Source organism: Triturus cristatus, chromosome 6 (assembly GCF_964204655.1).
Source record: "Triturus cristatus chromosome 6, aTriCri1.1, whole genome shotgun sequence".
Taxonomy (NCBI): domain Eukaryota; kingdom Metazoa; phylum Chordata; class Amphibia; order Caudata; family Salamandridae; genus Triturus; species Triturus cristatus.
In genome coordinates this window covers 145,418,767-145,562,945 of record NC_140589.1, presented here as the reverse complement: position 1 = coordinate 145,562,945, position 144,179 = coordinate 145,418,767, and the positions used below count along the sequence as shown (strand labels likewise).

The 144,179-nt window shown below is 47.7% G+C and overlaps 1 long non-coding RNA gene across 1 annotated transcript; it reads right to left on the bottom strand.

Moving 5' to 3' along the window:
- Nucleotides 1–61,222: 61,222 nt before the first annotated feature.
- Nucleotides 61,223–118,282, bottom strand: LOC146816523 (uncharacterized). Its single transcript, XR_014962459.1, has 4 exons — nucleotides 117,873–118,282; nucleotides 117,740–117,783; nucleotides 106,002–106,149; nucleotides 61,223–62,877 (listed from the first exon to the last, which is right to left on the bottom strand). It is a non-coding gene; the product is annotated as an uncharacterized LOC146816523 (long non-coding RNA).
- Nucleotides 118,283–144,179: the final 25,897 nt, after the last annotated feature.

Sequence of the window (144,179 nt, the reverse complement as noted above, 5' to 3'; positions counted from 1 at the left end):
TGTGCCCTTTACGGTGTTTGCCCAAAACTCTGTAACCCATGAGATTACTCAGTTTCTGTGACTAGTGTAACTTGAAGGATTGCTCTGCTCTCCGAGACATTAGTGACAGATATGAAGTCTGATTTTGTTGTTATAATCCATGCGTAATGCCGAAAGTAAATCCGGGGGTGTAGTGTGCAACATACTGTTAACTATGAGCATGACTGGCAAACACCCCAATGCCTTACTGACATTTATCTCCTACAAGAGAGAATTTTACTGTCTAAGCCTAACAAAAAGCTGTGCAACCCAAGAGATAGCTCTGCGTTGTACTGTACTGAGAGCTGTGCAACCCAAGAGATAGCTCTGCGTTGTACTGAACTGAGAGCTGTGAAACCGAAGAGATAGCTCTGCGTTGTACTGTACTGAGAGCTGTACAACCCAAGAGATAGCTCTGCGCTGTACTGTACTGAGAGCTGTGTAACTCAAGAAATAGCTCTGTGTTGAACTGTACTGAGAGCTGTGTAACCCAAGAGATGGCTCTACATTGTACTGGACTGAGAGTTGTGCAACCCAAGAGATAGCTCTGTGTTGTACTGTACTGAGAGCTGTGCAACCCAAGAGATAGCTCTGTGTTGTACTGTACTGAGAGCTGTGCAACCCAAGAGATAGCTCTGTGTTGTACTGTGCTGAGAGCTGTGTAACCCAAGATATAACTCTGCGCTGTACTGTACTGAGAGCTGTGAAACCGAACAGATAGCTCTGCGTTGTACTGTACTGAGAGCTGTACAACCCAAGAGATAGCTCTGTGTTGTACTGTACTGAGAGCTGTGCAACTCAAGAGATAGCTCTGTGTTGTACTGTACTGAGAGCTATACAACCCAAGAGATAGCTCTGTGTTGTACTGTACTGAGAGCTGTGCAACTCAAGAGATAGCTCTGTGTTGTACTGTACTGAGAGCTATACAACCCAAGAGATAGCTCTGCGCTGTACTGTACTGAGAGCTGTGTAACCCAAGAGATAGCTCTACATTGTACTGTACTGAGAGCTGTGCAACCCAAGAGATAGCTCTGCGTTGTACTTTACTGAGAGCTGTGTAACCCAAGATATAACTGCGCTGTACTGTACTGAGAGCTGTGCAACCCAAGAGGTAGCTCTGTGTTGTACTGTACTGAGAGCTGTGTAACCCAAGATATAACTCTGCACTGTACTGTACTGAGAGCTGTGTAACCCAAGGAAGGAATAACTATTTTGTTTCTGGCCTTACTGAAAGCTGCGTAATTTGAGAGATAACTACCTCTCAGGCATTTCTGAATGCAGTGTAGTCTTAGCAAGAGCTGTGTAACTCTGCGTTCTATTACTTTGCTTAGAGCTGTGTAACCTGAGGAAGGAACAGCACTGTGCTTTCAGGCTTTACTGAGAGCTGTGCAATTTGAGAGAAAACTACATCAACTCCTTATGTCCTTACTGAGAGCTGTGTAACTGGAGCGATAGCTATGCCTTCTCAGGTGTTAGTATATGCAGTGCAGTCTTATCAAGAGCTGTGTAACCCAAGCGAAATATGTGTTTCCTAATTGATTAGAGCTGTATACCCTAAGGGTAAGTTCTGCTGCCTCAGGTGTTACTGATGGATGCACTGTGGCCTCTTGCATGCACTTCATCTAGAGATGCTGCTCAATGCCAAGGTGCTGGGAGTCTATATGAGGAGCTTTATAGTTTTGTCTCTTTTTTACTGTTTTGTGGTTTTATTCAAATTAGTTTGTGTTTCTTTTTCTACAAGGGAGGTGTGAGGCGTGTTGTGTCCTTCTTGTGTCCCCCATCACACCGAGGCTGCGTGGCTCATAGGCGCTGGGAGTAAAGGGGCGCACGTGCTCCAGCATCCCCAGAAATAACCACGTTGGTCTTCAGAAGGTGATTGGTCAATACAGATACCTTTACATTATGTCTTTATCTTCTCACATTTCTGTTCTTTCAAAGACAGGGGCCAAATGTCAAGCGATATCTCATGACAAATTGCAGCTTATTTGTTTAACATGGAGATTGGTGTTTACTTTTCATGCTCTGACTACAGAGTGAGAGGATTTTGTGAAGTGAAATATGTGACAACTTTGCTGCAGGACAGGGGGTGCGAAAGAGAAGGCTGGCACGTGCAAATGATAATTATTCACTGAAACCAGATTTCCGCACATTGTTGTTTTATCAGTAAAACTGCATTTCAATGCGTATTTAGTGGCCATTTCAATGACAAATGTTCTGTGTGTGAACAGTGCACTATTACACCATCTTTTAGTCCTATACTTGTGACAGTGTGCTCCAACATGCACCACTGGTTACATACCGCCCCCTTACCGTGGAATGGGCGTGGCTTCTTTGCTACACTTGTTCTTTGCATGATGCTTGGATTTTTCACAATCCCTAGGACTTGGATGCAGTAACGCTGATGACAGCACCCCCACTCTGAAAATTGTTCCAGTGTCACTGGCGTGCCTGTGTTGTTCCTGTGTCATGCATGCATGGTACTGGCTGTGCAGGGTTTTCTTTTAACACCTAAGAACATCAGTTTCTGATCTTACGACTAGACACAGGCTACCTGTAGGCAGGAAATAAGACAGAGCTTGGGCATGTGGAATTGCAGTCACCATATAGGAAAGGCGTTTCTACCAATTTAATTAGACTGTGTTTTTTTAATACAATGGTGACATGAATATCCTGGAAGGTGTGTGAGTGGTGTGCATGCTTGTGCACTATTTACATGCGTGAGTTATGAAGGCAGATGTATTATATCTACATGTGATCATGAAGGGTGTCACACCCTCCCCCATGGATACCTCTCACTGATGCACATTTGTATTATTCAGTCAATCAACAGTGGGTGTCAATGTGCATCTCATGGTGTATTTCTTGTGGTCTGACTTGGTTCTGGTCTGGGCACTGTGGTTGGGGTGCCTTTTCAGGGCTCATCATCTCATTATAATGATGAATTTTTTTATTTATTTTTTACTGCTAGCTGCAGGTAACTTGGTGAGGATTTATTTAATATAGACATGCACAAACAACATAAAGCACCATTAAAAAAATTAAAAGGCATGAAAGTTGTACGTAAATATATTTCACAAGTTCATGTCTAAAATATGATTAAAGTGAACAGATGTCGTTTTGAAATTCATAGTTAACAGTAAGAGGAGGCTGTTACACTAACAACAGTTGTCTTTAGCAGCACTAACATTCTGGATGTCAGTAAGAAATTCAGCCGCCATGCACCAATTTCAAGGCACAATGACACATGAAAACAAGATATAATGGATGCCTTATACAGGTATATGTATGGTCAGTAACTAGTCTTACAATACAATATTTACTATGACAACTGACAGACCCTTCTTTTCTGTTTCTTTAACAGTTCCTCACTCCTAGGAAACTGTACTGTCTCCTTGCCTGTTTTTTTAATATATGTTTTTATTAGTTTTGATAGCAGTCAAGACAATATTCAAAAAGAAAAAACATTGAAATTGACAATGACTACAATAGGACAACAACATGTCTCAGCGGATCATTTAACTTTGTCATAACCAGAGGTACAAGAGTGGTAGTGTACTGGGTAAGTGGAGGTCCAGCGATCGCTCCAAGTATGCATTACTAGTGTGACAGTGGAATTAGTGGTGTCTCCCTGCCTGTTTAACATTTATGTTGGATCTCTGACCAGACTCATGCACTCCTTCATATTCTGTTCTGTTTCTGCATGTATGCCGGCGACAGTCATCCACCTTGACGATCATGGTCATCATGGTCAACGGCCATCTTGTTTACATTTTTATTTTCTTAGTTCAAGTTCAAACGCGGATGAGTGGCTATTAGCTCAAACTAAACACAAGCAAGACAGGGATACTCACTGTAGACAATTCAGTCAGCCTATCCTTGGGTCAGTTCTGGCCTTCTGAAATGGGCAGGGACTTTAACCCTGCCGTCTATCATGTGCAATCTTGGTACTGAATATTATGCAGGCATAAGTCTTTCTCCTCAAATTTAATCAGTGGTATCCAGTTGTGTTTACTATCTTGAATCCTGAAAAACTACAATTTCTTAATTTTGACAGGAAACAATTGGCTATTTTTTGCTTTATATGTTCCTGCATTAATTTTTCTAACTCCATTTTTTTTTAAATTCTTTTTATTGGCATTTGATCATTTAAGCTTACATACATCATGTTTCGCATAGATGACTGTGATTCATAAGAAGCAGAGTAGACCATCATCAATATAGAAAGTACATTTACATCTTATTCAGTGTGGATGCGATCTGTGTTGTAGCAGGTCTTTGCCAGTAAGAAAAACTGGGGGGAGAACTAAACTGGGATGTGCCATGGGGTTCTTAGTGTTTGGGCCAGGCATATACTGTGGGTCCGTTATTGCCTACTCGACAGTGCAGCTCGCCTAGGAGGGAGCGGGTGCGTGGGCTGATGTGGGGGGCCGTTGAGTGTGACAGACGGGCGAGGACGGACCCGGCGGGTCTAGGAGTGGCGCGGAAAGTCGTGGAGGGGGATCCCCTGCCCCGGGAGTCTGTACAGTGTGAGGCTGTACGGTGTCGGGGGTATGTATGGCGATGACCGGGACCTTCGGGGTCTGGGATTGTCTGAATTGGTGCAATAGAAGCGCCCATTCTAGGGAAATTGGGACTTTGCGGATAACTTTGGCTTCTTCCTCGTGGATTGCATCCTCCTCAGCTGCCGCCCATTTAAGAACCGCCCCCACCCATGCCGCAAGTGGGGGACCCGATGGGGCCTGCCAATGCATGGCTATACAGCGTTTGGCCAGCAGGTGGGCTAGGGAAACAAAGCGCATTGGTATTTTGTGTCGTTTCCTCCGTCCGAATATCCCCAGCGCGCAACCCTCCCAGGTAGTGAGGTGGGTCAGCCCGGTGAGATCTCTGAGCGTCGAGTGGATAGATGACCAATAGGTCTGAATGCCCGGGCAGGTCCAGAACATGTGGGAAAAGGCTGCGTCCCCCGCTTGACAGCGAGGGCAGAGGAAGGTCGTGTCGGGGTAGAAGCGTTGAAGGCGCGCTGGTGTTAGGTAGGCCCTATGCAGGATGTGAAACTGTATGTTCTTAAACCAGGCGTTCCTGGATACTTTTTTGGGGAATTCTATCGCTCTTTCCCATTCGCTATCATGAAATGGTCGTCCTGCTTCCTCCTCCCAGAGGGCCCGTAGGGATCCTAATAGTGGAAGTGTCAGTTCCCTAATCGATTTGTACAACCATGTGGTGAGATGGCGACCCGGTCCCATTCGTAATATTGTGTGGAGAACTGGGTGTGTGGGGGGGTTCCCCCGATGTGAGGTCGGAGTATGGTCGGTAGTGGCTGAGAAGTTGGCGGTGAAGCAAGAACTGGCCTGGGGGCAGGTCATAATCGTCCATAAGCTGCCGGTACGACCGGAGCTGTCCTTCAAACAATATTTCTGCCTCGGCAATGTCTCTAGACGTCCATTCCCGGAGCATGGCAGATGTGAAAAACCCCCGTGTCTGGGCCAGCCGACTAGCGGTAGTAATGGCAGTGGCAGTGATCCTCCTTGATCTCAGCGCGGCCTTTGACACGGTCAGCCGTGACACTCTGCTGTACCGCATGTCCCAGGCCGGGATTAAGGATAAAGCCTGGTCTTGGTTCCAGTCCTTCTTAGAGGACAGATCCTTCCGTGTGTTCGAAGGCGAGTCTGTGTCCATCAGCAGACCTTTGAATTGCGGAGTCCCCCAGGGCTCTTCTCTGAGCCCTGCACTTTTTAACCTGTACATGAGGCCACTGGCTGATGTCGTCTGCCCATTTGGGATTAAGGTCATCTCCTATGCGGACGACACGCAGCTGGTGGTCTCCCTGACGCAGGATGCCAATCCACCTGCTCGGGGCGGGCTTAGAGAGTGCCTGGAGGAAGTGAAGACCTGGATGTCCCTATCGTCCTTAAAATTGAATGGGGACAAAACTGAGCTTATGCTCCTAGGCCCCCCGGATCTCAGCCTCCCCGCTTCCCTGTGGCCGCCTAGTTTGGGTTCCCCCCCAACTCCCAAAAACAGTATCAAGAGTCTCGGAGTCTGGCTGGACAGATCTCTGTCCTTTAATGCACAAGCCACAAAACTCTCAGCCACATGCTATGGCATCATGAGGATGCTAAAGAAAATTCTCCCTCTCCTCCCCCCGGAAGCCAAACAAGCAGCCGTACAAGGTCTAATTCAGTCATGCCTTGATTTTAATAACGCACTCTAAAATTGGTGCTCCTGAATCCACTCTGAGAAGGCTTCAGACAGTCCAGAACTGCGCAGCACGCATTTTACTCGACCTCCCCCGCAGACAGTCAGTGAGGGCCGGACTGGTAACCCTCCACTGGCTACCGGTGCGCCAGAGAGTTATGTTTAAAGCTATGTGCATAGCACACCAGGCCTTCTGGAACACTGGCCCCAGGATTACGCGGGACCTAATTACCCACTACATGCCCAACAGAAGCCTACACTCTAGTTAGACTTTCCTTGCAATGGCTCCCAGAATTAAAAGATCCAGATCCGGAGGTAGGACATTTTCTTATAATGCTGCCAAGGCCTGGAACGCCCTCCTGTTGCATCTCAGAGCCAACCCCAATCTCACGGCCTTCCGCAAACAGCTGAAAACCTTTTTATTTCATCCAGTCTAATTAACCTCCATTCTCTCCCCTCCTGGGCCACTGTGCGGATCCATGGTATTCCCAGCGCTTGGACGCCTCCGGGCAGCAATTCGCGCTCTACAAATGCACATCCAATCCAATCCAATCCAATGGTGTGTATGGGGGGCATTCTGGTGCCATGCGATGTATACGCTGAACGTACTTCCGGGCAATGTCTACTTGTAGGGGGTAGGTTTGCGTGGGACGAGATCCCGGTATGAGTAGGCGGCGTAGCTCTGGTATGGGCGTACGACCCGTGGCAGTACATGTTTCGAGTGTATCTGTCTGCCGTCCAATATGAGAGCCACTGGAGCTGCGATGCCAGGAAGTAGGCTTCAAATGATGGCGCGCCGAGCCCCCCCTGTGTCGTGGGTAATTTCAGCTTTGCTAGCGCGATCCTGTGCCGCCCCTTACCCCATATTAGAGAACTGAGGAGTGTGTCTAAGTCCTTAAAAAAGGAGCGGGGTGGGATTACTGGGAGGTTGGTGAAGTAATATAAAAGCCGCTGGACCAGTATCATCTTTGCAAGGGCTACCCGGCCTATCGGGGCCAACGGGAGGCTCCGCCAGAACCCAATGGAGGATCGTATCCCTGTGAGTGCCCTACGGTGGTTACCCTCATAGATGTCGGCTAGGGAATGGTATAAACGAATCCCGAGGTATCGGGGGCCCTCTGCCGTCCAATGTATTTTTCGGTCACCGATCCAGACATCCTGGGAGGAGACGCCTGGATGGAGGGGGTACACCATCGACTTGTCCCAGTTCACTTTTAAGCCCGAGGCTTCCGTGAACTCCATCAGGGCGGTCTCGAGCATGGTGAGATCCGCTGTCACGTCTCGTATGTATATGAGGAGGTCGTCTGTGTACATGGACACGCAGTGCGTGACGTCCGCTAGTGGAATACCCCAGGCTTGCCCGTCCCGGCGGAGCCGGATAGCCAAGGGTTCCACCACGAGCGCGAATAATAAGGGCGAGAGGGGGCACCCTTGTCATGTGCCCCTGTGTATTGCAAATTCCGGGGAGATGAAGCGACCAAGGCGGACCCGAGATGTAAGGTTGGTATAAAGCAGGCAAGAGTAGGCTATAAGCGTGGGGACCCAGTCCCGCCTGTCCGAGGACGGCAAAGAGGAACTGCCATGTGAGGGTGTCAAACGCCTTCTCAAGGTCCAAAATTAGACACGCCGCCCGAGGGAATCGATCGCCAAGCTGATCCTGGATGTGAAAGAGGCGCCGGATATTGTGAGAAGTATTCCCCCCCGGGACAAAACCACATTGGTCAGGATGTACCAACGGGCGTATAATATGTGAGTATCTATCCGCTAAGATTTTCCCCAGGATTTTGCAGTCGGTTGTAAGTAGTGTGATGGGGCGATAAGAAGCTAGGAGTTGGGGGTCCCGGTCGGGTTTCGGGAATGTCACGATCACCGACGCTCTCATGGAGCTGGGTAGTTCACCGATTCTGAGTGCCGAGTCCAGCACTGCTAATAAACGGGGAGTCAGCAGAGGGGCGAAGGTGACGTAATATTCGAGTGGAAACCCGTCCAGGCCTGGGACCTTACCACGGGCCAGGGCTCGTATAGCGCTTGTAATCTCAGTGGCTTGTATCTTTGCATCCAACCCCTTCTTGTCCTCATCAGAGATCTGGGGGAGGGGTAGAGGGTCTAGGAAGTGGTCGACGGCCCCTGGATCGAGAGATGAGGGGACAGTGTAGACCGCTGAGTAATGTTGGTAGAATGCCTGGAGGATCTCATCCTGGGATTGCACCAGGGTGCCCTGGGGGTTTATAATTGCGGTGATGGGTCGGACTTCAGCATCTTGTTTGGCGAGCCATGCCAGGAGTGTGCCCATTTTATCACGGTCCTTGTGCATTCGGGTTGCATAAGTCCGGAAATTGTGACGCCGTAGGTCCATGCACGCCGCTTGATATGCTGATTTGGCTTGGGCGACTTGGGTCGCCGTCGCTACCGACAGGTCTGCGGCTTTAGTGGCCATGGCCAGTCGCTGTTCCGCCTTCTCTAGGGCTTGCTCTAAGGTATGTCTCACTCCGACCCTCTGCTGAATACATTCCCCGCGGGCTACCACCTTGAAGCCGTCCCACTCGACCAGGGTCGACGATGCAGTCCCCGTATTATGAGTAAAGTAATCTGAAATGCTGTGTTGGTGTTCGTGTGTGAAAACCTGGTCTGTGAGGCATTCCCGTGATTATCGCCATGTGGGGACAGGGGAGTGCGGGGGTCTCCACTGGAGGCTGAGAAGGTGTGCATCGTGATCTGAAACGACTCTGCCCAGATAATCCGAGTGGCATACTTGCGGGAGAAGCGTTGCGGTGCATAGGAATCGGTCAAGCCTGACTCGCAGGTTGTGTGGGATGGAGTAGAGTGGAAAGAATAAATGCGGGCCTGAGGGTGGTGCAGTCTCCATGTGTCTGTGAGCGACCAGTGTGCGACCCATGCTTTAAATCGTTCGATTTGTCTGTAGGTGGGGGAGTGCGGGAGTGGGGGATGCGATCGGTCCAGTCTCGGATCCAGGATACAGTTATAGTCCCCGTCTAGTATCCAGGGTACATGTGTGAATTGGGCTAGAGAGTTTGTGAGTCAGTCCCAGAATTTATCCTGATCGACATTCGGGGCGTATACACTTCCCAAGAGGATAGCCCTCCCGTCTAAAAGTCCCTCCAGTAGGGCGAATCTGCCTTCGTCGTCCACCACCCGTCTAAGTTCCCGGAATGGGGTTCCTGGGCGGATCCATATCAGTGCCCCCCGGGCAAACGAGGAGTAAGTCGTGGCGCAGATAAGTCCGCGCCATTTTACTCGCAGTTTGCCCAATTCAGTTGAATTGAGGTGGGTTTCCTGTAGGCAAAGGATGGACGCTTTCTGTCGCTTCGCGTAGGTGTATATCGCATAGCGCTTGCGTGGGGTGTGTAGACCACGTGTATTGAGCGTGAGTATGTTAATGTCTGCGTTGTTCGTCAGCTGCGCCATGAGTAGTTGGGTCTGTGTGTGGGTCAGGTGAGGTGCCCGCTAGGTAGATTATTTAGTGGTCTCCTAGAGATGCGCCGCGTCTGGGGGGAGTAGGTAGGTGGGGAGCCTGTCCAATCGGATATTCTGTGACATTAAGCCCCATGGCGGGGTGGGACATGTTTGAATCGGGGTATTAACAACGTGTGGGGGTGCGGGAAACTGTCCCAATATATAGGACTTATCGTTTAGGAAACGGTGTGTCCAAACTTCCTCCCGTAACACGAGGGGGGATAACTGCTCTATGTGATAGGGGGTGACGGCATGCATGTGCGAGGCCACCCGTTGAGTGGGCATGTAGAAGGAGCAATGCGCGTCATGTGCAGGGTGTCAGCCCCTGTGTTTGAGACAATGGGCATGAGGCGAACATTACATATAAGGATACAGTGTGGCAGTCTGTATGACTGAGTTGCCTCAGGGCAAGGTAGGAGAGGTCAGTCCGTCCAGCAGCCCATCTGCGGTTTGCGGGGTGGCGTGGGAGAGTGCCGCCAGGTCTGCTCCTGAGACGGTGCCATCGCTGTCATTTTCGCCTTCTGATGAGAACAGGTTCGGGGGTCGATCTATGGGTTCCGAGGGTTGCGTGGAGCGCAGATTGATTGCTGCTTGCAGAGCCTCGCGTCGCTCTCACATAATCTGTTCGAGGTCGGGCGAGTCATGAGAGCCACTCGTTGTTCTGGGCTCGATGTGGCGGAGCTTCTTGGGGCGTTTCCGAGTGCGGAAAGTTTTGAGAGGCGAGCCCCTTTGGGGATGAGGATTGGGTGCCCGCGAGCAGTGCTGATCTGCCCAGTCATGTGCGGCTTCCACTGATGTGAAGAAGAGGGAAGACCCGTTGTGGAGGATCTTTAGGCGGGTTGGGAAGAGCAGGGCGTATTGAATCTTATTGTCTCGTAGTCTCCGCTTTACGTCCAGGAAGGAGGATCTCTGCTGTTGTACTGCTCGGGCATAATCCGGGAAGATCATTATTTGGTTGTATTCCACCCGTAGTGGCGCCGCCAGTCGCGCTGCCCGGATTCCGCATCCCGATCCCGGAAGTGTAGGAACTTAGCTAGGAGTGGCCGGGGCGCCGCGCCAGGCGGGGGTCTCTGGGCCGGCACTCGGTGAGCTCGCTCTATGGAGAAAAAAGCTGTACGGTCTGAGGGCGGGGTAAAGGATTTCAGCCATGTGTCCATATAGTCTATGGGGTTTCCTCCCTCGATGCCCTCCGGTAGCCCCAGCACTCGGATGTTGCAGCGTCTCGAGCGACCTTCCAAGTCGTTAGCGCGCTCCTCCACCGCGGTTAGACGGGTGAGGACCCCCTGGAGCATCGTCTGGTGTTCTTTCAGCATTGGCTGTATTTCCTCTAGTGTCCATTCCTCTGTGCGCACCAAGTCAGCCAATTTACGGTGATCATCGCGGAGAAGGTTGACATCTGTCGCCAGGGTACCAAGTCGTTCCTCCATAGACAGACGCTCAATGGTGGCGAGGACCTTATCCAGTTTGTCTGAGATTGATAGGTCTGTGGAGGACGCTGTACTGGGGGACCAGGTCGAGGTTTTTGGCATGTTCTCCGGGGCTGTCTTCGGGACCGCTTGGTGTTGCGCAGGCCTTGATTTCCCCATCTTGACTCCACGTGGGGTGGAAGGGCCGGTGCCGTTGGTCAGATCTCGAGAGCCCGCAGTGGTGCCAGGTGCCCGCAAGGGGAGGAAGGCGCGATGGTGAAGGATGGCGTGAGAGCGGCGCCGGAGAACAGCAGCCCGGGCCGGTATTCTGGGTCTCCCTCCGCAGGCAGGGCACAGGAGTCACCAACGTCAGACCTCAGAAGCCACCCGCATGGCGCTTCCAGTTGCTGACCACCCACACAGAGATCACGTCTGCGTCCGATGCTATGGGTGGGAGATCACTTGCGGCACCCCCGTGAATTGGGGGTGCACTCCACAGTATTCGATGGCAATCCTCGCGGTGTCTGCGCAGACCAAGTCCCTTCCAGGAGCCCACAACAGAGGCGAGACCCCCGCAGCCCTTCAGGGTGTAGTCGGCGAGGCCTGGCCGTGAGTGGTGGGGGAGCTCGGACTCACGTCACACCTCCCCAGAATCTCCCAGTGTGACCACTGTGCCCGGTGTCCGGGGCGCCCCCTGCAGGGTGTAGGGCTTGTCGCCACCTCGCGCCGGTGCGTCCCGTCGCGCCGGTCCTCTCTGATCCCCGGGACCCCCGGGGCACCAGGGGGCTCTCAGGCGGTCCGCTGTGGGTAGACGGCGGGTGGGTCGACCGGGGGCGCACCAACCCCCCCGATGCTGCATAGGAGGCTGTCGCTGTGGCGGTCACGGAGGTAGAGGCCTCACTGGTGGTGTAGGAGAGAGTCCGTGTCCTCTTGGCAGCCATGTTAAGGTCAGGCAGGCATCGTGTGAGAGGGTCGAAAAACCCCCAGGTCGCGCCGCTCCCGCCGGATCCCAGCACTTCCCCTCAGTCTCCCCAGGAGTCGGTCATGAGAGGTACCTGGGGCTTTCGGTGGCAACGCCAGGATCCATTCCCGGCTCACGGCGGGCTCTCAGCGTCCAAGATGGCGGGTCTGCTAGGGGCGGCGATGCTCATCCGCCTCGCGGCGTCCCGCACCGATGTCCCCGGGTCTGCTCCCGGCTCATCTCGCTCAGGCAGCCGTGCAGGGAAAGCGCAATGCGCCGCTGCCCTCGGTGTCTCCCCCCGCTCCGTCTCCGTCTCATTCAAGGGAGCCCCGGCGCCATCTTAGGTCTCGGGCTGCGGTGCTAGCGGCTCCGTCCAGGTGAAGCCTCGTTCCTGAGGCTCAAGACGCGTTCAGGCGTCCACCGGGATCACACCGCCATGCAGGTACATTCCGGTGCTCCCTGGGCCGCCGAACACCCGCTACAACGCTCCGTAGCGATGCGGAGAGGCGACCAAGCGCGGAGCCTCAGCAATGCGTGACCGCCATCGTGGCTGGCTTAGCCACGCCCCAATCTCATTATAATGATGATGTAAGTTAAGTCAACCAGTCTTTCCAGAATCTCTTCATTAGTAGGGGTTGTCAACCTAAATGCACTTGAAGTGCCTTTGAAGGGCATTTTCAGCAAAACAAAAAAGTATCCTTTGCAAATACCTGATCTTTGTCCCTGAAGACATCTTCCACCAGGATGCTCACTTCCCGCTTTGTCCATCAAGGCTCCTACTTTCACTGAGTTGCAGCCTTTGTATGGATGTACTGGTTGCCGGTGCCGAAGGAATAGTGCTACAGGCTTCAGTTCCTCTATGCTGCATGTCTGCCAAAGGCGTCTCTCTGAAGGAAGGACATTGGACCACCTTCCATTATCTGAGCTGGCCAGTGATGCCACCATGAAACGTTTATGTTTATTTGTCCATCTGTGAGACTCGCTAACAGATGCCTCCCTTTTTGTGAAATATTTTTTACTTTTGTTTTTAAAGAATTATTTATTTTCTAGTCTTCTCTCGCTATCATTGTTGCATTGTTCTGTGCTATGTTCCTCATCCACCATCAACAAAAATTAAACACTGTGTACATATAAGCTCAGCTTTTACATTCATATCAATGGCACTGTGTGTGAACTGTACAAATGAAAAATAACATGTAACATAACATATATTTTATATGTATACAACGTTTTGGAAGTTCAGTAGGAGATAAAGGGACCTATTCATACCTTGGTGTACACCATTCTTCCAGGGCTTCAAAGGGCTGTACTTTACTACCCAGGTGAAATACAGTCCGCCATATTTAGAGGTCTCCGCCTGCCTGGGGACAATCGCTAGCCTTCAGAGGAGCCGCCACCATGGCAGATCATCTCAAGACACATAAGCCTTTCTGTGTGGACGCCATGTTCAATGTGCCCGCATACAGCACAGAAAGGTTTTTTATTTTTCAAAAACAAACTCCCAAAGATTTTTCTCCCAAGGTGTGGGGGTTAATGATTTGCTTTCTAGTTCAGGACTTGCAGGCTTTCCCTGGTGGCCCCAAATAGGAAACAAGAGGGCCCCAGTCCGCCCCACCGCTCTTAACTGCCCGGGCGGCAGCTGCAGCCACTGCCAATGAGGATGTTAGACTCGTGGATAGAAAGACCCAGCTAAGAGCCCAAAGCTTCATAATCATATAGAAGAACAAGGCTGAAAGGCTCAGTTCCTTTATAAAGTCCCAGAACACTATGTCATTTTTACCATTATTCCAGCATTCCATAGCTGCATTTGTGGTGAATAATTATTTGTTATACTTATGAGTATAAGATAATCTGTCATCTACGCCCTCGGGAGCAGGTTTTAATTACAAACTGTTTGTAACGCAAACAGATCAGAATGTACTAAACATGGTGCACCTTAGGGCCACAGGGTTCAGGATACTGTGCCGAGTGAACTGGCCATCTTAAAAGAGTTTAGCTGTAGGAAACCAATATCCCGCGATAACCTTGCCCCGGTGATGTTAATATCTCCTTCTTGCTGACAGGGAGATGGCTTTAGTTTGCAGCAGAAAACCCAAGATCTGCATCAATGTTTAATTTAGGATACCCCGGGGGAGACAAGGACGCGGTGTGATCTCAAGCAGCATGCTCTTCTGGAGACTGCCTTTACTTCGCTTTCACCTTCTAATTGTGAAAATGTTAAATGGATTTCCCCAGGTTTAAAATGTATTGATCAGGCCTAACAGTGTCAGCTAAAGACAGTATGCAAGCGTTCCTGGGTGATGTACCTTTTTCAATTTAAAGAAATTTAAAGATTCACAGGCGGTCCTCTGTAGAACTTTCTGCACATTTATAGCACTATGTCCAAGTAAACAACAAGCATTGGCATAGCCAATAGCTCTCGCCTTTGGGACCTTATAAGTGTTTAGCCATGCAACAGTTGCATAACTAAATACTTATAAGGTCCCAAAAGCGAGACCTATTTATTGGCTATGCAAAGCGGCCGTGGGGCCGTGAAAGTGAAAGTGATCGCAATCACGATCAAACATCAAAGCGGCAGTGCGGCCGCAAAAGTGAAAGTAATCGCGGCGCGCGCGCCCGCGCACATGCACTGTAGCTCCAGGCTGGCCTGGTAGCACTTTTTAAAGCCCTGTCAATAAGTCTCGCCAGACCAGTGCATGCGCTGGGTCAGGCGAGACTTAAACAACTGAATAGAACAACTAAGTCTAACCCCTCCATATGCACCGACAGGAAAAAGGAAATACTCGCCCCCATGATTCAAGCAGTCACCTACATGTAAGGACTACAGAGGCCAAAAGAGCAAGAACCGTGCTGTGCTCGCGCGCGCCGGACACATGGGAACAGACTGCAGTACCAATGCAAGAGCGCTGGCCTCAAATGCAAGAAGCGTTGATCTACAGAGGACAAACTGTACAATAAATATAATGTACTCAGATCACAACTGGTGCCCCAGATTCAACAACGAGGGAGAATGTGACACTTTGGAGGAGGAAACGAGAAGGCTGAACTGTGCAGCTGAACAGGCAATTCATGGTTTACTTGGTTCACGTTAGATCATATTGGTGTCTGTGTCTGGAGTGTGCATGGTGTGACACAATCCACTAACAAAGCTCCATATGTGAGCATTTTTAATAATTCTGAGAAACACACCAACGCAGAATGTAAAAGTCATACATGATGGCTGGCATACTGCTCACTGGGAATTTACAGAAACTGACACAGCACTGATCACACCAGAGTCAGCACTTCTAGTGTATGAGGGTTATTTGTTGGATAGAGTGAGTTAAAGCGTCCACAGGGGTATGGTTTCACCTGGCAGAAGTATGTTAGCAAGATCTACTCTAACGGTGGAGGGGTTGTTTTACACACGCAAGGATACCACCTGGAGGGTGGAGGTGAAATCGCTTGCAGATGCTGAGGCAAGACAAATCATTTTGCTTCCACCCATTCCTGGTTAGTTTTTCCCAGGACCTCTGAGCCTTGTTCTTGGCCTATGATCCACAGAGCTGAGAGAACAGACATTGGCCCAACCAACACACGTGTGGGCGCAGTCACCAGGATGGACTCGTATGGACACCTCTTCAAACCTGCCGCAGGCTCTGCAGGGTAAATTTCGAAGTGTGGCACTCACCGCTTTGTTCTGAGAAAGTTTCAGGCAAATACAATGATATTGTACAAGTCTCTATGTGACATTTACTAGACCATAAATGATGCATAGCTATTGCATTAAAAACAAGTACAACATTAGTAAATGCAAATATTAAAATGTGAACATTTAAATTCCTAAGAATTTTTAAGTGCTAACAAAAGCCTGCATGTAATTTTCTGTTGATCTGCTGAAAATGTCAACTTTCTAGTTACCTCATAACTCTTCTGACGTAAGCACTGGTAAGAGCATCTTTCTTGGCGTTGGTGCTCATGATTCATGGGCGGGGCGCTCAGCTGACCAGCGGAGTGTCCTCTAGTCTAAAATCGAAAAGATCTCCATAAGTGGCTAAAATCTGAGAAATGTGTGCACGGTTTCCCTCTGGAGCGAGAATTGTCCTACTCACCTCCCTCAATGCATCAGGCCCTGGGGTGAGCCATTATCCTTGCACGAGGTAATGAGGGCATCAGGGATTGAGCTCAGTCACAGCTTTCCACATATTTCTGAACATGGGCAATGGAAAATATTGACAAGTTTAATTTATATTCATATAGCATTCAGGCAAACAATTCAAACCCATCCTGGAGCAGCGGAAGTCTTTCACAGAATGAATTTATTAGTACGAACCTTTTCATGTTACCTTTTCCGAGGATCACAGGTCATAGGTCATGAATGGTGACATTAACTGAGGTGTAAGTGAGAGGACAAGAGAGCAGGAGAACAGTTGACCCTTGAGAGTGCTTAATCTATGTGTATGAATGCCAGAGCACAGGGCTGCAGTGCAGGTGCCTGTGAGAGCACAGGGCTGCAGGTGCCTGTGAGAGCACAGGGCTGCAGGTGCCTGTGAGAGCGCAGGGCTGCAGGTGCCTGTGAGAGCACAGGGCTGCAGTGCAGGTGCCTGTGAGAGCGCAGGGCTGCAGGTGCCTGTGAGAGCACAGGGCTGCAGTGCAGGTGCCTGTGAGAGCGCAGGGCTGCAGGTGCCTGTGAGAGCGCAGGGCTGCAGGTGCCTGTGAGAGCGCAGGGCTGCAGGTGCCTGTGAGAGCACAGGGTTTTAGGTGCCTGTGAGAGCGCAGGGCTGCAGGTGCCTGTGAGAGCACAGGGCTGCAGTGCAGGTGCCTGTGAGAGCACAGGGCTGCAGGTCCCTGTGAGAGCACAGGGCTGCAGTGCTGGTGCCTGTGAGAGCACAGGGCTGCAGGTGCCTGTGAGAGCGCAGGGCTGCAGGTGCCTGTGAGAGCGCAGGGCTGCAGGTGCCTGTGAGAGCGCAGGGCTGCAGTGCAGGTGCCTGTGAGAGCACAGGGCTGCAGGTGCCTGTGAGAGCGCAGGGCTGCAGGTGCCTGTGAGAGCGCAGGGCTGCAGGTGCCTGTGAGAGCGCAGGGCTGCAGGTGCCTGTGAGAGCGCAGGGCTGCAGGTGCCTGTGAGAGCGCAGGGCTGCAGGTGCCTGTGAGAGCGCAGGGCTGCAGGTGCCTGTGAGAGCACAGGGCTGCCGGTGCCTGTGAGAGCACAGGGCTGCAGGTGCCTGTGAGAGCGCAGGGCTGCAGGTGCCTGTGAGAGCACAGGGCTGCAGGTGACTGTGAGAGCACAGGGCTGCAGGTGCCTGTGAGAGCGCAGGGCTGCAGGTGCCTGTGAGAGCGCAGGGCTGCAGGTGCCTGTGAGAGCACAGGGCTGCAGGTGCCTGTGAGAGCACAGGGCTGCAGGTGCCTGTGAGAGCACAGGGCTGCAGTGCAGGTGCCTGTGAGAGCACAGGGCTGCAGGTGCCTGTGAGAGCGCAGGGCTGCAGGTGCCTGTGAGAGCACAGGGCTGCAGTGCAGGTGCCTGTGAGAGCACAGGGCTGCAGGTCCCTGTGAGAGCACAGGGCTGCAGTGCAGGTGCCTGTGAGAGCACAGGGCTGCAGGTGCCTGTGAGAGCGCAGGGCTGCAGGTGCCTGTGAGAGCGCAGGGCTGCAGGTCCCTGTGAGAGCACAGGGCTGCAGTGCAGGTGCCTGTGAGAGCACAGGGCTGCAGGTGCCTGTAAGAGCGCAGGGCTGCAGGTGCCTGTGTGAGCGCAGGGCTGCAGGTGCCTGTGAGAGCGCAGGGCTGCAGGTGCCTGTGAGAGCGCAGGGCTGCAGGTGCCTGTGAGAGCGCAGGGCTGCAGGTGCCTGTGAGAGCACAGGGCTGCAGGTGCCTGTGAGAGCACAGGGCTGCAGGTGCCTGTGAGAGCACAGGGCTGCAGGTGCCTGTGAGAGCACAGGGCTGCAGTGCAGGTGCCTGTGAGAGCGCAGGGCTGCAGGTGCCTGTGAGAGCACAGGGCTGCAGTGCAGGTGCCTGTGAGAGCGCAGGGCTGCAGGTGCCTGTGAGAGCGCAGGGCTGCAGGTGCCTGTGAGAGCGCAGGGCTGCAGGTGCCTGTGAGAGCACAGGGCTGCAGGTGCCTGTGAGAGCGCAGGGCTGCAGGTGCCTGTGAGAGCACAGGGCTGCAGTGCAGGTGCCTGTGAGAGCACAGGGCTGCAGGTCCCTGTGAGAGCACAGGGCTGCAGTGCAGGTGCCTGTGAGAGCACAGGGCTGCAGGTGCCTGTGAGAGCGCAGGGCTGCAGGTGCCTGTGAGAGCGCAGGGCTGCAGGTCCCTGTGAGAGCACAGGGCTGCAGTGCAGGTGCCTGTGAGAGCACAGGGCTGCAGGTGCCTGTGAGAGCGCAGGGCTGCAGGTGCCTGTGAGAGCGCAGGGCTGCAGGTGCCTGTGAGAGCGCAGGGCTGCAGGTGCCTGTGAGAGCGCAGGGCTGCAGGTGCCTGTGAGAGCACAGGGCTGCAGGTGCCTGTGAGAGCACAGGGCTGCCGGTGCCTGTGAGAGCACAGGGCTGCAGGTGCCTGTGAGAGCGCAGGGCTGCAGGTGCCTGTGAGAGCACAGGGCTGCAGGTGACTGTGAGAGCACAGGGCTGCAGGTGCCTGTGAGAGCGCAGGGCTGCAGGTGCCTGTGAGAGCGCAGGGCTGCAGGTGCCTGTGAGAGCGCAGGGCTGCAGGTGCCTGTGAGAGCACAGGGCTGCAGGTGCCTGTGAGAGCACAGGGCTGCAGTGCAGGTGCCTGTGAGAGCACAGGGCTGCAGGTGCCTGTGAGAGCGCAGGGCTGCAGGTGCCTGTGAGAGCACAGGGCTGCAGTGCAGGTGCCTGTGAGAGCACAGGGCTGCAGGTCCCTGTGAGAGCACAGGGCTGCAGTGCAGGTGCCTGTGAGAGCACAGGGCTGCAGGTGCCTGTAAGAGCGCAGGGCTGCAGGTGCCTGTGAGAGCGCAGGGCTGCAGGTGCCTGTGAGAGCGCAGGGCTGCAGGTGCCTGTGAGAGCGCAGGGCTGCAGGTGCCTGTGAGAGCGCAGGGCTGCAGGTGCCTGTGAGAGCACAGGGCTGCAGGTGCCTGTGAGAGCACAGGGCTGCCGGTGCCTGTGAGAGCACAGGGCTGCAGGTGCCTGTGAGAGCGCAGGGCTGCAGGTGCCTGTGAGAGCACAGGGCTGCAGGTGACTGTGAGAGCGCAGGGCTGCAGGTGCCTGTGAGAGCACAGGGCTGCAGGTGCCTGTGAGAGCGCAGGGCTACAGGTGCCTGTGAGAGCACAGGGCTGCAGGTGCCTGTGAGAGCACAGGGCTCCAGGTGCCTGTGAGAGCACAGGGCTGCAGTGCAGGTGCCTGTGAGAGCACAGGGCTGCCGGTGCCTGTGAGAGCACAGGGCTGCAGGTGCCTGTGAGAGCGCAGGGCTGCAGGTGCCTGTGAGAGCGCAGGGCTGCAGGTGCCTGTGAGAGCGCAGGGCTGCAGGTGCCTGTGAGAGCGCAGGGCTGCAGGTGCCTGTGAGAGCGCAGGGCTGCAGGTGCCTGTGAGAGCACAGGGCTGCAGGTGCCTGTGAGAGCGCAGGGCTGCAGGTGCCTGTGAGAGCACAGGGCTGCAGTGCAGGTGCCTGTGAGAGCACAGGGCTGCAGGTCCCTGTGAGAGCACAGGGCTGCAGTGCAGGTGCCTGTGAGAGCACAGGGCTGCAGGTGCCTGTGAGAGCGCAGGGCTGCAGGTGCCTGTGAGAGCGCAGGGCTGCAGGTCCCTGTGAGAGCACAGGGCTGCAGTGCAGGTGCCTGTGAGAGCACAGGGCTGAAGGTGCCTGTGAGAGCGCAGGGCTGCAGGTGCCTGTGAGAGCGCAGGGCTGCAGGTGCCTGTGAGAGCGCAGGGCTGCAGGTGCCTGTGAGAGCGCAGGGCTGCAGGTGCCTGTGAGAGCGCAGGGCTGCAGGTGCCTGTGAGAGCACAGGGCTGCAGGTGCCTGTGAGAGCACAGGGTTGCCGGTGCCTGTGAGAGCACAGGGCTGCAGGTGCCTGTGAGAGCGCAGGGCTGCAGGTGCCTGTGAGAGCACAGGGCTGCAGGTGACTGTGAGAGCACAGGGCTGCAGGTGCCTGTGAGAGCGCAGGGCTGCAGGTGCCTGTGAGAGCGCAGGGCTGCAGGTGCCTGTGAGAGCACAGGGCTGCAGGTGCCTGTGAGAGCACAGGGCTGCAGGTGCCTGTGAGAGCACAGGGCTGCAGTGCAGGTGCCTGTGAGAGCACAGGGCTGCAGGTGCCTGTGAGAGCGCAGGGCTGCAGGTGCCTGTGAGAGCACAGGGCTGCAGGTCCCTGTGAGAGCACAGGGCTGCAGTGCAGGTGCCTGTGAGAGCACAGGGCTGCAGGTGCCTGTGAGAGCGCAGGGCTGCAGGTGCCTGTGAGAGCGCAGGGCTGCAGGTCCCTGTGAGAGCACAGGGCTGCAGTGCAGGTGCCTGTGAGAGCACAGGGCTGCAGGTGCCTGTAAGAGCGCAGGGCTGCAGGTGCCTGTGAGAGCGCAGGGCTGCAGGTGCCTGTGAGAGCGCAGGGCTGCAGGTGCCTGTGAGAGCGCAGGGCTGCAGGTGCCTGTGAGAGCGCAGGGCTGCAGGTGCCTGTGAGAGCACAGGGCTGCAGGTGCCTGTGAGAGCACAGGGCTGCCGGTGCCTGTGAGAGCACAGGGCTGCAGGTGCCTGTGAGAGCGCAGGGCTGCAGGTGCCTGTGAGAGCACAGGGCTGCAGGTGACTGTGAGAGCACAGGGCTGCAGGTGCCTGTGAGAGCACAGGGCTGCAGGTGCCTGTGAGAGCGCAGGGCTGCAGGTGCCTGTGAGAGCACAGGGCTGCAGGTGCCTGTGAGAGCACAGGGCTCCAGGTGCCTGTGAGAGCACAGGGCTGCAGTGCAGGTGCCTGTGAGAGCACAGGGCTGCCCGTGCCTGTGAGAGCACAGGGCTGCAGGTGCCTGTGAGAGCGCAGGGCTGCAGGTGCCTGTGAGAGCACAGGGCTGCAGGTGACTGTGAGAGCACAGGGCTGCAGGTGCCTGTGAGAGCACAGGGCTGCAGGTGCCTGTGAGTGCGCAGGGCTGCAGGTGCCTGTGAGAGCACAGGGCTGCAGGTGCCTGTGAGAGCACAGGGCTGCGGTGCAGGTGCCTGTGAGAGCACAGGGCTGCAGGTGCCTGTGAGAGCACAGGGCTGCAGGTGCCTGTGAGAGCGCAGGGCTGCAGGTGCCTGTGAGAGCGCAGGGCAGCAGGTGCCTGTGAGAGCGCAGGGCTGCAGGTACCTGTGAGAGCACAGGGCTGCAGGTCCCTGGGAGAGCACAGGGCTGCAGTGCAGGTGCCTGGGAGAGCACAGGGCTGTAGGTGCCTGTGAGAGCACAGGGCTGCAGGTGCCTGTGAGAGCACAGGGCTGCAGGTCCCTGTGGGAGCACAGAGCTGTAGGTGCCTGTGAGAGCACAGGGCTGCAGGTGCCAGTGAGAGCACAGGGCTGCAGTGTAGGTGCCTGTGAGAGCACAGGGCTGCAGGTGCCTGTGAGAGCGCAGGGCTGCAGGTGACTGTGAGAGCACAGGGCTGCAGTGCAGGTGCCTGTGAGAGCACAGGGCTGCAGGTGCCTGTGAGAGCACAGAGCTGTAGGTGCCTGTTAGAAAGGGTAGATGGACCGGGAGGGTCGGCCGGGGTCAGGAGGAGAGGTCTCCGGGGAGAGCCGTCTCCAGCGATCGTACAGACAAGTAACTTCCCCCTCACAGACAGATACCACACACGGATAAGGTTCAGTGTTCTTTATAAGCACTTCTTAAGGTACGGTTGAATGGTACTGTGGTAAATAAAATTCCTTTACCGGGACTGAATTTGATACAGAATTATAATAAAATAGCTCAGTAAAATGAGAGGCAGAATCCGTGATATTAGAGTTTCGGAATGGGCTTTATTCCAATAATCGATTATAATCGGATGCTCCAAGTTCCATCACCACGGGGGTTCAGGAAGTGAAGTACATACTTTATTGACAAGAAGTAACTTTTATAGTACATTCATTATAATGAAGCAAATACAGTAGGCGTAACAATTGATAAGGAACTTGACGTTGTACCTGCGTAACCGAAAATGGGTGTAATAAGGAGTAAAAAGAAACATGATTGGTTATGATGTCATACATAGGTGGATCTATAAGATAATACTTGGCATAGATGCGCGCGCAGCAGCATGACGTGTAATTGACGTGTAACTAGGGGGTGAAGGGGACTTGACATTAGCTCTACATGTGGAGACGAAAAGTCTGGGGGGTCAAGTCAACCTAATCCCAAATCATATCTAACATCCTATGTTTAAAGAACTATGTTATCCACAAAAGAAGGACTCTCGGACAGAATCTATTCTATACTGACTGTGCGTGCGTGTACAAGCGTCTAAGTGTCTACACTGAATGCGAGGGGGTAGGAATATTCCATGGTAACAGGGCTATGAATTACTTGCATGAGGACAGAGAGGCCGGGCCTTTTTGCTTGGTAACTGGAAGAATGTTTACTTAAACTACTAGGCAGGAATGCATCGGCTGAGGGGGAAGCAGATAATTCGAAGGTGAAATACAGTTCTTGGCAGAGAATAGGCTGATGTCAGGCTTCGTGAGCCGCGCAGAGAATGAGACAAAGTTCATGGTCACAGATGCAGGCTCAGACTGGAGCTTTCAGAGGCAGAAGGCAAGAGGAGTTTTGATGACAGAATCAGGGCCTACTTGCCTGGACTGTAAAATGGCATAAGTGAACCATATAAAGCCGGTGGCCTTTCATATTTAGGAATGGAATATCCGGCCTATTCATGGCGGATCTGACAGAGGACATGTTGACGGTGGACGCACATGTATTTGCGTCTTCATAACTGGAACTGGAGGGAACATACATGTACTTGTGACATGCACATAGAACCGTTGGGGTCCAAGATAGGGGACATAACTGATCAGGAAAATCCACATTTCCACATTCCCTCCTTGTCCCCTACTTGCCCTTCAAGAGATATCAATCTTCATCAATCCATTGATCTGTTCATATAGCATCATTTGTTCTTCTTTCTTCTTCCGTGATCTTGAATGAAATCTTGGTGGTGGAATACACGATGTGGCACACAGACCACAAATCGCTGGTCCACATTGTAGACATAGACAGCAACTGAATAGTATGAGAAGGCCAATACCTAGGAAGGATAAAACTCTCCATCCCCAGGCTGATATCACACTCCAAAACCAACTGGACCAAGTCCAAGTGCCTGGATTCTGGTGTATCTGGTTTACAATCTTATGAAGGCGAGTGATGGCTTTATATACAGATGGCGAATTTTCAGGTATGAATACGCAGCAGCTTGATCCGATGACCCTACAAGCTCCGCCCCTATCAGCCAGGATGACGTCAAGGACAAGACGATTTTGAAGCACAACAATCCGCATAGCAGACTGCTCTTCTGTTAAATTGCCTAGGGCGGAAATAGTCTCATTCACTACTGCTTCAAGGGTTCTAGTTAATCTACGTATCAGCTTACTATTAGTAACAGTACCTATATAGGGAAAGATGCCTTTATTAAAATCTACATACTTGTCCCATGCCGTCTCAGTGTAATCGACAATGGGGAGATCTCTCCGCTTTCTGTTGTGTACTAAATGAATATTTCTGTAATAATCAGGAGGAGCTAGAAAAACAGGTGGCAAAAGGAATGCAATGTAGCAGGTACCATCCCAATCTGGAGGTAGACGCATATATGCAGTCTGACCACATATAAAGTAGGAGTGGCGAGAAGCTTTAAATGAAGATTTGCCTTGATCACTGAATTCTACTATAGTAGTGCATTTACTATGGCCCATATGTATGGAACCAACCTTTCTTACACACAATTCACCCTTCGCTGGGAATACTGACATGGTGGGTAAGACTAGTTCAACTTCGGATACGACATTTAGAATCATGAGATTAGGTGTAAAATTACCTAATCCATATACTTCATTTTCTAGATCAGTTCCTGTTCTTTTGGGGCGATCCTCCTTGTCAGGGTAACAGACCTTGAGTAAAACTAGGTTCAGGTTTCCCCATACCCAATGATCTTGGTAAACTGCTGTGTCTGAGTCTATGGAATTGATTAAACTAAACCATGCTCCACAGGAGCCATTATGTGTGAATGGATGTGGAAAGAAAGGCAGGACTCCTTCATAATTCTGATAGGGAGGGAGTCGGCCACACACCCAACAATTGGTGGCATTACTAGTCTGATGGGAATGATGTAACATACTAATGAAAGTGTTATTGCGCAGCGCAAGTCTATAAGATAATTCATGCGGAGGTAAGTCACTAAAAGAATGTTCAGCAGTAACATTATAAACATGTCTAGAAATAGGGTAATATATGTGCAACAACATACTTGTAATAATTATTAAAAGACTCAATAAAAACAGAATTAATAATGTCCCCATACAGTGGCTACGCAGTGATTTACAATACGCCTGTCGTTTCAACATTTTCCGGGTATTTTCTCTACTCAGGTCCAAGGGATACATGTCAGAGACAATTCAACCGCTTCACCTTGGAGAGGACTTAAACAATCAAATTGCTCGACTTGTTGGGCCTAAGCTTTAGTTTGTAGTTCTCAGAGTCATTCGGTTCAACAAAGGGAAGTTTTGAATCAGTCTGTGAGGGAGTGCAGGGCACAATGTCTATATCCGAGGATAGTCCATGAAATTTCTTGATATGACTTGAATGGATCCAGCCCTTGCGGCCCTCGATCTTCACGGCTGTCCTTGTGGTCAACAGGACCAACTTGGGTGCTTTCCACCTGGGCTCCAGCTGAGTCTTTCGGTCGAAATTCCTCACAAAGACAAGATCACCCGGAACCACATCATGGGGTTTCACCTCAGTGTTGTCGGGAAAGGCTGCAGCTACCTGTGAACGACAAGATTGTAGTGCAGACATCAAGGAAGCCAAGTAATCTGTCAGCATATTACAGTCAATATCAGTTATTTTGCGTGGTATAGGCGTCCCCCACATATTCGGTGGTCTGCCGAAGATCACCTCATACGGGGATAGCCCTGTTCGTGAGTGTGCTACCATTCTCATGTAAAAGAGTGCAACGGGTAACGCTACTACCCAGTCGACACCTTTCTCTCTGCATATTTTGGACATTCTGATTTTCAGTATCTGGTTATGTCTTTCTACGAGACCTGCTGCCTCGGGGTGTCGGACACAGTGGAATTTCCACTGATATCCTAACAGAAGTGAAACGTGTTTCATTAATTCGGATGAGAACGGCTGGCCGTTATCTGAGTGAACAGCACGTGGTAAACCGTATCGTGGGAAGAATTCTCGAACCAACTGTTTGGCAGTAGTCGGGGCAGTGTAATCTGAAACCGGGTATGCCTCTGTCCAACGGGACAGAGCGCAGACAACTACAAGAACATATTTGAATCCTCGACATCGTTCCATCTGGATATAGTCCATCTGGAGTACTTCAAAAGGATGATTAGGAGTATGAAATCCACCCTGTTCTACGGGAACGCTTTTTCCTGGGTTAAACTGACAACAGATCATACAGGTACGGACCTTTTGTTTTGCTGCTGCTCGTAAATGTTTATTGAACCAAATGTGTTGAATGCTGTCTAGCATAGCTTTTTCTCCTAGATGTGCTGGACTATGTATAGTGTTAATTATAACTTGGACCATTGAGTCAGGAAGGAACCATACAGATTTTTCCTTCATCATCCATCCTTGGTCCGTTTGGATCCCTCCTAATTCAGTCCATTTCTTTATTTCATCTGGTGTAGCATGTGTCTGTATGTCAATTACGTCAAGAGTAGGATCTTTAACTGTCATACAATGTGTCGGTGTCGGGACTATTGTCTTTGTCATGTCGGGGGTTTGAGTTTGGGCAGTCTGTTTAGCTGTTCTGTCGGCTAGATCATTGCCTTGGGAAATGATATCAGTAACCTTCGTATGAGCCTTACATTTCATAATTGATATTGCAGTGGGTAGATGTATTGCATCTAATAAGGCATGAATGAGGGGTCCGTGCTGACTGTGGGCACCGTGGGAAGTTAAATAACCTCTCTCTCGCCACAGCACGCCGAAGTCATGTACAACTCCGAATGCATAACGTGAGTCAGTGTATATGTTGACTTTTTTATTCGTGGCTTGAATACAGGCTTGTGTCAGAGCGATGAGCTCTGCGGCTTGAGCTGACAAGGTATTTATACGATTAGTTTCAATGACTTCAGTATCTGTTGTGACTGCGTAAGCGGCCACTAACTCTCCTGTACTTGTTCTCATGCATGAACCATCTACATACAATGTCAGGTCTGGATCTGACAATGGGACATCGGTTAAGTCTTGTCTGGGTTTCGTCGTTATCGTAATAACTTCAATACAGTCATGGGCTAGTGGGTCTGTTCCGATTACAGGTAAAAGTGTGGCAGGATTCAATGTGTTACAGCGTCTGATTTCTATATGTGGCTGAAACAATGTAAGTTCATACCCTGTAAGTCGTGCTATAGTCAAGTGTTGTGTTTGCGTTCTATTTACAAGAACCTCTACTGCATGTGGTACTTGAACTGTCAATGGATGTCCTAACACTATGGCATCGCTTTGTCTGATTGCTAAAGCTGTCGCTGCTACTGATTTCAGGCATGCAGGCAAAGCCTGGGCTACGGGATCTAATGTACTAGAAAAATAAGCACATGGTTTGTGTGCTCCTGCTTGTTCCTGTGTGAGTACTGACAAGGCAGTACCTTCGCGTTCTGTAACAAAGAGTGTAAACTGTTTTCTGTAACATGGCGTTGCTAAAACGGGTGCTTGACATAAAGCTTTCTTTAGGCTTTCAAAAGCTTGTGTGTGTTCCTGAGTCCAAGGGAGAACAGTCGGTGTGGCTGCCTCCTGTGTGGTTAACTGAATGAGTGGTTTTGCTAGAAATGCGTACTGAGGGATCCACTGCCTGCAATATGACGTGAGGCCTATGAAGGCTCGTACTTCCTTTTGTGTCTTGGGTATTGGCATGTTAGCTATTAACTGAATGCGGTCGGGTGTAAGCTGCCTTCCCTCCTTGGACAGCGAGTGTCCAAGATAAACAACTCGCTGGACACAGAATTGCAGCTTAGAAGGGGACACCTTGTGCCCCTTTTCGGCTAGAAATTGTAAAACTGTCAGTGATGCTTTTTCACATTCCGGTTCGCTTCTAGCGGTGATCAGCAGATCATCGACATATTGAAGCAGTGCAGTGTTGACTGGCATGTGTATACTGTCAAGTTCTCGTTTCAGTGCTTGGCTATAGATGCTGGGGCTTTCTGTAAATCCTTGAGGTGCGCGTGAGAATTTAAAGCTGCGCCCATTTAAACTAAATCCGAACAAATATTGACTTTCCGGATCTATTGGGACGCTGAAAAAGGCATTCTTGAGATCAATTACAGTAAAGAATGTTGCTTCGGAATCAATAGCTGTCAATAATGATGAGATATCTGGGACCACAGGAAATTGTGGCACAATGCATTTGTTTAACTCGTGCAGATCAATAACCAATCGATATACTGGCGGGGCTGTAGGATCTGTTCGTTTAAGAATCGGAATTATCGGTGAATTACATACATTGGAGTCTGTTTCTACAACTACTCCCTGGGCAATTAGCTCGTCAATGATTTGTAGTAAAGCCACTACAGCATCTGGTGGTAACTTGTATTGTCGCATTCGTGGTAGCACCACTCCTGCCTTTAGTGTGACTCGATATGGTGTAATATTCATGCAACCAACGTCAGTAGGGCCTTGTGCCCATAGATGTGTAGGTAAAGTCTGTAGTCGGGGATCCATGTCTCTAGACACATAGTGACCTTTGAAATCACGTAAAAACAACCTTACTCCTTCCGGAGAACAACATATTATGGCTCCTAGGGCTTTCAGAGTTTTTATTCCTAGCAAGTTTTCTGGACATGATTTAGTAAGCAATAAATCTGTAGTTCGGGTCAGAGGTCCTATCGTAAGTGGAAGAGGCTGTGATACTTCATTAACAATAGGTTTTCCTGAAAAACCAAGGGAAATATTCTGAGAGCCTGAGAGGGGTGCCCCTGGAACTTCACTACGTTTTATTGTTGTTCGACTTGCCCCTGTATCGAGTAAAAAATTTCTATCTTGACCTAATAATTCACTATGTACATAAGGTCCTTCTTGATCTACAGGAATCTCGATAAGGGGTAAGTCAACTTCCCTCTCTAGGCTAGTTCATGCGTAACGCTGATACTCAGGATATTCATACTGTGCAGTCTGATACATTTGTCGTGTTGTGGTCTGTGTGGCAGCAGCAGGCAACGGTGGTGCAGCTGGCACAAACTGTATTGGCTGTTGTGCGGCTGGCATGGCCTGGGCATGCTGCATAGCTCCTTGTTCATTCTGATCTTGTCTTAGTGGCCGTGATCTTTCTTGTGTTTTACCTATAGAGATATTATGTTTTAGAACTGGACAATCGTGTACATAATGACCTGGCTTTTTACAATAATTGCATGTCCCTTTTACAGGTCCTGCTGAATCGGAATGTGTCATACCCTTTTTATGTCCTTCAGCTGGAACTGTCTGGGAAACTAGCATTTTCATTTTTGTGTCTTTCATGCGTCTGTGTTCATGTTCTTGTTCCTCTCTAATTCTATTGTGATGGTACTGTAACATTTGTAACATTTGTGTTGGAGTGTTACCTTGCCAGGTACTCTCGAATTTTAATACTCTATTCTTTACTGGGGGCAGGGCATTTTCTACTAATTGTGTTACAAACAGATGCGGGTATGATTCGCTACTTGCTTTTATGCCACTATTTATACCAAAACATTTCTCGAATCGGGCATAGTAATCACTAGTGTCTTCATCTTGCTTCTGTTTACAGGCTGAAATTGTACCCCAATCTTCCTTTTTCGTAGTTAATAAACGTGGCAGTACCTGTACTAGTAGACCTGGTAGTGCTTTAGTTTTGTCCCCAAGCCCCGAACCTGGACCTCGGGCCCTTTCTTCTGCTTCTAATGCTGACCATTCTATCTTTTGGTCTCCTACCTCCCACTCCTTTTCCTTGAGTTTCTCATAAATGCCAGCAGGCATCAACACCTTTAATATTGTCATAATGTCGGGATAGGTATACTCTCCCATGAGTAACATGTCTTTAATTTCTCGGTGAAAACCCGCTGGATCTTTGTCATGACTGGGTACCACTTTCTTCATTTGTAACAGTTCTATTTTTGATATGGGCGTATATACAAATACGCGCCTAAACTGGTTGTCCTCGCCTTTTATTGGGTGTACTTCTCGTAAGGGATTCTGTCTATCCATGTGATACGTTGTTCTTTCCTTGCCGGGCAATGAGGCAGGCTCTGAGCATACAAAAAGAATATACTGCTTTCTTGATACTAGAATTTCTTTAATTAATTCAGTACCTGGACCTCTCCATTTATTCATAAGCAATTCAGTCAATATGTCAGGTAAGGGACCAGGGTCCGAATGCTGACTCCGATATAGTATAATGAGTTGTTGAATCATATAAATCCCAGCTAACCTCTGTTCATCTGGGGTGAGATTCAAAAATGTGCGTACTACTGTAGCATCACTATATTTTCCGGGACTGTCCACCCAGTGGACAGCTGCCCTGGCTAAATCTTGTTCATCCATAGAATCGAGAAAATGATAACCCCTTCGTTCTCGGAGTAGTTTGTCGGCGGTTTGGAACGAATGCTCGTTAGACCTTATATTAATTATAGGTATTTGGAAATTCTTGTTATTATCTGGACATATCGGACGTATTGAGTCAGTATGACATCTAGTCTGATTTCTATTACAAGATCTTCCTCTACCTACATAGGCTATGGTGTCCGACTGTCCCGCGGGCGGTCCTGACCCTTCTTCCTCGCTTGGTTCGAACTCGTCTGTCTCTAATCGCTCTTCGTGTAGGCGTTCTATTTCTTTACGGATCTTTCGGCACATGGCTATTATACAATTTTGCTTATCGTGTCTCCCTTCTGATATATTCTGGCTCCATCTTGTAAGAATTTGCATTGCATCCGGGTCTACCCCCGGTCGGTCTTGATTTCTGATCACACAGTTTATGAGGAAACGTAACAGTTCCCCCTGTATCTCTACTTTCTGGTATTCCATAGCTCTGTTAATACATTCTGGATCTCGCCCTGTTTGAACAAAATGATATATTTTATCTAGATGCGCAGTCATTCCTGGTAACTTCGCTAAATACCCTGCGGCTCGTCTGATACGTAATGATGCCAGGATCATTTCGTCCTCTTTACCGATCACCGGGTCGTATCTACAATCTATAAGAAGTTCCTTAAGCGCACGTTCACTTACGAATTTGGGTGTACGTGAATGCGCTGACTCTTGAAAAATAAGTTTATTTATTCTAGGTGGCGTGGAAAAAGTATTGGTAGCACCTCCCGTGGCCCCATCTGGGGCGTCGGGTGTGAAAGGATTCGTCGAACGTGACACAGCAACTATAGGTGTGGACACAGCTATAGAAGTACCTGTAGGGACAGATGCGGAAACAGATGTGCTTGCCGGAACTTGTGACTCGATTTGTTGCTGTAGGGATACGGGTGCCGGATCTTGGCGTTGGACCTCCCTGGTATGCGGTCTATGTGGGGCGGAATTAGCATACTCGGGAGCTACGTCATCTAAATATGAGGAAAGAAAAACATCTTCTGCGGTTCTAGGATGCCCCTTAGGATGTACCTTTATTGGGAATAATGGGGGTGGCAAGTCTTTCGGTATCTCTAAAGTAGCCTTAGGTAATCCTTCGGCTAGAAGGGGATACATACCATTCATGAGGGCATTTCTTTGTCTATCTACTTGTTCTGATTTCACTCGGATACCTTCCTCAATTAATAGATTTTCTTGAACTTTATTTGAACTTTCTTTACTCTTCTCTTCCTGTCTACGTGCTTTTTCTGTACGTCTATGAGATTCTTTACGCCATAACTCAACAGCGTCTTTCTGTGACTGTCTGACTTTCCTTTTCCATAACTCTTCCTCGACTTTCATGATGCACTCTGCATCCCAGGTCCCCGCTGCGGGCCACCTCTGACTTTCTGGTAATCCCTTGGTGTAGTCTACCCATAAATCAAGAAATAATATAGCGTCTAAGCCATGTTTGTGATACATGAAGTGCCCTGGAGTATCCCTAGGAGGAATAGGGACGGCTTCTTCAAGTACCCCTTTCCTAGTAGTGATCTGTCTTAATTTCGAAAAGAGCGGCATATTGACAACTGATCTGATACTTAATCTTGAACACACTTAATACAAAAGCACACTAATGAACAACCATTCATACCACAATATGCAGGACGTTTAACACATTAGACATTAAACATTAAACATTTTTTAACCTTTAAAATAAACAACAATGATGATCGTCTGCATAACTAATCACCAAGCATAATTCTTGACAATAACTAGATACTTCGGAATACTTGATATACTGCTAAACAGTACAGATACACTGCTAAAACAGTGCAGACCGGATTTGTGTACCCAAACCCGTCTTGACCGGCACAACCTATGTGCACGTCAGAAATGCCTCCCCAGTAATGGTACTCACCGGGTAGCTTCGGAAACGGAAGGCCTCGGTAACTTGAACTTGAACCGGACTGGACTCGACTCGACTCGTCGGAAACTGGGCTTGACTTCGAACTGGTGGGTCTCTGTATACCTCGGATCTTGCTCTCTCAGCTAGGCTCTGGTCGGGATACTTCGCACTTCTCACCGCCTCGTCTGGGTGTTGATCGTAGTCTCAGTCGCCCCCGCTTGACCGGAGGGAGATACAGGAAATCCTGCTGGTACGCGTAATGGTCCGTCCAGCTGTGGCAGGAGACCGGGCCTACAACTCACCGCCGGCGCGTGAGATGAGAAAGTGTCCCTGTTCGGGCGCCATCATGTGGTAAATAAAATTCCTTTACCGGGACTGAATTTGATACAGAATTATAATAAAATAGCTCAGTAAAATGAGAGGCAGAATCCGTGATATTAGAGTTTCGGAATGGGCTTTATTCCAATAATCGATTATAATCGGATGCTCCAAGTTCCATCACCACGGGGGTTCAGGAAGTGAAGTACATACTTTATTGACAAGAAGTAACTTTTATAGTACATTCATTATAATGAAGCAAATACAGTAGGCGTAACAATTGATAAGGAACTTGACGTTGTACCTGCGTAACCGAAAATGGGTGTAATAAGGAGTAAAAAGAAACATGATTGGTTATGATGTCATACATAGGTGGATCTATAAGATAATACTTGGCATAGATGCGCGCGCAGCAGCATGACGTGTAATTGACGTGTAACTAGGGGGTGAAGGGGACTTGACATTAGCTCTACATGTGGAGACGAAAAGTCTGGGGGGTCAAGTCAACCTAATCCCAAATCATATCTAACATCCTATGTTTAAAGAACTATGTTATCCACAAAAGAAGGACTCTCGGACAGAATCTATTCTATACTGACTGTGCGTGCGTGTACAAGCGTCTAAGTGTCTACACTGAATGCGAGGGGGTAGGAATATTCCATGGTAACAGGGCTATGAATTACTTGCATGAGGACAGAGAGGCCGGGCCTTTTTGCTTGGTAACTGGAAGAATGTTTACTTAAACTACTAGGCAGGAATGCATCGGCTGAGGGGGAAGCAGATAATTCGAAGGTGAAATACAGTTCTTGGCAGAGAATAGGCTGATGTCAGGCTTCGTGAGCCGCGCAGAGAATGAGACAAAGTTCATGGTCACAGATGCAGGCTCAGACTGGAGCTTTCAGAGGCAGAAGGCAAGAGGAGTTTTGATGACAGAATCAGGGCCTACTTGCCTGGACTGTAAAATGGCATAAGTGAACCATATAAAGCCGGTGGCCTTTCATATTTAGAAATGGAATATCCGGCCTATTCATGGCGGATCTGACAGAGGACATGTTGACGGTGGACGCACATGTATTTGCGTCTTCATAACTGGAACTGGAGGGAACATACATGTACTTGTGACATGCACATAGAACCGTTGGGGTCCAAGATAGGGGACATAACTGATCAGGAAAATCCACATTTCCACAGTACAAGGAGGTCTGGACTCAGGGGTCCCCTCGATTCAAGTCTCTCAAAGCAGGGTAAGGGGTAGCGGGACAGTCTGTCTACCAGTCAGGTAGTTCGGATGAGATGATGACTAGCTCACAATCCTCGAGCTTGGTGGCTTAGTTGGTACGGGCCGCGGCAGCGCCAGCAGGTCCCGGTTGAGATGGTCGGTACACGGTCCGCGGCAGCGCCAGCAGGTCCCGGAAAGATGGTCGATGTACGGTCCGCGGCAGCGCCAGCAGGTCCCGGTGAGGATGGTCGTTACAACGGGCCGCGGCAGCGCCAGCAGGTCCCGACGAGGATGGTCGTTACAACGGGCCGCGGCAGCGCCAGCAGGTCCCGACGAGGATGGAGGTTGCAGAAGGCCGCGGCAGCGCCAGCAGGCAGGACGATGGTTCACAAGAGCGGGCTACGGCAGCGCCAGTAGTCCGTCAAGGCTGAGTTCTCTCGGTGTCTCTCGACTCCAGGATACAACTGCCTTCCTGCTCCGGAGTTGCCCCAGTTATAGGGCAGGCGCCCTTTGATGTCCGGGCCCTCGCACTTGGAGGTCGGAGAGCCCGGGATGAAGGTGTCCAGACACCCAGCAGGGGGTGGAGCCAGCGCCTGGGGGGAGCTGGAGGCGATCGGCACCTGGCGGGGGGAAGAGCTCTTGACACTTCGTTCTCCCATTGACCTGCCAAGTGGTCCGCTCACCTCCTGGGTGGAGGGTGGTGCCGGGATGTCGGGGCCGGCCAGGCCCGGGGTTAGGGTCGGGCCGAGGCCACGCGGCCTCGTGGTGCAGGGCCCAAGATGGCGGCTTGAACCGGCCGGGGGAGCCGGTGGGGCTGGGCCCCGTGATGAGTAGAGGTCCGAGGGCCGAAGATCCGTCGGGAGACGGGGTACAGGTGCTTTTCGTGGGTTATGCCTGGTGGGCCGGAGCTCGGGCCCTGTCGTGCGGGGAGGGAGCAAGCCCTTCGTGTGGCCTGTCCAACATGCGTCCCCCCCAGCTGAAGGCGGGGAGAGTCACCCATCTCCTTGGGGACTCTCTTCGTCGAGGCGGAAAAAGCGGGACAGGCCGTCCGCGTTGGCGTGGTCTTGGCCTGGTCGGTGCTCCACAGTGAAGTCCATTCCCTGCAGGGAAATGGACCAGCGCAAGAGTTTTGGGTTCTCCCCCCGCATCTGCATCAGCCACTGCAGGGGTCGATGGTCGGTTTGTACCCGGAAGTGGGTACCGAAGAGATAGGGCCGGAGCTTTTTGAGGGCCCACACCACGGCGAAGGCCTACCTCTCGATGGTGCTCCAGCGCTGTTCTCGGGCCAGGAGACGTCGACTGATGAAGGCCACCGGCTGGTCATGACCCTCGGGGTTTAACTGAGAAAGGACGGCCCCGATGCCGTGGTCGGAGGCGTCGGTCTGTACCACGAATTCCTGACTGTAATCGGGGGCCTGGAGCACAGGGGCGGTGCACAGGGCGGCCTTCAGCTTCTCGAAGGCCGCTTGACAATCGGGGGTCCAGTTAATCCGCTTCGGCTGGTTCTTGGACGTGAGACCCGTGAGGGGCCCCACGATGCTGCCGTAGTCTTTCACGAACCGCCGGTAGTAGCCGGTGAGCCCCAAGAAGGCTCGGACCTCGGTCTGGGTGACGGGGGGCTGCCAGGACTGGATGGCAGCAATCTTAAGTTGTAGCGGGGCCACCAGCCCGCTTCCCACTTGGTGCCCAAGGTAGGTCACAGACCCTTGGCCAATTTGGCACTTGCCGGCCTTAATTGTGAGACCGGCCCGCTGGAGGGCCTGTAGGACCTCTTGGAGGTGACGGAGGTGGTCGGGCCAGTGGCGGCTGTATACAGCGATATCGTCCAGGTAGGCAGCCCTGAACTCTTCGAGCCCCGCCAAGACCTGGTTCACGAGGCGTTGAAACGTGGCGGGGGCATTCTTCATGCCGAAGGGCATGACCTTGAATTGGTAGTGGCCATCGGGGGTAGAGAAGGCGGACCGTTCCTGAGCCCTGGGTGTGAGGCCGATCTGCCAGTAGCCCGCTGTTAGGTCGAAGATACTGAGGTAGCGGGCGGCCCCCAGCCGGTCGATCAGCTCGTCTGCTCGGGGAATCGGATGAGCGTCGGTCCGGGTGACAGCGTTCAAGCCCCGGTAGTCGACGCAGAATCTCAGTTCAGGTGCGGTGCCGGGGGCAGCGGCTTTGGGAACCAATACAACCGGACTGGCCCAGGGACTGTCCGAGGGCTCGATGACCCCGATTGTGAGCATCTTGGCCACTTCCTCCTGTATGCAGGCCCGTACCCGATCTGGTACGCGGTAGGCCCGGTGTCGGACAGGGGGACTGTCCCCAGTGTCCACGTCGTGCAAACACCAAGGGGTGACCCCGGGGGTGAGGGAGAACAGGGTAGCGAACTGCAGCAGGAGGTTCCGGCAGCCCTGGCGTTGCTCCGAAGTGAGGGCGTCAGAGAGCCGGACCCCGTCCACGGAGCCGTCATTCTCCTGAGCTTTCAGAAGATCCGGGAGGGGTTCGGAGTCTTCCTCTGCCCCACTGTCCGTAGCCATCAGGAGGCTGAGTTCTGAGCGCACAAAGTGTGGTTTGAGTCGGTTGGTGTGGAGGACCCGGAGGGGGTTCCGGGAGGTCCCCAGGTCGATGAGGTAAGTGACGGGGCTTTTGCGCTCGACCACTTTGAAGGGCCCCGTCCACTTATCTTGCAAGGCACATGGTTCGGTGGGGGACATCACCCATACTTGTTGTCCAGGCTCGAACTCAACGGAGGAGGCATGGTGATCATACCACCTCTTCATGTCCTCCTGGCTGGCCTCGAGGTTCGCCTTGGCCATCTGTCTGAAGCGCCGGGTCTGATTGCGTAGGGCCAGGATGTATTTGAAGACGTCTGGAGGGGTCTTTAGGGGGGCCATCTCCCAACCTTCTTTTACTAGGCTGAGGGGCCCTCGCACAGGGTGCCCGTACAGGAGTTCGAAAGGGCTAAAACCGAGGGACTTCTGGGGAACTTCTCGGTAAGCGAAGAGGAGGCACGGGAGTAGTACATCCCACTGGCGACGGAGGGGCTCTTCCAATCCCCCAATCATCCCCTTGAGAGTGCGGTTAAACCGCTCCACTAGTCCGTTCCCTTGGGGGTGATAGGGGGTCGTGAATCTGTAGGTGACCCCGCATTGTTGCCAGAGGGACTTCATGTATTTGGATATAAAGTTCGTGCCTCGGTCGCTGACAACTTCTCGGGGAAAGCCTACCCGGGAGAAGATCCCCATTAGGGCCCGGCCAACCACCGGAGCTGTCACGGTCCGTAGGGGCACCGCCTCGGGGTAGCGGGTGGCATGGTCCACCAGTACTAAGATGAACCTGTGTCCTTGTGCCGTGCGGGGGTCCAGAGGCCCCACAATGTCTATCCCCACCCTCTCGAACGGGGTGGTGACCACAGGGAAGGGTTGCAGAGGGGCTTTCAGCTTCCGACCACTCTTCCCGCTGGCTTGGCATGTGGGGCAAGATCGGCAGTGGTTCAGGACGTCGTTCCTCATCTTCGGCCAGAAAAAGTGGGTCACTAGGCGGCTGTACGTTTTGTCCTGGCCCAGGTGTCCAGCCAGGGGGACATCGTGTGCCAGGTTGAGCAGAAAGTCTCTGAAGCGGAGAGGTACCACCAGTACTCGACCGGCCCCCAGCTCGGCGATTCTTTGCTCGCTGTATAGCAGGTCGTTATCCCAGTAGACCCAGTGAGTTCCGGTGGAGTCCCCTGCGTTCTGGGCGCTGGCTTGTTGGCGGAGTCCCTCGAGGGAGGGACAGGTCTTTTGTTCCTGGCGGAACTGTTCTTGGGTGGGCCCCCCTTCTTGACGCCACTGAGCCAGGTCAGGAAGGTCCTGGGATTGCGCGTCCCCTTCGGTCGTCGGGTCTGGGAGGCTGGCCTTGTCGTTGTCTTCTACCGGGGCGACCGGGGGCGGAGGTGCCGGCCATTCCGGTTCTTCTGATCGAGGGACGGCACGGGCGGCCATGGACCGGGTGGTTATGCAGGCCCAGTTCGGGAGGCCCAGCATCCCCAGGTGCTCCCTTCTCTCAACGGTGGCCCACGGGGAACTCTCGAGGTCATTCCCCAGGAGGCAGTCCACGGGGGCATCGTCCCGGACCGTCACCTTCAACAGGCCGGAGACCCCTCCCCATTCGAATGGGACGCAGGCCATTTGACACATACTTTCAGAGTTGTCTGCCGAGCGGACGGGGCAGAGAATGTTCGGCAGGATCTGCTCGGGCTTCACCAGGTGACAGCGGACGGCCGTCACACTGGCGCCTGTGTCACGCAAGGCCTCGGCTCGCTGTCCATTAATGGTCACCCACTGACCGTATTTCCTGGTGTTAGCGGGTAGGGGAGCCCGCGGGACCATGTCTCTTCCCCCTAAGCACGCCAGGACCATGGCGGCCGGCTCCCACTCTTGCTGGGCCGGCTCATACTCTTCTGGTTCCTCCGATGATCGCTCTTCCCCCAGGGCGGCGGCAGCTACCTGGCGGGGCTTGGGTGCTTGGTTCTGCGGGCAGCTCGGGTCATTGGCGTAGTGGCCGACTCGCTGGCATCGGTGGCACGTGACGTTGGCTCGGGTCCCAGGACGCCACGGGGGGTTGCCCCGGCCGGCCGGAGGCGGGGTGCTGGCCACGGGTGTTGTTGGCAAGGCGTCTCTCCCTCGCCCCTGGCCCCCTCCTCCTCCCCGAGGACGGTGCTGGCCTGGGTTGCTTCTGTTCTGTTCGTGTGGCCCCCTCCGGCCCACTCGGGTGCTTTCCCATCGGTCAGCTTCGGCGGCGAGCTGCCGGGGGTCAGTCAGCTTACTGTCGAGGAGGTGCTGCCTGAGCTCGACGAAACAGTTGTTCGACAGGTGCTCCCATACCATAAGGTTAAAGAGTTGTTCGTAAGTGGTGACATGGCTCCCCTTTATCCAACCCTCGAAGGCACGGCTGAAATAGTTCACGTATTCTACCCAAGTTGTACCTGGGATCCGGGTGCAATCTCTGAACCTCTGGCGGTACATCTCGGGTGTGAGGCCGTAGCGGGTGAGGAGGGCAGCCTTCATGTGGTCGTAGGACGACATTTGGTGATCTGGGAGCTGCAGTAGGGCATCGCGACCCTCGTTGATAAACCTCCCCCAAAGTCCGGCTCCCCAATCACTCCGGTCGATCCGGTGGGAGGTCATGGCGATCTCGTAGGCTTTAAACCACTGTTGTATGTCGTCTTCTCGGACATACTCGCGGACAACATCCTTGGGGATGTGGACTTTTTTCTCGATGGGCCCCGGGGTGTGTGGTCGCTCAGGCACCCCCAGTTCTTTATTTTGTTTCCGAAGTTCTATCTCCGCTAGTTGGCGCTCGTGCTCGAGCGTTATTTTTTTCTCCTCCAGCTCTCTCTGTCTCTGCTTCTCTTCTCGTTCATCTCGGAGCCGCATATGCTCGAGGTTGAGTTTCTGTTCAGCTAACTTGAGTTCCCCATCCATCTTGAGTCGTGCCATTTCCAACTCGTGCAATCTGGTTCTTTCTCTTTCTCGGATCTCCTCCTGCGAGAGGCCCGTTCCCCGCTCCTCGGGAGCCGTGGCGTTCCCCTCTGGTGTGATGCTGCTTTGGTCGGAGGGTCCGGCGACCCCAGTTTCTGTCCACGACTCTAGGGCGTGCTTTAGATCATCCTTGGTACTCAGGCCGGTGGTAGCAATGCCAAGTTCTATGCAGAATTGTCTCAGTTCGCGGTGGTTGTATTCTTCTAATTTATCCATTTGGAAATTCTCGGTGGAGCTGCTATCTTTGGCTGACATCGTGTTTTTGTCGTGGGGTGAGCTACTCTCTGTACGATTACGCGTTGATTCGGATCGCGCCGCTGGCCACCAATGTTAGAAAGGGTAGATGGACCGGGAGGGTCGGCCGGGGTCAGGAGGAGAGGTCTCCGGGGAGAGCCGTCTCCAGCGATCGTACAGACAAGTAACTTCCCCCTCACAGACAGATACCACACACGGATAAGGTTCAGTGTTCTTTATAAGCACTTCTTAAGGTACGGTTGAATGGTACAAGGAGGTCTGGACTCAGGGGTCCCCTCGATTCAAGTCTCTCAAAGCAGGGTAAGGGGTAGCGGGACAGTCTGTCTACCAGTCAGGTAGTTCGGATGAGATGATGACTAGCTCACAATCCTCGAGCTTGGTGGCTTAGTTGGTACGGGCCGCGGCAGCGCCAGCAGGTCCCGGTTGAGATGGTCGGTACACGGTCCGCGGCAGCGCCAGCAGGTCCCGGAAAGATGGTCGATGTACGGTCCGCGGCAGCGCCAGCAGGTCCCGGTGAGGATGGTCGTTACAACGGGCCGCGGCAGCGCCAGCAGGTCCCGACGAGGATGGTCGTTACAACGGGCCGCGGCAGCGCCAGCAGGTCCCGACGAGGATGGAGGTTGCAGAAGGCCGCGGCAGCGCCAGCAGGCAGGACGATGGTTCACAAGAGCGGGCTACGGCAGCGCCAGTAGTCCGTCAAGGCTGAGTTCTCTCGGTGTCTCTCGACTCCAGGATACAACTGCCTTCCTGCTCCGGAGTTGCCCCAGTTATAGGGCAGGCGCCCTTTGATGTCCGGGCCCTCGCACTTGGAGGTCGGAGAGCCCGGGATGAAGGTGTCCAGACACCCAGCAGGGGGTGGAGCCAGCGCCTGGGGGGAGCTGGAGGCGATCGGCACCTGGCGGGGGGAAGAGCTCTTGACACTTCGTTCTCCCATTGACCTGCCAAGTGGTCCGCTCACCTCCTGGGTGGAGGGTGGTGCCGGGATGTCGGGGCCGGCCAGGCCCGGGGTTAGGGTCGGGCCGAGGCCACGCGGCCTCGTGGTGCAGGGCCCAAGATGGCGGCTTGAACCGGCCGGGGGAGCTGGTGGGGCTGGGCCCCGTGATGAGTAGAGGTCCGAGGGCCGAAGATCCGTCGGGAGACGGGGTACAGGTGCTTTTCGTGGGTTATGCCTGGTGGGCCGGAGCTCGGGCCCTGTCGTGCGGGGAGGGAGCAAGCCCTTCGTGTGGCCTGTCCAACAGTGCCTGTGAGAGCACAGGGCTGCAGGTGCCAGTGAGAGCACAGGGCTGCAGGTGCCTGTGAGAGCACAGAGCTGTAGGTGCCTGTGAGAGCACAGGGCTGCAGGTGCCAGTGAGAGCACAGGGCTGCAGTGTAGGTGCCTGTGAGAGCACAGGGCTGCAGGTGCCTGTGAGAGCACAGGGCTGCAGGTGACTGTGAGAGCACAGGGCTGCAGTGCAGGTGCCTGTGAGAGCACAGGGCTGCAGGTGCCTGTGAGAGCACAGGGCTGCAGGTGCCTGTGAGAGCACAGGGCTGCAGGTGCCTGTGAGAGCACAGGGCTGCGGTGCAGGTGCCTGTGAGAGCACAGGGCTGCAGGTGCCTGTGAGAGCACAGGGCTGCAGGTGCCTGTGAGAGCACAGGGCTGCAGGTGCCTGTGAGAGCGCAGGGCTGCAGGTGCCTGTGAGAGCGCAGGGCTGCAGGTACCTGTGAGAGCACAGGGCTGCAGTGCAGGTGACTGTGAGAGCACAGGGCTGCAGGTGCCTGTGAGAGCACAGGGCTGCAGGTGCCTGTGAAAGCACAGGGCTGCAGTGCAGGTGCCTGGGAGAGCACAGGGCTGTAGGTGCCTGTGAGAGCACAGGGCTGCAGGTGCCTGTGAGAGCACAGGGCTGCAGGTGCTTGTGAGAGCACAGGGCTGCAGTGCAGGTGCCTGGGAGAGCACAGGGCTGTAGGTGCCTGTGAGAGCACATGGCTGCAGGTCCCTGTGAGAGCACAGGGCTGCAGTGCAGGTGCCTGGGAGAGCACAGGGCTGTAGGTGCCTGTGAGAGCACAGGGCTGCAGGTGCCTGTGAGAGCACAGGGCTGCAGGTCCCTGTGGGAGCACAGGGCTGCAGGTGCCTGTGAGAGCACAGGGCTGCAGGTGCCTGTGAGAGCACAGGGCTGCAGGTGCCTGTGAGAGCACAGGGCTGCAGGTGCCTGTGAGAGCACAGGGCTGCGGTGCAGGTGCCTGTGAGAGCACAGGGCTGTAGGTGCCTGTGAGAGCACAGGGCTGCAGGTGCCTGTGAGAGCACAGGGCTGCAGTGCAGGTGCCTGTGAGAGCACAGGGCTGCAGGTGCCTGTGAGAACACAGGGCTGCAGGTGCCTTTGAGAGCACAGGGCTGCAGGTGCCTGTGAGAGCACAGGGCTGCAGTGCAGGTGCCTGTGAGAGCACACAACTGTAGGTGCCTGTGAGAGCACAGGGCTGCAGGTGCCTGTGAGAGCACAGGGCTGCAGTGCAGGTGCCTGTGAAAGCACAGGGCTGCAGGTGCCTGTGTGAGCACAGGGCTGCAGGTGCCTGTGAGAGCACAGGGCTGCAGGTGCCTGTGAGAGCACAGGGCTGCAGTACAGGTGCCTGTGAGAGCACAGGGCTGCAGGTGCCTGTAAGAGCACAGGGCTGCAATACAGGTGCCTGTGAGAGCACAGGGCTGCAATACAGGTGCCTGTGAGAGCACAGGGCTGCAGGTGCCTGTGAGAGCACAGGGCTGCAGTGCAGGTGCCTGTGAGAGCCCAGGGCTGCAGGTGCCTGTGAGAGCACAGGGCTGCAGGTACCTGTGAGAGCACAGGGCTGCAGTGCAGGTGCCTGTGAGAGCACAGGGCTGCAGGTGCCTGTGAGATCACAGGGCTGCAGGTGCCTGTGAGAGCACAGGGCTGCAGTACAGGTGCCTGTGAGAGCACAGGGCTGCAGGTGCCTGTGAGAGCACAGGGTTGCAGGTGCCTGTGAGAGCACAGAGCTGTAGGTGCCTGTGAGAGCACAGGGCTGCAGTGCAGGTGCCTGTGAGAGCACAGGGCTGCAGGTGCCTGTGAGAGCACAGGGCTGCAGGTGCCTGTGAGAGCACAGGGCTGCAGTACAGGTGCCTGTGAGAGCACAGGGCTGCAGGTGCCTGTGAGAGCACAGGGCTGCAGTGCAGGTGCCTGTGAGAGCACAGGGCTGCAGGTGCCTGTGAGAGCACAGGGCTGCAGTGCAGGTGCCTGTGAGAGCACAGGGCTGCAGGTGCCTGTGAGAGCACAGGGCTGCAGGTGCCTGTGAGAGCACAGGGCTGCAGTGCAGGTGCCTGTGAGAGCACAGGGCTGCAGGTGCCTGTGAGAGCACAGGGCTGCAGGTGCCTGTGAGCGCACAGGGCTGCAGTACAGGTGCCTGTGAGAGCACAGGGCTGCAGGTGCCTGTGAGAGCACAGGGCTGCATGTGCCTGTGAGAGCACAGGGCTGCAGTACAGGTGCCTGTGAGAGCACAGGGCTGCAGGTGCCTGTGAGAGCACAGGGCTGCAATACAGGTGCCTGTGAGAGCACAGGGCTGCAGGTGCCCGTGAGAGCACAGGGCTGCAGTGCAGGTGCCTGTGAGAGCACAGGGCTTTAGGTGCCTGTGAGAGAACAGGGCTGCAGGTGCCTGTGAGAGCACAGGGCTGCAGGTGCCTGTGAGAGCACAGGGCTGCAGTGCAGGTGCCTGTGAGAGCACAGGGCTGCAGGTGCCTGTGAGAGCACAGGGCTGCAGTGCAGGTGCCTGTGAGAGCACAGGGCTGCAGGTGCCTGTGAGAACACAGGGCTGCAGGTGCCTTTGAGAGCACAGGGCTGCAGCTGCCTGTGAGAGCACAGGGCTGCAGTGCAGGTGCCTGTGAGGGCACACAACTGTAGGTGCCTGTGAGAGCACAGGGCTGCAGGTGCCTGTGAGAGCACAGGGCTGCAGTGCAGGTGCCTGTGAAAGCACAGGGCTGCAGGTGCCTGTGTGAGCACAGGGCTGCAGGTGCCTGTGAGAGCACAGGGCTGCAGGTGCCTGTGAGAGCACAGGGCTGCAGTACATGTGCCTGTGAGAGCACAGGGCTGCAGGTGCCTGTAAGAGCACAGGGCTGCAATACAGGTGCCTGTGAGAGCACAGGGCTGCAATACAGGTGCCTGTGAGAGCACAGGGCTGCAGGTGCCTGTGAGAGCACAGGGCTGCAGTGCAGGTGCCTGTGAGAGCCCAGGGCTGCAGGTGCCTGTGAGAGCACAGGGCTGCAGGTACCTGTGAGAGCACAGGGCTGCAGTGCAGGTGCCTGTGAGAGCACAGGGCTGCAGGTGCCTGTGAGATCACAGGGCTGCAGGTGCCTGTGAGAGCACAGGGCTGCAGTACAGGTGCCTGTGAGAGCACAGGGCTGCAGGTGCCTGTGAGAGCACAGGGTTGCAGGTGCCTGTGAGAGCACAGAGCTGTAGGTGCCTGTGAGAGCACAGGGCTGCAGTGCAGGTGCCTGTGAGAGCACAGGGCTGCAGGTGCCTGTGAGAGCACAGGGCTGCAGGTGCCTGTGAGAGCACAGGGCTGCAGTACAGGTGCCTGTGAGAGCACAGGGCTGCAGGTGCCTGTGAGAGCACAGGGCTGCAGTGCAGGTGCCTGTGAGAGCACAGGGCTGCAGGTGCCTGTGAGAGCACAGGGCTGCAGTGCAGGTGCCTGTGAGAGCACAGGGCTGCAGGTGCCTGTGAGAGCACAGGGCTGCAGGTGCCTGTGAGAGCACAGGGCTGCAGTGCAGGTGCCTGTGAGAGCACAGGGCTGCAGGTGCCTGTGAGAGCACAGGGCTGCAGGTGCCTGTGAGAGCACAGGGCTGCAGTACAGGTGCCTGTGAGAGCACAGGGCTGCAGGTGCCTGTGAGAGCACAGGGCTGCATGTGCCTGTGAGAGCACAGGGCTGCAGTACAGGTGCCTGTGAGAGCACAGGGCTGCAGGTGCCTGTGAGAGCACAGGGCTGCAATACAGGTGCCTGTGAGAGCACAGGGCTGCAGGTGCCCGTGAGAGCACAGGGCTGCAGTGCAGGTGCCTGTGAGAGCACAGGGCTGCAGGTGCCTGTGAGAGAACAGGGCTGCAGGTGCCTGTGAGAGCACAGGGCTGCAGGTGCCTGTGAGAGCACAGGGCTGCAGTGCAGGTGCCTGTGAGAGCACAGGGCTGCAGGTGCCTGTGAGAGCACAGGTCTGCAGGTGCCTGTGAGAGCACAGGGCTGCAGTACAGGTGCCTGTGAGAGCACAGGGCTGCAGGTGCCTGTGAGAGCACAGGGCTGCAGGTGCCTGTGAGAGCACAGAGCTGTAGGTGCCTGTGAGAGCACAGGGCTGCAGGTGCCTGTGAGAGCACAGGGCTGCAGTGCAGGTGCCTGTGAGAGCACAGGGCTGCAGGTGCCTGTGAGAGCACAGGGCTGCAGGTGCCTGTGAGAGCACAGGGCTGCAGGTGCCTGTGAGAGCACAGGGCTGCAGTACAGGTGCCTGTGAGAGCACAGGGCTGCAGGTGCCTGTGAGAGCACAGGGCTGCAGTACAGGGGCCTGTGAGAGCACAGGGCTGCAGGTGCCTGTGAGAGCACAGGGCTGCAGTGCAGGTGCCTGTGAGAGCACAGGGCTGCAGGTGCCTGTGAGAGCACAGGGCTGCAGTGCAGGTGCCTGTGAGAGCACAGGGCTGCAGGTGCCTGTGAGAGCACAGGGCTGCAGGTGCCTGTGAGAGCACAGAGCTGTAGGTGCCTGTGAGAGCACAGGGCTGCAGGTGCCAGTGAGAGCACAGGGCTGCAGTGTAGGTGCCTGTGAGAGCACAGGGCTGCAGGTGCCTGTGAGAGCACAGGGCTGCAGGTGCCTGTGAGAGCACAGGGCTGCAGTACAGGTGCCTGTGAGAGCACAGGGCTGCAGGTGCCTGTGAGAGCACAGGGCTGCAGGTGCCTGTGAGAGCACAGGGCTGCAGGTGCCTGTGAGAGCACAGGGCTGTAGTGCAGGTGCCTGTGAGAGCACAGGGCTGCCGGTGCCTGTGAGAGCACAGGGCTACAGGTGCCTGTGAGAGCGCAGGGCTGCAGGTGCCTGTGAGAGCGCAGGGCTGCAGGTGCCTGTGAGAGCACAGGGGTAGTGTGAGGAGGCGAGACTGGGTGTTTGCCCGATGGTGGGGAGATGATGGCAGAGGTTAGGCACAGAGGACCTGTTCTGCTCGATTTTCCAGGTCTTCTTGTGTTGAAAAGTAATTGAATGTGACTTCAGTCTCTTACCATTCAAGTCTAAGGGTTAGAGTAGTGAATGGAGCCTATTTACTAGGCACTTCGACATGATCCTGTGCTCTTCCCCATAGATCAGGGCTTGCACACATAGCCTAGGGGATAGATTCGTTAGTATTAGGGATAACCTGTCCTGTAGTGAGGGTATTTCATGGAGCCGTGCTGAATTCAGGCCTGGTAGGCCTCAAACGGGAGAGACTCCATCTTTCTTTCTGCTCCGGCAGCTTGGGATGCTTCTAGGTCAAATGTAATGTTTTAGTTATGAGGTGTTATTCGCTTGGAGAGAACCGGTTCAGGCCGGCCCTTATCGAAGGATTGTATTTTTCCTCATGCCGAAGACACTACATCAGGCCGGCCGGCTGGGAACGTGTCCTTGGTACGGGGAGGTACAAGAATTTGGTGGGCGGCAGGTTACGGGCCGGAATTTTCCATGAGGAAACGCACCTCTATATTAGTGAAAGTCTGAGACAGTTACATGTTCAGTCCGTAGGCGGCATCTAGCCGCTAGCAGTAAAGCTACTACTTATTCCAGGGAAGACAGACGCCATCTTGAAGGCAGAGAAGAACCGAGAGACAGATACTCTCCTAGCAGAATAGCCAGAGAGGAGAGAGTAGCCGATAAGGAAGAGGTCCCAGTGACTCGGAGAAGGGTGAAGAGAACAGCGCATAGTGGTGCAGACATGTATCCGTGACTGCGGAGGTGTGACTTCCAGGCGAGCCGAGGCACAGACGAGAAGGGAACCTAGATGACCACTGAGTGCAGGCTACACACTACTAAGGTGATGTCGACCCTTTCTTATTAGAGTGTACAACTTAATCTTTCACTTTTCTTTGCAGGTTATGTGTTATATTGTAATGTTATGTGATTGCGTATGTAATGAGTAATAAAGTACCCAGTTTGTAGTGAACCAACATGTGCTGTGTGTTCTTGTATGAGAGGGTAGCCTATTCTTCTAGTCAGCTGCGGCTACATGAACAGATGTTAACCCTGATCAGGTAAGTGGTAACTGAATAAGGGAAAGAGGAGCCCCTCGAACCGGAGAACAGGCAATGCTCGAACTGGCAGTCCTTGTGTGATCTGATGAATAGTGAGACTGATTCCCTTTTTGTATGTTATGGTGATCATAGGATGAACTGTCGTATGAGACTGCCGTCTGGGTAGAGAGGTCTGGATTCGTATGGGATCGCGAGGCCGCCACTTGTGATACTGTCGTATGGGCAGAGAGGTCTGGATTCGTATGGGATCGCGAGGCCGCCGATTGTGCTGAGACTGCCGTCTGGGTAGAGAGGTCTGGATTCGTATGGGATCGCGAGGCCGCCACTTGTGATACTGTCGTATGGGCAGAGAGGTCTGGATTCGTATGGGATCGCGAGGCCGCCACTTGTGATACTGTCGTATGGGCAGAGAGGTCTGGATTCGTATGGGATCGCGAGGCCGCCGATTGTGCTGAGACTGCCGTCTGGGTAGAGAGGTCTGGATTCGTATGGGATCGCGAGGCCGCCGATTGTGCTGAGACTGCCGTCTGGGTAGAGAGGTCTGGATTCGTATGGGATCGCGAGGCCGCCACTTGTGATACTGTCGTATGGGCAGAGAGGTCTGGATTCGTATGGGATCGCGAGGCCGCCGATTGTGCTGAGACTGCCGTCTGGGTAGAGAGGTCTGGATTCGTATGGGATTGCGAGGCCGCCACTTGTGATACTGTCGTATGGGCAGAGAGGTCTGGATTCGTATGGGATCGCGAGGCCGCCACTTGTGATACTGTCGTATGGGCAGAGAGGTCTGGATCCGTATGGGATCGCGAGGCCGCCGATTATAAGAGGTCTTGGTATATATAGTAGGAATTCCCTGTCCTTAGGTGGTAGATATATGTGGTTGCACTACTGTAAATAGGCCCTAGGGAGGGGGTAACGTTCTGGCTGGGTTAGTGAGGCTCTGATGAGCGGGTTCTATCTGATCCGAAAACCCAAGCAGAACAGGACCTCTGAAGCTTTTTTGATTTCAGGCGCTCTCTCCTTACTATATCACGTTTTTAATTTGTACCTGTACCCAATGTAGAAGAAGGTGGGAAAAGCCACACCACGCAGTCTGACTGAGCCCACAGTCCGCGACCTCAGGTGAGGGTCCTGGGTATGCACAATAGTGCACACGTGTCAACGCTTAAGTCATCCCAGCAGGAGAACAGACTGGCACCATTGGCAGGGTCAGGCTGTGGCTCAGCCTGCCTGACGTCCATGGCCACAGTCTCTTCTTCACGAGAGCGGGGCCATGCAGGATGCCAGGATAGGGTGGCCACAGGGCTATCGAGTTATGTGTGCTGTGGCGGGTGGCATCCGGTGACCCAGAGTTGCTGGACCGGGCATGCTCATAAGCACTATCGGTCTGGCACTGAAATATACATGTGCAAAGGCCTACTCCCACCCCAGCTGAGGTCTCTTAGCCAAGGGGAGTCAGTGTGGAGAGGTGAGCTATGCAAGTCCCTCCTTAGGTCTCGCCTGACCCAGCGCATGCGCTGGTCTGGCGAGACTTATTGAGAGGGCTCCAAAAAGTGCTACCAGGCCAGCCTAGAGCTACAGTGCATGTGCGCGCGCGCGCGCGCACGGCGGTGTACCGCGATCACTTTCACTTTCGCGGCCGCATGGCCGTTTTGATGGTTGATCGTGATCGCGATCACTTTCACGGCCGCTTTGCATAGCCAATAGGTCTCGCTTTTGGGACCTTATAAGTATTTAGTTATGCAACTGTTGCATAGCTAAACACTTATAAGTTCCCAAAGGCGAGACCTATTGGCTATGCCAATGCTTGTTTTCTATGGCTTGGAAGTCACGTCAATAGTGTGATAGTGACATACTGTCAAACAATGAGTGCCAGCCTCCGTCTACCGCACTGAAAGATCTTTTTTGTAAACTGAAATGAATGAGTACATATTTCTTCATCTGCATTTTGTAGGGCAACAACACACTGAGAAAGTCCCCCAGATCTTGTTGATAGATACTGTTCCTTACTCTCTAGTTTGTGACCCCTCCAGATTTCACTTTCCGACGTTTTACTTCTGTGGTTTCCACAACAACTTATTTTTCTTAGCGCAGAACACAAGAGTATGTTATTGTGGCATTTTGCAGCATTTGTCTTGCATTCAACATGGCGATTATTTGCGCTAAGCGACCTCTAGTAACAGGATTGAGTACTGCACTCTTTGCTCTGTGAATTTGACAAGTTCACTACAGTCTTTACACTTTCAAACACCTCCCAGAGCTCCTCCACACGCACCTGAAGATAAAGTCATCTAAATCAGCAGACAATATTGCTTTGTTCTTTTTGAAACATTTTAATGGTTTTAAGCATTAAGATATATAGATCGCAGCAACCCATATTATACTTTTAATCCTCAAATCCCCCTTCATAGGATTCTCCATTTCTGACCTGCAGAGGGATTCACAAGTAGATTACTAATGGCATTGGCGATGAGCCTACTTCTCCTGACGCCCCATCAATGTTAATAGCAATTCGTATTTAATCTCCTCGGCAGACCAGTTCAACCGCAGAGCTCTCAGTGTCCGTGGGTATTTCAAGGTGGGCACATCATCTTGGAAATAGTCCATAACTGATTTCCAAATCTCTCATCTATCAGGTCGTATGTCAACATTTCCATTGCCATCAATGTCCACAAATGTTGTGCCCACAATGAGCTATTTGGGATTTTCGACTGCTTCCAGTGTGCCGCCAACTCCGACTTGGCTGCAAGAAGCATGTGTCAAATCACTGTCTATTCCCCTCTACCCAAACGTGAGTGGATCTTGTGGTAGAACTGATACCTTCTTTATTTGGCTTTATGTAGAATCTTGCCCTCCTAACCACATACCCTTATTACAGGGCGACAAACGCCACCGCAAACTCGTGCGTGACGAAGAAATCTTTATTCCAGGTAAATTCAATAGTTTGTGGGCAGCCGCTCACCGACATCTCCAGCTCGCAGGCACCTCCAACCGTCGCCTCACCACTCAACATTCCAACCGAATGTCTGAGCGGTGATGCAGAGTAAAGGTGTCATGAGCCGGACCGTCCGCGAGCCACTTCCACATAAATAACCATGTTTCATACATATTATAACAACCCTCCAAGATTGACTGTGTTCGGAATTTTTTGCTTACATTTTTGTGGTGTCAAGTATCAGTTGTACACAATTTTATACCATGTTTCTCTACCCTGTACATTTCTGACTAATTTTGATATACCTCGCCATAGCCTAGGCCACTCTTTCTGGGACATCTCTGTATCTAATATCTTCTCCCGTCTATGCATGTAGGGTTACTTATGTTTATATGGGAGGGCCTTCAAGGTCCTACATATAGCTGAAATTAGCTGCTTAGTATTTTCATAGGTAGGGAGCAATTTTTCAGTCTCTGGGACTCCGAGGTATAATTTATATTGAGTGAAAGACTTGATTGTGAGCTTCTGAGAGAGATCTCTCAACATACTACAATTGCTCCACAGTGATGCTGCGTTTTTTGTAGTGTCTAAAGATGGGGTGAACTTCAAGTTTTGCAGCAGTGGGGTAAATGGGATGGAAAGGGTGCGATCAGTAGAGATTTAGATAGATTCCTGTACCTCCATTACAGGTCTCATTATCTCAGAGACGTAAGGTCTGTCTTGTTTTGGGACCCATAGTATATCCAAGAGGGATCTACCCAGCAAATTCTTTCCCATTATGGGGCAATGTTTTTCTGGTTCCCTAAGTGACCATTTGTGTAGTTGCGCTCCCTTGTTGTAGGTCTGGGAGACCCAGTCCCTCTCTCTCTCCAGTTCCATGCAATACTTTCCTGACTACCTTGGGTTTACTATTTTGCCAAATGGAATTGTTGCAAAGTTTGCATAGCTATCAGTAGTGGTAGTGAAGGAAGTGACCCACTTAGGGCCACTCGAGTCACCTCGGACCACCTCTCAGCCTTCCATGCTAAATGAAGCGTTAGAGAAACAGTGCAGAATATATACCAATAATCATTTATCATATACTCTCAGAGCGGAGCTCCGTCTGCACAGTCTAGAGAGAGTACTACAGAGGGAACTGGGGAACTGTAAGCATAAGGATATATTATATGCATTGCATGGTCAATTAATAACATACCCACAGTGGAATTTTCCAAACCAATGTGGGCGAACAGCATAAAGACAAATAAAAGTTTCTACTCTCAAGGAGGGCGGTGGCGGGCGCGCTAGCAGACACCAGGATGTCCCCCCCCCCCTTGGCAGTTGGTATGATTTACCAGCCTGTATAAGTTTCTGACCCGATGTCTGTGAAATGTGATGCCGTACAATATGCTCATGTATTATGATCTAAAAACTTAATAAAATAGATTTGCAAAAAAAAAAAAAAAGTTTCTACTCTCATACCATGCACAGCTCAGAACACTTTCAAGGCCATTCCACCCTGGGCTTTGATCAAACTGCCAGACAAGTGGGAGAGGTTCTTTATCGAGGAAAAACTATGCACTGGCACAAACAGTTCCTCGTTACAGAAACGAAAGTTAGCAAGGGGCATTTTTTGAAATCAAACAGGATTAGTTTCGAACAGTACATAAAATGGCGCCTGATAAACGGAAATTTATAAACATGAAAAAGTGATTGGACGTATAGTTAACTCAATTTCTTTAAAAAGACCCTTCCTTTGAACAAATAAGCAGGGTTTGGTGTTTTTATTTCACCTTTTTGACTTTCACATAATTTTTCTTTTTTTTTTAACATACAAAAAGAGATTAAATTCATGTCATATAGAAAGAAAAGACATATCCATTCAACATTACATCAAAGAATAAACAAATAATTGACATTTAAAGGTTACAGGACAAAAAACATTAATGATGACGAGTAAACAGAAATGACCAGTCCTTGAGTTGGAAAAAGCAAGAATGTAACGGTGCAAACCGATTTACAATTTAAATTGCTGACACCTGATACACACAGCTAGTCGATATACAGAACAACAGGCATACTGCCTTGTTTGTTCACTGTATCAATCAGTGCAATCCTAAATATTTAGTCCAGCTGTGAGGGTCGACGCGTTTCGGAACCCTATTATCATTGGAGGGTTCTCATCAGGACCAGGACTCGGTCGAACTCTATTGTCTAAAATGTTGAGGAATTCCCAAGCTGATGGTAATTGAGTTCGGATTTTGTCAGACTAATCAAAGGATTTGTCTGTGTTCTTTCGCAACTGTTGCTGGCGTAACACTGCTTGCTGTAATGTGCGCAATATTGCAGGGACCAATTAGATCAGCGTGTGCATTGTTGCACTACTTTGGCAGTTTTTGAATTTAAATCGCTGTCAGTCAACTGATCGAAACGTCTCACTCTCTCGTATGCCACGACTCCTGCATAAATGGTTTACGGTTCCCTTCTTCCCAGCAACGGTCTTCAACATCCACTGTTTGCACCGTTACATTCTTGCTTTTTCCAACTCAAGGACTGGTCATTTCTGTTTACTCGTCATCATTAATGTTTTTTGTCCTGGAACCTTTAAATGTCAATTATGTGTTTATTCTTTGATGTAATGTTGAATGGATACGTCTGTTCTTTCTATATCAAATGAATTTAATGTTTTTTTGTATGTTAAAAAAAAAAAAAATTATGTGAAAGTCAAAAAGGTGAAATAAAAACACCAAACCCTGCTTATTTGTTCAAAGGAAGGGTCTTTTTAAAGAAATTGAGTTGACTATACGTCCAATCACTTTTTCTTGTTTATAACTTTATTGGGGGCCCAGCTTGGACGTTAATAAAAGTGATAAACGGAAATGGCGTAGGGAATGCTAACTTATACATGATATTAAAGAGCATCAACAAGCATAATCTAATAGTAGGGCCTGGAAAAAATACAACAGACGGGGAAGAATATTCATTTTTAAGGCATTCGTCCTGCCCATCCAAGAAATGAACAAAGGTCCCAAATCGCCCCTTATCGCTTGAAAGAAGAGTGTGTAATTTGCCTTTCACAGCTCCTGCAGTGTTGCTGTAGCCTGTGCCCCTAGGCACCCAACAACCTTTTTAGCCCATTTAAATAGGAAGATGCTATCTATCTCTGTTCTCGCATGTCGTCCATACTAAAGTGTTAGCTTCCCCTATTTCATTTTGCAAGTGGGAGATGCTGTCCTCGTCTCTATTGGCCCTCTCACCCAATGACTTGATTTCTTTCACAATGTCCGCCAGTGATGGGTGAATCTTGGCCTTTAGTGATTGTGTTTGCTACGCCAAGGATTTTGTCATTATCTCCTGCATGTCAGACGGACTCGACAGCAAGCCATGTTTTGTAAGTGACTGTTGGTCTACTCCCTTTGCAGTAGCCATTATGAGAGTTTGTACGCTTTGAGGCGGAGTTTTGGGGGCAGCTTGTACTTTATCTGCATGTATGGGTATTGCGCCTTGAGTATATCTGAGTATATCTGGCCATTTCATGATGTTATCTGGCCTCTTGCCATGTCTGTTTCTGTCAGGTCAAACATGAATTTGGGATAGGGCTGCCTGTGGACCAGCTAGTATATACACTTAATGTCTCAGGCGGTTCAAGTCAATTTACTCCTATGTTATGTTATGTTATGTTATGTTATGTGGATCCAGGGGCTGAGTAGGACAGGCTTGAGGTGGTAGGAAGAGATCATGTCTGTTTTGTCTGGGAGAGGAGGAGATCATGCCTGTTTCGTCTGGTAGAACCATGTCTTGAGGTTCCTTCTGAAATCCATGAGGGATGGAGATGTTCTGAGGTATTTTGGGAGGTCGTTCCGGGTCTTGGCTGCAAGGTATGTGAAGGAGAGTCCTCTGCTTTTGGTCTTCTTGATGTGAGGGAGGTGTGCTCTTGCCTTTGGATGCAGATTGATGGTGTCTGGTGGCATGGTAGAAGTTGAGGAGATGGTTGAGGTAAGCTGGACCAGTGTTGTGAAGAGAGCTTTGTAGTTGTGGGTGAGTAGCTTGAACTTTCATCTTTCATGGACTGTGAGCCATTGGATATTGTTGAGGTGTGGTGAGATGTGGTTTTTCACCGGATGTTCAGGATGAGTCTGGCGGCGACGTTGTGGGTCATTTGTAATTCAGCGTAGGAGTTGTGCTGGGATTTCAACGTAGAGGGTGTTTCCGTAATTAAGCCTACTTGTGATAAGAGCCTGGGTGATATTTTGTCGGGTGTTCATGTTCAGTGGGATCCACCTGAAAATCTTGTGTAGCATTCACAGGATGTGGAAGCATGATGAGGAGATGGCGTCGATCTGTCTGCTCATGGAAAGGTTGGCTTCCAGGATGATCCTGAGATTCTTGGCATGGTACAAATGGGTTGGTGGGGGCCAAGTTCAGAAGACCACCAAAAGGCATCCCAGGCGCAATGGTTGTTGCCGATGATTAGGACATCAGTTTTGTCTGGGTTGAGCTAGAGGCAGTTGTTTTCGCCCAAGCAGGGACGTTGCTCGCGCAGTTGGAGAAATTTATCTTGGCGGTGCTGGTTGTCGATATTCAGAGAGGATGAGCTGTGTGTCGTTGGTGAAGCTTTCTGATGAGTGACTTGTGGGAGACCGTATTAAAAGCTGTAGAGAGGTTGAGGAGGATGAGTGCGGCTGTTTCTCCTTTGTCGAGGATGCTTATGAGGTCATTGATGGCTGTCTCTGTGATGTGGTTAGTGCGAGAGCCCGATTGAAAGCTGTCTAGGAGTTGATGGCATTCTAGGTGGTCTGTGAGTTGAGTATTAATGCTTTCTCAGTGACTTTAGCTGGCAAAGGCAGGAGCAAGATGAGTCTGCAGTTGCTGAGGGTGCTGAGGTCCCCTGTTTGTTTCTTCAATAGGGTGTTGACTTCTGCATTTTTCCATCAAGACGGGAAGATGGCAGTGGCTATGGAGGTGTTGATGATAGCGGTGAGCATGGGGAGATGATGGTTCCTCCAAGGTTGTATAGAAAGTGAGAACATGTGTCTGAGGGGGCTCCTGAGTGGATGGTATTCATCAGGGCGGTGGTTTCTTCCACTGTAATACATTTCCAAAAAGCTTCTGGAGAAAGGTACTGCATTTTGGCATCACAGAACACCCCTTGCACAGTCAATGTAATAATTTACCCCAGGAAGCTTGCACCCGGTTAGTATCTTTTCAGTATGTTTCATGTCCTTTCTATTAAGAGGGGTGAAACCCCGAAACCGGTCCTAGGATGCTTGATTCCGGTCCAGGGAAGACATGGCTTGGCAGTTCGGGCTGGACTGTTCCCATGAGGCACAGGGTCAAGACTGATTTGCATATGGCCATGTCTGAACCGGGGTGGCGTGGTGAGCAAAATAACAATGGATTAAACCCAGTCTGTGACTGGGGGTGAATGTTTTGCCAATGTGCAACATTCCGTCCATCATCTTGTGTGTTTTGCTGTTCGCCCTATGTGGGAAGGGTATGCCCAGACATGGGTCCCATGCTCACTACGCCACTGGATTCAACCTATCCTGGCTGAAGAGGGGTGAAACCCCGAAACCGGTCCTAGGATGCTTGATTCCGGTCCAGGGAAGACATGGCTTGGCAGTTTGAGCTGGACTGTTCCCATGAGGCACAGGGTCAAGACTGATTTGCATATGGCCATGTCTGAACTGGGGTGGCGTGGTGAGCAAAATAACAATGGATTAAACCCAGATCTGTGACTGGGGGTGAATGTTTTGTCAATACGCAACATTCCGTCCATCATCTTGTGTGTTTTGCTTTCTATTAATTGCCCAGTGCTGGTGTCTTGTTCTTTTTTGTGTATGTCCCATCAGCTGGTTTCAGACTTATTTATTGAAGTGCCAAGCATCTCTCAAGAAGGGGGCCTACGCCAGCTTGTACTTACAGAAAGGAAAGTGCGCTTGGGTCTTATGTGCTGACATTACGTGTGTGGCCCAAAGGCCACTACGTCACTGCTTTGTTCCTTCCCCTACCTCCTAGCTTCCCCGAGCGTGGAGCGCTCTCCGCTGCTTGGGCTTGAGTCCCTGATGGTAACGTTACTCTGCATCAAAATGTTTCTGCAAATAATGAATTGTCTTTCTGAAGCTACATGGAGTGATCTCACAGCACAGAGCCTTGTGCTCTATTGGCAATAATGCATTATCTCCCTATCGTACTCCTTAGTGTGTTGCCCTAGGTGGGACAGGTATGCCCAGACGTGGGTCCTGTGCACACTTTGTCACTGGAACCTAGCTGTACCCGGCTGATGAGCCCATAACTAGGGCGAGCTCGGTCATGGGTTGCTTGTGCTCCTGTTCAGGGAGGACCTGGCTTGGCAGTTTGGGCTAGACTGTTACGATTGGAGCAGGGTCAAGACTGATTTGCATATAGCTGGGTGGAAACTGAGGTGACTTGGAGTGCAAAATCACAATGGATTCAGAAGCTGCCCTGAATAATTACCAGTGGTTGAAATTAATTCTAGCATTTCATCCACCACTTTTATTGTATTCTCTCCCTATGGTCGAGAAGTGTGGCTCAATGATTAGAGCGGCAGACCCTGATGCAGAGGTCTAGCCCGGGACCAGGGTTCAATTCCCTGCCTCGGCGGGTCTGGGGTCAAAAATTCCACGGACCTGATAATTCTTGCCTCGGTTCCTATTCCAATCATGGAGTCCCACTCTCTAACTCTGGGCAATAGCTTGCTTAATCTCCACAACGGCCCCCGCAATGCTAAGGATGCCTGGCCTCCACCTTGGGGGTGCCCAGGAGTGGACGCCTCACAGGGAAAGCCAGGATGGGTTCCACAGCGGTATTCGTACAAGCGCCTTGAGACCCTTGCGGGTGAGGAGTGCGCTATACAAGTATCAATTTTACATATTTCTCCTGTCTCTGCCTCTGCTTTGAAGATCTTACTCAGCATAAACAAACAAAAAAGCTCTAGACCCTTTCCTCTTCCTTCTCAATCCAAATAACTGACTACCATATCCACCATTTAAATTACTTTCCTATTTCACTATACTAATTCACCACTAATCCTTTATGGGTTCCAGAGTAGTGTGCTAGTCGCCGAAAAAGTGCTTTGATGCCATGTCAGGGGTAGTAATAATAATAATAATACCAACATTTGTAGAGCGCAAACAGCTACCTCAAGCAGAGGTGTCCCGGCGCTATAGCGATAAGAGGTAAACAAGAAGGACCAATCATCAAGAAACCTGATCATATTAACCTAGGCTAAATAGCCACGTTTTCACTGTTTTCCTAAACAGTGGCTCTGAGTCAATATGTCGTATGTTATTTGGCAAGGAGTTCCAAAGCTTGGACGCCTTGACCGTGAATTATCTGCCCCCCATCCGGGCTTTCCTAAATCGTGGAGTACACTGTAGGTTTTGTGTGTTCGATCTCAGCAGTCGATTCTGCTGTAGCTGCAAAGGCGTTGTTTCGGGTAGCTCGGGCATTTACCATGGATTGCCCGAAATGCAAATGTCAAAGCTTTGAATTCGATTCTTCTAGCCACTGGCTGCCAGTGGAGCTCCTTGATGTGCGGAGAGATATGATGACGGAATGGTACACGTCGAATCCATCTCGCAGCCGCATTCTGCACCATCTGTAATCTTCTAATCAAGTAAGCCGGCAGACATACATAGAGGCCATTTGCATAGTCCAGTCTAGTGGTCACAGTGGCATTTACTATGACTCAGCGGCAGTCCTCTGGCAATAAATGGAGGAACTTCCGCAGGCTTCTCAATCTGCTAAAACAGGATGCTGTCACTTGTCGGATTTGGGCACAAAAAGAGAGATCAGTCTCCCACTTGACCCCCAAATTTTTAGCCATGATTACTGGGGCAGGGGGCGACCCATTTCCAGCGGCCACCACAGATCCCCTTACGCAGAGGGTTTTTTCCAAAGAACAGCACTTCCGTTTTCTCTGCATTGAGTTTCAACTTAATATTATTAATCCAAGGGGAAATGTCTTTCAGACAGCCCTTATAGCTCTTGAAGGCGTCCTCCGATTGCTCTTTAAAAGAGAACACCAACTGGGTGTCGTCGGCGTATGATATCGCCTTCACCCCCAAATTAGCAATGAGAGAGAACAACGGGGCCAAATATATGTTGAAAAGAAGTGGACTTAGTGCCGACCCTTGAGGAACTCCACACCATATCTGCTTGGGTTTCGACTTGTGTGGTTGTAGGCCGATTTGTTGAGTAAGTTTGGTAGGAAACGATTTCAGCCAAGCCAGAACTGCCCCCAGCCGATATCCTGGAGTCTTTGCACCAATCTTGAGTGTCTGAAGCCCCTGAGTCCACCGACATTCTTACTGATTCTGCCACCTCTAAGAGAGCCATCTCAGTGCTGAAATCTGGTCTGAAACCAGATTGAGTATCGTGTAGAATACCATGTTTCTGAATAAAATTGGTCACTTGTCGCTGCACCAATTTTTCCAGCATTTTTGCAGGGGCTGGTAACAATGAGATGGGACGGTAGTTGCTCAGATCTCCTGGCTTTCCATTAGGTTTTTTCCTGAGGGGGAGAACAATGGCATGTTTCCACATGTCAGGGAAAATGCCAGACGTAAGAGAAGTATTCCAAATATGGATCAACACCTTGATGAGCGAGTGAGCCAACTCTTTCCATAATTTAGGGGGGCCAGGGTCCTCTGGTGAGCCTGACTTGCAGCTCAGGATCTGAGCCAGTCCTTCCTGCTGTGTAATCGGGAGGAATTGCGTAAACGAGTACTCTGGCTTACTGCTCTCCTTCAATAAAACATCAGTTTTATCCGTCTCAACTATTGCTGTAAACGAGATGTGAATTTTCCGAATTTTGTTATCGAAAAAGTCAGAGATACTCTCACACAGTGAGTAGGAGGATTGTACTTCAATCTCTAATTCCTTTGGCTTGAGAAAAGAGTTCACGACCTTAAATATTTCTTTACTTGAGTTCTCTGCCTCCTTAATGCTCCTCGCCACATAATCTCTCCTAGCCTCTTTCATCAATTTATGGAGCTCTCTCAGAACTTTCTTGTAGGCAGCTTTAGCTGTAACGCAGTAGTCCGCCCTCCACTGGTGTTCCAAGCATTTACATCTGCTTTTATTAATGCTGAGAGTCTCTGAGAACCACGGGGCCGAGGGAGATTGCCTCCGCGTTTTAGTGACTCTAGCCGGGGCAGTAGCTTCTATGGCAGTAGAAATCCAATTATGAAGCGCAAGTGAGTCTGCATTAGGATCTTTCGATAGTGAAGGTTGACTCTCTTGCAAAACTGGACCTAAGGACTCTGCGGTCAACTTCTTCCAATTTCTTTTTAAGAAATTGCGGGACCCTCCATGCTGACTAGACTTTTCCAAGCTGAATGAGAAAGGAATCAGGTAATGGTCCGTCCAAACCATTTGACTCGGGTCCTCCGTGCTCAGGGATAAAATATTGGAAAACACCAGTTCCAGGGTGTACCCTGCCTTATGGGTGGGAAGTTTCACATGCTGAACCAAGTTAATCCCAGCGAGAGCAGAGGCAAACTGTGCTACATAAATACAGCTTGGGTCGTTCACGTGTAGGTTGAAGTCCCCAAGCGCCATGAAATTCGAATACAAAAGAGATTTCTGCGCAAACTTCCATATTAACACTTGGCGCACATTTAGGGGCCAATTAAACGTTCTGGTTGCAAGTACTGAAAACGACCTCTAGTGGTAGGAGGGGGTACTGCAAGCTTTGATCACAATAATTATTGATCTTATATTTAAGGCAAACTCAGATAATGTGTTGCCCCAGTTGGGAATCGGAGCTTTTAAGAGATTTAAAATGTTAAATGGTCACTGATGCCTTGTGATTTTCTGGGTAATGCCACTGATGGCCAGTAAGAGAGGACAACGCAGCAACATGTAGAATGCATTCTAACAGTGTAGTTTAATAAATATAACCAAATAATACTACATTATTCTACTGTGCACACTTGTCACTGCATTACCCTTTTCTGAGACCGATCAAGACAACATTTGATGCCCGGCATTTTCCAAACTGATGCACAAGCGCGCGCCGTGTGGTTGAGGGTCAGCGTCAAACTCATCCAGGTTCTGGAAGTTCTCCATAAGTAAGGGTCCAAGAAGCAGTGGGGGACATCCGTAACTTTGATTTTGCAAGAAAATCTTGAAAAGGTTAACTACAATCTAGAAGCAGCTATCTATGGCAGATGAAACCCAGAAAAGTGCGCGTGAACACTCTCCAGACACACAGAAGCAAAGGAGGATGTTAGTAGTGGCCTCAGTGTTCGGCAGATGAGAGGGACTGGAAATGCAGGAATTAGATTACCAGGAAGAAATCCTCATATTAAAATGGCATTGCTGTTTAGGGGCTTCGCAGGTGCCACAGGAATGCTCCAAGTTCTGGTGTCAATCCGACAGAAACACAATGGAGTTCAGCAACTACAGAACTCTTCTATGTCTATGCTTGGCAGTAAACAATGCATCTTTTCACAGACACAGCTCACTTGCTGGGTAGGAAAGAAGGGTATTGAAAATGTTGGGTGGTTATTGCAACAATATGTCTGACATCAAATCATTTGATTCCCAGCCTTTTGCCTGCAACAGCTGGCTATATTTAACTCCGTCTATGCCACACTATCAATATGTCGCCATGACAACCAAAGGGATACAGGAGATTCAAGGTCTGCTCTTTGCAAACGTGCACACAGCAGCCTTTGTATGGGGAAACCATGTTACTAACTGCGATATTTATTTGCTTGTGGGATAAATCACACAGCTCTTAAAAATTCGAATTTCAGGTTTCTTTTTCTTTTGCCTCACTTTTCATGCCTGCGCCTTCCTCTGCTCACGCCTGGTGCTTCCGCTGTCCAGTTAGAGGGGAGGCAAAGCCCTGTTACCAGAGCGCCACCTTGAGCCGCATCCCTGGTCCAGATCTGCTCCTGGCGGCTGCTGAGCACCTGAGGCATCAATGTAAACATGGCCCTAATACCCACACTGTCACAAGCATTGACAAAGTCACTAGGCCTCGTCTTTATGACCTACTGGCTTTGCCAATGCCTTTTGGCAATACTGTACAGCATCGGCAAGATGCTGCACAGCCTGGCCAAAAGAAAAACAAGCATTGGCAAAGCCACTCGGTCTCAGCAATGGGAGAGCTATTTATTGGCTTTCAATGTCAATGTGTTTCAGCATTGCATGGCCGGATGGGGAGTAACTCATGCCCCCGCAGTCCCCGCGGTGCGGGGGGGGCCCAAGCTCCAAGGGGCCCCCTCAGCACAGCACTCTCATTGCAGAGCTCCTGATTGAGCATGGTGGGGGCCCCTCCAGGGACGGACTGGGAACAGAAACCGGCCCTAGCAAACTGCTCGGCCGGCCCCCCTGGGAGAGGAGGGGGGGTGCGGCCGAGCTGTTTGCTAGGGCCGGTTTCGGCTGATTTTGTTACAGGGGGCCGATATTGCCAAACCCCGGTAACAAACTCGCCCCCCCAGGGGTCAAAAACCGGCCCCCACCGTGGCGACCTACCGGAGAAACGCCCGGTGCACGCTTCGGCCAGTCCAGCCCTGGGCCCCTCCACATGCCTTGCAGGGAGGCCCCCTCAAGTTTCGTTACGCCAGTGAGAGAGACAGATGTAGCGCCCAAGGGCCCGCAGCTAATGCGCCGTTACTCCTATGTGTAACCACGGGCATACATGAACAAGGCATCACAAATTAAATTTACCATTTGATAGAGAGCAAAACACAATATGAAATGTGTTGATTCCCTTTAACGAGGGCTGCCAAAATTACCTAGTCAAATCATGATTCTTATTTTACTCACCTCTCAAGAACAGAAGGTGCTGTCTGCCTTAGTGCAATTCATACTGGTGACTTTCATGTTACACACACGCTTGCTGCAGGCACTCAACCCACTGAGCTATCCGACTGGCTGGAAGAATCTCAGCCAACAATCATCAAAATGGAAAGATCATTGCATGCGTATATTCAAATTCAGGAATCCTTTTATTCCCTCTTCCTACTACATGGTGTTTGTGGGTCACTGTTGTGTCTATCTGGTTTGACATAAAAGCACTGAATAATCCAGGCTCACGTCCAAAGCATGAATAGTTCACATCTGCATCAGACTTCAAAGCACTCGCACCCAGCAAGAGGTTAACAGGTCCCAGGTCCCTGACCTGTTGTTTCACAAGAATGCATAAATAATGCAGACTGCACAGAGGGAACGCATTTGAACTGAGACCAAAGGGAGTCGTCCAAAATGAAATAGGAAGTCCTGCGACTCATGAAAAACTGTTCAGACAGACAGGTGCACGGTCTGACATTTCTGGAGTTCTTTGGACTGCTAGCAGCTATGGGGCCCCGCCCAGCGCCACCCGATCCAGTCGTGACTGCAACCATGCCGCAGGCCAGCATTGCACACGGCACTCACGTCATCACTCACAAGCAGAAACACGGACCGCAGGGCATTTTTTTTAATAACCAAAACATGAGCCTACTTTACTGAACTGTCTACTGTGTAAAAAAGAGCTCAAACTGGAGGACTTCCGGGGTCACTTTAAAATAAAACGAGCAAGCAGGATACAAAATTTAGACAAACTAGAAGAGGCCAAAGGGCAGAATTCTGCACACAAATGCAATTAATTCTGTGAAAATCATATGTATTTAATCACCTGGTAGGCTGCTGAAATCTTCTGGGTGTATTCTGCTCGGGCGTGCCATTTATTTGCCCTCTACATGCTGTACATGTGCCATGCGGGTGATATGTAAGTGCTTAAGTGTTAGACATTGAAAAAACACTATTCACTGCAACAATCTAACATTCATTCTTAAAGACGTTTGTCACCACGCTAGCTGCTTCAGTTTTACTCGTGAGAGAGGGGAGTGGGGCGTACGTGTTTGGTAGTCCTAGTGGTTTTGCGTGGCATGCGTATGGTGATTAAATAATTTCATGTAACTGTGCCCGATGTTCCCGCCCTATACTTTCATTCTTCAATCAGTGGATTTTTGGAGTTGTACTCTTGGTTGGGTACAAAGTAAACAACTGGACCGACACGGCTGATTAAATAAAAATAAAAAAAGAGCGAGTGACCTAATCTAGAAAATTGCTGTGGAAATTACATTGAAAATATAGGGTCCATGGGCATGCGCTGCCTAGGGGCCAGTGAATTAGGAAAAGTACACCTTTTAATATCCTTTTCACCAGTTGATTGTTTATGTTTCGCTAGGTTCATAGCTGCGCTAACTTGTTTTGCAGAGAAAAAGCTGGTGACACAAGGAGGCATTTAACGTAAATTGTCTAAACATGTTGGTTGTTAGTTCTCTGCATGGTGGCCCGACATACCCGCCGCCACCCGCCTGCTTTCTCACCTCATTGGTGCGGTGAACAGACCCCATGGGCAAAAAAAATCAAGTGCATTCTTTTTTGCATGTTTCTTCTACACTGAAATGATAAACTACAAACCCTACATGACTACATAGTGCTGAGGACTTTAAAATAGTGTATACCAGCACCAACTGATAAATAGTTGTAAAACCATAGTATTTACGGAACACGTGAAAGTTCACATCAGACCACGTTATTACTGGTGTTTTGACTAGTGTATTTTACACCCAGTAGAAGTTACACTCCCATTCGATTTGAACCCGATGTTCTATGTGCTGACTGTCCAATAGAAAGAAATCACAGCTCCGCATGAAAGAACATTCTTCTCTCTGGCAGCGCTCTGAACCATGATGACTCGCATGTTTTTCAGAATTCCGGACATCCAACTTTTCAGCCCCTCTTAGTTTTCTTCACCTGATCGGGAGTTTCTCCTCGATTACGGGATGCGAGTGGGCTGCAAGCATGGATCTGCTTTGTCGAAGTCACTCTGGAAGACTAAAGAAATGCAAATTATCTTGAGATAAAGAGGAGACACCTTCCCCCAAACAATACAGTTGAGTGTGCGCTAGTAGTTAAGAGCAGGTAGCACGCGCACTGAAGTCCTAAGGGAAAGCCATACTTAACAAGTAGAAAATACAAGAATATGGCGTGAGGGAGAGTGATTGAAGTGCTATGGATGGAACAGTAGTGCCCCTGAGCTCAGCACTGTATCACGCACATCGACTCACAGGAGCAGCAACATTTGTGACGAGATAGGAACATGATTTATAGTCCTTTTTACAGCAGAGCTCCAAGCGACTGAAAAGACGATCGTTTGTGTGAAGTGCTCCAAATTAAAGAAAAAAACAGTTTCGAAACCAGTTGCCTAATGGGGAGCTGTGGATGGAAAGTAGTAATTGGTCCTTGAGGGGGAGGGCTAAACACAGGAAGAGGCCTGACGCATTCATGTCATGGACAAATGGGGAGAAAGAATATGAGAGCAACAATGGAACCAGCAAATGGGAAGCCTATGGGCGGACTGAATCCCACAAAGTATATACAATATGTCTTGAAGAGACAGCGCAAGCACTGTCTAGCTGAGACCTAAAATAACGTATAAAAGTGAGCGATGACATGGCAGCATTATTTTGTAGGAGCGCATGCATAATTATGTGTGTGCACGCATGCGTCAATATGCAAACGCACTTAGAAAATTTCACCAGCTCCATTTTTTGAATTTATTGATACGAGATGGATTGGTAAATAATGAAATAATAGCGCTAAAGCACTTTTTAAAGACAGTGGGGCAGGCGGCAATTTGCTGCCTGGCGCTCTCAAAAAATGTTTTTTTTTTTTTTTTAAAGCGGGCTTGACGTGGCAATGAAGAAGAGGGTGGGGGGAAATGGGGAGTGAGCAAGGGAGTGGAAAAGCAGCACACAAGGGAGAACAACAAGGGGGTAGAGGAAAAGCACACAAATGAGAAAGCAACAAGGAGTGTGGGGAAGGGAGGGAGGAAGTTTGATAGTGGAGAAGCATACAAGAGAGAGCCTACAACATGAGGGAGACAGCAACACAAAGGTGGGTATTTGGCATGGGAACATGTACACAAGGGAGAGAGCTGGAAAACTAATGGACTCTCATGCAGTGCATAGTAAAATGAAAAAAGAAGTTACCCAAAAGTCAGCAGTGGAAGGATAGAAGCCAGGCAGTCAGAGAGATGGTAAAGAGGCTCTGCTCCAGGGTAGAGAAAAATGCAATTTGGACATGCTGGGACAAGGAAAGCCACTGAATAAGAAGCAAACAAATGAGCCAACCAATAGTAAGCAAGCAGTGGGCTGTAAGCCCCTGTAAATTCTTGGTAAGCCCACAATAGGGGTTTTTGCAGCCAGACATCTAGTGCTGGCTTGTAGGTTCGACTTAAAAAAGGTCTTGGCTGTGGTCAGACCTAACAAGCATTTGCAAATGAATAGGTCTCTCCTGTATGAGATCTATTGGCTTTGTCAATGTTTGTTTAGCTATGATGTATATGATTTGGTATGATATGGCCTATCATTATATGGTATGGTATGGTCTGTCATTGCATAGTGTGGTATGGTATTGCTTGTCATTGTATATTATGGTATGTGTGGCATGGTTTTGCCTGTCATTGTATATTATGGTATAGTATGGCTTGTCATTATATAGTATGGTATGGTATGGCTGGTCATTGTATAGTATGGTATGGTATTGCCTGTCATTGTATATTATGGAATGCGTGGTATGGTTTTGCCTGTCATTGTATATTACTGTATGGTATGGCCTGTCATTGTATAGTATGGTATGGTATGGCTGGTCATTGTATAGCATGGTATGGTATTGCCTGTCATTGTATATTATGGAATGTGTGGTATGGTTTTGCCTATCATTGTATATTATGGTATGGTTTTGCCTGTCATTGTATTTTATGGTATGGTATGGCCTGTCATTGTATATTATGGTACGTGTGGCATGGTTTTGCCTGTCGTATATTTATTTATTTATTTATTTTTTATTTTCAAAGTTTTATATAGCGCTCGCTAGACCCGGAGGCATCAGAGCGCTTTACATAAGGATCAGCGAGTTACAGGTTACATAATTACATAGCCAAGTATTGACATAGGAGAAAAAATGAATAAAATAAAAACATGAGATTGCACAATAATATGAGTTATTAGCGCGTACACACGTCTTCAGGGGAGTGAAAGGTAGAGGGGGAATGGTAAACAGCGGTAAGGAATGCAGGTGGAAGACACAACTGGAAGACGAGAAAAACAATGTCGATGTCCGGCTGGGTAAGTGACGGCCGAGGGGTGAACCAGAGCCAAACTCCTCTATAGCTGCATAGGACAGCTCCACCGGGTATTTGCCAAGGTTGCTCGGGCACAGCGGAAGTACAGACAGTTATGGTGGAAGACGAGGAAAATAATGTCCGATGTCCGGCTGGGTAGGTGACGGCTGAGGGGTGAAAGAAAGGTGAGACAAATAGAGCGGAGGGGGGGAAGGGGAAGTGTGAGGGGGAGGATGAGTGAAAGGACGAGTGAAAGGACGACAGGAGAGACTAAAGGAATTCTGCCCAAAGACCGACTGGGTAGGTGACGTCCGAGGAGGGAATCCACAGCCCGTCTCCCCTTTAGCTAAACAAGGTAGCTCCATCGGGCATCAGTCAAATGGCTAGGTCTCAACTGACAAGGGAAAGTTCACAGAAGAAAGTCCAGTGGACAAACAGGGTGGGACCTATGAGCAAAGGCGGTTGAGGGCAAACGTCAATAGGTGGTAAGCGGTGAAGAGTAGAGCGGAAAGGGGTGGGGGGTAGGGTGAAGGGTGAAGGGGTAGGAGGGAGAAAAGGTCAGGAGAGACACATGAGAGTTTGTCCAAAGACCGGCTTGGTAGGTGATGTCTACGGAGGGAATCCATAGTCCATCTCCCCTTTAGCTCGCACGGTAGCTCCACCGGGCATCAGTCAAAATGGCTAGGTCTAAAAGACTAGGGACAGATTCTCAGAGTAAATGTCCTGGTGGGTGAGTAGGAGCAGGGTCGGGAGAGGGCAGGTCAAGATCAGGACGATGACCACTATTATATAGACCTGGAGAGAAAGAGCATTGAGGAGGGTCCCACTGAGGTGTCCATCTTCAAGTTAGGCAAAGAGGATGAGTCCAGATGTTCGAATTCAGATGGTCCCCATTATTCTCTGTTTGAGGCAGAGCAGGGGGGATGAGGGAACTGCCAATTTTGTGGAGCCCCGGGCAGGATGTCGTCGATAAGGGCGTTAATGCTGAACATCATGAAGTTTACAACTGGTACTGGCACATTGCAAGATAAGCCGGTCTCAGGCTGAGAGAATTGGCAGATAGCCCCCCAGCTTGTTATAAAGGGAATGTATGAATTGAGCTTAACGTTTTAGCAATTTCAGATGCTGATTTGATTTTGCCGAGGTCTAAGTCCCGGGCGCCATCTTAGGTTATATATGGTATGGTATGGCCTGTCATTGTATAGTAGGGTATGGTATGGCTGGTCATTGTATAGTATGGTATGGTATTGCCTGTCATTGTATATTATGGTATGGTTTTGCCTGTCATTGTATATTATGGTATGATATGGCGTGTCATTGTATATTATGGTATGGTATGGTAGAGTATGGTATGGCTGGTCATTGTATAATATGGTATGCGCTGGCTGAGGCGAGACCTAACAAGCAACAGCGCATACTGTGTCTTAGGTGAGCCCTAAAACACACTTCCAAAGCACGGCAGCTTCGAACTGCACATAAGGTAGCAGACTTGGACCGCGTATAGGGCCATGCAGAGAAGCCATAAAATAAACATGAGAATATCGCAGATCATGAAATTATGAAGTTCATTGTGGGATGAGAGGGTGCATGAGATCAAAACCCCGGGAGCCACTTCCCCTGAACATAGCCGGGTTCCATTGATGCGATGATGCAAGGAGAGGTAAGGCTTTTTATCCCCCACCTCTGAGGGTTTGTCCTCACCTTAAACATCTAAACTATGACTAGGGTAAGGGGGCAAATCTGAAGCCGCATTAACATACGTGCATGCGAATGCGCTACATTCCTGTGTTAGTAAAGCAGGCAATCGGGCAGGGAAGCTTCATGTTTTGCATTAACACGCCATTCACGCATAGACATGCTAAGGCTATTTGTAGAAAGCAATAATATCTATGTACGTTTAGACTCACTTCATCTACGGTAGGCCTTTAATTCAAAATATCTGTTTGTCTGCCATCATTCTTGTGACACGTGAGCATTTCATTTCTGGGCGAGCTGGATTCCAGTTGTCAAATGTGATGCTATTTTTCCTTCTTTCCCATTTGAATTTTTTCCATTGCTTTGTGATAATCTTGGAATATTTTAATGAATAGCGCATTCAAGAAGCCGTGTGCCAATGAGTCAATGTACTTTAGTTACTTTAGTTACCCATTGTATACATTTGAAGGATGCAAATTGAAGCTTGTTAGAGAGAAAGGCTTGAGAACCTAACATGTATGTAACTGTATCATCTTGCTATAACCTGATTTGACAGTCTTTTGACAGAACCGTTTGTAAGTGTGTAAGATGTCAGAGTTGTTCTCTTTTAATATAGTGCTGAGTCGAACTGAGCACTTGAGACAGAGAAGTAGATTTAAAATAGAGCAGGGCAGAGCAGAGCAAGAGACCTTACAGTGCTCTCCCAAGAGAAAGAACTAATTTTCCTTCGTCTATTCCTTTTTGAGGTGACCTTATGTTTGTTCATCCTCTGATTAATATGACTTTGATACTTTCGATTGCATAGTAGTTGAAGCATATGCATTTTGATTATTGATTGATGCTAACCTGAATTTTTATTTCTGTAAATCATTCATCTTTATTACACCTTCATGATTTGAAACTGAATTATTATCTGTCCTTATTGTGGAGCCAAATGGGCTTCACATATTATTGAATGTATCAAATTGTTGACCAGGTCCAGTTGTGTAACTCGATCAGTTTGATAGCGCTCTACGGATGCTGAAGTTAGTACATAGAAATTTGCGAACTGCTTTAAGACCACACACAGGAGTGGCAACAAACACATGTTGCCAGTGTATTTCTAAAAACTTCTATATTTTCTCCAATATATTTCTTTCGTTGAATTTAGAGTCTATATTAAACTCGAGCTCATCACCACTGATATATATGTATTGTTGAATTGTAATGCACAAGCGAGGGTCTCATGGCGCTGGGGGGGTCGGTGGGCTGCAGATCTGTATGGGCGCTGGGTTCGTTTGAAGAGCCAGGTCTTGAGGTCCTTTTGAATTGGAACAGCGATGGGGATTGCCTAAGGCGTAGGGGCATGGTGTTCCAAGTCTTGGCGGCGAGGTAGGAGAAAGATTTTCCTCCGGTTCTGATCATGTGGATCCATGGGATGGTGGCCAGTGACAGTTGTGCAGAGCGGAGGGGTCTATTGGGTGCGTGAAATGAGAGGCAGTGATTCAGGTATGCTGATCCAGCGTTGTGGAGGGCCTTGTATGCATGAGGAGCTTGAAGGTTATTCTTTTTGGTCAACTGGATGCCAGTGGAGTTCACGCAGGTGTTGTGTGATGTGGCCGTGGCGGGGAATGTTTGGAACCAGTCTGGCTGCGGCGTTTTGGACATTCTGAAGCTTCGGAAGGAGCTTCTGTGTGAAGCCGGCATAGAGTGCATTGCATAGTCGAGTCTGCTGCTGATGAGGGTGTGGGTGACCGTCTTCCTGTATTTGGTGGGGATCCATCTAAAGGTCTTTCTGAGCAGGCGGAGTGTGTTGAAACATGATGAGGAGACAGCGTTAATCTGGCGGTTCATAGTGAGCGAGGAGTCTGGTATGATGCTGAGGTTAGTTGCATGGTCCGTGGGTGTGTAGGGTGTTTCAGTGCAGCGGGCCACCAGGAGTCATTCCAAGCAGAGGGGATGGATCCCAGGATGAGGACTTCTGTCTTGTCTGAGTTGAGCTTGAGGCAGCTGTCTCTCATCCAGGTTGCGACGACTTTCATCCCTTTGTGGAAGTTGATCTTGGCGACTGTGGGTTCGTTGGTGGGGGAGAGGATAAGCTGGGTGTCATCAGCATAGGAGTCGATGTTGAGTCCATGGTTTCTGACGATGATTGCAAGTGGGGCTATGTAGACGTTAAAGAGGGTGGGACTTATGGAGGAGCCCTGGGGTACTCCGCAGCTGATCTCTGTAGGTTCTGAGAGGTATGGTGGTAGTCTGACCCGCTGTGTTCAGCCGGTGAGGATGGAGCGGATCCAGTCAAAGGCTTTGTCGCAGATGCCAGCATCGTGGAGTCTTGTGTGTAGCGTGCTGTGCGAGACGGTGTCCACAGCTGCCGAGAGGTCCAGGAGGATCAGGGCCACGGTTTTGCCCTGGTTGAAGAGGGAGCGGATGTCATCAGTGGCGGCGAGGAGGGCAGTCTCAGTGCTGTGGTTGCTTTGAAACCCGGATTGGGAGATTTCCAGTACGTGGTTGGCTTCAATGAACTCGGCAAGCTGAGCGATGTTGGCTTTTCAATGACCTTGGCTGGGAAGGGAAGCAGAGACATGGGCCTGAAATTCTTGAGGTTTGATCTCAGCATGTTTCCAGTCATTCGGGAAGGTGGCTGTTTCAATGGAGCAGTAGAGGTGCGGCGTACCTTGGGTGCGATGGCCGTGGCGGCTGTATGGAAGATGTGGTATGGACAGGGATCTGATGGGTCTCTGGAGTGAATGCTCTTCATGGTCTTGAGGGTGTCGTCCGTGGTAAGCAGGGTCCTGTTGAGCAGGATATGCTTGGGGCGAGGCTCTGGTTGCAGTGGCAGTGGGGTAGTCTTAGACATCAAAGTTGGCGTAGATCTGCTTGATCTTGTGGTGGAAGAAGGTGAAGAGTTTGTTGCAGAGGTCTTAGGAGGGTGGGATGTCTGTGGTCTTGCTGTTGGGCTTGGCAAACTCTTTAATGATGGCGAAGAGTTCTTTACTATTGTGTGCACTGGTGTTGATTCTGTCTTGGAGGGCTGTTTCTATTGTGGTTTTGATGAAGTGGTGGTGTGCAGTGGTAGCTGCTTTGAAGGTGACGTGGGTTTTCAGGTTTTTGTTGTTTCTCCATCTCTTCTCGAGCTGTTTACAGGAGCTTCTGGGCTCTCGGAGGGTGGGGGTGAACCAGCTTGCTTTCTTGATGTGTTGTTTGCTGAGGGTTTCTTGAGGGGAGCCAGGGTGTCCAAGCAGTTGGCGATCCAGTGATGGAGGTTGCGTACTACGGTGTTGGTATCTGTAGAAGCCGGTAGTGGGATTCTGCTGAGAAAGGTGGTGCACTGTATAAGAGTTGACCTATGCGCAGAGCATACTCTATAAAAAATGTCTAAAATAAATAGAACTAAATATACTTTATTTAGACTATGTGTTACACTCCACACACTCAAACAAATATCATTCATGCACTAATAATGCAAATTGTAATCTGTGACCTAAATTTCTATTTCTGTCGTATACATTATGGACCTATATTTTTCATAAAGTTGTGGTTTATTTCAAAATGCATGCTGTGCAAAAATCAACTACATTAAATAGAAGTTGCAATTCATGTAGGTGTGTGATTTGTAATGAGCCAACTACCACCGGGTGGTTTGTTCATAGCCGGCTAAGCAAAATATACAAATAATTAATAGTTGTTTTTCCTGAAGGCGTGTTTTGTTTAGACCAAAAGCATCAATTGATACGTACCTGTACGAGCGTCTCGTATCTACGCAGGTCCTCTCTCCACTGATAAAATGTTGGAAACTTTTCCTCTGTGGGCAGCAAGACGACGGACAGTGGGAGGGGGCAACCAAACAACAGACAACGGGAGGGGGGCAAGCAACACTACAGACAGCAAAAGGGGGCAGCAAGACTGCGGGAGGAGGGTTGGAGGGGCCAGTATGACAAAGGACAATGGGACAAGGGCAGAAGACCAGAGGCCAAGCAGTGATGCGAAGAGGGGGAGACAGAATGCAAAAACATGCACTCTTAAGGAGTGCTACACCTAAAGTAAAAATAAAAGTATGTCCAAGACAATGGAAGGGCATTCAATAAGAAAGAGGTACTTGGTCCATGCTCCAGTAAAAGCACATACACATGAAGAGAAAATGAAGCCATCTGTCGCTAACCAGTGAAAGGAAAAGAAATGAGGGAGACAGTGAAGCTATCCAATGGTAAGAAATCGGCAGGCTCGAAGCCCTTTTTTAAGTTTTAAAAAAAAAGTTAACTAAAGATCTTGCAAATGACCATGCACGCGCTCTCAAGAGAGACTTAAAAAGTGCATATCAAGGTTTTGATTGGACAGGTAAAATGGACACAAAACTTGGCCTGTGACTAGGGTTGTGGTTTTTTGTCATGTCATTTTTGTGACAATATCTCTCTCTAGCTTAACTGTGCAGCATTTATTACAAATGATTGCCTTATATTTCATTAAGCAACATTGCTGTGTACTAAAACGTATACCACAGCAGTAACAAGTGCAACAGCATACATTAGTGTGCAATAATTCTCTACAAACATCAAGTCAAAATATAGACAATAGATTAAGCACATTTTGACAAAGAAAATCTCACCATCCAAAATTAATATCAGATTTCAATCACAACATGGTTGTTGCAGGATGTTTCTCCTTGATCACAACTGCGGGGTAATTCTGTTTCAAATACAAACTCCTGTGTACACCCAAAACGGGAAGCTAAGAGCCTGATTACAAGTTGCTCGGTCCAGGGATCTTAGAATCACCGGAGCTGGAAGCACCGAGTTTGCCTAGTAATTGCTCCCCCGGCCCTGTGTCATGTGGACCCGAAAATAAGGGGCCTTTTGTGCCTGGTGGGAATGTGGATTCACTTAACAATATGCCTTAGTGATTACTTATGTACAATGAAAATGTAAATCCACATGTGCCTTAACATGTGCCGATTCATTTTGCTAATCATATGCAATTATGTTTTTGTACCCTGCTTGAAGCCCACTAATGCCTTAGCATTATTGCACACTGCACATTTTAAATGGGTTTCCATTTTGTTATCCTGTGCTAATCACTGCACCTTTCAGCTGAACCATTGTAGTAAGCGTAATCTTGTTCTGAAGTTGGCACACCAAAACGTGGATTTCAGCAAGTAGTAGAGTCAGCTCTTGCTGCTCATACATGTATCTTAATATCAAGGTCTTCTTGCATTCTTCCCAGAACAAGAGTCTGGCACCGGCTTACTAGTGCCTATCTGTAGATTTCAGTCTTATCATGTGTTCTTGATTCCATTCACTTGGATTGAGAAAACAGAATAGATGCAGCACTATATAATGTTTGAATGTAAGCATTAGATGCTCAGCTGGGGAAGCTCTGGCCAGTTGCTTGGAGAATTGCCTTCCCTATTTTGAATGCACGCTGGCTATTTTTCCATTAAACACATTCTAGACTTCTATGCGCTATCCCAAGTATATTGTTCCTTATTTTTGCACTGGTTATCGCCCAATTTTATTTCCTCCCATGTAACTCGATTTACAGGAGCAAATACAGAGTCCAGGTCCCAAGAGCTCCCTAGTTCTTCCTCTCCTAAAAGTGGCTATCGTTGGTGACAGTCAGTCTCAGAGGAATGCAACCTTCACCTAATAGTGGTGTCAATATTTTCCCCAAGAACCTACCTCCTTCTGTTTGTAGTGTTCTGGATGATTTCAGTGGTGTCAGGGGTACAGTAACCATTTAGGACATCCTCATTCCTCCCTCCTCATCCATTCTTCTCATCCATCATTCCTATTTCCCACCCATCATCCCTACCTCTCTTCCATCATTCCTACTTCTCATCAATCATCCCTGCTTCTCATCCATTATCCCTACTTCTCATCCATTATCCCTACTTCTCATCCATCATCCCTACTTCTCTTCCATCATCCCTACTTCTCTTCCATCATCCCTACTTCTCTTCCATCATCCCTGATTTTCATCCTTACTTCTCATCAATCATCCCTACTTCTCATCCATCATCCCTCATTTTCATTCCTGTTTCTCATCCCTACTTCTTTTCCATCATCCCTACGTCTCATCCCTATTTCTCATCCATCATGCCTACATCTCATCAATCTTTCCTGCTTCTCATCCATCATCCCTACTTCTCATCCACCTCCCCTGCTTCTCATCCATCATCCCAACTTCTCATCCATCATCCATATTTCTCACACATCATGCTTACTTATTATCCCTACTTCTCATCCATTATCCCTACTTCTCATCCATCATCCGTACTACTCATCCCCGATTCTCATCCTGACTTCTCATCCATTATCACTACTTCTCATCCATCATCCGTACTTTTCATTCCTTCTTCTCATCTCTACTTCTTTTCCATCATCAATACAGCTTATCCCTACTTCTCATCCATCATTCCTACTTTTCATCCATCATCCCTACTTTTCACCATCTTCCCTGCTTCTCATCCATCATCCCCACTTCTTCTTATGGTTACCCCCACTTTTTGCTGATGTTTCACTGTTTTTCGACTTTAGTCTGGCTGGGGCCCTGCTATTCAGGATCACAGCCTAGCTGCTTCCTCTCTAAATTGATTCCTAGTACCTTAGGTACACCACAGATTGGATTCTGGGGTGCCCTTATAAGTCCCTAGTATATGGTATACTATGTACCCAGGGCATAGGTACCCCAGAGGCATACCAGGGGCTGCAGCATGTATTATGCCACCCCTGGGAAGCCCTCCAAAATGATACCACATGTCTGCTACTGCAGCCTGGGTAAGGTGGTGCATGCACCCCTTACTGAGATATAGGTTCACTATATCTCACCTATCACTGCACATATAAACCTATCAGTCACCCCTATGGTAGGCCTTATCAATCCTGAAGGCAGGGTGCTTGGTTTTGTGTGAGAGGGTGCCCATGCATGAGCAGAGCCCCTCTGCAGCCTTCGGAATCTCTTCTCTGGGGTTGTTTGTGATGCAGCCTGACCATAAACTCTTAAGTGCATTACACCAAACGGTAAATGCTAACTTTGGACTGGCTGCACGAAAACATGTCATGTTTGGTGTCAAACACCTTGGAATCATACCCCCACACCAGTAACTGGTGTGGGAGTATGATCCCACCGTTCTAGAGAGAGAGACAAGACAGCACCGGTATACCCGGTACCAGCTAACAGAGCCCTGGCATCACAAAATGGATGCTGCCAGCCACAGACACGAGTCTGGCCTCCTGCTGCTGACTGAAACTCCGGTGGGGGAAGCCTGGACAATAGGTTTCCTGTCACAGGGAGGTGTTACCACCTCCCAGACAGGCCTTAGTGGATTGGGGCTGGGTGGGTGCCCTCCAAAAGTGCTTTGAAGTCCTGCACTGGGAGCACATTTGGTGTCCCTGTGCATAGTCCAGTTCAAACTGGTTGCAGGGACTGCCAGCCCCTGCTCTGGTGCGAAACTGGACAAAGGAAATGGGTGTAGCCACCCCTCTTTCCAAACCGTCCCATAGGTGGGTCCCCAGAGTTAGTCCAACCCCTTCCTTGGGTATAAAGAAGGAACCCCTGACTACAGGACTTTAGATTACACCTGGACTAAACTCTACTACAGAAATCCCGGAACTTCGATGATCTACACGACTAGATGACTGAAGAATCTCCCTTGGTGTAATGGAGTTACTCCCCTGCTTGGCAGGCACCAAAGACGCATCTGTCTGGTCTGCATCTCTGAAGCTCCCGCCGGACGCCGAAGACTTTGCAACAAAGGAGGTGGGTTTCCAGACTTCTCAGAGGCTGACCCGAGTCCCCAGCAAAGCTGAGACCCGTAGCCCTCGTGGGTACCGTGGAACCTGAACCCCTGGACACCATGCACATTTGCAAGTGCATCAGCTTCTCGACGTTCTTTGAGGCTGTGCATTGGGTTACTTGTAGCCGAGACCCCGAGCACCTTTTCCACCGAAGATTGCTGGCCTACACTCCACGAGTGTTCCGTAAGCCCGCCCTTTGTGTGTTCGCTCGAGGCTCCTTCACGATCCCTGGTCCGTCGACTGGTGGGTCCCTGTGAAGGCAACTCTTACTTCAATTGGGCTTCCCTGGTTGCTCCAGACGTGCCCTGACTCTCCATTGCTTGGGGAGTCCCCAGGACCTTGCTGGTCCGCAACGAAGCATCTTTCCTCTTCCTGCGTGGGTCGCTGTTGCCAAGGCTTGTTGTATCCAATCCAGGCACTGACACTGCAGCACTCGACATCCTTCATGGGACAGCTCTAATCCAGCTCCTGGTTGTCCTCGACACCTCCTGGTCCTCGTGGCTGAAGAGTCAAGTTTCCCCTCTTCGCACCTGAAGCACCCGACATCGGTGGGCATTCGTCTATTGTGCCCCTTGTCACTGGCAAGTGACCCAGACTCTGTCCCCTTTGCTTTCAGGTTCTTCACATCTTCGATCCAGGCTTGGATCTCTTCGGACACTTATCTTCCTGGCAGCAGCACTTTTCAGCAAGCTGCCATTGAAAACGACAACGCAACCCAACACCATTTGACACCTATGCACCCGGCTTCCCTGGGTGAGGTAACACGAGTACTCCGGTGCTCCCGTGGGTGTTGGCCCTAGAACCATCTAAGTCCAAAAGGGTTTGTTCCAAGTCCACTCCTTAGTGTCCTTAAACTTTAAAATTTTAACCGCGACTTTCCCCATAGAAGCTAACGGGAGCTCGCGGCTGTGTTCTCACACTGCACATGTCCCCCGTGGGTCCCCTGTATCACTACTGTGGGTGGTTCCTTGGGGTCCCAGCGATTCTACAGGCTCTAGGACTTGTGTCTAGTCAAGTCGTGGTTCTTATACCACTTTCTTAATATATGGTTTGGTTCGCCCCTAGGGCCTATCATATATTGTGCTAATTTACTGTGCTATTTGAAGTGTAACATATGTGCTTTTACCTCTAGCCTCATGAAGAGACTAGTAGGGTGGGTTTAGGAATAAATACATATATTTTATATATAGATATATACCTGGTGTGGTCTCCTTTCGTTGAGCCACTCAAGAGATTATAGACTAGTAAAACAAGCTTTACATTCCTTCAAGACTTAGCCTGAAGGCTGCTCTCCATAGCTTTCAATAAAGGTTGTCTTTAACCTATCATCAATAAGGGGTTGTTTGGACTGGTGCAAGGTGCCCACTATAACTAGTGGACAGCATATACCAGGCCAACTTCTCACAATCCCTACTTTTCTTCCATCATTCCTACTTCTCATCCATCATCCCTACTTTTCATCCATCTTCCCTGCTTCTCATCCATCATCCCCACTTCCCATTCATCTCCCCTGCTTCTCATCGATCATCCCTACTTCTCATACATATTTTTCACCCATCATACTTACTTCTCATCCCTACTTCTCTTCCATCACCTGTACTTCTCATCCATACTTTCATCATCCCTACATCTCATCCCTACTCCCATCACATTTGCTTCACATCCATCACCCCTACTTCTCATTCATCATCCTTCAAATAAAATCAAGTCAAGGAATTTCAAAAGCGCACAACTACTCCAAGAGTGTTCTTGCGCTACAGGTTTGTTAACCGCTGCACCCACTAGGAATGGTGGATGGTCTAAAAGGCCTCATTAAAAAGTCGTGTTTTCAGGCTACGCTTAAAAGAGCTTGCATCCTTAGTTGCACTGAGGTAAGAGCATTCCATCTAGCAGCTGCTAGGCTAGAAAATGAGGTACCTCCCCATCTCTTCTGCCTTATCTTAGGCGGCACTACTACCAGCGCACACAAAGCACATTTCAAAAGATGACACTTTGAACAGCAGCAACATCCTTACTTTCAACCTGACCCAAAATGGCCACCACGTTTGACATGATCTTTCAAAAGTCAAATGCTGATTTGTCAATCCTTGTCATCCATCATCCTTACTTCTCATCCCTACTCCTCATCCTTCATCCCTTCTTCTCATTCCTCATCCCTCAGTCATACCAACACACTTTCAATGTTGTGAAACAACCTGTCACACTGATTGGTTGGCAACAGCCAATCAGAGTTAAGAGAGAGAGCTGCATCCTATTGGTCTAGCCACTGAAAAAACACAGCATTCTCATTGCGCATGAGGATAGAGGAGAGGAAATACAAAGGGTGATTGCTTTGAGTGAATTCAAGGCTGTACAGCATTTCATTTTATTCAAACAAGTGTTTTTCTGTTTACACAGACCTCTGCGGAAAGCTCCGACATTTGGGGAATGGAAGGGGCTTCCTTGAAGAGGATTTTACAGTTCATCTGAATCCTTTTATGATTTCAGTTTCATTTGCAACAACTTTGTCTAGCCCTGCTCTTCCTGGTATCCTACACAACTAAAGCCCAGCCTCTGAAATCTGAAAACTGCAAGTAAAGAAAGAAATGCAGCTCCTCTCAGAGCCAAAGGCAGCCTCAGACCAAAACATTTTCAATAAAACTGAAACCAGAAAGTTTTCTGATGAACTATACTGCCCTGTCTCCAAGACCTGATTTTAAACATTTTATTTGTTACAATATTAAACTAAAACCAGACAATGTTTCCGATGACCTATATACCCCTGCCTCCAAGTGTGATTTATGACCCAAGACAAGGAGCATTGTCTTTCCCACACCACCAGAACTTTCTGTAAAGGCCTGTTGTTAGAAATGGGGGACTCTAGTTGGCAGAGCTAGGTACCTTTGTCCAAATAGGGACCCTTGCTTCTAGTAAGCGTAAGGGGGGTACACACTTTAGACAACCCCTGCTCACCCCCTGGGTAGCTTGGCACAAGCAGACAGACTTATCCCACAGGCAATGTGTAAAGTATTGGTGCTCAGAACACACAGCAATACGGTGATAACACCACAAATGGACACCGCACCAGTTTAGAAAAATAAAGTATCTTCATGTAAACTCAACAAGACCAAAACAACAACAAACAACAAAAATCCAACATATATGTAATAAGAATATGACTTTTAAAGGTTTCAAGCAACTGGGTCCATAGAAAACTATGGATGAGTGATTCTACAAAGCGTACCTGTAGTTGCGTCAAAATTCAAAACGCCAAACAACTGCAGAGTAGGGAAGCGTCGAGAAACAAAGAGATGTGTCAGTCTCTGAGTCCTCAGGGAGGCGATGCAACAGGTCTGCTGCATGCAGGAGAAGTGATGCGTCAAATCCACACTATAGGGGCAAGTGATGCGTCGACTTCAAGACGGTTCTGGTCTGTGGGTGAAGCGTCGGGAAAACTTGCTGCACTTGTGCGATGCTTGGAAATCCGGGATGCGTTGGCGATCAATGCGGCGGTGGCAGTGGCGCTGCTTCAGTTTCTTCAGTCCCAATGCGTCATTCTTGCAGCCGCTACAGGCGCAACGTTGTCTCTGCAGCAGTGCAGCGATGCATGGAGATTCTTCTTGCATGGTGGAGCTGCATCGGGAAAACAGCTGCAAGAAGGCCGATGCACTTATTTTTTCAGTTCTTCAGGTTTCTTTCAGCTTCCAAAAGCTGGGGGTGAAGTCTTTGTATCCCTGAGACTTCAGAACAGGATCGCCAGCACACACAGGCCCTTGGAGATTCTTCTTCAAGCAGGCTCACAGCAAAGTTCCAGTCTTTGTCCTTTGCTTGGCAGAAACAGCAACTGCAGGCCAACCCCACATAGCACTTTATTTACCAACTGCCACTACTCATGATGTAGCATGTGCATCGGTCCCTTGAATTCATCACATGACTTAATTTTCATCAGTATATGTGTGAGTGATTTTCACCTACACTCCACCTTTTGGTGTGACATAAATAGAGTCTGATCGTTGTGTGGTTAGGGTGTGAATGGATTAAGTATGGAGGATGCCTTTTTTGGACAGCTAGCATTTTTGTTAAGAAGAAATAACACTGATAATTATTGGTGTAGAGACTATATGTCAATATGAATTGTTTTAATGTTATGTTCCCTATAGAGCTGCTACAATTGGGACTACATTATGTCTTTTTTGTATCTCTATAGGATTTTAACTGTTGGGACTGTACTATATTATTCCTGAAGAAGGTGCTGGCTGTGAATCTTGGCCCACCGAAACGCGTCGATGCTTTTATAAAGGAAAACCACTCAAAATCCAGAAACACTGATTTGTGTGACATACCATTGAAAAGGACACTGATTCTGGTCACAATTTATGCAATTTTCTGATTTGGTGTTTTCCTTATGTGAACAAGACTATAAGTTGAATTTGTTCCTCCCATGCTGTTCCCAATTTTAATGTTGTGTTTTTCATTATTGTATAGGTCGTGTTTTAATTTTGAGTACATTACATGTTTTTTAATATTCATATATTGATACAAAAAATTTGTTTCTTTGTTGCATCAGTCACTTTATTGATTGTGTACACCATTTTTATTATATCCAATAAATTTGTCTGATTTATTTCTTCTTATTGATTTTATATGCTGCTGCTGTCCATCCCCATCCCCTTGGTATGAAAGGAGTATAGGTTTGAATGGTTTGTTGACAAGGAGGTTTTTTCTTGACTGAAGACAACCCCACATAGCACACAGCAACGGGGCAGTACTCCTCCTCACAGCTCTTCAGCTCTTCTCCTTTGCAAAGGTTCTTCTTGAGTCCAGAAGTGATCTAAAGTTCTAGGGTTTAAGGTCTACTACTTTTACCCTGTTTTGTCTTTGTTCTCTTTGTTCAAGGATTTCTAAGCCCAGTTGAACCCAGTTCTGTCATCACTGGTGCAGTATGACCACAGGGGGTGGAGACAGCATTGTGTAAAGGAGACAGGCCCTATTCAGGTGCAAGGAAAACTCCTCCCACTGCTCTAAATGCAGGCAAGGTCTATTCAGCTCAGCTTTGACTCATCAAGAAAGGGCTGTGCACACCTCAACCTCCCACCCCCAGAGGCTGTCTACAGTGAATGCACATCCCCAGCCCCTGTCACTCCAAAACCAGACAGTCAATCCACAAACAGGCAGAGTCACACAGAATGGTTAAACAAGAAAATGCCTGCTTTTTAAAAGTTTCTATTTAAGGGGTTGGCCCTGCAAACGACAACTAGAAAGGGCCTATAAATCTTTAGAACAACAAAATATCCAGTCGTCACATTGAGCAGTGCCTATTACTCAAACACCAGACCATGAACCAATTTCTTTGGTCTGTAGTATTTATTTACTAATTTTTCATTAATTCATAAAAGGTCATTTGTTTTTTGTAATCAGAACAAGGAAAAAAAATCCCACAATTAGACATACAATCAACTCCTATTGTGAAGAACAAATATACAAAAAGCACATTACATATAACATAAATGGCCAGTCATGATTTCAACAAAGAAAGAGCAACCAATATGGTAGTTCATTAACCATTTTGTACATTCATCATAAGGTTGCTAGCAGCGGAAACACTGTTGGGGATAGTTTTATTTGAATTAACAACTATTCCCTAGGAGTGAAAGAAGTTATCTTCAAACTTGAAATAGTTATTTTGCCATGCTAGTGCTGCTAAACGCACTATGAACTCTGTGGGGTTTCGTGGGGGCGTGGTCTGGTTTCCAAGTATAACTCAATTGCTTCTAGTGCCTCATCCTGTGGGATTTGAGTGTATAGTGAGACTACATGAAATGATGCACGCAAATGCTACGAGGGATCAAAGAGTAAGCCTTCAATTTTAGTGATGAAATCCATAGTATCACACAAGTACGATGGAACCTCTTGAAGAAATGGTTCCAGAAAGATGTCTACATATTTTGAGATTGGATCCAATAAGCAACTAGAAGCAATTGAGTGTTACTTGGAAACCAGACCACGCCCCCATCGATTACCTACAGAGTTCATAGTGCACTTAGTAGCACTAGCATTAAAAAATAACTATTTCAAGTTTGAAGATAACTTCTTTTTGCAAACAAAGGGGTCCGCGATGGGATGCCCCTTCCCCCCGGAGATGGCCGTAGTTTATATGGCCCGGTTCAAGGATAAATTCATCTTCAACAACAATCCTTTTTCTCATTATTTAACACAGTGCTATTGTTATATTGATGATATCTGGTGTCTATGGAATGGCACTGAAACAGATCTTGAGAGACACTATGACTGGCTAAATCACAGACACCCTGACATTTAATTCAGTCTTACTAAAAGTACCACAAGTTTAACATTCCTTGATGTGGAGGTGAAGCCCATTGACAATGAATTGATAATGGGACTTCACGAGAAACCAACCGATAAAAATACCATATTACATTATAGGAGCTTCCATCCCAGAAGTTTAAAGGACAATTTACCTTATGGACAACTGTTGAGAATTAGGCTGAATTGTTCATGAAAAGAAGATTATGAAATTCATGCTGGCGCACTAAGTGACCAACTAAAAGACCGAGGTTACCCAAAAAAATTGCTTAAACACGCAATGAAATGAGCTTGGTATACACCTAGAAAAGTCTCCTTACAAAGATAACAAAACAGCAGTTGGACAAATTTGTATGTGTATCTACCTACGGACCTGACACCAACAAATTTCATAAAATCATTTTGAAAAATTGGCATCTTATGCAGAATTTAGAACATCCATTATAACCACCATTGTTTGCAAAGAAGAAAAGTGCCAGCATTGGACAACAAATTGTGCAGGCAGAGATCGCCTCTCTGGGAAGAAAAAATTATTTAAGAACTCAATGGAACCTCAGACCAATTGTGGGACATCATAAGTGTGACAACTGCTCTGTGTGTGAAACAACTATGGAAGCAATTGAGTTTTCATACAACAAACTAAAATAGACACGGAAAGAGTTCTCGAATTGCAAAACAAAGAATGTGGTATACGCTATCATATGCCCATGTCAAAAACTTTATACTGGGAGACAAATCAAGAAATTAAAAAACACATTGTGCAACACCAGTCCAGAATTTAAACAAAGGTATCTACTGCGCCAATGGTAAATCATTTCATGGAAAAGAACCATAATGAAAAAGAATTTAAATGGACAGTGTTAAGTGTGATTAAACTGAATCCAAGAGGAGGAGACACTGAAACCACACTGTTGAGGCAAGAGGCGTATTTAATTCTAAGGTTCAACAGCACCATTTGCGGTTTAAATTAATTGTCTGAAATAGGCAGGACCTAAAAGATGCCAAAGTCTCCCATTGGCCTACATTCAACATTTCGGAAATCCCATTTTTAACTCAATTGATGACTTGGACTGCTTTTACCTCGTTCTGAGGTAGACACACTTCATTTCCCAGAATGCAACATTTTCAGCAGCAGAGATTGCCCACTTTGAATGATCGAGAAAACGGTTGTTCGTCATCCAGTTAAATTGAGAATTCACATGAGGAATGCTGGAGATCCAATAATGGAAAGTAGGTCGATGAAACCCCAGCGTGTACTCCATACCCTAACCCGCAATGTTAGATCAGACGCCTCATATTGTTAATTGTGTTTATTCCGGAATATTAACAGAACCAAAATACAAGGGGACGAAACTATAACACAAGCCTGTACCTTTTCAAAGAGAGTACCCACGTTAAACTTGGTTTCGAATCTGGACAAGTAAGTCTCTCGGCTTATCTTTGCTTCATTATTTATCTACACAACTCGTTTAAATGATGAGGTTATCAATCATTTTTACTCTCACATTTCAGAACGGAGGCAACTTCAAGCCATGATTACACGAGGCAAAAATACAGACGTCCACCCCTCAGATCTTAATTAGCAGGTACCTTATGCGTGACTTTCACGATGTATTAATTAGTCACATAATGGTTTTAGTAGAGGTTAAAATATCACAAATATATTTTTGATTTTTTAGATTGTACCCAGTCACAGCCCTGAAGAGAACCCCAAGAGTAGTATTGGGGCTTGAAACGCGTCGAATTGAGAATTCACACGAGGAATGCCGGAGATACAATAATGAAAAAAATATAACGGAACCAAAATACAAGGGGAAGAAACTATAACACAAGTCCGTACCTTTTCAAAGAGAGTACCCATGTCAAACTGGGTTTCAAATCGTCGACAAAATGGAGGCAACTTTAAGCCATGATTACACGAGGCAAAAATGCAGGCGTCCACTCCTCAGATCTTAATTAGCAGATTGTACCAAGTCACAGCCCTGAAGAGAACCCCAAGAGTAGTATTGGGGCTCAAAACAAGTCTGCACTTTTCAACCAGAGGGACATTTCAATGGATTTAAATCCACTCCTAGGGAATAGTTGTTAATTCAAATAAAACTATCCCCAAGAGTACAAACAGTGTTCCCCCTGGTAGCAACCTTATAATAAATGTACAAAATGGTTAATGAACTACCATATTGGTTGCTATTTCTTTGTTGAAATCATGTCTGGCCATTCATGTTATATGTAATGTGCTTTTTGTATATTTGTTCTTCACAATATGAGTTGATTGTATGTCTAATTGTGGGAAATATTATTTGTTTTTCTTGTTCTGGTCACAAAAAAACAAATGACTTTTTTTATGAAATAATGAAAAATAAGTAAATTAATACCACAGAGCAAAGAAATTGGTTCATGGTCTGCTGTTTGAGTAATAGACAGTGCTAAATTTGACGACTATATATTGTGTTGTTCTAATGCTTTTAAAAAGTGGCCTTTTCAAACACAAATGTAAAAAACATCTGTACTAAAAGATGTGTTATTAAATTTTGGGTTCATAGAGCCTACACTTTATTTCTTCATCTTGTCCCAATGGCAAGTTATACTTGTAAGATGTCACAAACTTCCTCCCATTCTATCCTATGGGACAGATGGCCTCTCAATAGTGAAAAACAAAATTGACAGTATTTCACTATCAGAACATGTCACACACACACACCAGTACATGTCCTGCCTTTTACATACTCTGCACCCTGCCATTGGGGGTACCTTGGACCTACCATAGGGGTGCCTTACATGTAAAACAAATGGAAGATTAGGGCCTGGCAAGTGGGTGCACTTGCCAGGTTGACATGGCAGTGTAAAACTGCGCACAGACACTGCTTTGGCAGGTCTGAGGCACCCTTTCAGGGCCACTCATGTGGTTGGCACAATTAGATCTGCAGGCACACTAGTAGCATTTGATTTACAGGCCCTGGCACACTCAGTGCACTTTACTAGGGACTTCCCGGTGCATCACTAAAGGCCAGTCAGGGAGAACCAATTGTAATAACAATTTACACAGGGAGCATTTGCACTTTGACACTGATCAGCAGTGGCAAAGTGCCCAAAGCATCTAAGCCAGCAAAAACGAAATCGAGCACAGCATCATAAAATACAGGAGGTAGAGGCAACATTTCAGTGGAAACCACGCAAAGTTGCTAAGTCTAACACCTGTGTAAATAGAAAAGCACTTAAAGTGAAGAGCTGTACAGCCTTGGATTCACTGGAGCAGATTGAACAGTGCGCAATGAGAAGGCTGTTTTTTCAGTGGCTAGACCAATAGAATGCAGCCTTCTCTCTTAGCTTGACTGTTGCCAACCAATCAGTGTGAAGGTGTATTTCACAATATTGAAAGTGTGTTGGTATGACTGAGGAATGAAAAGTAGGAATGAGAAGCAGGAATGATGGACGAGAAGTAGGGATGAGAAGTAGGGGTAATGGGAGAGAAGTAAGGATGAGAAGCAGGGATGAGGGATGAGAAATAGACATGATCAATGAGAATAGGGATGAGAAGTAGGGATGAGGAGGAGTAAGGAATGAGGATGTCCTCAACGGATGCTGTACATGGGGACAGCCATCTGACACGAGAAGACAATAGAAGCTAGTTGTGCCTTCTCGTTTCCCTGTTCATTCATTTTTTTTGAGCGAGTCCCACTGTTGATTTGAAATCTCCAAAAAGAAGGCCAAGTAGTTTTACCTGCCCAGGTGGGTGCCAGGTTCTTTTCTCAGCGGTTGGTGACTGGTACTGCATCAGAGCACGTGCTGTCACTCTCAAGGTGCATGGGATGCCTTCCACTTTCCTCCTGGCCCTTGCACATGCGAAACAGAAGCGAGATCCAGTTAGACATATCATACTTGGGGCTCATGATCTCCTCAGAGCCAGAAGCAAGCTAGATGATGACTTCTTTGTTCTTGAGTCCAGGCGGGAACCATGAGGGCGGTTGGAGAGGGAAATGCAGATGTGATAATTCAGCCTACACAAGAATATTGCACTGTGCGCCAATCATGTCTTTACCGATATATATTTGCTGACAAGTATTATTTTTAAGTGCACAATAATCATAATGGCATAGCTGTCAACTTTTCCTAACCAAAGTGAAGGTGATGTTTCCACTGCACTATGACCACTTAAGCGGTGTGGAATTTGAAGTACAATAGTCAAGACTGGATAGTGTCGTAATACAAAAGTCCATTAGCCGAGGTGTAAATTCTATAGATGGTTTATTTAAGGTTAGTTACAAGGTAAGTTCCAGGTAAGTAGGTAGATGATAACAGATAGGACATAGTACATAGCGGATAGTCCCACCAGGAGCAGCCTCCCTGCTGCTCAGCCTGCACACTCCAACTGACACTCAGCACATCACCAGGCACCCATGCATTCTATGACCTCACCAGGCACCCATGCATTCTATGACCTCACCAGGCACCCATGCATTCTATGACATCACCAAGCATTCCACTCATCACCAAGCACTCCGGCACTCATCCTGGCTGAGCAGTGGGAAAGGTGTAGTTAAGGAAAAGGAATGCAACAGGTAAGTAACAACAGATAGGATTCAAGGTCCACTTTGTAAGACGTTTTGGAGTTGAATGGCATTGAAATGTTGACCAGTGTTGAGGGGGATATTCCATTATAATCCTCTGTGAAGGGTTTCATTAAACTGAACCGGATCATGCTTCGATACTACTTTACGAGAGGGTTGACACAGATGTCGCTGTATAGCTCAGTCCCCAAAGACATTTTTAAGAACTGGTGTGATAAATGAAACATTTTTAAAAAGCTTGGGGGAGGGCTATCCATTGTGTGGTTTAAAGCTTCTTTTGCAAGAGAATTGAGTGAGTCTCCCCCCCCTGGAAATTTGGAAACATTTTGTGATAAATTGTGGATTTTAGAAACATGGCACAGTAACAATGGGCAGAACTGGGTCTGGCTGAAAGCAATTTCACTGTTGTTTAGGTTATACATGTCAGTTATAGTTTGGGAAATATTGTGATAAATTTTGCAATTTACACAGTGTCAGGCTGGTAACACTGTTGAGAGGTGGATAAGAGTAAAGATCGCTTTGTGGGGGAGGGGAGGAGGTCATAGCTGCCACGTGACCTCGTGTCATGTGCAAAGCCTTCAGCCAGTCTTGCATTTTTAGTCAACATGACCTTGAATGTTCTAGCACAGTCTTATAATGCAAGAACAAAAACTATAAGTACCAGAGTGCAGTGCGCTGCTGGATGAAACAAAGAAGATTGACTGACACTGTTACACATGACACTTGGCCACTTACAGCTGTTTGGCAGGCAGTGGCATAGCAAGGGTGCCTCGGGCCCCAAGGCAACCAGGGGCATTGGTAGGGAGAAGACAGACATAAATAGGGAACAGAGTGCTCCTCGTACCCCTGTGCCTCGGTGCCACTGCACCTGCTGCAAAAATGATAGGTACTCCACTGATGCATAATGAGGAAAAGCGCAACTCCGACTATACGGAGAAGAGGCAACAAGTATATTCTGCCGAGATTTTAACCTGTTACCCGCAGACGTATATAAACAGTTTCTGCACACATCTTGAGGAGTGAAACCTCCCCCCAAGCGGCCAGGCTCCGGTATTCCAAGCAGCTGTTCTGTTTTCCACTCTTCCAGGGGCATGTAATGTATTTCTGAGCACTGGACCACCCAGTGCTGGATGCCCTGCAGACTCACCCTCATCACTGGAGCAGCAGTGTACAGGAAAATGTCCCAGCGGGCCGGTGCCTCTGGGAGGCTGGGGCAGACGATGACATTCAGGCTAGGGCTGGCTGGCACACCTGAACGAACTCTCGGAGATCCATACCAAGAGGGCGTCATTACAAAGAAGGAACAACTGGGGAACACCTGGTCATATGCTACACGTAACTGAACTCCCAGCATCACGGCACACAGCCAGGGGCCCGTGTCGCCCTCTTCCTGCTCCATCATATACTGTGCAGCTAGTAAGGCAGGATTAGTAAAAAACTTCGGCAACCAAGACCTGCATCTGAATCCCATTCCCCACTGAAACAAGTTGTGTGATCTTGGGCAAATCACCTTCTCTCCTTCATTGGGAGAGCCTGTGATTAGTCTTACAATGTGGGCTCAAAGTGAAAACCCATAAAGAATAAACTGGCTGTTCGGGAGCCATGAGGCACATGAGCATGCGTGAGACCCAGAAGTAGCCAGCAGTGTCTGCACATGTCTTGGTGCATCACGGGTCGTGTTTTGACCATTCTGGGTGGATATACATTATTTTCATTACAGATGAGGGTACATCAGTGAAGAGAGTTGGACGTGCCTTTCCTAGTAATACAATACAAATAGGATAATTCATTTGCTCTGGGTACTTCAGAGTTTTGGAAATCAAGTTTTTCCTGCACAGCGTCGAAGCGGAGCTTCAAAAATAAAGTCCCTTACTGTTTGGTAGATTTGTATTAATGTGTCCTGGCACAGATCAAAAGTCATGTTACTCTTAACGCAGAGAAGCAGACAGCTAGGACTGAGACCTGGGGCCTGCTCGCGCTGCCTTCCTGAGGCCTGCACATCTGCAGAAAGGAGACCCCCCCCTGAAAGCAGAACAGCGCCCAACATACGACGACCCCCGGGCATCCACTGCGAGCTCTGGCCCCCGCTCTAAAAAGACCATTCATTCATTCATTCACATGATAGAGAATATGGCTTGATTCGATTTTCACTAATCGGCAGGGCACAAGTCCTAAAAAAAGAAGTGGGGGGGCTAACCTAGTTAATCAAAATGCAAGTGGCATCACGGCGCGTGACACCACGGCGCGTGACATCATAAGAAGTGACATCAGATCTTAAGCCCTCACATATATGTTTAACGTGTCTATCATGAGTACATTGGAGCATATTTCGAGTATACAGGGAAACCCTCCTGATTTAGGAAGATTCACACCTTTGGAAGCTACACAAACAATTTTTGCCTTTTGTCTGAGTAAACTCATCTACCTATAGTGCTTTAAAAGAAAAAATTGTGGTACCTAAATTATTCCAACGCTCCTTAGGGGTAGTAAGCACTATATAAATTACATTTATTTTGTATAAATACATGGAAAGACCAACACATCTGATATTCTTACAGTAAATGCATATCTTGTAAACAGGGACTGAACAGAGTGAAAAGCTGCCTCTCTTAAGTACGCGTGAAGTGCTAACAAGGTGTGAGCCTTTGTTTCTCCTCTGCTGCATTTGCATCAGGTGTGAGGCTCCTGATTGCTCCCAGCCTGGAGACCCCAACAAAAGGAGGCCTGATGACCCCTCAGATTCGGCCTTTGTTATGGGGCCAGCAGGAGTCTGAACTGAGAAAGCCCCCTCCCCGCCTGCACGTTGCTGCGAATTGAAAGCAGACAACGGGCCCGATTCACAGAACTAACTTAAGACAAAATCCTAAACTTACTACCATTTTGGTATTCACAGAAGGCACTTACTCATTTTGGTATTCACAGAAGGCACTTACTCATTTCGGTATTCACAGAAGTTAGGAGTCCTAACTTTATGACTCCTAAATGCCTTCTGTGAATACCGAAAGTCTTAAAATTAGGATTTTTCTCAATTTAGTAGTCCTAAATCTAAATTTAGGATTACTAAATTGAGAAAAATCCTAATTTTAAGACTTTCGGTATTCACAGAAGGCATTTAGGAGTCCTAAAGTTAGGAGTCCTAACTATACTACTACTAAACTGAGAAAAATCCTAATTTTAAGGCTTTCGGTATTCACAGAAGGCATTTAGGAGTCCTAAAGTTAGGAGTCCTAAACGTAGGACTACTAAATTGAGAAAAATCCTAATTTTAAGACTTTCGGTATTCACAGAAGGCATTTAGGAGTCCTAAAGTTAGGAGTCCTAACTATACTACTACTAAACTGAGAAAAATCCTAATTTTAAGACTTTCGGTATTCACAGAAGGCATTTAGGAGTCCTAAAGTTAGGACTCCTAACTTCTGTGAATACCGAAATGAGTAAGTGCCTTCTGTGAATACCAAAATGAGTAAGTGCCTTCTGTGAATACCAAAATGGTAGTAAGTTTAGGATTTTGTCTTAAGTTAGTTCTGTGAATCGGGCCCAAGGTGCAGGCACTGCTGAATGTGTCCCGGTGTTTGCAAATTACTCCGGCACAAATTCAGCATATTTTTAAGTGGGGCCTGTGATATTTGGGCCTTAGACCCTCATGCTAGTGAAATGACAGAGGCAGACACTGGAGTTGTAGTTAGATAATTGGCCCAGAGCACGTGCGCTCGGCCCCTTTTATTGCCAGGGTCACCTGACTGGTGACACCTGTGGTGGGTGGGTGTTCAGTGTGTGTTACACATGCTGAAACACTAGACTGCTGATCGGAGGATCACTACAGGGCCCAACTTCTTGGTAGGGTGGACAGTGTCCACCCCGTGAAAATAGTGGGTGGACGCCGTCCATCTGCGTGTACCCCCGACTCGTGGCCTGAAATCAGTGACAACTATGATATGCCAATCGTGATGTAAATGATCACAGACAAAAAAAACGGCCCCAGATTTTAAACCACTCCAGGCACCTAATCTTATTTCACAGCTGCATAATGTCGGCTGAATGAAGTACAGCCGAGTGGCAGAGGTGACGGGAGGCGATAAAACTGTTGGCAGCATCAGAGAGATATTTCTAGGGGTGTTTGGAGAACGACACTTCAGGATGATGGACATTTCGTGCCTTGTTGCGCCTAAAGGGTGGCCCTAGTCACAAGGCACATGTGGAGGCCGTGGCCGCTAAAGATTCCTGAAGGATTGGAGTGGCCCATGACAGGTGCGGATCATGTCTGAGTGAGCACATAGGAAGGCACGCATAGCCTTAAATCAGACCATCTCTTCCATTACAACCACTGCGAACTTTGCAGCTCGTCACGGAGCGCACGACCGGCAGATACCCCCAACTCGGAACACTAGCACTATAAACAGGAAGTGTTCTGCATGGCTTTGATCGAAGCAGCTTTTTTTAAATTGGATGCCTGGTTCCGGAGTCCTCCAATTACAAAGCAGTTCTCCGTGCCACCTGCTCTGTTGATATTTTATCTCCTCTGATCTGGGTGTCAATCAGTGTCTTGGGGCCTGTTGCACTTTCCATGCACCTCGCCCTTCCTAAGCAGAAGCAGGTCCCAGTCGCCGATTTAAAAAAACAAGTATTTTCAATGCAATAGGTCTCGCATTTGGAAGAATTAGAGCTATTGGCATTGTAAATGATAATGTCTTTTATCTGTGTGTTTGCTTTTGAGATCTTATGTGTTTAGCCATGCAGCATGTTATCCGTAATTTTTGCACACACCCACAAATCAGGAGGTGCACTGCAGACGGAGTATTGCTTAACATACTGGAGCGAGCAGAAGTGTGCTCAGTGTACCAAGATGTCCCTTTGAAGAGGCTGCAATGGCACCACTCCACCACTAGTTGTCAGTCAGTCAAAGGCTTTATTTCGATAAATCAAATCATAAAAGCATCACATTAACACAAAAAGACATTTATACAAAACAAATTTAAATTAACCGTTAGTTTTAGACATTTTTTCCAAAACATATCAAAGAGAATAAAAACAAAGTAAAAAATTTAAGATTTGAAGTTGATCCTTCAATTAAAAAGCAAATTAAACATTAGATGCTAGCCTTTTGGCTCTAATGGACCATGTCCACGATAAACATTTTGAAAGATCACAAACGTACAATGTCCGGGTGTCCGATGTTAGAATACGGAGTGCCTCACTTGAGTGCCAGGTGCCCATACACCGACATATAGGTTTGAGCCACGCTTGCCTTGGGCGCACATAGGCCGGACAGACAAACAGAATATGCGGTACAGTCTCTACACTAATTTGACAAAAGGGACAAAAAGGACTTGTCTGGGACGGGGGCTTCCAATGGGCAGTTAAGGCGCGCACTGGAAGAGACCCTACCCTAAATCTAAAATATAGGGCCCTATCATGAGATTTCCATACCAGATCTAGGTAGAGTTCCCGAGATGGAACATCCTTATGTCTTAGGAACTCTTCCGTTAGCCTGCCAAGAGTTGGGTCAGTACTAACTCTATTGGTAACCCAGTTCCAATAGAGGGTCTTTATAGTCGCTTTCGGGGGAGAGGACCGACTATCCCAGGCTTCACTAAGACCTAGCTTACCAAGGAGATGTTTAACATCTTTAAGCCATTTTATTTTATGCCATCCCACCATTGACATTACTTCCGCTAGGCCCTTCGCATACTTGGCAAGTTCTGGGACTCGCCACAGTCTAGCCCATAGAAGCAACGGCCGGAGTTTTGCCAAATCATTGATGGGTTGGCAACCTAGGTCAAGCAACAGGGGTATCATTGGGGTACTCTGCGGAAGTGACATAATGCCCCTCAAAAATTTATTCTCAGACCTTGTCAGTAGATCTATGTTAGATGTGCCCCAAAGCTCTGCACCGTAGAGGGCAGAACTAACACCCTTAGCCTTATAAATGTCAATAACAGGTGCAATAGGTCGGGTCGTGGCAGATTGCTGCTCCTTGTACAGCGCCCCTGTAACCCTCCTATGTTTTAGCAGCATTTTATGGAGATGAGGGGTCCACTGCATGGTATCTGAGATACGGATACCTAAATAATCAAATACAGTGACCCTCTCCAGGGATACATTGTTAAGTACGGGGGATCGCCCACGTTTTTTCGGGGGATTTAGCACTAGAAACTTGGTCTTGTCAGTATTTATAACAAGGCCATATTGATATTAGGAGCGTGTCATCGGCGAATAAGAGGGTGGGGATTCGCTCCCGTGCCAGGGATGGTGCATCTGATGGTTTTTTGAGTAGATGCTCAACAACCCCATTCACATATAGTGAGAAAAGGGTTGGAGCAAGAACACATCCCTGGCGGACCCCTCTCCCCACCGGTATCCTATTCGTTTTCTGCCCCTCGGTACCCCACCTCACTTGCGCGAAGTTACCTTCATGTAGCCTCACTAGAATAGACAAGATATTAGGTGGAATCCCCATATCTGCCAGCACACTCCATAGTTGTCCTCTGGGCACAAAGTCAACGGCAGTCTTTAAGTCGATGAATGCAAGATAAAGACTGCCTTTGCCTATGACAACCACTTTCCAATAAATCAACAATAACCTGAAAGCCTGCTCTATAGTGCCGGTGCCAGCCCTAAAACCCGCTTGATAATCAGAGAGAACCTCATTATCATTAGCCCATTGAAGGATTCTCTCAAGCTGCACCTTCCCCACAACCTTCTGGGTCGAGTCTAATAAGCTTATAGGGCGATAATTGGCTGGGTCCTCCCTCTGGCCCTTTTTAAAAATGGGGACGACCTCAGCCCCCTTCCAGGATTCGGGGATAGCGGCACCTTTATCAATTGCAGTGAGTAGGGTATGAATAAGCTTCCCCCATTCCGGCAGATTAGATCGAAGCAGATCCCCAGGGATGCCATCAGGGCCAGCTGCCTTTTGGGGGACAATGCAGCTAATCGCGTATTCAACCTCCTTAACTGTAAATGGGAATAAGGTGTTTTCTACAGGTAGTATTAGGGAGCTGCAAGGAGCAGAAGTAATAGCAGTTCCTAGCTGACAAGAATACAGGCTTGAAAAATGATCAAACCAGGTCTGCCCAGTAATATTACAAGAAATAAGTTCGCTATCGGGCCTGTTCCTTGCCCTTATAGCGCTCCAAAAGCGACCAGCATCCCGCCCAGCACTGGCCTCTCTAAGTGTATGCCAATATGCATACTCCCACTCTTTTTTAGCTTTTGCAACCACCCAATTATATTCTTTCCTGGCTTGCTGGATCAGGGGTTGTGACTTCGCCTTGACAGCCTCAATTAGGGCTGATTTCTTCTGTCTACATTTGAATGTATACTATCCCTGCTTCACATTGGGCCTCTGGCGCCCTGTTGCCCTACCCCCATGTATATGCGCCACGTATTGATTACCTACCGATTTTAGGGTCTCCTGGAACAGTGACGTAACTCTAGAGGGTTTAGAATGTTCTAAAGAGTACATCTCCATCTCACTTAGCGAGGCATCCACAAGTTGTCCTATAACCCGAACTTTTGCCTCATCTAGGGCAACTTTGCGCCATTTAAGGCACCTTCCACAATTAGATGGAGTAATTACAGATGTGGACTTTAGGTTGCATGGTGAAGCTAAGCTATTTTGTTTTACCCAAAGATGCTTTAGGGTTAAAGACAAGAAGTTGTGATCGCTGTCTACAGTGGGTATTACTACCATATCTATGACAAATCGCCAAAGAGATAAGTTAAGGAGAATGTAATCAATCCTAGACGTATGATTCGCCCTATTGTATGTGTGGGCGCCCAAAGGATCTGAAGTGGTTCTGCCATTTAGTGCTCGTAAGCCATACTCCAGGGTCATAGTGTTCAACTGAATCGCCCTCTGTGTCCATCTTTTGTTTGGTTGGATTGCTAGTATAGGTATACCCCACTTGGAATCATCCTCAGTGACATCTAGGATGTCTTCAGCCGCAAGGGGCTCAAACGTACAGTTAAAGTCCCCCGCGATGAATACTTGTGTGCCATCACAGGTATCACCAAGAGCTTTTTCCAGCAGTGCTACTGTGGGTGATAAAGAGCTACCTTTGGTGTCCCTGGCATATACATTAAATATGTCAAGAGACCTCCCGCTGCCTAATCCTCTCAGTGAAATCCTAAGGATATCAGGTGAGATACTATGTTTTTGGGTGATGCTGCAGCCCAAGGAGATGTTCACCCATATGAGGAGGCCCCCCGAAGGCCGACCCCTCCCCGATGGTGGCAAAACTGCAGGTAAAAAATACGTTGAATAGCCGATCTTATAGTTAGGTTCAAGGCTCCATGTCTCCTGAAAAATGCATATAGTGTAAGACTCCACCAGGGTATTCCAGTCTGGAAGAGCTGTTTTCCTGGCAATTCCTGCCATGTTCCAGCTCATAATCCTCGATCGGGCCCAACAGCCGCCACCTTATCCTGCGGACAGATAAAGTGATCACTAAGTGATGTTGGTGATTCACCTCCAGAATCAGTTGCCATAAATAATGGCGGATGAGCATGCGATGGAGAAGCCTTGCTCTTCCGGACAGAAGTAACTGCTGGAAAGATGGAAGTCCCCAGGGGGGTAACAGATATATTGTTACAATGCGATAAACCAAATCCAGAGGGAGAATTATTAACACACTCCCCCACAATTGCTATGCAATTACTGGTTGCCTCCACTCGAGGTGCTAACTCGAGTCTATCCCCCCTATAAATTACCTCAGGTTGGGCTGAAAACAGGTGTTTAGGAGAAATCCCAGGGGAAGTAATTGGGGACCTGCACCCTTTGGGCCTTCTGCTATCATCTGGGGCTGATAAGAGATTCAAAGGCAAGTAGTCTCTGCGTCAATACCTGGTATTGTTTCCGAGGTGAATATCTCCTCTAGCAAGAGCAGGGTTTGGGTAGAATCCAAAGTTATCAACTTCCCCTCCCCACAATTGGTTGCCAATGCTCTGTCTCTGATACCAGCTTAGTGGCCGCGGGTAAAAGTACCCCAAATCCCGGGTGCTAATTCCACCCTCACCATGCATGTTCTGCTGGCTACAAATAGTCCTTGCTACTCTACTGTCTTTAAAATTAACTAGGATACAATCCCCTTGGATGTCCTTGGTCCTTCTTCCCACCCAGCTAACTCGTCTAACAAGAATAATCCTGCCATCTAAGCCCCTCGGAAGTGGCCTATTATTGTTTAGCCAAAATGTAACTTTATTTTTAAGTTCAGTGTATGATTCTGTTTTTCCCTGCTTTAAACAAGGGACTCCTACCAATACAGCTACATAGGGCATACAAGCTGGAGGCAAATAGTGCATGGAGGGTTAATTTCTCTACTATGAGCTAGGTCAAGATATAAAGATTGATCATTGCCTTGTCTCTCTATATTACTACAATTCTGTTTGTCCTTCTGCACCTGGGTAGGTGCGCTATCACGTGTCCCCTTATCCCCTTTAGATGGAACTGGAGCGTTGTATTACTAGCCTTATTTGATTTTATGGCTATCGCTGGAGCTTTGCTCGTTGGCGCCGTTCTCTCCGGGGGATTAATTCCTCTCGGGGTCTCTAAGGTGCCATTCTGCTTAATGAATAAGCATGTGGCCACTTCAGAAGGGGCTACCAGTGAAGATTGTTTCTGAGCATCTACTCCTGGGCTATTTTTAGAATGTAGCTTGATTAAGGCCTTTATGGAAAAAAAGTTGTCCAAAGTTCCCTGTTCAAAGCGGTCAAGTCTTGCTGTTAGCTCTTTTAACCTCTCAGTCAAAGGCAAGATAAAAGACTTCAGGATATGCTCAATGCAAGCAATCGGGGGCATGTCCCTCTCAGAAATGGGGGGGCACGGCAAGATGGTATTGTCACTAACAAGATCGTTGCATTGCTGGATATCAAGGGATTTATCCAGGGGAGTCTCTATTCTTTCCTGAGAGCATGCATCAAGAAATAGACCTTGGGCCTCAGTAACAGCCGCAGCATCCCTAGCTGTATTGTTCTCAGTAATCTTGCCCCTTATTGCACAATTTCTAACGGGCGCTTTCTTTTTCTTGGTTCCCTCCGTTAGCCCCTTACAGTTTCTTGCAGTTAGACAATCTTTAGCAGCGTATTTAGACTTACGCCTAGCCATCTGCCCTATAGTTCTTACACTAGGACTATCGCTGCTTACGCTTGACTGCGAATCAGAAGCTGAACTAGTATTAACAGGTGTATTACGACTCCCATTATCGATAGGAACCCCAACCTGAGACGAGGAATCAACGGTAGCCTGGATTTGTAAAATGGAAGGGGTCAACGATAGTCTAACAAAGGAAGGGGGAGTCGCTGGGGATGAATTGACCGCCGTGGGGGTTAAATTTTGTACCATCAGGGGATAACCACCACCTGGAAGAGCAACAAAGGACGGTGCCAGTAACGAGTCCTGGGAATTGGTAGAGAACAACGATACATTTGCAGGGAGTAAGGGGGGCACAGAGCCAACAGGAAGCGAGAGACGACGCTCAGTGCTTTCGATGGCATTGACCACCACCCCTATAGTTTTTTGGAGCATGCGATCTATAGCGGTTAAACTGGGGAGCTGGAGTTTTATAACTTCTTTATGCTTTGGGACTGGAGCAGGGACAGGTATTACAGGGTTGCGCTTCCCCATTCCTTATCCTTATGATATGATATCAGGCTGCATGTAACACTATAAACAGAAAATATGTAACTTTTATAGCCTTTTTACCGCTGATATTACACAAGCAAAAACCCTGATTTCAAATAACAGATAGCAAAAAACCAGAGTACGAATACAAAGAGCCAAGAGGGGTGGCCCAGCCCGGCCTCGCACGGCCAGAAACGGTCCCGCCCTTGTCCCGGGCTTCTCCCGGCGCCGCCCGCGCGCGTCCCACGAGGCGGGGGGTCAGTCTGAGTTTTAAGCGCCACCAGGCGCGAAGGGCGTGTGTCCCACGATGTTTGTGCAGGGGCTTCTGGGCCAGATAGTCTCCCCGCACAGCGGCCGCGCCTAAGGTGTTTGTAGGCAGCGGCGGCGGGGGAGACAGCGGGCAGGACACAGAGCACCAGGCAACGGGGCAAAACACCAGCAAGCAGCCCAGGGACAAAACAAGCAGCGGCGCGGGTCCCTCCTCTGCAATCGGCCAGCAAGTGTCCCACTCGGCCGGGGGTCAGTCTGAGTTTTAAGCGCCACCAGGCGCGAAGGGGGTGTGTCCCATTTGTGCAGGGGCTTCTGGGCCAGGTAGTCTCCCCGCACAGCGACTGCGCCTAAGGTGTTTGTAGGCAGCGTCGGCGGGGGAGACAGCGGGCAGGACACAGAGCACCAGGCAACGGGGCAAAACACCAGCAAGAAGCCTAGGGACAAAACAAGCAGCGGCGCGGGTCCCTCCTCATTATATGGTCATAGGCATAAAAACATGAAATCCCACTCCTGGCACTCCGATGTTTCACCCGCTCTTAATCCGACCGCACTTCGGAGAAAAACAAACAAAGACGGCTTCTCCCGCAGAACCACAGGAAGCCGCCAGGAACAGCAACCACTGTGGAAGACAGTAGAGTTCAGCCTAGTTGTCACTTCTGCAAGCTGCCAAGGACACCCTTCACCGCTAGGTGTCCCTTTTGCATGAACTTAATTTGCGACGTATTGAATTACGTTCGTTGACAAGTGACAAACATTTAAACTGAAGCGTTTCTAAAAACATTACAGTTGGAAGTTCATGCAACCACAAATTAAAATGTATTACGGTTGGTAAAGTTTAAAAACGTATAAAGTAAAGTAAAGCGCTTGAAAATAAATTACATTCGGTGAAGCATAAAAGCATGTCACAGTGCAACCAGTGTCCAATCAAAGTTTGCCTGAAAGTTTAAAAAAATGCATTTATAGTCGGCAGGGTCCTGAAGCCTGAAGATCCCCCCAATAGTGCAAACCCGATATTTCAGCTATAGCCTATCGAGTGTGCCTCAGCTGGTTTCGCTGTGCTTCCCTCATAAGCTGGGATTGAAAGCAGCTCGAGTTGGATAAACTGGGGCCTTGCATATGCATGTTCATCTGAGTGGGCTTTGGCGAAGCAAATTAAATGCACCATGGCAGCCGTCCGCCTTTCTTTTCTATTTATTTACTGTTGTTGCATTAGCGAGCGGCACGCTGAGCTTTAGCTTTAAATGTATGAAGCTAAAGCACGGCGTTCCGCGAATGCTACAAAAGTTACAAAATAAGAAAAAAAGGCGGCAGCCACCAGACCTTCTTCTCAATGTATTTAATTATGCAGCATTTGTGGCACGCTGTCCTTTAGCTTTCAATGTGTGAAGTTAACCCCTTCAGTGCCCATGACGAGATAGTCTCGTCATGGAGCGCGGTTGCGCTGTGCCCATGACGAGACTATCTCGTCATGAACCCCGCCCGCTAATGCAACGCCCGGCACAGGGCGGGGAAAGGGCGGGGCACTGAAGAGGTTAAAGCCCGGCATGCATGAATGCTACAAAAGTAAATAAATAGAAAAGAAAGGTGGGCGGCCACGGGAGATAAAAGATAACAAGCAGGAGGAAGGAGGAGAAGGCAGCTGCAGCCCGAAGAGAGGGTGTGTTGGGGCAGTGCAGTCGGGGAAGTGCATAGCTGTTGTGCCTGTAACTCCAGCTGCGACGAACAAGTCATTAAGAAGAGAGTGCTCAGAAACTGAAAATAAAACATACTGAGTAAAGTCACATGTAACCGTGGCAGTCCTCATGGGAGGTTACAATAGTAGAAAAAGAGGGACTACTAAAAACATTAACCAAAGAAAAAAAAGCATTACCAAAAGACAGTTAAAAGAGCCAATTAAAAACATGGGCGGAATACGGGCGGAGCTTAAAGCCCATATTCTGAAAACAATATGTCTCGAAGAGCCAGCGCAATCGCTGCCTAGGCGGAACCTGAAAAAGATATCCTGATGGGGACACCAAGTTAAGGCAAATACCAGCAACAGCTAAACTTGTGATTGTGGACTCCAGTTTGTCACTAAAAATACTGAAATTAACTTCCCGCAAGGGGTTTGAAGTATCGCTTTCCCATGCTCAACCCACACTAATTGGTAAGGAGTGTCTCTCACTTCTGGACATTGTCCTTGGGATGAGGGGGAGAAGTAGATCAGGTAAGTTGAAGGCTCGGGAGAAGTGATGCTCAGTACCTTTCTGAAGACTGATGGCATATGACTTGCAACCAACCGTATAGGAGGGACCTGAAGTTTCCATGAAGGTTACAACAGAGGTGTTACTAGCAGACCCTTTGAAGTTAAATCATCATTGAAATAGTGCCCATTATGGTTGACTACAAAACAACCATTGTAACAACACCTAAAAATCAACAACCACATTTGAGCCTCTGCACTGTCACGGTTTGAACATAACTCTTCCAAGCACTACTTCAAATCCACAGAAAAATCATTGAAGATGTAAAGATATGATTTTTGGGGTAAAAAGATACAACCTGCAAACAAAACCTTACAAAATATCTGAAAATGATGGTGAAAATATACATATGCTTTTCTCCTTTCCATGCCCAAACAATACAACTGAGAACATCAAAAGGCTTTCATTTTATTTTAATAGGTATATTCTTTAGGGCCCTGAAAATAAGCCGCTTTAAATATTTGCATCTTGACCCAGTATTATGAGTACCATAGGTTTAGAACTGATGAAAGTGGACTAGACACTCAGGCAGTAGCATCTCCTGGAGGGAGTGCTGCGGGGCGCTAGGGCGGGAGAGGGGCAGGTTGGGGGGTAGTAAACACCGGCATACGTCCGAACGGAGGTAAGTACATAAATAAATAAATAAAACAAATTTCATTGTGCACGCTTAAAAAACAAATGGCAAGAAATTCGTTTTATTTTTTTACATTACTCCGGTCGGCCGTGAGCTGAAGTTTACTACCCCTCACCCTGCCCCTCCCCCACCCCGCCTCACCGCCTCGCAGCACTCCCTCCAGGAGCCGCTACTGCACTCAGGGGCCAGTATGTCTTTAGATGTGAGGGAGGAGTTGCAGAACAGACGGTATCCTGCATAGTGCTGTTTTAGCACCCCTCACACTTTCAAAGAAATGAATTAATTTAACCAAGATTACATTTATGTTATGTTAATCGCTTTTCTGGAACGCAGGTCCATCTACTGATTTCTTGCCATTACATTCTTAAAAGTTAAACACAACTGAAATCTCAGGAATCTATTTTTCACACTCTGGAATACGTTTAAGATTTTTTAAAAGTCTAAAATGCACACAAATCTTTATTTTTAGAGAGCTCCAAAGCAAAAACTGCTCAGGAGACTAAATAATGTGCTATACAGTGGCATAGTGAGGGTGGCACGGGCCTCGATGCAAGGAAAAACAGCTTCCTTAGACCCGCTGTGGAACCACAATTCAGCCATAATTAGGGTTCACTTGCCCCCTCATAGCCCTGGCCCCAATGCCACTGCACCTGCTACACTATTGATAGCACCACTGTAGTATAGCTGTACGCAGATTAGTATCCAAAAGTAAGTTTATTCTGTTACAGCATAAACCCCAGCAAAGGGAACAGCATAACCATGGACTGCTTTGGTCAAATCGCATAAAAAGAATCCCCCAATAAAATTCTTATCACTAAACTCTAGGAGGTCCATTACGATGTCCGCCCGCCACCGCAATTGAGCACGGGACCGACCCCCGATGTTGCAGCGGTCCCGCAGTGCAAATTATGATGCGCCCGCCACACTGGCGGGCGCATCCTGGGCCTTTTACGTTGCGGGTGGATCTGCTGGCTGCAGCCCCGCCCGCAATGTAAAAGGACCGTGCACAGCATTGCCATGCACAACATGGCAGGCACCGTGTGGTGCCTGCACAGTACTGCATTGCAATGAGAGGGGGTAGTGCACCCCCCAACCCCTCAACACCCTGGGGACCCGCAACGGGCCCCCAATATCGAGGACCGCATGCCTTTCCATTGCGGCATCGCTGCCATGGAAAGGACAATTTCCGCTCACATCATAATATGAATGGCGGTGTCTTGCAGACACCGCCACCATATTGTGTCCCTTTTCCGCCCGGTCGACAATTCGATACTAATATGGCAGGGGAAGAACCAGGGACATTTGGCGGGCGGATCGCCGCTGCCGGCCCGGCGGTGGCAATCCGCCCGCCATGGTAATAGCCCCCTAAGTTCTAGTTCCATTAACACTATGGTGGAATAAAAGGGACAAACTTATATTAAAGGTACAAAACCTCAAAACAACATGCACTCATGGAGCTAGTGTTTCATTAAGCGGAGACTGCGGATGGAGTGGTAATATTTGCTTGTCAAGTGTCCGCCATCATTAAATAGAATGAATTCACAATCGTGGCTAAAGAATAAATATCTATACTTTTTAGTGCAGTTCACCCTGCTGTATAACTGGTGGTGATCTGGTCCATAACTTCTATTTTTTAAGTTTTAAAAGAATTTTATTTGATAACAAAAGAAGTTTTGATACAATGATGAATACATATTTCATAAAGGTGAATAGTATCATTTAAGCTTATGGAGGGAGGGAAAAGAAAGAAGAAATTGGGGGACAGAAAGATGGGGAAAAAAAGGGGGAGAGGAGGTAGGGTAAGATCCAATTAGAGTATCGTAAGCTAAAAACAATAGATATGCATAAAATATCCTACTACATTAAAATCTATAACCATAGGATACATTTTTTTTAAAAGCAATAGTAGATAGAATTCATGGAGGTTTGGATACTTCCTCAGAGGAGGGGTTATGCGCAGATGGTAACATAGCTGATGCATCTAGGAACTCAGTAACAGGTAACCAAAGCATATCTCGTTTAATAGCAAGTGTGATTGGGTATACATAAGCTCTATCTAACCTATGGTTGCTGCAAACTCCATACCACCATGCTTGAAAGGATACAGCAGAAGCGCCTTTCCATGACTGAGGGGTCTATTAGGATGGCGGTCGGAAAAATCACTCCGACCGCCATTGTAGCGGGAAAACACCGCCCGCTAGGACCGCGGCATAACCGCCGGTCCAATTGGTATGCTCCGCAGTCTAAATCCTACCGCGGCGGTACGATCGGGGCATTTAACATTGCGGCGGTTGCTGCCGCCGCGATGTCCAAAAGAGCATGTCCAGCATGTCCCTGCACTGCGTGGCAGGCACTGCACAGTGCCTGCCACCTGGTACAGGGACATGGAGGGGGGTATGGTAACCCCCCAGTGCACCCACACCCCCCCAAACACATTAGGGGCCCGCAATGGGCCCCCGGAGACATTCTCAGCATGCCTTTCCATGGCGGTTCCACTGCCGCGGAAAGACTGGCCACCGCCGGCGGAGCCTGGCCCTCCACCGGCCCCATTTTAGCAGTCCAGCTCCACTCTCCAGGCAAGCGCGTGGACTGCTACTGGTGGGAAAGTGGCGGCGGAAAATCTCACCACCGCGGTCGTCACCGTCATGCTAATGGGATTGGCGGTTTTCTGGATTGCGATCGCGGGCGGATGACTGCGGCCGGCCTGGCCGTTGCCACCGCTGGCCCAGCAGCGGCCATCCGACCGCCATCCTAATAGACCCCTTTGTGATGTGCTGAAACACACCAGCTATAAGTAAATCAATAATACGAATATCCGTGCTATGGGAGAACCACACTGCAGGGATGCTACCTAGAAAAATATGGGAGAGTGAGAAAGAAATTCGAATGTGAAAAATAGAGTTATTTGGCGCCAGACTCGGGTCCAAAAAGTCTGAATGGTTGGGCACTCAAATAACGTATGTTTGAGATCTGTGAAAAGGGCAGTACAAGACCAACATGTAGAGGGGATGGCAGGGTCAATAGTATGCAATTTAGCTGGAGTGATGAGAAATCTATTATAGATAAAAAACAACGTTTGAGTAGTATTGGCTGCTCTAGAGGACTTCCTTATCTTAGACCAGGTCTTATTCTATTCTGAAATAGGAAAAGATTCCCCCAAATCAGATTCCCAATTACCTTCCACCTGTGATTTATCACGGGTAATAGGGATGTCCATTATGTTCTTATAAATTAAAGATGCGGAGCGAGAGTTACATAAAAACGATTTTGTGATAGGAGGTGGAGCAGCGAGTATGTGGTCAGATAACAACGTGTTATAAGAAGTTTGAGGAACTGCAATCAGCGACATATATTTGAACTCGTATGAAGTGGGAAGCGAAAAGCGGGATTGCATTGTGGAAAAAGGAAGACAAACACCATCTTGAAAAAGTTGATGAGTCCATTTAAGGCCATGAGATAACCAATCTTTTTAGAAAATAAACTTATTATTAATTTTGATATTTTTATTATACCAAATCGGAGAGTTTAAGAATTGTGTGCGAGCATCTTGGATAGAAGAAAAGAGTGGATGAAAAATTGTACGAGCGTTTTTGAGAATAGGAAAGGATAGCGAGATAGGAGTATGGGAAAGAGAAACATATTCTTCAAAAGAAAAAGAGTGAAAAGGACATTTTTCAATATCTACCCACAAAGGGTAAGGCTTAGAATCAGTAGCATTATCAGATAGTAGAAAAGACGACTGTTTGAGAAAAAACGCAGTATGATAGGAGTGAAAATCAGGAAAATTGAGTCCACCCATGTGTTTAGATTTTTTGAGTTTGCAAAGAGACATTCTAGCTGTTTTGTTCTGCCATAAAATTGTCAAAAGAATACTATATATGTTTTTATAAAAAACTTTAGAAATATTAATTGGAATATTGGATAAATAAAACAGTATTACCGGCACCAGCATGATTTTTATAGAGTCGAGTCTACCCCACCAGGACAAAAACAATGGATGCCAACGTGAGGTGAAAGAGGTTAAAAGTGATAGTAATACTTTAAAGTTTAAAACAACTGTATCTTTAATAGAGGGATTAAACCATAGTCCAAGATATTTAATTTTAACTGGATTCCAGTGAAAGGTAGAAGATGAAAAGTCAGCATGAAAGCAGAATTTATTTAGCGGAAGAATTTCGCACTTGTCAGCATTTAGTTTGTAACCTGAAACAAGAGTGAAATCGTTTACCTCTGAGAGAAATGCTGGCAAGGATGTTTGTGGATTGGAAATAAATAATAGGATGTCATCAGCATAGACTGAGAGATTTAACTGATTGATAGGAGAAACCTGTATTGTTTGTATTCGATTGGATTTTCATTAAAAAATGTTCTAGGGCAAGGATAAATAAAAGTGGAGAAAGTGGGCAGCCTTGTCGAACTCCTCTATGAAGAGGAAAAGAAAGAGACACAAGTCCATTAGCTAGAATGAAAGACCTAAGAGAGGAATAGAGCAGAGAAACATAATTGGTTAATTTTGGGCCAAAACCGAACCAAGCAAGTGTTGAAAAGATAAAGGACCAACTGACCCTATCAAAGGCTTTTTCAGCGTCTAGTGAAATTGCTGGTAACTATTTTTTATATGATTTGGATTTACTCAAAACATTAAAAAATAATCGGGTATTATCGTATAAGTGTCTTCCCTTAATGAAACCACATTGTTCTTTGCCAATCAAGTGGGGCAGTAAACAGTCTAATCGAAGGGCAAGAACTTTTGCAAATATTTTACAATTTAGATTTATTAAAGAAATGGGTCTGTAATTTTTACATAGTGTGTGATCTTTGTTATCTTTAGGGAGAAGACAAATTAAAGCTTCCCGAAAAGATCCTCCCGATTGCTGAGTGGAGGCAAAGAATTGAAATAATTGGTGCAGTTTGGGAATAAGAAGTTGGGAGAAATGCGTGTAAAATTCAATAGTGAAACCATCCGTTCCTGGGGCTTTTCATTTTTTAATAGACTAAATAGCGGTAAGAATGTCAGAAGGTTGAATATCAGCTTCCAAGGAGGAGAAATCTACATCAGGAGAAGAGGGTGGGGAAATAGAGGATAAATATTGAGTAATATCAGATTGTAGAGAAGGAGATTCAGTAATATAAAGGTTTTGGTAAAAATGAGTAAATTCTAAAAGAATGTCCTCATTCTTATGAACCGTGATATTGGTTGAAGTTAAAATTGATTCAATTTTGGTGCATTCTTTTTTGATTTTAAGATATTTGGCAAGAAGATTATCAGCTTTGTTTTGAGCACTATAATACTTAGCACTAGACTTAAGTAAATATAAATTAGCCGATTCAGTTGAAAGTTTATTAAAAGCAAATTTGGCCTTAAGTTCATTCAAATCAAAAGGAGCTCATGTAGAATAAAAGGAGTGTTCCAACTGTTTAATACGTGAATTAAGTAATTGTATGGTTTGAGAGGAAAATTTCCGCTTCTGGGCAATAAATGAAATAATGAAGTCATTAGAGGCAGCTTTAAACATGTCCCAAATAAGCTGAGGGGAAGTATGAGGAGACGTATTTTCTATAAAAAAGTTGTCAGCAAATTTCTGAAATGCAGGTGTGAATTTAGGATCCAAGAGAAGGGAATTATTGAATCTCCATCTCCGAGTTCCTTCAGTGGGGGGTAGTAAGTCCAGATCTAAGGATACAGCGGCATAGTCTGAAATTAAGATAGATCCTATGTCAGAATAGGAAAGATGTTGGGTAAAGGCTTTAGAGATAAATAAGTAATCTATACGTGATTGAGAGGAATGGACTGGAGAAAAATAAGTATATTCTTGGAGAGTGGGGTGACATAATCTCCAAGCATAAACAAGAGATCTTTGAGTTATGGTGGAAGTAAATTGAGTGTGCATGTGAGAGGGGAATACATTTGGAATTAGAATGTCTATCAATAAAAGGATCAACAACCATATTACAAACTCCACCTAGGATTAGATAGTCTTCCGTATATATGTCATCAATTTGGATAATATTTTGGGCCAAAAGAGCTTGTCAGGAGTAGTGGGTGCTTATAAATTAAGAATAGTCAAAGGAATTGTATTAATGAGTAAGGAAACAGGAACCCATCTACCATCAGAGTCTGTATCTTGGTGTATGAGTTGGACATCTAAACGTTTATGACAAAGAATAGCTACACCATTCCGTTTCCCAGAACCAGGGGATGCAAAAACATGATCCACCCATTGACGTTGAAGTTTAGCTATCTCTTTACTTGTCATGTGAATTTCCTGTAATAAAACAATATCACCTTTCAGCCCAGCAATATGTGCTAAAACCAGTTGTCGTTTTATGGGAGATCCTAAACCTTTAACATTCCAGGATATAACTTTTAACGACATCTAAAGATATAAACAATTAAAAGAGCTTGATATGAAAAAACTGCAATTTAGAAAATACAATAATGCAATATGAGTAATGTTCCCCAATAAGAGGAATCCAATAGAGTAAGAACATAGATAAAAGAGGATATAAGTAGGAAATTAGCAACAACAGACTGAGTATCAAGTGATAGAGAAAAAGGGAGACCAGGAAAAAGAAAGGGAAAGGAGAGAAGAATAGAAAGGGAAAGATGGAAAATACATAGAAAGATGAAGAAGTGAGCCAGGAAAAAGAAAATATGATAGAGGAAATATTTTGGGAGAAAAAACCATACAGTATAGAGAAAAAATAGGAAAGACCAAAGAACATACCACGAACAAATAATAAACATGAGGGTGGTGGAGCCACATAAGGAAGACGGCACGATCAGGCGGGAAGCCCCAGGACGGAGACGGGAAAGGGATACACCATCCAGATGGAAAAGGGACCACATATCAGAAAAAACATGACAATCTGCACCTGATAGTGAAAAAAAGAGAAAGGTCATAAAAGGAACAACGAAGCACCAATAAACAGTATCACTAGAAGTAAAAAGTACATATTAACAAGAGGCAGAACAAGGGAACAATAGAAGAGAACAATATAAATAGAATACAGATAATAACAAACGATATCAAACAACAAGGAAACAATCAAATCATCGATGAACAAGAGACATCCATGTTTTCTTCTCTGCAGTTATCCAGGAAATGCTGTAGGCGAGCAGGATCTTCATAAGAGGTGGTTTTATTGTTGTGAGACACTTGCATAAGGCAAGGATGGAACAAGCCATATCTAGCATTCAAATTACGAAGAGCAGGTCGCATGTCCAAATTTTGTTTCCTTCTGTCAGATGTCGCTTTGGCATAATCTTGGGCAAAAAAGAGACTGGAGCCTTGCCAGGAGATGTTCTTTTTCTGTCTGGTAGCATGTAGGACCTTAAGCAAATCAGTTTATTCCCAAAAATATAGAATAACGCCTCTTGGTTCGGTTGAGGAGGAAGATGATCGCGGATTTAGCCCCAAGTGGTGAGCTCTCTGAATATTCAATTTTGGATTGTCAGGAAAACCCATAAGACGATGGAGACAGGATTGAAAGAAGGAAAGAGGCTCTGAGCCTTCAAGACGTTCCGCAAGACCATAAATGCGTAAATTGTTACATCGGTTACGATTTTCCAAATTTTCCACTTGCTGCTTGAGGTGAGTAATTTCTAGTTGCATAGATGGCATTTGATTGGTGATAGCCTGAACAGAGTCAACTCGTTTCTCCAAGTGATGAATATTTTGTTCTATATGAGACCATTTGTCTTCGAGACCTTGGAGATGGGTGTTAGTTTCCTCCATGTAAGGCTTACGAGCACGTCATTCTTCAAGAATGAGTTTCATAGAGGTTGGTGTTGGAGACATGGAAGGAGAAGGTGGGTCTTTCTAGACACGCTTTCGTGACACAGTCGATGGGATAGGCGTCTTTTTTATGATGATTTAGAGGCAGTATGAAGCATAGTAGATGATGCACCCCCAGAGGCAGAATGACCAGAGTCTAAATCCTCCATATTTTCATGTAGGATACTAAAAGGATTATAGTCCTCTAAAACGGAACAGTCAAGGGGAGAACCAGTACTTCGGGTAGAGCGAGCAGTTGCCATGACGAATGCAGCAAGAGGGAAGCTCTTATGAAGTAAAAGATGCGTTCAGTGAACACTGCCTTAGTAGAGTCAAAAAGTGCCTCAGGAAACAACTACTGAAAAGACTTTGGGTTTTCAACATTAGTCTTCATCAGAGAGCATAAATGGTGAAAAATAGGCAGAACATGGCTAAAATGAAGAATGCAGAATGAGGAAAAGAATCAGGTGGCGAAAAAATAGGAAACAAAATGGCACAGCCAAACAGATAGAAAAATATATAAAACGCTCACCCCAGACATAAGTAATCACTGCAATGAGCACAGCAGCAGTCCATATCAGTCACCAGTGATTATAAATGATAGTGATAAGTCAAAAAATGCCTAATGATAGAATGCAGCATGAGGGAAATGTCCGGTCCGTGAAAGCATGAAAAAACAAAATGGCGACCGCATTTAATGAGGCGAGGCCGAGCGGAACGAAAAAAGCACAAAAACGCTCACCCCTGACACATGTAGGCACATCAATGGGTGCATCAACGGATCCTGTGTGCCAGAGTATAGTTTTTGTGGCCAGGGAACAAGGAAAACCATCAGGAGGAGATTTGGCGCCGTCACGGAGCTCTACGCGGAGGCGGCCATCTTCACAGGCGCCGAAGCCACGCCCCCCCTGGTCCGTAACTTCTTGGAATAAATAGTTTACGTACAGTCTGGAGTCGCAGCCTGATTTCTACCAGTAAGGACCTTAAAACCCTAAATATGCGCCCAGCAACTCATACTCACTGCCATGAAATAAATATCTTCTAATGGGGCAAAAGGTCCCCACAAGAGCGAAGTGCCAGGTTGTGGGATATGGTGGCTAACTTGTGAATTTTTCCAGTGAAAAAGATCAATGTACAAATATAACACGAGTGGGTGGGTGAAGAAAAAGAACAGTGCAAAGAGCGAATGGAGAGAGTGAGGGAGAAGTGACGTGCATACCTGATGGGTGAGTGAAACACACTGTAAAGAATGTGAGTGTGTTCCATGAGAGACAATCCCTGCTTAATGTTAGGTGAGGGAAAGAAAAATATTGTGCATAGTGAGCGAGGTTAGAATGGGCAAAGCACTATGCAGAATGTGATGATGTGAGTGAGGGTGAAACAGCACATTCTGAAGTATACGCACAGTACAGACTGTTTTGATGTGAGTGAGGGTGAAACAGCACATACCAAAGTATACGCATAGTGCGGACTGTGAGTGAGGGAAGGGTATTGATTGTGCACAGAGTAGGAATAAAAATAATGTGCAGGCATTGAGTGACTAAGTGCTCAGGACTGAGTGTGCCGAGAATAGCACAAGCAGAGTGCAGACAAAGGAAGGTGAGTGACACACACACATACACACACACACACACACACACACAAACTCTCTCTCTCTCTCTCTCTCTCTCTATCTCTCTGAGAGTGTTGAGCATAGGAAAGGTATTGTGCAGATGGCAAGGGTTTGAAGGGGGAAACTGGAAACAGTGACTGGGGTGAATGAGAAGTTCTGTAGGGACAGTAAGTAGGCTAAATGAAGAAAAACATTTAATAGGCAGTGAGTTGGGTGTGCGGTGAAGAAACACTGTACCGGGACTGTGAGAAGCGGGCCTGGTATATGATGTACACTTATGTAAGTGGACACCCTGCACCAGTTCAGACAACCCTTATGGTGATTTAAGAGGTCGTAGACAACCTTAGAAAGCTCTCTGAGTGGTATTTGTGGAGAGCAGCCTTAAGGCTTAGTCCAGAAGGAGTGTAAAGCAGCTTGTTTTACCAGAATGCAATCTTACAGTCTAGATTAAGTGAAAAACAAGCACACAAGGTATTTATAAAAATATGTATTTATTATATAATACTACCTAACACATACAAATATCTCCTACACGGAGATATGCACAATGCAAACAATACTTTAGCAAAGATACACAGTAAATAGCACAGAATACTCAGTGGACCCCGGGGGTGGCAAACCATGTACTAAGAAAATAGTATAAGAACCATGACTCGAGTCAGGACTTTTTAAAGATTAAGGACCCTTCCCAGTGGACCCTCAAGAAACCCTGTGGAAGACAGAAGTTGGAGAGCAACCCCACCCGTGGATACCCTAGAACCCACGTTACCTACACCAGGGAAGCCGGGTGCATACGCATGAAGTGGTGTCGGAAACTGCCATCGAATACAATGGAGGACTTCAGGAAAGTGCTGGTGCTAAAGAAGGAGAAAGTGTCCGGTGGAATCTGCAGGTGGTTCTAGAAGAGAGGTACCTGCAAGCAGAGGGGACAGAGTCTATGTCACTCAAGGGTGACCAGGAGACTTGGAAGACAAATGCCGTTTGATGTCGGGTGTTTCAGGAGAGTTGATGATGACCTTGAGTCTGCAGCTGTGAGGACCAGGCGATGGTGAGGAAGACCAGGAGCCGTGCATGAGCTGTTTCATGAAGGAGGTCGAGTGCTCAGAGGTCGGTGTCCGGTTGGAGCACCAAAAAGCCTTGGCAAATGCAACCAACGCAGGAGCTGAAGAAAGAGCAACGTCGGGACCAGCAAAGTCCAGGGGATTCTCCCCTAGCAGGGGAGTCAGTGCAAACCCGAGCAATCAGAGGAGCCCCAGAGAAGCAAAGGTGACCCTCAAATGGACCCAAAGGCCGGAAGCACTGGAGTCACAAGAGGACCTCTAGCAGCTCACCAAAAGATGCAGGCCACGATACACACGATGTGGTGTGGCCCTAGATTCTGGTCACTGGTGATGCTAGAGGTTGGGGCTACTTGGTGCCTGAGGATCTTCTTGGAAGGAAGCCAACACGCCTTTGCAACTGCAAGTTGATGCGGTGCACAGGGGTTTGGTTATTGCAACCCCCACGAGGGATACTGGCCTCAAACTCCCCCCTGTCCAGACCCTCACCTGGGATGGTCCCCTGAATCGTCCCAACCCTTTCCTTACCTGAGTGTAAGTCCCTAGAATCATTGTGGGACAAGATTCAGATCAGACACCACCTTTCTGCCTCAAAAAGCACAAAAACAAACAATCGCACCCATGGTTAAATCAAACCTTAACTTAAACAAAGAGACGAGAAGACTCTGGGTTGCGGAGAGACGCAGGAGAAATTAACATTGCAACTTACATCTAAATCAACTAAGAGATTTGATACATGTCTATAAAAAGATAATATGGATGCCAAAACAGCTTACTTTAGATCCCGTCTAGATAGAGCTAAAAACCGGCCTGGGAAAGTCTTCGAAACAGCAATCTGGGACCAACAGCCCCAGTGTGACCAATACTTTCAGGGAGAACTGCAAAGCCTTTGCGACCTTCTTTGAAGATAAAATAACGATAATGAAACGATTGCAGATCAGATCAGCTACAAACACCTCTCGCTTGAAGAAACTATAATAATTGACTTCTCTCAAACTTACAAACACCCCACCTTGACCAAAAATGAGGAACTAATTCTGAACCTTCCGTGAAGATGAGATCAGCAAGATCATAGCAACTATGAAACCAACAACACTCTTCAATGACCCATCTTAAAAGATATCAATCATCTTGTTACACCCATCTTGAAGAAATCTGGACTAAAATCGCAAATGCATCATTAACTCAAGGAACTATCCCAGATTGCCTGAAGATGAGCCATGTGTCGCATCTCCCAAAAAAACCTGATGCAGATCCGGCAGACTCAAACAATTTTTGCCCGATGTTGAACATCCTTTGCCATGAAAAACCTGCTGGCAAAATGTGTTAACAACCATTGTATGCTGAACTCATTTTACAAGGGCTGGATTGAGTTCCTGCACCACCCTGTACCCTTGATGCATTCCTGAAAAGTTGTAGGTCTCTACTCCACATTGTCTAGAGAGCGTTTTTGGAGGTGTATGAACATTCAGCTTCTCCGGCGCCCTCTGTGGGACCACCGTTTACTCTGTGTGATAAGCAACTAGCTTACTCATTGAACTTATGTAATGTAATGAATTTTTGGACTCTTTCTATGTGTACAACACTCTGATACCCTTGGGTCATGTTTGCACTTTATAAAACTCTTTAAATAAAAAATACATAAATAAACAAAATCTGAATCATTTCCTCAGTGAGGCTCTCCATCATGCTGCAGCAGGTGATGCTCTCTCCCTCCTAATGGCTGCAATGAATCTTGTACACAGCAGGTTTTGTGCTTTAACCCTCATATGTCTAACATTAAAACACAGCAATAGTCAATAAGTGGGAGTACAGACTCAATCAGCATAGCAGGCCCCATGTCATAATAAGGATGACTAGCAAACAGTTCTAATTTTTCTGCCTACAGCAATGAGAGTATTGGAACATGTAGGCCGATACCTTGGATGGAAATTGAAGCTACCAATCCCGTCATGCGTTAACAAACAACTATGCCAACACATTGAACAGTTCATCCTCCTAGACAAATTCCAATCTAATTTCAGACCAGGTGTAGGAAGCTGGCTCTTTATGTGATATATCAATAAGTTGATATATCGTGTAAAGAGTCCAGGGGTTCACTTATGAGTGGACAGGGACTTGCTATGCAACCCCAAAGTGCTCTAGTAGGGGGTAGTGTGATTGAGCAACCTTAGGCTTAACACAGAGGAGTGCAAGACATTTACAAATACACTCAATGATTAATAAATGACAACACGAGTCAAGAAGGAGATCCACACCAATTTATAAAAATAACATGTATCTTTATATATGTTGAGGCATCAGAGAAAATTGGTTCAGTAAGTAAATTTTTAAATATATAAATTTTTCTCACTTTGAAAAAAAGTGGACACTGCAATTTCTGAGTTCTGCTTTGTTATCCTAAGGAAGGAAGAACAAGTTCTGCAAACAGGTAAAGTACATTGACTTACAGGACACAACTCAAGGAAGGAGTTAAGGTGAATGGTGGACATTGTACAAGGCAGTACCAACAGTACTCTACCACAGGCAGGAGGGAGGCTGGGTGCAGGGTGCAAAACAGCTTAGGGATCCCAATACGTTTCGATAGGGATCCGTCACTATAAAAAGAGGCTGCAGGCTCTGGCTAGGAAGCTAGTCCGGCTGATCCAGCAAATGGGCTCAGGCCTTGCAATGCTCAGGGACAGAGGGACACCTTTAGTCCTTTTCTCCAAGGCCCAGGGGCCTTTGGTGTCCGGTTTTTCCTTACTGGAGAAGTCGCGGTTGAAGGGACCTGTATGCAGAGGCTGCAGGCGATGTCAGGGGGTCCAGGAGGGGAGAAACCATGATGGACTCGAGCTCTGGAGGGTTGTGGAACCTCAGAGTCTTCTCTTTTGGAGATTCTTTAGAACAGGTCCGCTGCTCACTGGAGGTCTTAAGTCTTTTTCGAAGGCTGGTAGTCCTCCCAAGTTTCTGGAGTCACAACTGCAGGACCGGTCGACTTTGGTACCGTTTTTGACTAGGGATCCAGACAGGCTGGCGGGGTTGGTACCAGACTAGCTGCTTAATCTCTCTTCTTGGCTTTTGCGGCTCTTCTGCATCCTCTATCTTTTTAGGTCATCAGGATCTGCTCCCTGGTGCCAGGTACTCTCCAGCATACTGAATTTAGGGGAATTAGGGGAGTATAGGGTTGTAGCCAATGGGCTACTAACCTTTGGGGCCACTACTTCCCCTATATGACCACTTCCTGTGGGAAGTGGGCATAACCCTGTCCCAGAATTCCTAAGTATGCCATCTGGAAATAACTGTGGAAAATCGTGTTGACCTCAGAGTAGCCCACCTTAGGTGTAGTGCTAGCCTGGGGGTGGCACGCCTACCTGACTAGCTAATTTTCCCGCTTGTCCAGGTGCCAATGAGGCTCTGGATGGGGGGTGGCTGTCTCCCATATGAGGGGAGCCAGATTCCCATTCCAAAGGCTGCAGCTACTTTAAAGCTCGCCGGCCCAAGGAGTTTAATCTGCAGGTCATCTTGTGGGAGGAGGTGTTCCACCCTCTATCCAGGCAGGCTTTTGTTCTGCCTCTCCTGAGAACAAAGGCTCTCATCCTAGGAGGTCAGAACAGCGTCTTGGGTAGCAGGCTGGCAGAAACCAGTCAGCAAGCACACCAGAGGCTGGTAGGTTTTCAGGGTGCACCTCTAAGGTGCCCTCTGGGTGCATGTATTGGCAAATCCAACACTGGCATTAGTGTAGGTTTGTCAATACGATATGTTTGATACCAAACATCCCTATTTTCATTGAAGACATCTTGTAGCTAGGAAACACATTTTCACCATGGCTCAGCACATGTTTTAAAATGGCTTCCCTGTCCACTTGCACTGGCAGTAATAGGACTTACCAGCACAGGGGCATATCTGCACATGCAGACATGCCCTCACATGTAATATTCAGCACCCTGCCTTAGGGCTGTTAGGCTTGCTGTAGGGGTGACTTACAAATATGACATGCAGTGGCAGGGGAGATGGCACACAGGGATGTGCGACATGTTGTATTTTTACTTTTGTCTGCACTAAGACACACCACCTGCAATGGCAGTCTTAGGGTGGCACAATTCGTGCTGCAGTCCTTAGGGGCCCTCTTTAGTACCTCAGACCCTAGGTACCAGAGTACCATTTACTAGGGACTTAGAGAGGGTGCTAAACGTTTTGCCGATTGGGGGAACAATTAAACAGTTTTGGGAGAGAGCTCTGGCATTGCAGATCTGGTTAGCAGGAAGCCAGTGCACTTTCAGTCGAAATCACATCATTTACCAGGCAAAAAGTGGGGGTGACCATGTCAAAAAGGGGCCCTTTCCTACACCAGGTCACACACCTAAATCGGCAATCCTCAACCCATTTAGCTCACTGATCTAACTTATGTAATGTAATGGATTTTTGGTCTATTTCTATATGTAAATCATTCCGATACCCTTGGGTCATGTTTGCACTTTATACAACTCTTTAAATGAATACATTTATAAAATCTGAATAGGTTCCTCAGTGAGGCTCTCTAGCATACTGCACCATGTGATGCTCTCTCCTTCAGTTTCTGTAAATTGGTTAATCTGCTGTGCCAGACGGCCAAATGTGATCTTATACCAAATGACTTCAATTGGAAGAATCAAACCTCATAAATAAACATGATATTTCATCTAAATTTACCACGTTCCTGCTATCAGAGCCAGGAAATAAATGGCAAAGGACAGTGAAAGGCCATATTTTAGTTTGAGGCAGTGCAACACGGACACATATGTATTTAAATGATTTTAATACCAGCACAACATATTGAGACATTGTGGGATTTGCATATGGCCTGAAGCATCTCTCAGGAGAACCCTGATGGAAATAGGTGATTTGTTCATAGACACAAAGCCATTGCCTCTTTAGCAGTAATATGGGTGACTATGAGAGTTGAGGGAGCTTGGCATCTTTTGTATCCTTTTAAATAGGACTAAATAAAAATATACAAAAGAAGTCTTGCCCACCCCCTTTTCAACCTCTCATAAACGTAAAAATAAAAAAGTTTAAAAAAATGAAAGCATTAATAAAAATCTGGAACATGAACAACAGCTCTCTTGGTTCTGCCACATCCTGTGCTGCAGATCCATATCTGTCATGTGCCTCAATAACACCAGGGAGCTAAGTATGCATAAACAACACATTGCAAGCATCTCTGAAAGGGTGTGCATTGAGCTTCAGAGGACAGTACCTCCCCTGAACTCATTTCTTCTTCATCTGGAAGAGAATTAAATATGCTATGGAGATCTGTAAAAAGAGTATCCACCTCTTGAGTCAACTGTCCCTGGCCTATATCCCTCAAGGTGATGCTTTAGCCCTAAAAATAGGCAGATGGCTACAGTAGATTACCCTGAAATCAATTGCTTAAGGTCATTGTACATCAGAGAATGTCTCAACTTCTTATCCATTTGCTAATCACCTGAAAAAGAGATATGTATAGAATAAACCAGTGGCAGCTGGTATTTAATGGCGGTAGGGGAGTGGGTCGCAGAGCCGGGAGGAGGGAGTTGGAGAGGGTAAGGAAGAAAAAATCAATTAACACTTACATGTCTGCTGCCTCCTCTCCCTCTTTGCCCGCTTCCAGGACAGGAAGCAAGAAGCACCCTGCTCTTGATAGCCAATCACAACGCTGCAATGCAGTGTTGTTATTGGTCTGAGCGCCATGGATCGGTGCTCAGCCAGAGAATGGGAGGCTGGGCATGTTCTCCATGCAGGCTGTAATGCAGCCTGCATGGAGAACATGCAAAGTGCGCATGACAGTTTGACGGGCCTGAGACGGCCGGCCAAAGCGTCCTGCGCACTTGAAATGGGCAAACCACTCCTCCTCTGACCTGCACTGTAAGCAGAGCAGCCCTGTCCTTACCCAGCTGAGCAAGGGGAAAAAATAAAATGATAATAACAAAGAGTTATAATCATTTTATGTTTTCCTGTTTGACCTGCTCGAGGGGGCGGCTCTCCTCCGCCTTTGCAGAGGAGCCGCCACTGGAATAAACATTGAATTGGCAGGTGCTCAGAAGTTGCTCTGACTGCTTTATGGTATTGTTTAGGATTTCATGAGTACAGTGTGGCCCACTTGCTACCTCATACTCACGACTTCAGTGGCGCGTAGTGTATAAGAAAATATAAAAAGCTTCTTTGACTCAAGAGGCCTTTCTGCGGTGGCCCTAGTACCACCTGTCTGATACACAAACACAGTGTGCAAGCATCACGGACTCACGATGCCCGGCTGCAGAGGCCCTAGTCCCACCCACCCAGTACACTAACACCAGGTGCAAGCATCTTAGATTCACGGGGCCCAGCTGTGGAGGGGATAGTACTGCCCGCCTGGTACACTACCACAGGGTGCAAGCATCACGGACTCACAATGCCCGGCTGCAGAGGCCCTAGTCCCACCCACCCAGTACACTAACACCAGGTGCAAGCATCTTAGATTCACGGGGCCCAGCTGCGGAGGGGATAGTACTGCCCGCCTGGTACACTACCACAGGGTGCAAGCATCACGGACTCACGATGCCCGGCTGCAGAGACCCTAGTCCCACCCACCCAGTACACTAACACCAGGTGCAAGCATCTTAGATTCACGGGGCCCAGCTGCGGAGGGGATAGTACTGCCCGCCTGGTACACTACTACAGGGGGCAAGCTTCATGGACTCAACGGTGGCGGGGCGTCAGATTGAACATTTGAACTCCATCCAAACAAATATTGTGGAAAAATGCATACAATAGACGACGGGGGTTGGATTAATTATTCTAATTCCAGTCTAAAAAGCACTTGGGAAAGTACATAAATTGGAGCGGTAAGGGTTAAGACTTACTATTCTATCGCCAGTCAAAACATTGGGGTAAGCATATATGGTGGGGGAGGGGGATGGGGAAGCCACATATACTACTTTAACTCTAGTCTAACAAATATTAGAGAACGTGTATCAACCGGGGAGGGAGGGTCAGATTTACTGTTTTAAGTATTCAACAATTCTTGATGAACGTGAATACATTTTTTTCCAGAGTTTTATATAGCGTGAATTTGTCCCGAATGTATCAGGTATCAGAGCGCTTTACATGAGCACCAGTTGTGTTACAGATGGACACATTCATTTTTGTTAGGCACGGGAAGATTAAGTGATTTGCCCAGAATCACAGGATGTTGAGCGTCATTGCAAAGACCCGGACCCGGTTCCCCAGATTTGAGGTCGACTGCCCTAGCTGTTAGGCCACATTCTCTCTTGACATTGTATGGCCAGAGATGCTACTTACCTGCAGTCTAACTAACACTTCGTAAAGTGCATACGTTTGAGTGGTGCTTAGATTTACTATTTTAACTACAGTCCAACAAACATTGGAGTAAGTGTATACTTGATGGGAAATGTACCTATTCTGACTACTGTCCAACAAACATTGGGGAACGTGCATACGGTGCAGCAATAAAAATGCCTTTTGAGGGTTTGTTTGTATTGCTTGACGAATGTTTCTGGACTTGTTGGGCCGGAATAATAAAAAAGCATCTAGGGGAGGCTGGGGGGTGGGGAGTGCCTCGCCCGAGGGACGCTTGAAACTGAACTTGCAATACAGGTTTGAATTCGACCCCGGGGCTTGCACGTCCCGGCTGTTTTTTTTCCGCTATTAATATTATTTGAGAGATGCTCAATAAACAGAAAAACTATGGCAAATATGTATATTTATTTTAAAAAATGCCTTTTGACAAGCCTGGCACTGTTCCTGTAGCTTGAGCGGTATCATATCACACACCATCAAAAAAGACATTACCAACAAAACTTAAAATCTGGACAGGAAATACAACTTGTAATATTCTCCTGTCTTGTTTAAGAATTGTTATGACACTAATTGTGACCTTAAATGTCTCAACTATCAAAGCATTACAGGCAAAATAGTATTATGACAGCTCCTCCCACACACTAAAAACAGGCAATTGGTAGTGCCTTTTGCAGTAATTTGCTAGTGGCAGTAAGTGACGTCACAAGGCTGCAGCATACCTTATCTTGGAAGCACCATCACTGAATAAGAGGGCACGTTTGACCTGAAATAGATAAAATGTTGAAAATTAGAAACATGTTAAGGGTTTGAGCAGAGGTGTGAGATGTTGTGCAGTTCTAAGTTTGCTTGTACCTTGCCTGGATGTTTTAAAGGGACCACGCCCCTCGTGTGAAAACGTCCAGCGGTAAGAGAAGGATGAGTAGAAAATAGCTCAGAAATAAATTTTCTCTCTGAACGAGGCTCCCACTGGTATCTTGCAAGACTTATTTTCCGTGAGCGCGTGCTTGTGCTCACTTACAGAAAGTCATGATAAACTGTGAGATGAACATGTTCGAGTAATTCGCACTGGCGAAATTCCAGAATTTCGCTGGCGTAATTTACATCGGACAGAGCTGTCCCTGCGGGTTTGCCGCCTCAGCAGTTCCCGCTTTTAATGGCGCCATCTGGTTCGTCTCTCCCAGGTCACTCTGTCCGTTTGTTCTCAGCCTGGGCGGCCGCTGCGAATGCGAACAGAGCTACAGACAGAGCTCACTCTCCAAGGATTTCACAGGCTCAGGCGGAAGTCAGGCAGACGGGCACCGTGAGACTTCCTGTACATGCTAGTCTTAGAAAAGATGCTTTGACCTTGGGCGAGAGAGCGACAAACAACAACACCGACTATTGTGGGAAAGTCTGCTCTAATGACACAAGTGTACACATCACACGAGTATTTGAAGCACTCGGCTCTGCTGCCTTAGAGACCAGCCCAACTGCTGATGCACACAGTATCACTCATACCCCTGAATGACTGACCCTCCGGGTTTATTGTCCCACCTGCCCCTCTGAGGCCGTGATCGCCCTGCGCTACCACTCCTGTAAATCCTCCTTTCTGCTGACACCCCCTTCTTGTACTTACGGTGCCTGTGCCCTTACCAATGCCCACCTCACCCTCATCTTCCACAACCTACCCCTCCTCCCAGATCCTTACTGGATCTACGACCCTCCAAAGCCTCCAGCTCCCGAACCCCCATTCCGCCCTCCACCCGTGGGATGGCCAAACCCCCCTTGTCTTCCAGATTTAATTTGCAACTTTTATATATGTAACTCTAATCACTAGTATCTGTAGCAGACTTTTATACTTACTGCCATTTTTATGTGAATTTAGAGTCTTTCTGTTTGTATCTTTTATGTGACTCATGTACTCTGAAGTCCTTATGTAATGTAACTGGTCCTTTTGTAAAGCGCTCTGACACCTTACGGGTAAAGTTTGCGCTATATAAAATCGCATTAAATAAATAAATACTTACCCCGCCCTAAAAGATTCAACTCACGCAAAAGTCCACCTCACCTGTCTAACAAACAACTGTAGCAACCTGGGGGACGGACACCTGGTGACCAGTGGCGTAATGAAACCTCAGGGGTCCCCTGCATGGGATTGTGAGGGGGTCCAGAGCACTACCCATACCCCCGAGCTGACAAGCTGAGGGGGGGGGGGCCCATTTATGTATGAAAGACTGCCCCCCTGGGGGGTGGGGGGCGCAGGGGTGTCCGTTACACCCCTCCTAGTCACCTACTCCATCAGTGGTGACACAAGTGTCCTTTCACCCATGCAAGACTCTTCCCCTTCAGACTGACCAAAATCAACAAAAGGTCCAAAATCAAGGAAAACAAGCATTGGCAAAGCCTTTAAGCCTATTGGCTCTGCCGTTGCCTCTTATTCATGCTGTGTGGATGTTGTGCAGCAAGGCTAATATTACTATTTAAAAAGATTATGATGCCTCCCGCACTAATGCACTTATAAAGGAAAAAATGGCCTTAGCCTTGGCTGCTTCATAATTATTTCTGGAACTAGTTTTAGCCGCACTGCACAGCATCCATGGTGCTGTATGGCATGGCTACAAAACAAAGCCAAAGCCAATGGCCCTCATAGGCGAGACCCATTGACTTTGCCAACGCTTGTTTGAGCTTCCTGTCATGTCTTATTTGTGGCCACCTGTCTTCCATTGCATCTGCAAGCCCTCTCACTGCACACATGGCTTCCCCCTTGCAATCAGCCACAGGTACGATCACGGCTCAATGCTTGGTGCTGCCACTCACTGGTGGTAAAGTGAAGCAGGGTGTGTGGTTGTGACTGTTGCAATGTTTTTTTACCTCATGATTTCATTTTTGACTCACAATTAGCTACATATCTGTTTCGTAAGCCATATCCGAGGCAGGTTACGCGGTACGTGATCACCTGTTTGGATGAACCGACAGGGGCGTAGCTTCGGTATGTGGGGGGGCAGGGGATGTTGGTGGGTTACACACCCCTAATAAATGTATTTTCTGATGAATAGTTGGCTGCAGGTGCTCTCAGTCGGGTATGGTGAGGTATCTGTCGGATTTCACCTGGGATTTTTGCACGTGCACTCCCTCATGCCTCATCTTTGTTTTAAAAGTCCTAAAAAAATGTATTTCACAAAATATTGTTTCTCTCACTTGGTACTCCTACCAGTCCCCATTCCTCTCCCTTTCCACTGCCCCATGAGCCCCTCTCATGCGCCCTGCTTGCTGCTTGTCTAATAATGACCAAGCTACGCCCCTGTAAACCGCGGTTCGGACGCGAGCTGTATGATCACCGTTCCAAGATGCAATGTATTTATTTACAAAAACACCAATTACAAAGTCCAGTTCTACCCATGCCCAACACGACCCCTGCTGCGACCCCAGGACAGTGGCTTTGTCCGGCCTGAAGTGCCATCTTTATCTTGTGGTGCTGCCACACACGTTGCATTGTGGTGACGCTATGGCCCACAACCAGGGCTGTCAAAGAGACTGGCTGCCTCAGTAGCATTTTCGAGAGGATTGTAAAAAATGCAAACGGGACCCACCATGTGGTGTCACTTTTCACAGCGGAGACACAGCAGGTGTAGAGAAGCCGTGGTTTTGTTTCTATCAGGCAGCCCGGACTGTTAGGAGAGTTTCCTCTTTGTCACCGCTAAGAGAGCTCATGGGAGGCCCTCTATCGCAGCAGCAGGAACTGGAAGAGAAACACTGCACTGACAGACACAACGGGGCCAGAAGCGCACGGATAGGCGCTGTATTTTTTCCCGCGGTGGCCTCTCGCGCATCGTGTTACCTCAGACGCCGCTCGGAGCAGCTGTCTCTTGAGCCTCACTGGGTGCAGTGACTCACAAGTCACGAGGGGAGAGAACCTGTCATCGGCTCTTTTAATGTGCGTAGAATGGAGGTTTCCCGCCCACAGGTCCGCGCTACACTCCCACATCATGTGGTATTTGTAAAACGTGCTGATATCTGAGCAGCTCGAGGCGGGTGGGGGCAGTAATGCGCCGACACAACAACGATGCCCACAGAGGTCCGCTGGATTCGGAGTACAGACCGCAGGGACGGCACTTTAACCAGTGGCGTAACGCAAAATGACCCCCCCCCCTGCAGAATGGGCTCAATGGGTCCCCGTGAACGCCCCCCTACACAGTGTGGGGGGGGGGGGGCGTTCACGTGGGCCCATTGACACTGCAGGGGCCTGCTCGGTAAAACAGAGTGGCTTCCCGGGGGTTTAACTATTTCTTATTCCAATGCATTGGACTTATTCTGCACAGCATGCAATGGCATGGCTTAGAGCATGGTTACTCGCAAACATTTGCCCGGGGCCGCAAAGTACTATCTGTAACATGCCCGAGGGCCACACTGACGCAAGCAATGCGAGAGTCAGGGTGAGGAAAGGTGGGCATAGAGGGACGCGAAGCAGATGCATGATGTGAACAACAAACCAAGCCTTCATGTGACATCTGTCTGCCACCACCCTCTTCACACGCACCAATAATTAAAGTCAAACCATTAACTTCTAATGTAAAACGTGAGAGGCAAAATGTGATACACAACTGGTGGCTGAACTGCAAAATGTGAAACCAGAAAACCTGGTGTTAGACCTGGCTTCCCCACTAGACGCAATTGTGTGATTCTAGGCAATTGGTTAATTTCACTTTGCTTCCTATTGCTACATTACCACATATGGGAGCCCCTAAAAATATACAAGTTCAGGATGTGTACTGTACAAAACCTTCACTTGTGTTTTATTTAACCCCTTCGCCGCGGCACGAATTTTGCCGCGGCGCTGGGAGGATTTGGGGGGTTTGCGGCGCCGCCATGCTCGTGACGGAACCACTTCGTCATTAGCCACGGGCGCGCTGCGCTCATGACGGAGTTGTTCCGTCATGACTCCGCCCACTTGCATTGTTCACCCGCACAGGCGTGGAATCAGTGCCGCGTGGGCGGAGCGGCCGCCAACGGCCGCAGCATGACAGAAGCACTCCGTCATGAGCACACGGCGCCCGTGGCTCATGACGGAGTGGTTCCGTCATGAGCAGGGAAGGGGTTAATAAACTATAATGCTGTTCCAATTACGTAGCAACCAAGGCTACACACAAGGTGCACCCTTATAAATGACTTGCCTCCTGGTTCACTAATGGCATTGTTTTCAGGATGGCATGGTATGGCATGAACGTTTCCAAGATAATGTTTGAAAACTTTTAGTGCTTATAAATGCCTCTTAATGCAGTGATACAAACTGATCTACTAATGTAAAAAGCTCATGCATGCTAAAAAAATGAACTCTGCAAACTTAAAAAAACTGCATTATGTTACGTGCTTAGTGCAAGATGTCTTTAAAATTAAAGGTGTTCATAAAGATATACGTTTTCTAATACTCCTTCTTTTCTTCTTTACCATTGCTTTAGTTAACATGTAAATAAAGTTTGCCCGTTAGTTTCTCAGCTTTTAGAATGTTCCTGCTCTGTTAAGTGAGCAGGAGCCCAGTGCTGCTGTTCATGAGGGGGCTGCAGATAAAGGTCAGGAGGGCCGCATGCAGCCCCCAGGCCGTACTTTGAGTATCCCTGGCTTAGAGGGTGAGGCAGGGTTGGATTGGGATTAAAAACCGACCCGGGCACGCTAAAAAATAGTGGTCCACATTTACATATTGCCTTGACGCAACACACTGCTTCGGCGAAATTTTATAAAAAGGGGTGGGAGGGCCTTTAAAAAAAATGCACGGATTAGTTCACACTGGTGAAACACACCTGAAAACAAGCGAGGCCACTTTTGCTCAGGCCCCCTGCCCACGCTCAATGTGTATATTTATATATATATATATATATATATATATATTCACTTAAAAAACCATAGGTTTCACACATGTTATAGTTAGGTGGATATTTCACTCGTAAAAAAACAATGAAATTCCCCCGTTATAGTTAGTTGAGATAACTATAACTCGCGCGCCCGCAATCCTCTGCTCATGACGTCACATATTACATCACTCATGACATGGTCAGTGGCATCACTCATGACATCATCCTTGTGATAGAGTGGCGGTCGCGCGAGTTATAGTTATCTCAACAAACTATAACGGGGGAATTTCATTGTTTTTTTTACGAGTGAAATATCCACCTAACTATAACATGTGTGAAACCTATGGTTTTTTAAGTGAATTTGCAAGGTTTTTTAAATGCTAATTCCTAACTATAACGTTTGTGAAACCTATGGTTTTTTCAGTGAATTTGTATGGTTTTTTAAATGCTAAGTTATGTATGTATTATTATTTTTTTTATATATTTATTTTTCAATAAACTACGTATTAAAATTTTTTTTTAATGGTTTTTCACCGTCCGCGCACGGTGCGCGCACGGTGCGCGCACCTCCGCGATAAAAAAAAAAAAGATTTAAATGTTTTTTTCTGCTTTCGGGGTCCTTCAGGGACCCCCTGACCAAGGCTAGGGGGTCAAGAGCTCTCTACCCAGCCCCCTTTTCACGTTCGCCACTTTCCTTTTCCACTCTCACACTGAAAACAAACAAAATGGTGGCCGACACTTCCTGATTTCGACCGATTCGAATGTTGACTGACATGTAACAACCAATCAGAATTACGCTCGCGCACATTAGGGTGCGCGCACGGTGCGCGCACGGTGCGCGGCTATAGATATGTATGTGCCTTTTACTGCAATTTTCTCTGGAACTACTGAACAGATTGACTCCATTTATGCAAAAGGCACATCCCTGACCTGAGGACTACCTCTCTGCCAAATTTCAAGTAATTCTTTTCAGCCGTTCGGGCTGTACCTTCGACTAAAGGTCCTATGGGAAAATGCATGGGGAAAACGCGTTTTGGGACCCCCCTTTCTTCTCGGCCCCCGTTTGACGAATCCCCCCGAGACTTTCAGGGTAGGAGCTGAGCGGAGCGCCCCATTAGTTTTGAAAATTTCGCAAAGATTCGTCAACCGGCGCCAAAGTTATTCAAAATAGAATTTTCAGATTTCCTATGGAAACACGGTCCTAACTATAACTATCTACTGGCAACCGCCAGTAGATATATATATATATATATATATATATATATATATATATATATATATATATGTATTTTAATGGCCCGCCCAGTGAGAGAAAGGGAGTGCTACCTCTGCCGTTGATAAAAGGGAGGTAATGGACGCCCATCTACCGCCAGAAAGGCCACTCAGGCACCCACTGGGCCGCTGGCGGCATTGATCAACACAGAAACTGCCCAAATCGCCCCCCCATGCTGCTTAAAAAAGCAGACCACAGCTGGAACAAGGATACCGGCCCCTCGGCAATGCCTGAGTGTCCGCGTTACCAATCCAACGCTGGGGTAAGGAGTAGGGTGATCAGGTCTTAAGAACTTAACATCAATGGAGTGGCACAGAATGACAGCCCTTGTCAAGATGGAAACACAGAAGAGGCACTAAGAAAATAAATACAATGTCATTTTTGAAACCAACATCATACCTGTTAATTACATTGATTATTTAACACAGTTCCTAACTAGCACTTTGGAACACCTAAAAAAGTGCCCCTCGCTGTTTTCAGCCCAACCTCTCTAAAAACTAGGACGTGAGCTAAGTTTGCAGAAATCTGATGGGACAGGTGTTGAAAACCCAGGTCCGCCCCAGCAAATCCGGGATGCCTCGTCACCCTATGAGGGGGCCACCTCCAAAACAAGAAGCACTCGCCCATCCCCCACCCCACCCCACGCCGCAGGCGCTGTGGAGGTCTCAGTTACGCCCTTGGCTTTTTCAGCTATTGAGTTATCCAATTGTCCTTAGATCTGAACTGAAAACAGCTCCCAGAGCTTTTCTCAACACAACAAAATAAACACATCAAATAATTAAAAAAAGGTTTCAAGTTTAAGAAACACTGATATGATGCGGCCAGATTGACCACGCCATAGCGTTTTTGATAAAAACAAGCAACGGAAGGATGTGGGGAGGCGCGGGGGCAGGGGGGGTCACGATGGTGGAAGCAACAATAAAAGGACAGGGAAGGGGTGGGTGTATGTGCAAGCAAGGATGGGTGTATGTGCAAGCAAGAATGGCGGAGAGGGGTGGGGGATGGGTACAGCAACATGGAGAGGTGGTGGGTGGGAGGGGAAAGAAGCAACGCAGGAAAAAATGTTTTTAAAAAAGTACCTCAATGACAGCGGGAGCATCGGAAAGACACAAATTAAAAAGAAGCAATCTGTTCTGTGCCCATGAGAAGAACAGAAAGTGGGACCTGGCCTGTGCTGTCCAATTAGGAGGCAGCAAAGAAGAAGTGACACTGAAGCCAACAAATGGTATGGAATGGGCGGGCTCAAAGCCCTTTTTGTAAACAACAGTGTCTCCCAAGCGAGAGCGCATGTGCTAGTGTATGGCTCATGGAAGCTTGATCCTAAAAAACAACTGGGGGCATCGCTACAACTTGTCTCCATCCCAATAAAAGCAGCCTTTCTACAAATGCACCACAAATAACTAAAAATTATACAATACTGCTGAATCCAAACAGCAAAAAGAGGCAACCGTAACATGGTTGCACCCGTAAGTGCCCTCTCACCAACTGAAAATATCGCCCAATGGGTACAACATGGCCTGTGCTACTTGCCCAAAATGCACAGGGGAAGACAAAGGGCCTGATTAACAAAAAAGGATGGTTAGATATTTGCATCTATGCCTGATGGTACTTTGACCTTTTCTATTATTTTGAATATGCAAACTTTCCTAGAGGTATGCGTGAAAAGCTTCATCAGGCGCAGGTTTCCAGGTGTGCTACTGGGGATGTCATGTGACATTGTGTGTGGGCTTCTGATCCCCCAGTATGAAAGTATACATAGCATAGATAGTGTGGAAGTATACATAGCATAGGTAGTGTGGAAGTATACATAGCATAGATAGTGTGGAAGTATACATAGCATAGATAGTGTGAAAGTATACATAGCATAGATAGTGTTGAAGTATACATAGCATAGATAGTGTGAAAGTATACATAGCATAGATAGTGTGGAAGTATACATAGATAGTGTGGAAGTATACATAGCATGGATAGTGTGGAAGTATACATAGCATAGATAGTGTGGAAGTATACATAGAATAGATAGTGTGAAAGTATACATAGATAGTGTGGAAGTATACATAGGATAGATAGTGTGGAAGTATACATAGGATAGTGTGGAAGTATACATAGATAGCGTGGAAGTATACATAGCATAGATAGTGTGAAAGTATACATAGGATAGATAGTGTGGAAGTATACATAGGATAGATAGTGTGGAAGTATACATAGATAGTGTGGAAGTATACATAGCACAGATAGTGTGGAAGTATACATAGCATAGATAGTGTGGAAGTATACATAGCATAGGTAGTGTGGAAGTATACATAGCATAGATAGTGTGGAAGTATACATAGCATAGATAGTGTGAAAGTATACATAGCATAGATAGTGTTGAAGTATACATAGCATAGATAGTGTGAAAGTATACATAGCATAGATAGTGTGGAAGTATACATAGATAGTGTGGAAGTATACATAGCATGGATAGTGTGGAAGTATACATAGCATAGATAGTATGGAAGTATACATAGAATAGATAGTGTGAAAGTATACATAGATAGTGTGGAAGTATACATAGGATAGATAGTGTGGAAGTATACATAGGATAGTGTGGAAGTATACATAGATAGCGTGGAAGTATACATAGCATAGATAGTGTGAAAGTATACATAGGATAGATAGTGTGGAAGTATACATAGGATAGATAGTGTGGAAGTATACATAGATAGTGTGGAAGTATACATAGCATAGATAGTGTGGAAGTATACATGGCATAGATAGTGTGGAAGTATACATAGCATAGATAGTGTGGAAGTATACATAGCATAGATAGTGTGGAAGTATACATAGCACAGATAGTGTGAAAGTATACATAGCATAGATAGTGTGGAAGTATACATAGCACAGATAGTGTGAAAGTATACATGGCATAGATAGTGTGGAAGTATACATGGCATAGATAATGTGGAAGTATACATAGCATAGATAGTGTGGAAGTATACATAGCACAGATAGTGTGAAAGTATACATAGCATAGATAGTGTGGAAGTATACATGGCATAGATAGTGTGGAAGTATACATAGGATAGATAGTGTGGAAGTATACATAGATAGTGTGGAAGTATACATAGCATAGATAGTGTGGAAGTATACATGGCATAGATAGTGTGGAAGTATACATAGCATAGATAGTGTGGAAGTATACATAGCATAGATAGTGTGGAAGTATACATAGCACAGATAGTGTGAAAGTATGCATAGCATAGATAGTGTGGAAGTATACATAGCATAGATAGTGTGGAAGTATACATAGCACAGATAGTGTGAAAGTATACATAGCATAGATAGTGTGGAAGTATACATGGCATAGATAGTGTGGAAGTATACATGGCATAGATAGTGTGGAAGTATACATAGCATAGATAGTGTGGAAGTATACATAGCACAGATAGTGTGAAAGTATACATAGCATAGATAGTGTGGAAGTATACATAGCATAGATAGTGTGAAAGTATACATAGCATAGATAGTGTGGAAGTATACATAGCACAGATAGTGTGGAAGTATACATAGATAGTGTGGAAGTATACATAGCATGGATAGTGTGGAAGTATACATGGCATAGATAGTGTGGAAGTATACATGGCATAGATAGTGTGGAAGTATACATAGCATAGATAGTGTGGAAGTATACATAGCATAGATAGTGTGGACGTATACATAGCATAGATAGTGTGGAAGTATACATAGCATAGATAGTGTGGAAGTATACATAGCATAGATTTCAGCAGAGGGGAAATGGAGCCCTCTGTGCAAACACATATTGTTTTACCTCCACATGGGCATGAGTGAGTGATCCATTCCTTTTCCATTCTTGAAGGGCTGATACTCCAACCCTGGCCTCAAGTACCTTCCCTACAGGGTGGGAGTTTGTGAATGTTCGCAAATATATGTTTGAGGTTGTTTCGGAACCTCAAAGGGAGACAGTGTCTTGGAATGCCCCCTTCCCACCCTTTGGATGGGAGGTACTACTGCAGATTTCTTTGCAAATCCACAGTAGTAAATCCATTTTGCGCCTACCAGGTGTTCACTATCGGCCGTAAACGAAGAATTATGCTCCAAAATACCTTTGTGAATAACCCCTGCTGTCTCCTGTCACTAAAGCACTTTAAGGCTACCAAAGGTTGGTGTAAAGTACTAAATAAATAACACTTAATGTAAATGTGCAGTTATACTCGTCTTTAAAAGCACAGGTATGCCTATTTTTAAGTGCATTCACCTACGAAATATTAAGTAATCTGTACATGCCCAGGATCACAAGCTCGGAGAAATGGAGAAGCCGCCATTATAACTCTGCTCTTTTAGATCCTCAGCTGGCAATATAGCCTGTAGATGGCATCTATATGCTTCACCATTGGTCTTCTCTCAGATATCTATCAAAGTACTTGCTTTAATGTATAGGAAATGTATTTCACCCAAATGTACATATAGCAAAACATAGGAAACATAAAGCACTGAAGATTGATTATGAGTAAGCATTAGTTGTGGGGACAGGAGAAGGGCTAGGATTGGGGTGGAGTAAGCAGGGTTAGGGCGTAGGGATAGAACTGCCTGTAGGGCTGCAGAGTGTGGCGCATGCCACGTCCCATTTGTGCCTGGATGGGCCCAGATTGGCTATCTCATGGTGTGCGTGTGGCGCGCCCGCGGTACCCCCAGCGTGGTCAACCCACCTCTGGCATCAGTGGCCGCCTATGAGAAAGAGGGAAGCAGAGCCAACACAAGAATTTACATTCTTCCCAACAAGAGGCCAAATTCATGCAGGACATGAGGAACAGAAAGGGAAGTGATGAAGGAGAAGCAAGAAAATGCAACTGCAAGCTGATAATAATGACCAAACAAAAAGATAATCAGTTTGAACATTTGATGCGCCTGGACAATTGAACAAAACAGATCTGCAGTGCTTCACCAGATGTAAACCAAAGGGGAAAAGCATTAAATCCAAGCCCTGAAAATTATTCTCCTTGGTGAATGAATGAATGAATTAATTTTAATGCAGTGTTGGCCCTTTGCCCTCATAGTGATCCTCAAATAGATCTCTTGTAAAATCACACTGCAGCGAGAGGACAGGGCTCATTACACTGTAGATGTGGGAGCCATCTCAAGAGAGGATCCGGTGGGACGGCATTCTCTGCGTTCTCAGACTACTCACGCAGGTAGGTACAACAATGGGTAGGTGCTCTCCAGAGGTCAGTGACCTCACCTGCCATAGGATCCTGCACTTCCTGCTAATTATACAGTCTTAGCTCAAACCTAGTTCTGCCCCTGCATTCCTGGAGGCCATGCTGGAAGAATGGAGAATTTAACAAGGTGACCACCTGAGCGGTGCTCGCTATGGGGTAACAAGCCTCTTTATCACCCTGATCCAGACTGAGCTGGTCCTGGACAGTCAGAATTTCATGCTTAAATGCTTATTTGTCCCCCTTCAATTTGGCTCCTTTCCTCATGCTCATTGGCCTTCTTGATACAGTGATGTTTTAACTTCGCAGCTCTGGGAGTTGGTGGAGCCATTGTCTTCTCCCCCAATTACGCCCTGTTGGCGGGAAATGTTACTATCTGTGTCTGATGTTTAATCCCAGGATATTATCCAATACCTCAATATTTTGGATGGGCCGGTTTTTGGCCCAAGTGAAATCCAAAATCCTTCTAGTCGTGCTATTTGTAATCTTAGAGCCACCTCAAACGATGGTGGTCCGAGCGCTTACAAGTTATTAGGTCGGTAAGCGGCATTTTGGCGCCTTCAACCATTTTATCTTGAATGATTGGATTAGCTTGAAGCAGGAACAGTCTTGAACCCGTTTCTCGACTTTCCGGCAAGATCAGTTGCAGGTGGTCTACTCTACTCTTCATTCTGAGTTGCGTTTTTCCACGCTCTTCTTCTTGGATACACCGCGCCATCTTGCACATCAACATCTAAGTACAGTGTTTTGCTCCCCTAATTTAGCCCATGGGCGTCCACTTTTTTAAAAGCACATGCATGACTCCAGGTCCTACTCAGCTCTTATGGGACCGGCGAGCCACCTCCATAATATTTTGTCATTCTGTGGTGGTTCGGAAAAGGTTAAACTCAATTTCGACAAAATGGAAGTACTGTTGGAGATATTCCTGTAAAAGTACAGGTAGAGTGCAAGCCTGGCTCAGAAGCTATGATGGGAGGTCCACGGTTTCTCGGTTCTGGCACCCTTTTTGTGGGACAGTCAAAAAGGTTTTTCTGTGCCGAAAGCTGCAGAAAGAAAATGTAAGACTAGAAAATGTGGGGATGAAAGATAGAGATGATAATGGACCTGGTAAATAAAACACAGGAGATGAAAGATGAACCACGAAATAAAGGTTATCAACATAAAGTATGCAGACAATTCACCTTAATAATCTCTCTGGCTGTGAATGATGCAGAAACATCCACCTCAGATGGACAGTAGAGTCATATAAACCCCAGGCATAGAATATCCCACGCACACCGACTATACGTTTTACAGATCCACCTGCACACTGACAACACATAGGGGCCTATGCATCAACAATGCCATTTGCGATTCCTTATTAGCGAAAAATAAGGAATCGCTAATAAGGAATAGCAAAAGGCTATGCATGTAGGAATCGCTATTCAAATAGCGATTCCTTAATATTCCTTATTACCGAATCGGTAATACCGAATCGGTAATAAGGAATACCTACCCATTCATTCCTATGGGCTTGGAGGCCCATAGGAATGAATGTAAAGCCAGTCTGTATTAGCGATTCGGTATTACCGAATCGCTAATAGCGGGAGCACTTTCAAGGGTGCCAGGGTGTCAAAAGGACACCCTGTTGCACCCCTGAAAATGATATGTGCACATATGTTGCACACACACATGCTCTAAGGGCATGTGTGTGCGCAACATGAAACTTTGAAAAATGCACAAAAGTGCATTTTTCAAAGTTTTTGCAAATTACCATGCAGTTCATCTTCATGGTAATTTGCTCCCCCTATTAGCGAAATCGCTAATTTTTTAACTTTGATGCATTGCATTTAAGGAATCTCACTTTGGGATTCCTTAAATGCAATCGCTATTTAAGGAATCGGTATTTAAGGAATCCCTATTTAAAGAATCGCTATTTAAGGATTCCTTAAATAGCGATTTCTGCTTTTGGGTTGATGCATTGGGATTGGGTATTTTTTACTTAATACCGGGAGCTATTACCGAATCGGTATTTTACCGACTGGATTTTGGGTTGATGCATGAGGCCGTTAGAAGTTTAATATAGAGCAACCCACCTCTTACACACACACACACAGCATTCATACTTTACCCACATTTGCCCTGAGTGTGTTTGCACTGAGAGATAAGAATTCCAAGTTGGGTGGAATTTCCTGCATCTGGTAATTACCGGGTGCATTAAATATCTCGCACGTCAGAATTTAACTGGGAAAATGTGTATGGTATTTACCAAACCATGTGGATTTTGGTGCAGTAAGCACCAAAATCAGCATGAGGTTCACAAAAACCCTGTAATAGGTGCTATTTATTGCACCTGATAAATGATATACCAGGGTATCATTATTTTTCTGGTGCAATAAAAAACACCAGGACTCCGACAAACTCAGAATTATAATCATAGAGTCTGGCAGAACACAAGCAGATGGGGATTACAGACCAAAAGTCAGAGCGATAGATGGACAGATGGACACAGACTTGGGCTTATGGCCTCAATGAGAGGCAGCTGGTCCCAGCAAATCAGCTGAAAAAACACCAGATTTCCTGACCGTCCATCATTCAGTTACCTTAGCTTATTTAGAGTTCAGGGGAATGAGACTTTTCTTTACCAAAGGCAGAACTACCGCCGGCATCTGAAAAACTCTCTGAGTGGCGTACCTGAAAATCTGAGATGGAGAAAAGGTTGAAGTGTCAGCATCCATTTAGTACTTGGCCACGGCTTTGGTGATGGAATAGCTCTGTCTTCACGCCCATTCAGTGGCTGTTTAAAAAAAAAAAAAAAAAGAAGGAGGAGCCTAGCGCCGGACCAAGATGGCCGCGTGAGCTTTGAGCTCCCGAGACCCACGCGCCCTCCGCCGACTATCCTGTCTTCAATCCTGTATTATATGCACGGCATCTTGCAGATGACTCGTTATGGAGGCGATTGATGCCGCCCGAGTTCGGATCGCCCACCGGGAACCGGAGTTGTGCACGGCGGAAGATTGAGGCCTGTCTCCGAGGGATGCCAGGGGCTGGCATTGGCAGGATGCCCGACCTCTAATTGAACAACAGCGGCCAGGCGAGGTGTGAACTGTCGGACGGAGGATCCCGTCCTTTCACTTTCACTTTCTCGCCCTTTGTCTGCCTTGGCCCGGGAGTGCTTTCGGCTGCTTTATTATCCTCTGGACGCTCTGCGCCCTACCCTGGCTGGCTATTGCAGATCTGACTTCTCCTGCTCCCTCTACCTGAGAGAGGGCCGTCTTTTTGCACCGGACTGCTTGGAGCCAGACATGTCGGGTAAAGCAGAGGTGGATCGGCTGAAACCCAAGGCTACCAGGCGGGGAGCCTATACTCAAGCTAATAATATGGATCGGTATTCCCAGCAGAAGGGGTCGCCTGGTGGATCGAGCCAGTCGCTGGATGGACAGAAGACTGCCTCACCCCCGGCCTCAGAGCTCTCGTTGCAGGACGTCATGGGCGCGCTCGAAGGGATGCAGGCCTCGATTGGGAGACAGTTTGATGCCCTGGCGCACAAAGTGGATACCATCTTGGTGGACGTTAACCTGATCCGCGCGGACTTGGGCAAAACTAATGAACGGGTAAAAACTGGCGGGATGTTACGGGCTGGCGGAAGCTGCCGCTCTCCCTCGTTGGGCGCGCCGCCTTGTTTAAAATGATGTCTCTCCCCCGGTTCCTCTATGCCTTGCAGAATACCCTTGATTGGGTACCGGCCAGTTACTTTCGGGAGGTTGAAAGCCTCCAACGATCGTTGTTGTGGGATGGAAGGCCGCGCATAGCGATTGCTAAGTTGACGCTTCCGTGGTACGACGGGGGTATTGCGCTTCCGGACATTCGACGCTATTATTGGGCCACCCAGTTGAGCGCGATTAATCATGGTTTCTATGGTCCGGCTCTAAGCCCCGGCTATGCCATGGACCGATGGTTGCTGCGCGGCGGTAATTATCATAGAGCGTTGTACTCTCGGGCGCTGGACTCGTCCCTCACGGGGCCCACTGGGGTGGCGGTGCGCGTGTGGAGGTTGGCGACTGACTCGTTGGGCTGGAAGGATAGGCTCACCCTAGCTACCCCGTTGTTTGAATCTGAAAAATTGGGGAGGCTCTGGCATACGAAAGGTTTTGATAAATGGGACTTGATTGGAATCTCCAGGGTTGGAGATTTGCTGATTAAGGGGAGGGTGAAGTCCTTTGAAGAGCTGCAGCAGGAGTATGAGTTGGGGAAATCCGAGTTCTTCCGCTATGTTCAAGTGCGTCATGCCCTGCGATCAGTTCTCGTAGACGGTGAGAAGGTGCCTGAGTCCTCTCCATTGGAGGATCGGATCCTCGACGGCCATATGCCGGAGAGTACGATTTCTCTCATATATAAGAAATTGATAAATGTTCGGGCGGACCTGCTGTTGGGGCTGAGGGACCAGTGGACTAGGGACGGGCTCGAACTGGATGACGAGGATTGGCAGTCTGCGGTCTCCTCTCCTAAGGAGGTCGCGATCCCATCACGACTGAGGCTGGTGCAGCTCAAAATACTCCACAGAACCTATGTCACGGGGCCTAGGCTGGTTCATATGGGATTCTCTGAGGAGGGTTTATGTAGGAGGGGCTGCGGTATGGTGGGTACCTTTATGCATATCATTTGGGAATGTGGTGTTATCATGGAATTCTGGAGGAGAGTCCATACGGTGATGGGGGAGGTGACGGGCATTGTTATGCAGCCGGAGGCGCGGTGCTGTCTCCTGAATGTTTGGGGGCCTACCGATCACGATGAGGGACAGACCCAGTGGGTTACCCTGGATAATATGGTGGCTAAGCGAGACATCGCGCGCCTGTGGGGCTCAGCGGGTCCCCCCACATTGACTGCGTGGAAAGAAAACATGGACTGGAGTATGCTGAGGGAAAAGACAGTATATTGTGCTAGAGGGCGTCCCCGGAAGTGGCATGCCATTTGGGGGAGGTGGAACCAGTATAGGGGGGGCATATGTCTTGCCCCTGATTTGGATCCCCCCGATGAACAGCTCTCTCCTTAACATTCTTTCCAGCTTTTGTATATGTATCTGATTGTTAATTGACTTTTTGGGCCTCTGCTTTTCCCCCCTTTTTCCTCTTAACACAGTGTTGTGACTGTTAGACGAGGGGGGTCTGCTCTCCCCTGAGGGGCAATCACCAGTGGTATTCAGTGTCCTTCGCCTTGCTGGGGTTTTGTGTGAGTTTGTGTTTATTTAAAATAGAACCTTTTTTGCTTCTCCTCTATGCACTGTGGACGTTTCTTTGTTCTGCTTTCTCAAGACTGCCGAACCTCCGGGATGTCGGCTAAATAGCTGTGTCCATGTTTTCAAGAATAAAGGTTTTCCAAATAAAAAAAAAAAAAAAAAAAAAAAAAGAAATGTGTTGGAAGCAAAGAAGCTACTCGGGATGTGGCTGTAGGCCTGGGTTCCTCAGAGTTGCTGTGTCCTTCAGTTGGATTTAGTTGGATTTTACTAGTGACTGTTTCTCCCAATCGCTTAATGACCAAGCTATGGATATGAATCCTAAGCATCTTCTGCAGATAACAAAATGATGAATGGTAAATCTTAGCATATCCTGAGGATTGCAAAGTGAGGGGTGGAAAACCCTAGTATGTCCTGAGGATTGCAAAGAGAGGGGTGGTAAATCTTAGCTTGTCCTGAGGATTACAAAGAGAGGAGTGGCAAATCTTAGCGTGCCCTGAGGATTGCAAAGCGATCGATGAAAAATGTTACCATGTCCTGCGGATTGCAAAGAGAGGGGTGGTAAATCTTAGCGTGTCTTGAGGATTACAAAGAGAGGGGGGGTGGCAAATCGTAGCATGTCCTGAAGATTACAAAGAGAGGGATGGCAAATCTTAGCTTGTCCTGAGGATTACAAAGAGAGGGCTGGCAAATCATAGCTTGTCCTGAGAATTACAAAGAGAGGGGTGGCAAATATTAGCGTGCCCTGAGGATTGCAAAGCGATCGATGAAAAATGTTACTATATCTTGAGGATTACAAAGTGAGGGGCGGCAAATTTTAGCGTGTCCTGAGGATTACAAAGAGAGGGGTGGCAAATCTTAGCATGTCTGAGGATTACAAAGTGAGGGGTGGCAAATTTTAGCATGTTTGAGGATTACAAAGAGAGAGGTGGAAAATCTTAGCAGGTCATGAGGATTGCAAGGCGATGGGCGGCAAATCTTAGCGTGCCCTGAGGATTGCAAAGCGATCAATGAAAAATGTTAACAAATCCTGAGAATTACAAAGTGAGGGGTGGCAAATCTTAGCGTGTCCTAAGGACTACAAAGAGAGGGATGGCAAATCGTAGCAGGTCCTAAGGATTACAAAGTGAGGGGTGTCACATTTTAGCATGTCCTGAGGATTAGAAAGAGAGGGGTGGAAAATTTTAGCGTGTCCTGAGGATTACAAAGAGAGGGGGGGGGGCAAGTCGTAGCATGTCCTGAGGATTACAAAGAGAGGGGTGGCAAATCTTAGCGTGTCCTGAGGATTGCAAAGCGATGGATGAAAAATCTAACCATATCCTGAGGATTACAAAGTGAGGGGCGGCAAATCTTAGCATGTCCTGAGGATTACAAAGAGAGGGGTGGCAAATCTTAGCATGTCTGAGGATTATAAAGTGAGGGGTGGCAAATCTTAGCATGTCTGAGGATTACAAAGAGAGGGGTGGCAAATCTTAGCATGTCCTGAGGATTACAAAGTGAGGGGTGGCAAATTTTAGCATGTCTGAGGATTACAAAAAAAGAGCTGGAAAATCGTGGCATGTCCTGAGGATTACAAAGAGAGGAGTGGCAAATCTTAGCAGGTCCGGAGGATTACAAGGAGAGGGGCGGCAAATCTTAGCATGTCCTGAGGATTACAAAGAGAGGGGTGGCAAATCTTAGCGTGTCCTGAGGATTGCAAAGCGATGGATGAAAAATGTTACCATATCCTGAGGATTACAAAGTGAGGGGCGGCAAATCTTAGAGTGTCCTGAGGATTACAAAGGGAGGGGTGGCAAATCTTAGGATGTCTGAGGATTACAAAGTGAGGGGTGGCAAATCTTAACATGTTTGAGGATTACAAAGAGAGAGGTGGAAAATCTTAGCAGGTCCTGAGGATTACAAGGGGACGGGCGGCAAATCTTAGCGTGTCCTGAGGATTGCAAAGCGATGGATGAAAAAGTTTACCATATCCTGAGGATTACAAAGTGTGGGGCGGCAAACCTTAGCGTGTCCTGAGGACTACAAAGTGAGGGGTGGCAAATCTTAGCATATCCTAAGGATTACAAAGTGAGGGGTGGCAAATCTTAGCATGTCTTGAGGATTACAAAGAGAGAGCTGGCACATTTTAGCATGTCCTGAGGATTACAAAGAGAGGGCTGGCAAATCTTAGCATGTCCTGAGGATTACAAAGAGAGGGGATGCAAATCTTAGCGTGTCCCGAGGATTACAAAGAGAGGGGTGGCAAATCTTAGCGTGTCCTGAGAATTGCAAAGCGATGGATGAAAAATCTTACCATATCCTGAGGATTACAAAGTGAGGGGCGGCAAATCTTAGCGTGTCCTGAGGATTACAAAGAGAGGGGTGGCAAATTTTAGCATGTCCTGAGGATTACAAAGAGAGGGGGTGCAAATCTTAGCGTGTCCTGAGGATTACAAAGAGAGGGAGGGTGGCAAATTGTAGCATGTACTGAGGATTACAAAGAGAGGGGTGGCAAATCTTAGCATGTCCTGAGGATTACAAAGAGAGGGGTGGCAAATTTTAGCGTGTCCTGAGAATTACAAAGAGAGGGGTGGCAAATCTTAGCATGTCCTGAGGATTACAAAGAGAGGGGTGGCAAATTTTAGCGTGTCCTGAGAATTGCAAAGCGATGGATGAAAAATATTACCATATCCTGAGGATTACAAAGTGAGGGGCGGCAAATCTTAGCGTGTCCTGAGGATTACAAAGAGAGGGGTGGCAAATCTTAGCATGTCTGAGGATTACAAAGAGAGGGGTGGCAAATATTAGCATGTCTGAGGATTACAAAGAGACGGGTGGAAAATCTTAGCAGGTCCTTAGGATTACAAGGCGATGGGCGGCAAATCTTAGCATGTCCTGAGGATTACAAAGAGTGGGGTGGCAAATCTTAGCGTATCCTGAGGATTGCAAAGCGATGGATGAAAAATCTTACCATATCCTGGGGATTCCAAAGTGAGGGGCGCTAAATCTTAGCGTGTCCTGAGGATTACAAAGTGAGGGGTGGCCAATCTTAGCCTGTTCCTGAGGATTACAAAGTGAGGGGTGGCACATTTTAGCATGTCTTGTGGATTACAAAGAGAGAGCTGGCAAATTTTAGCATGTCCTAATGATTAGAAAGAGAGGGCTGGCAAATCTTAGCATGGCCTGAGGATTACAAAGAGAGGGGGGGTGACATATCGTAGCATGTCCTGAGGATTACAAAGAAAGGAGTGGCAAATCTTAGCATGTCCTGAGGATTACAAAGAGAGGGCTGGCAAATCTTAGCATGGCCTGAGGATTACAAAGAGAGGGGGGGTGACATATCGTAGCATGTCCTGAGGATTACAAAGAAAGGAGTGGCAAATCTTAGCATGTCCTGAGGATTACAAAGAGAGGGCTGGCAAATCTTAGCATGTCCTGAGGATCACAAAGAGATGGGGGTGGCAAGTCGTAGCATGTCTAGAGGATTACAAAGGGAGGGGTGTCAAATTTTAGCTTGTCCTGAGGATTACAAAGAGAGGGGTGGCAAATCTTAGCGTGTCCTGAGGATTGCAAAGCGATGGCTGAAAAATCTAACCATATCCTGAGGATTAAAAAGTGATGGGCGGCAAATCCTAGCGTGTCCTGAGGATTACAAAGAGAGGGGTAGCAAATCTTAGCATGTCTGTGGATTACAAAGTGAGGGGTGGAAAATCTTAGCATGTCTGAGGATTACAAAGAGAGGGGTGGCAAATCTTAGCATGTTTGAGGATTACAAAGTGAGGGGTGGCAAATCTTAGCATGCCCTGAGGATTACATAGAGAGGGGGGGGGGTGGCAAATCGTAGCATGTCCTGAGGATTACAAAGAGAGGAGTGGCAAATCTTAGCAGGTCCGGAGGATTACAAGGAGAGGGGTGGCAAATCTTAGCATGTCCTGCGGATTACAAAGAGAGGGGTGGCAAATCTTAGCGTGTCCTGAGGATTGCAAAGCGATGGATGAAAAATGTTACCATATCCTGAGCATTACAAAGTGAGGGGCGGCAAATCTTAGCGTGTCCTGAGGATTACAAAGGGAGGGGTGGCAAATTTTAGGATGTCTGAGGATTACAAAGTGAGGGGTGGCAAATTTTAGCATGTTTGAGGATTACAAAGAGAGGTGGAAAATCTTACCAGGTCCTGAGGATTACAAGGGGAGGGGCGGCAAATCTTAGTGTGTCCTGAGGATTGCAAAGCGATGTATGAAAAATTTGACCATATCCTGAGGATTACAAAGTGAGGGGCGGCATACCTTAGCGTGTCGTGAGGATTACAAAGTGAGGGGTGGCAAATCTTAGCATATCCTAAGGATTACAAAGTGAGGGGTGGCAAATCTTAGCATGTCTTGAGGATTACAAAGAGAGAGCTGGCAAATCTTAGAATGTCCTGAGGATTACAAAGAGAGGGGGTGCAAATTTTAGCGTGTCCTGAGGATTACAAAGAGAGGGGTGGCAAATCTTAGTGTGTCTTGAGAATTGCAAAGCGATGGATGAAAAATCTTACCATATCCTGAGGATTACAAAGTGAGGGGTGGCAAATCTTAGCATGTACTGAGGATTACAAAGAGAGGGGTGGCAAATCTTAGCATGTCCTGAGGATTACAAAGAGAGGGGTGGCAAATCTTAGCGTGTCCTGAGAATTGCAAAGCGATGGATGAAAAATATTACCATATCCTGAGGATTACAAAGTGAGGGGCGGCAAATCTTAGCGTGTCCTGAGGATTACAAAGAGAGGGGTGGCAAATCTTAGCATGTCTGAGGATTACAAAGAGAGGGGTGGCAAATATTAGCATGTCTGAGGATTACAAAGAGACGGGTGGAAAATCTTAGCAGGTCCTTAGGATTACAAGGCGATGGGCGGCAAATTTTAGCATGTCCTGAGGATTACAAAGAGTGGGGTGGCAAATTTTAGCGTATCCTGAGGATTGCAAAGCGATGGATGAAAAATCTTACCATATCCTGGGGATTCCAAAGTGAGGGGTGCCAAATCTTAGCGTGTCCTGAGGATTACAAAGTGAGGGGTGGCCAATCTTAGCCTGTTCCTGAGGATTACAAAGTGAGGGGTGGCACATTTTAGCATGTCTTGTGGATTACAAAGAGAGAGCTGGCAAATTTTAGCATGTCCTAATGATTAAAAAGAGAGGGCTGGCAAATCTTAGCATGGCCTGAGGATTACAAAGAGGGGGGGGGGGGTGACATATCGTAGCATGTCCTGAGGATTACAAAGAAAGGAGTGGCAAATCTTAGCATGTCCTGAGGATTACAAAGAGAGGGCTGGCAAATCTTAGCATGGCCTCAGGATTACAAAGAGAGGGGGGGGGGTGACATATCGTAGCATGTCCTGAGGATTACAAAGAAAGGAGTGGCAAATCTTAGCATGTCCTGAGGATTACAAAGAGAGGGCTGGCAAATTTTAGCATGTCCTGAGGATTACAAAGAGATGGGTGTGGCAAGTCGTAGCATGTCTAGAGGATTACAAAGAGAGGGGTGGCAAATCTTAGCTTGTCCTGAGGATTACAAAGAGAGGGGTGGCAAATCTTAGCGTGTCCTGAGGATTGCAAAGCGATGGCTGAAAAATCTAACCATATCCTGAGGATTAAAAAGTGATAGGCGGCAAATCTTAGCGTGTCCTGAGGATTACAAAGAGAGGGGTAGCAAATCTTAGCATGTCTGAGGATTACAAAGTGAGGGGTGGAAAATCTTAGCATGTCTGAGGATTACAAAGAGAGGGGTGGCAAATCTTAGCATGTCTGAGGATTACAAAGTGAGGGGTGGCAAATCTTAGCATGTCTGAGGATTACAAAAAAGAGCTGGCAAATCTTAGCATGTCCTGAGGATTACAAAGAGAGGGCTGGCAAATCTTAGCATGCCCTGAGGATTACAAAGAGAGGGGGGGGGGGTGGAAAATCGTAGCATGTCCTGAGGATTACAAAGAGAGGAGTGGCAAATCTTAGCAGGTCCGGAGGATTACAAGGAGAGGGGTGGCAAATCTTAGCATGTCCTGCGGATTACAAAGAGAGGGGTGGCAAATCTTAGCGTGTCCTGAGGATTGCAAAGCGATGGATGAAAAATGTTACCATATCCTGAGCATTACAAAGTGAGGGGCGGCAAATCTTAGCATGTCCTGAGGATAACAAAGGGAGGGGTGGCAAATTTTAGGATGTCTGAGGATTACAAAGTGAGGGGTGGCAAATTTTAGCATGTTTGAGGATTACAAAGAGAGAGGTGGAAAATCTTACCAGGTCCTGAGGATTACAAGGGGAGGGGCGGCAAATCTTAGTGTGTCCTGAGGTTCGCAAAGCGATGTATGAAAAATTTGACCATATCCTGAGGATTACAAAGTGAGGGGCGGCATACCTTAGCGTGTCCTGAGGATTACAAAGTGAGGGGTGGCAAATCTTAGCATATCCTAAGGATTACAAAGTGAGGGGTGGCAAATCTTAGCATGTCTTGAGGATTACAAAGAGAGTGCTGGCAAATCTTAGAATGTCCTGAGGATTACAAAGAGAGGGCTGGCAAATCTTAGCATGTCCTGAGGATTACAAAGAGAGGGGGTGCAAATTTTAGCGTGTCCTGAGGATTACAAAGAGAGGGGGGGTGGTAAATCGTAGCATGTACTGAGGATTACAAAGAGAGGGGTGGCACATTGTAGCATGTCCTGAGGATTACAAAGAGAGGGGTGGCAAATCTTAGCGTGTCCTGAGAATTGCAAAGCGATGGATGAAAAATCTTACCATATCCTGAGGATTACAAAGTGAGGGGTGGCAAATCTTAGCATGTCCTGAGGATTACAAAGAGAGGGGGTGCAAATCTTAGCGTGTCCTGAGGATTACAAAGAGAGGGAGGGTGGCAAATTATTGTAAATTTATAACGCGCACAGATACTCCTAAGAGTGTCCCGGCGCGAGCTACAAGGACAATAAGACAATGGAGGTTAAAACAGATGAGTTTTGAGATGTTTCCTGAACAGGTTGGAGTCCTGGATAGCACGCAGAGATAGCGGCAGGGCGTTCCACAGCTTGGTTGCCTTAAAGGCAAGAGATCTGCCCCCCATACGTTGAAGGCGAACGCCGGGGGTGGAAGTGAGTAGCTGCGATGAAGATCTCAGAAGTCTGGTGGGCTGGTAGAAGGAAAAACGCTTCTTTAGATAGGAAGGGCCTCTGTCATACAGGGCACGATGGGCAATGACCAAGGCCTTGAATTCAACACGCTTTCTGACAGGGAGCCAGTGTAGTTGACGAAGCGAAGAAGAAATACAATTCCTGATAGGAAGTTTAACCACCAGCCGAGCCGCAGCATTCTGGATTACCTGGAGTTTTTTTAACAAGTAATCAGGTAGGCCAATGTAGAGACCATTTGCATAATCAAGGCGGGAAAGAATCAGAGCCCGGACTACCGTCTCTTTGGCTGATCTGGGCAACAGAGGAAGAAACTTTCTCAAGGATCTGAGTATGCCCAAACAGCAACCTGTAAGCTTATTGATCTGGGGCAGAAAGGACAGCTGCTCGTCAAACCAGATACCTAAGTTTCTAACTGGAAGACCCGTGCAAGCTGGAGGAGAAAAGCTGGGGGCCAAATGGAATCCCTAAAATTGGGAGGAAATTTGCCGTAGAGCAAGATTTCAGTCTTCTCCTCATTGCATTTCAACTGGGCGGCCGATAACCATTGAAAGACAGCTGACAGACAAATATGTACTCTGGATGTGGAAAAGTCAGTCTTGTCCGAAGTAAACAGGAGCTGAGTGTCATCGGCGTATGCAACGACCTTAGCCCCCCCTTCCTCCGCCAGTTGAACCAGCGGCGTGACGTAAAGATTGAAAAGCAGAGGGCTCAGCGAGGAGCCCTGAGGAACACCAGTGGAAACAGGTTGAGGAGGAGACGCAAAAGGTGGGAGCCAGACCTGTTGTTAGCGTGCTGTCAGACAAGATTCCAGCCACTTCCAGGCTTGGCCTGTTATGCCGATAGCAGCTAACCGGGTAAGTAAGAAAGCATGAGGGACGGTGTCGAATGCAGCCGACAAATCCAATAGGATAAGGGCTGCACTCCTGCCAGTATCCAAGCACTCACGGATGGCCTCCGATACTTCAACTAAGGCAGCCTCAGTACTATAAGACGCCCTAAAACCTGATTGAGCTGGATGGAGAAGCCTCGAGTTCTCTACAAACTCCGTCAGTTGTTTGTTAACAACTTTCTCACAGATCTTAGCCAGACAAGGCAATAAGGAGAGGGGCGGCAAATCTTAGCGTATCCTGAGGAATACAAAGAGAGGGGTGGCAAATTTTAGCATGTCTGAGGATTACAAAGAAACGGGTGGAAAATCTTAGCGTGTCCTGAGGATTACAAAGTGAGGGGTGGCAAATCTTAGCCTGTTCTGTGGATTACAATGTGAGGGGTGGCACATCTTAGCATGTCTTGTGGATTACAAAGAGAGAGCTGGCAAATTTTAGCAGCATGTCCTAAGGATTAGAAAGAGGGCTGGCAAATTTTAGCATGGCCTGAGGATTACAAAGAGAGGGGGGGGGTGACAAATCGTAGCATGTCCTGAGGATTACAAAGAAAGGAGTGGCAACTCTTTGCATGTCCTGAGGATTACAGAGAGAGGGGTAGCATATTTTAGTATGTGTAGAGGTTGCAATCTTACTAGAGGTGCACCCTGCAAATAGATGGCGTAATAGATGCGGTAGAGGGAAGGCTCTGGAGTAACATTGGAACTTGTGTTAAAGAAACATGGGCGAACTTATACCACTGGCTCCCATGAGAATAACATACGTTATTTTGAAACATTCTTGTGTGAAGGAACTTTGGAACACTAGCACCGAGGAGGCAAAGGTAAAGATGGAGACCATGTAGGGCCTTTATGACAGGAACAGGCTGGGAATGGGAAGACCAGATGGGAATTGATCTGCTGCACATTGTATATTTCTATACTCAAGCAAATGTAAAACTTTAATTCAGTAAATACATTGCAACAGGACCAACATAGGTGAAATATGACTGCCATTTAACCTCATGTGCAGTTCACCTGTTATTGTTACACACTCTGGTAATCTATAATATACTGATTTGTGAAATGAAATCCTAACCCATGTTTAGGAAACTCAGTTTTTTACACATACAGATAGCTCCTGCTATCTCAGCTACACCCTACAATTTGCATGCGTAAAGAGTACTAAGTAAAATGTATCTTTTCTAAAATGTACATTTGGTGTTTATGTGCCTTGAAAGGAATAAACCCTCAATGTTATAAACATGTTTTGACATTTTGAAGCAAGGTAAATGAAAGTATTCAAGTATTTCAGTTTGTTGAACTATCAAAGGTTTTTCCTTGTTCATATTTGCATATATGTGACTTTTGCAATAGACGTCTGTAGTGGACCATGAGCAACGGAAGAGAGATTCCTTTAAAAGGAATCCCTTGTTACCATGGTCTGAAAAACACACCAATATGCTGCCAAGACAAAACCAGCACCAGAAGAATGAAAACAGGCACAAGCCGTTTGAAGAATGTTGTGCTGAAGCTCAAATAATTTTCTGCATTGTACTGTGAAAAAAAAAGGTACACCTTCCTTTCTCCAATTCTGGGCACCTACAATTATTTTTCAACCGTCTGCCCAATGCGCGAG